This window comes from Cyclopterus lumpus, chromosome 4 (assembly GCF_009769545.1).
Source record: "Cyclopterus lumpus isolate fCycLum1 chromosome 4, fCycLum1.pri, whole genome shotgun sequence".
Taxonomy (NCBI): Eukaryota; Metazoa; Chordata; class Actinopteri; order Perciformes; family Cyclopteridae; genus Cyclopterus; species Cyclopterus lumpus.
The window spans coordinates 6,227,333-6,371,511 of record NC_046969.1 but is presented as its reverse complement, the minus strand read 5'-3'; the positions used below and the strand labels follow the sequence as shown (position 1 = coordinate 6,371,511).

General features: G+C 40.4%; 2 protein-coding genes across 2 annotated transcripts in view; one reads left to right on the top strand and one right to left on the bottom strand.

The window, feature by feature from the left end:
* LOC117729351 (keratin-associated protein 4-12) overlaps positions 1–9,687 on the top strand; it is a gene marked incomplete at its 3' end in the record, with an annotated part of 11,333 nt that extends 1,646 nt beyond the window's left edge. Inside the window, exons 2-3 of the mRNA XM_034530340.1 lie at positions 8,936–9,167; positions 9,594–9,687. Of these exons, the coding sequence (XP_034386231.1) occupies positions 8,936–9,167; positions 9,594–9,687 (326 nt within the window). The remainder of the gene's footprint in view (positions 1–8,935; positions 9,168–9,593) is intronic.
* Positions 9,688–55,609: 45,922 nt separating this feature from the next.
* On the bottom strand, positions 55,610–101,919 carry LOC117729788 (BMP/retinoic acid-inducible neural-specific protein 3-like). The gene is made up of 9 exons (XM_034531154.1): positions 101,185–101,919; positions 87,184–87,544; positions 72,987–73,177; positions 70,970–71,160; positions 64,347–64,452; positions 63,961–64,197; positions 61,763–61,985; positions 57,809–58,151; positions 55,610–56,913 (listed from the first exon to the last, which is right to left on the bottom strand). The coding sequence occupies exons 2-9, from the start codon at positions 87,405–87,407 to the stop codon at positions 56,143–56,145; spliced, it is 2,286 nt and encodes a 761-aa protein (XP_034387045.1). The 5' UTR covers positions 87,408–87,544; positions 101,185–101,919; the 3' UTR covers positions 55,610–56,142.
* Between the last annotated feature and the right edge of the window lie 42,260 nt (positions 101,920–144,179).

Below are 144,179 nucleotides of genomic sequence, written 5' to 3'. Positions count from 1 at the left end.
TGTCTCTGCTGTACACAAGGTAACAGAAGAAATATTTAGATGCGTTTGAATGAATAAGTGCAAGCAATCCATTCCAATTATCATTTTAATTGTAATGATCAAGGTCATGAGGTTAATTCTTGAATCTAGAGACTACAATGTATTAAAAATGAAACATCTCTAACCTTTAATTTACTATCCATTGTATATTAAATTACCTCTACATTATATGAGTGTGCAGGCCTTTAGCGACCAACCAGGATTGTTAACACTGAGTAATTTGTTTTGTTCCCAGACAGGACACGCATTACTGAGCAGAAGACACACATTGTCCATGTTGTTATTCAAGGAACTAGCCAAAGATACGTGATCAATGCAGCCCATGTCAGCTGCAGGAGACCATGAGTCGTAAGAATTATGAATTATTACTGTACACAGAAGAAGGGAAAAAGTACACGGGCCCAACTTTCAGCTTCAATTCAATTGACATTCACATACGTATGAATAGTGTAGCCATTTTTACTCTTCTTCTTTTCCAATTACTCTGTTCGTGAATGCCAGGCCGAGATCGCACAAATCACACAATCACATGCGGACCAAACTTTTTCAAAAAGTAGAATCTTCCTCATCTGCTCTCCCCATAAACAAGTGTGAAGTCGCTGCTTGGCCAGTGATGGGAAGCTTATTGGAGTCCGGGGATAAAGCTGCTTCAGTTCCACTTTAATCAGCACTTCAACCAAACAGGAAATCTGGGTGGCATGAAAGAGCTTGAACCTCAATTACACTTGCACATCTGTCTGGAGGTTCAGAATTAACTGTGGAATTGTATTGGACACCAAACCGTTGCCAGCTAAGGATACATTTGCTCCGACTGTGCTCACTATTGTGGATCTTATACTGAGGTAATATGGAACATATAGTTGAGGAGAGAACACAACTGCAAGTAAACCTGTGAGAGCGCACCAGCACGATATAAGAGCAGCATGAGAATTGTGGCCGAGGGAGGACAGAATCATGAGAGGACGAGTTCTTCCATGTCGGTTCCTTTAATTTATTTGGAATAATTACAATTTCTAGTAGAAATATTGATTTTGTCGATCAGGATACACAGATTCTAAACATGTAGGCCAATTAATATGTAAATACATTAAAATTGGGATTTTTACAATTATTATTTATAAACGTTGACAAACATACAATATGTTCTCCTCAAGGCTCTCAGACTTCTTTGACAGCATTGTTTGTCTTTCCCATTGTAAAACACATTTCCTTCAAATTTGACAGGAATATAATAAAAAACAATAAAAAATGTCTTGATAAGCTCAATCAAATACTCTGCCTTGGGTGACATAAACCCCTCACTCACCACGATAGATGCTAACCGATAAAGCTGTTATGCTCTCCTCAAACCTACCAGACTCCAATGAAAAATTCAGTAATTTTACCATTCCGATTGTAACTACATTCAAACTCAAAAGAAACAAAATGAAACTCATGAAAACCTTCTCAGTTAGCCTATAGTCCTTCCACTTTGAACAATCACCCATTGTAGTTTGGTTGTCGTACATCCATAAGTCGAGTCAAGTCTTCCACGCTCGTTCTCTCTCTGCCTTTGCTGGCCTCGGTTCTTTTAATAGCTCAATGAAGGAGCTGCGTTACAAAGTTCTAACAAACTCTTAAAATATTGTCTTATATATTTTAGTAAAGATTCAGCAACTGTATTGGAATTTTTTTAGCCCCGTATTTATTCATAACAGAGCTTCCTAACATATCCCCTCCACCCCTGTAATATATTTGGGGGACATGAATTGTGCCAAGGATTGTTGGTGTTTTGGGGAGGGTGGAAGATGCACACGTGTCCTTCAAAAGCCTCTGAACGAAGGTCTTCTGTAGAATTCCAAGGATCCTCAACATTGCAACAGTCCTTTGGTGGGATTTCATGTTGTAGCGTCCTTGAAGTTCAGCCATTGAAGGCTCCTTCCTTGACAGTGAGAAACACCCACAGTGTGAAAGCCGGGTCAGTGTTTTTTTTTCCACCGATGTTGAAGATCCTTTCATCCCTAACAGTTGCTCAGTTGTCCATGAGGCCCAAACAGTTTCGATCAAGAACAGTCGTGTTTCTTTGCACCCTCTAGTCTCAGCTTGCTGAAAGGCAGTTAGTTATGGCATTAGTACATTTCACAACTTTTAGAACCTCATGCTTTAGATACGGGCTATTTACATGTTTGTACTGAGACGTTGATTTATCAAAAAGAAAGAAAGAAATATATATCATATATATACAGTACATTTATACATATATGCAGACATCGCTTTATTTAAATTTGCTTCAACACTGTTGGGGTTTTTACCTTCTAAATGGAAAGGAGAAAAAAAAGTGGTAAATGACTAACATCACACTCAATTTGTTGGTGGATTATCGAGTTTATTAAGCCATTCCCGCTAAGTTATTTTTACTATGCCTATTTTTCATAAACAAATTGTTACTAGCTGATCAAGGCCGTGTTATTGGCGATGCGTTTCCTTGTTATTTTCTGTTTCTTTAATAATGAAGGTACTTCTGACCTTGACGCTGCCGTTTGAATCTAATGACTCTGACGTAGTATTATTGTGATCTGATCCGACCCAATGTTGGATTCATGAATAAAGTGAAACAAAAAGGCAATCAGTCATATTTGAAACACATACATTGTTTAAATGATAGCCATGTCTTACTGTTAACTGTGCTTAAGGTAATAATGAAAATATTAACCATAATAATGATTTAAAAAAAAAGATTACTTGTTTACTGCTATATCATAGTTCAAAGCATGACCCAAGATTAATTAGAATATTTCAGGGTTAATCTCCGGATCTGGGATCGCCCCATGGACTGGGGAGCATGTTAGCTGCTGGATATGAGCTGAGACTTTTCCTCCGGCTTCCAAACTCCTGTGTGGTGTGTCGTCATAGTTACAGTACTTTTAAATTAAAAATCAAAAGTACTCATTATTTCAACATCAGGGTGTTATTCCTGGCATGATAGAGAAGGCACTGAATGAATACTCTGCAAATGGAAATGAATGAATAATAATGTACAACAATATGAGTATGAACATAATATTGCATTGACAACTTTTCTTTTTTTTAAATGTTGCATGCATTTACATGTTCCGTCAGGGAGGATGGTCCATTGTGATATTTTGAAACGTCGTCTCACAATATATGCAGATTGTGTGATCAAAATTGTCCAACGCCATTCGTGATCAATGAAACAGAACACTTTTTTATGTTTGTTAGAGAAAGTGCAGTCACCTTTTATTCTTAAGCCGGGGCAAGGCTCCGACTCATAAAGAATTAAAAGGTCAGTAATATAGCTAGAAGTTAGGCCTTTCTGTCCTTTGAAAACAATCTGTAACATCTTAGCCAGTTAAAATGCCAGCTGCAGCATTTTGAACAAGCTTGAGTCGCGATATTGATTACTGATTGATGCAGGTATAGAGAGAGTTGCAATAATCTAGACGAGATGGAAAGCCAGATTGAGACTATTTCCGTTTAACATGCTGTGCAGGAGGCGGATTTAAGGTATTGTAAAGTTTTCATTTCAAGCACTTTTTCCAGCTGTTTGTTTATTAAATATGTATTTAGGTATTTTGGGCTCGTATTTTTGGATAAGGATCACCACAGTTGGTTGATTTTACAGTTTGGCTGAAATTAAAGAGGAATATACAGAGATTCTAGATAGACTATCATTGCTTCAGTACTCTAAGTTTTATACCTTTACATGTCCAAATGTCAAGATTATTGTTACAGATTGTCCACGACAATTTTCAATGGGATCTTTAAGTTGAGATTGATGTCCTATTTTATCGTTATAAAAAATGCCTAATTATATGATGTCTGCTTCTCTCTTAAATCAGAGTCAGTACACCCTCTTTAATGCTGATCAGCTCACCAGCCATAATGAGCCTCATCTGTATCACTGTTATTATCATTCCTGAAAATGATTACCAATGCAATTTTAGTACTTGTTTCTGCTTTTCATTTCCACCTGCTTAGACCAGCAACAAGCTGTTTCAGGTGCAAACCGCAACCTCTGAAAAGCCCCTTCATTTCTGTTGATTCTTTTCACTTTGACTTACATGAATCTAATATTTCAATGCATATTAAGATATGATGTTCAATATGATTACGGATCTGTATTGAGTTTAATAAAAATCTTACAATTGATCAGTCATCCACGGCTTAGTAGGACGTATTATTCCTTTTAGTTCGTCGCACTCATACATCAGCAGGAATGACGTGTGTTCCATCTGCACTCTCTAATTTGAGGGAAGGGCTATTTAATTATGCACAGTTCAAAGAACTGCAGCAGATCCATTTATTAGTTTAATCTCCCAAAACGGCAACAAGATTTAGCAAAATAAGTACACAAGACCTTCTTCACAGCAAAACATAGAATCAGCATATACAGTGAAACTATTTCAAATACAGGCCCTGCCGTGAGCTCAGGAGATTATTTCTTTGAGGAAAAACACATTTCAAAAAGACATTTCTCATAACATATGCAATGAAGGCATTACTGTGTGCAGCTGTAAGCAAAGTCGGATCTGGGTCTGAGAACGCAGTCTGAGCTGAAAGAGCTTCTGGTAAACCTGCATTATTTTTGTCAGAATGGGACTCTGTGACACGGATAACAAACATTAAGAATAACTCTATAGATATCGTCAATCTTCTCGTCGGTGGTCTTGCTTACGTCTGTGCGTCATCGAGGGCATCAGATTGTTTCACAACCAGTTAAAACGCTGTTCTAGTAACTTTCATCAGTAAACTTAGCTACGGAATTGGCATCATCTCCCCTCAGAAGCAAATCTATTGAGGTGCTGCATATTTGTGCCTCACAGGAACTGTTTCCTATTCAGCAGCAGCCTCTCTCTCCCCCCCCCCCCCCCCCCCCCCCCCTCCCCCCTGGCTCATTAGCAACTGTCTGCTGCTTTTAAAGGGGTTGAGACGAGCTGCTGTGATTGCTCCTTAGCGATCGTGGGGAATTGTACCATGCTATATATCTTATATTATATATCATTTTTTATATAAACATTCAACCTGGCTGAAATCAATTTGTAGGGTGGGATCGATGTTTTCATGTGAAAAGTGTCCTCATTTTTGTTATCACTAGGTATTCAGCTCAGTCTGTGCTTCGGCCTTTTGAAACACTAAAGCCAACTGACACTAAGAACACATACCATGTTTGGCCACAATTTCAATTGGATTATGTCAAAAGCAGCATGATTTTGAGTGCATAAATGTACACATATCTATGCTTGAATGTTATCTACACTCATTAAAGTACAAAAGGGTGTTTCCGTGAATCATCAGACTACTTAAGCGGGTTTGAGTCAGCCAGACCACATGTTAACACCCCCCTAACAGGTACAGAGGACAGTAGAGAACAGAAGAAGGTTCACATATGGAAGCAATCTAAAGAAATCCGGTTAAATCTCTTTGTTAATAAAAGGGTTGAAAGGTGAGATCAATGCATGTGCACCCTTTTGTACAGCACTTTTCTAAAAGTCTTTAAATATATAAATATATCCTATTTAATGAAACATGGTTCCACCAATGCCACAATAAAGGCAGTCAGTTTGAAGCCTATGTGGTAAAGAAATGAGTGAGTAGAAATTTTTCTTTCTGATAGATGCAGGGAAATTGGAACCAATATGCTCTGATCCCCAAATGTGCCAGTGTGTGATTTGTGTATAGGTGTGTTTCATTAACACATTGATGTTATAATTTGTCAAATGTTTTATTTTCATTAATGAATAAATAAACAGTCATGAATGTTTCCATGACTGACATAACTCATCTAACCTCTCTGACTATCATACATTAAATGTACGATAGATGCTATAATGTATGTATATGTATAATGTATATATAATGTATGTATATATATATATATGTGTATATATATATATGTGTATATGTATATATGTGTATATGTATATGTATATATGTATGTATATGTGTATATATATGTATATATATTAAGCTCTAACATTAATATTTATTTATATATTTATAAATATATAAAAACATATAAGAAACATACATTAGTCATTACTTAAAACTCAATTTCTGATGTGAAATACCCAAAACAGTGTTCTAACTTTGGAAGAAGATCGTGTGTTCCTGTAAGACCCCATCACTCCTAGTGTGAAGCTGATTCTCAAGATAGATTTTAAAAGGCCTTTTTAACGAGTTGAATCACACTTGCTGCAAGAGAATACTGTATTGCAAGAGTGGAAAGTGGAACCGTGGAGATATATTCATCATCAGTTTTTATATTTGTCAAAATGTAATTACATTTGCAAATCAGTCATATTTAATTCATAGGAGAAAGGAACTTGAAAATAAAAGTAGCAGGTCTGACCTATTTGAATACTAGCATAATAACCTCTTTGTTAAGAGCCTGATATTAGCTGTTTTATTTTAAATACAGAAATGAAACAACAGTCTACTGCCATACTGGCAGGACTTTAAATACATCTTGCGGTCTCCGTGGTACCCAGAACAAATATACAACACTGGGCTGGCAATTGCATCTGTAGAGGTCCTCATGATATCAAAAGAGAGTGAACATATTGCTGTTATTTGATGAACAATAATGCGCCGGTAATCCATGTGTGATGTTCTTTGAGGTGTAAAGACATGTATTTATATCAGAAATTACAGGAAGTCATATACTTCTCCATGCACTGAGACACAGTATAAAGCAGATAAATAGCATTCAAGCTTCTAATTTAAATAACACATGGTCAATAACACAGTGAAATACACTGGGAAATAATAAACATTGTGTTAGTGGATTTTATAATTGCTTTTGAGAGGACACTTTGCACCGACAGTGGCCAAAGGCAGCCGTTCTATTGCAGTTGTGTATCTCTCCGATGCTCAAATGACCTTGGGATGCAATTCAATCTGCAATTCAATCTCATCCTCTCGCTTTTGAGCTTCAATTAGACTTAAGGCACAAAGGCACAAAGTAAATGTGACTGGATGGAGAGGAAAAAGAAGAATGCAATCTAAGATGGGTCCCTGTGCTTCGTGCGCATCTGGCGTGCTCTCTCTGTCTTGGCTTTGCGCTCACTGAACTCAACCAGTTAATCAATTATATCTCATGATGTATTTAGAGATATATGTTTCTCAGCGCGCAAAAAATATGTGAGAACTTTTGAGGGACAGCAACTTCAATTCACAGCACGCACAAAACAAAACAGAGTAGTGTAGTCGAGTGCTATTCCAGGTAACTTAATAAGATGCTTAGACCACAGAGAAGACATCAACATATGCATCATGTCACTTCTGTTTAGGAAGGCAACAATTTCTGAATGGGGGACGGTTTCAACTTGAGTTCAATGCATCCTAGTATGCATACCAATTCTTAAATCATACATTTCTTTGTATAAAGTCAGAGCATCAATGTATTGGGTTATATACATTATATTAGTGTATCATTTAACCGAGGCAGCCTGGTCTCCTAAAAGATTAAATTCCCATACAAGTAAACCGCATTGTTAACGTAAAATCTACAAAGAAATTGAAATGTGAAAAAAACTGGGAACATCATTTTGTAGCGTACAGGTACAACAATGGGCAATGTGTATAACAGCAAATGGTGTCATGAAGAGCTTGAAAACTGGATGTCCAAACATAGTCCCAGCAAACTATCAATGAACTGGAACAATTTGCTATAATTGCCCTGCAATAAATACTTCCCTTACAAAACTTTGAATGTTCACATTTTTGCTGGAAATTAAAATCACCCCTATTTTAATGTACTCGGCCTGATGGAAAATGAAAGAATTATGGACTCAAATTACCTGAGTAGAATCATAACCTCTTCCACACAAATCTAAAATTAAGCATCATAGGTTTACAACAAAATGTCAAACTGTATTGTTGTATCATGTTGTATTGATTTGCTTATATTACCCCAAACCTCCTTACTTTAAGTTAGGAAGAGATCATCATCATCATCATCCTCTTAGAATACATATCTTACACCAACGTCTATTGAATGTACATGTACATACCAGTTTACATATTTGAAAGACAGAGGTGTACAACATAAATTATGGTTGGTATTAATCTTGTCTCATAAGAAATTATTTTAAAAATCCCAGTGCGCTTTAGGATGAGTTCTGGATCAAAGAATTATCTAGCTGAGTGTAAATGTTACACATTAAAATCAATTTTACGAGAGCTATTTGGTGAGCAGATCTGTCTTTCAACTATATTAATCATGTTTAGGCATGTTTTTTCCATAAATATGTATAACTAATAGAGATATTAAAAAGGATCTGGCTTAGTCTGACCTCAGAACATTCAACTGAAAACTGCTATTCATGAGATAATAACGGAGCATTTCTAATTTCTTTATTATGATTTACTCTTTTATTTTTATTGTGAAGGATTTTCAGTTTTCTAAATACGTTCAAAACCAATACACATAATATATTTCTCCTTTGTTATTTCTGAACAAAAGTTATTATTAAAACATGTTTACGTGGGAATGATTACCATTCTCTAGTCATTAGGAAATAAACCTGTTGCAGCTACACACCTGAAATAAACCTAACCCTGATACACAATTCTTTTGTCTGTAAATGCCCTCTAAAAGATGGATGTTTTCTAATAACAATGTGTTTCTCACATTAGCAATTAGTTTGCAATAATAAGGTAAAAAATGTATTTAAAATTAAATATGAAACAGAAAATACGGGGGTTGAGACAGGAGGAAACTCAGCACAGTTTGTATTTTTATTTGAGGTAGTTTATCATTCTAAAAAGATGCAACCAAATACAAAAACTTACTCTCATCATATACTATATACGTTTATTCACAATACATGAATCAATGTCATTAAATACATATTGCCTAAGAATTTGTGACTAACTTGCTATACCGAATGAATAGGAAAAGACATTTATAATTTTTGTACAACAACGTGCTGTACAACAACGTGCTGTACAACAACGTGCTGTACAACGTGCTGTACAACAACGTGCTGTACAACAACGTGCTGTACAACAACGTGTTGTACAACAACGTGCTGTACAACAACGTGCTGTACAACGTGCTGTACAACAACGTGCTGTACAACAACGTGCTGTACAACAACGTGCTGTACAACAACGTGCTGTACAATGTGCTGTACAACAATGTGCTGTACAATGTGCTGTACAACAACGTGCTGTACAACACCGTGCAGTACAATGTGCTGTACAACAATGTGCTGTACAACAACGTGCTGTACAACAACGTGCTGTACAACAACGTGCTATACAATGTGCTGTACAACAATGTGCTGTACAACAATGTGCTGTACAACAACGTGCTGTACAATGTGCTGTACAACGTGCTGTACAACAACGTGCTGTACAATGTGCTGTACAACAATGTGCTGTACAATGTGCTGTACAACAACGTGCTGTACAACAACGTGCAGTACAATGTGCTGTACAACAATGTGCTGTACAATGTGCTGTACAACAACGTACTATACAATGTGCTGTACAACAATGTGCTGTACAACAACGTGCTGTACAACAACGTGCTGTACAACAACGTGCAGTACAATGTGCTGTACAACAATGTGCTGTACAACAATGTGCTGTACAACAACGTGCTGTACAATGTGCTGTACAACAACGTGCTGTACAACAACGTGCTGTACAACAACGTGCTGTACAATGTGCTGTACAACAATGTGCTGTACAACAATGTGCTGTACAATGTGCTGTACAACAACGTGCTGTACAACAACGTGCTGTACAACAACGTGCTGTACAATATGCTGTACAACAATGTGCTGTACAACAATGTGCTGTACAACAACGTGCTGTACAACAACGTGCTGTACAACAACGTGCTGTACAATATGCTGTACAACAATGTGCTGTACAACAATGTGCTGTACAACAATGTGCTGTACAACAATGTGCTGTACAACAACGTGCTGTACAACAACGTGCATCAGCGCCCAGTCAGGAGTCCTTTTAACTACCCGCCTACATGATGAAGATTAAGATGAGTGGGAAATGAACCTCATCTCTCCATGTGATTAATGTCCACCGAGTGTAATTAAAGACGTTTAGTTAATTCCCCTGTCTCTGCTCCCAGGTAACCATTTTTAACAATTTCCTCACGTTGGCTCTCTGTAATTGAATGTCTTCATAATATGGATTACGGCAGCCGGGATTATATTTAACGTTGTGTTTGAGATGTTTTTTAAATTAATTTTTGCATTTATGTTTGGGAATTTAATTGGAATGTGGGGACACAACAGACAAGTGGATGAGAGTTGTGAGGATACTGTTGATTTGACTGACAACGATAACACATTTTTTCAGAAATGGTTAATTACATGGAAACAAGTGCCCTCTTATTTTAAGCAATGCTTGCGGAATTGCTCTTGGGTTGGCAATACAGTTCCACCGCATGATCATGGCTCATGACCTTCCCTCCAGCGCCACCAGCCGGTCAAAGTTTTCAATCATTCTGTGATATATTTGAACATGCTGTTATATCATATAATTCCCACAAGATTGAATCGTACGAACGTTATAATTGATATATGATTCCCTAATGAACAATCCTTTGCCGATCCCCTGACCTTTCCTCTAGCACCACCACCATGTGGTTGACATTTGTGGTTTAAAGTAGAATATCTCAACAACTATTGGATGGATCGCCATGGAATTCAATATACACATTCATGTTTAACCTTCGGATGTTGTGAAAACTTTGTTGATTGACTTTTAACGTTGTGCCTTCATATAATTCACAGAAGTAAACTTGTGAATGCTGTGCCACATCAATGGGTTGATTGAATAAACCTTTTGTGTACGCCTGGTAATTTGTTAAATAAGAAAGATGACCGACCTCACCTATTTAGTGGAAAAGGGACTTCAAGGACGCGACTACTCTCTTGAAATAACATAATACATGTAGAATATTAAACAAAAGAACAATCAGTAACCAGTAGTCAACAGAAGGCCGAGCCCTATGGGCGTCTCCAAGTGCCTGTATGTTACAAATAAACTCATACAGGAACAGATGTTTACTTTCCAAAATACAGATTGTTAATGAAAAGCAGGAGCAATATCAAAGAAAAAAACCCCAAAAATGTACATTTTCATTGAGGACAAATAAGCATATGTGGATCGATGTCGTCTCTTGTCCACGTATGGCAACATCACCTGTCAACACCAATAATGTTCTGGCATCCATTAGAGTAACATAATTGTCTCTAATTAAAATTCTAGAAAAAAAAACATTGAATCCACTTCCTCGCCAAAGTGGTGACATAATAGCATGATTGTGCCCTGTCCACGTAGCATACACAGAACAAAGGTATGTATAAAGATAATTCTGCCGTGGCACCTGCACGTCAACACTGTTTACCAAAGCAAGTTAGAAATGGGTTGTTCTGCAGCACGACAGAAAGAACAGTTAACTTTACCAGTATTGACAGCGCTTTCCGGTTCAACTTTCCAGACTGTATATTTTCAGTGAACGTTGTCTGAATGCATTTCGTCTGCCGTCAGCTGTTATCAAGGGCTGTTATCTCCTTTGATTCGTCTTGCTCTTCAAAACAAAAAATGTTTCAGGGAGAAAGGACGCAACATCCTATTTGTGATAAGAAGTGTTTGGGTTGGAATTATCATCCCACTTTTGACAAGCGGTAGGTGCCACTTAAAGAGCCGCAATACAGACCTTTTCATTGTCCTCAATTGCAGTGTATGAAGGTTTCTTCATACACTGCAATTTGTGTCTTATAATACTTTGTTGTTGACTGATTTTCCATGATTGTCCTAAGTTGCACCTATTCTATACATTTCCTCTGAGGCTCACTGGCCTGTTCACTACCTGCACAGGCTTGGCCTCAACTCCTCCAATTGTTAATATGAATTTAATATTTTATCATTTAAACGTTATGGCCCTGCAGTGCTCTCATTCGGATGACTGTTCCCAAGCCCCAGTGAGAATGACCAATCAGTATTGGCCACTCTTTTCTCCAACTGGGCGAAATACCACATGAATAGTATTAGGTCCAACTTAATTACATTCAGCTCAAAGCTTTAAGTCTAATTCTTAGACATTCATGAAATTATTGGCCAGGAAATCTTGTTTTATCTCAGACTTCAACTGCATTAAAATACAGGATGTTTAAAAGTACTCTTGGTTTGCTATTGAATCATTTGATTGACATATGACACCACTGTCTCCAGTTTGACATATGACACCACTGTCTCCAGTTTATGTGTGACAAATCCTCTCTCTCTCTCTCCACGAATCAAGTGTTATTAAATGTCTTTTAATTTTTTCTCTATGTTGAATGAAATTCTGTTGTAATGACCAACTAATTTGCATTCACATATCATCGGGAACATGTTTATCACAGACACAAACAATCTTATCTCTCGTATGTGAGGATGACTAATTCACTCGTTCATTTCACCTGTCAAACCACCGGCTCTGCCATTTATGTTGCATTACTTCCATTCAACTTCCTGTTGTCGTCTGACAAAAAGCTGTGCATGCAGGTCTCGGAGACAGTTGGCTAATTAAAGTGAAATGGGGCAGATAATAGCTTTTAAAAACATTTCAGCCATTTAATGAGCTTATTACTTACTATGAAAAGGAATGTGTCACCCCCCACCTCCACCATCAGCGAGAGCTGCCACCCACTCTAATTCCTCCCTGCTGTGTCGAGAGTTGGCATCCATGAATTGCAATGACTAAAAAAAATATTATCACAACTAATGAAATGATGCTTAGCCCACTCTAAAACTCAGAGGTCACCTCTGGGCAAATTGTCTCAAGCCATTCTAGGAAGATGGTAATTAAAAGACAAACTGCAGCTTGAACGCAATTATCATTTGCAGAGCTGTGGTCCTCTACAGAATGCACATTAATTTAAAGCAAGTAAGTTATTACAGTTTTATGAGGGTGTCAGGCTTTTCATGTGGCATTGATGTTTTTTTTTTTTTTTTCCATTAGGAGTTTGAAATGATAGTCCAGTGTCAGAGTAAAAAATGGGGTCACTCATGCATCGGCTCTCTGTCGCCGTTCAGTTCCGAGGCACTCTTCATTTACATTCACAGGCTGAGAGCATGTCAATGATGTTGATTTAATTAATTGTGTCCGTGCGCCGCGCCAGTATAGCAATAAATGGACCTCTTTATTTCCTCCTCTTCTTGAGCAGTGATTTGTTATCATCGCTGCGTGTCAGGTAATGACGTCCATTTTCTCTTAGCGAGCCTACACCTGACCACGGAATTGGAAGACAACAGAAAGTAGCATGGGAACTCACAATGAAAAATAACCTGCCGCGGCTTTTGATGGCCCAGACCCTTAGGCTTCCTTTTCCGATGACTCAAGTCGGGGAGTTTACACAGCGCAGATAACTGGAGGAGAACACCGTACTGTATGTCCTCTCTCATGGGAAGGTTCAGGTCATTCTGTACGCAGCTAGCTAAACCTCAGAGAATGGGGGTGCTTGGAGATATTTTGAAAAAAAGTGATTTATGAACTGAAAAGTGCCAATTAGCACAGGACAAACTGGCAACATTATGGACGGCGGGAGCAGAGGTCGCCCCAGTGAACTTGACCGTTGATGGCTCCATCGATCAAGAAAGGATTTTAGTCTCAGAATGAATCATGCCGTCATTGTGTTTGCCACCAGAGTGCAGGAGAACTGGGTCAACTGGATGACGGAGTGTGTGTGGCACTGGGCCTCTTTTGAGATGGCCTTTGAAGCTTTTGATAGGTCGAAACATCACTGTCATTGTTGTGTACCATCGTGGCTCTGATCTCTGACTTTAAAAATGACAAGAGCGAGAGGATAAAAGATAATAGGCAATCAATCCGCTCCCCCGTGACAGCTGGAAGAAAGCTGCATTTGAGCAGAAACAAGGGTCTGAACACAGGATTTATATAAGCTGCTTCATCTGCACGGTATTGCCTGAGAGAAATAATATATATATTTATATATGTCTTCAGGAGTGCGAGGCAACAAAACCTGACCTTGTCACATTGACAGCGAGCCAGCAACCAAGCCTGGAGGTGACAGCTTTACCAAAGATTACAATTCTCCCACTTTTTTATTTAATTTTTTTTCACCCACCCGTCTTTCAGCTCCCTCCCGACCCCAAAACACCCACTCCTCCTCAGTTGTATTTATCATCCGGTAATATTTTCATATTTTCACTGACATACAAAAGATAATGTCTGCTTTGGAGCAATTACTGCTGGCCTGTTGTTCCCCTCCGATGCTATGCACGTTGTGTATGAATACCCAAAAGGTCAGTGGAGGCATTTATAGGCCTGGTCCTCCATTACTCATTCTGAGTGTGTAGTTTGACACTTGTGTCCCTCGTGGCCCCCCCAGGGACTCATTTCTCTCACCAAAGAGATGCATGGATGCAAACCTGCAGCAAGGCAGGATATTTTACAGCAACCCAAGTGCTTCCATTACAAGAAGTCGGCGGTATTTGCTTGCGTGTGTATTGATGCAATTCGTCATGAAGAGTTGCTTCTTGTGAGGGCAGATGGCAGGTGGTGTTGATCAAGTTGGCAGCTAAGATGTGGGTGTGTGCCCCTCTATCTGGTTCACAAGCGGGTGGCCGCTGACACTTACATTTTGCAACTGATACAGAACCAGCACTCGAACAAGGAAAATGGAAGCAGCAGTTAATTCAAGGATACGGTTGGCAATCGGTTATGGATTTTATATTTTTTACTGTCAACAAATGCTGTGAAAAGACCAAACCCAACAATGTGTTAGTATGTCTCTAAATACTATCCCGCTTCTCTAATCCGTCTGCTCTCAGCCCAAAATATATGTTTGTGCCCACTGAAGACTAATCTTAAAAACAGGGCACAAATCGGTTTCATTTTTGAAAAACAAATATCTTAAAAACAGCTGAATCTACATTTTAAGCAAATGTGTGGAGGTCTTATGCGAAGAGGAATAAGCTCTATCAGGTTGTGGCTTCACATACAAGAATCAATGCATTGTTTGATTGATTTGTTGACATACAGAAAACTATTAGAGACATCAGACTTAATTTAAAATAGGGATTCAGATATGCAAGTTCTGAATATCGGGTCTTATTATATTACTTTCTGAGTAATGTACAAATTCTGCCTTGTTTTTCTCTAAGTTGTTGACACGCATGAGTGCGAGCTAATTGAAGCCTACTAAAAAAGAAAAAGTGCAAAAGAAGAAGAAAAACAATTTCGAAAGAAATTCCATCGACTCTAAATACACGATAACACATGGTAATATATTAATTTGATCCGTGATGTATTCCCAATAAATATCCTCATTCAACATAATATTTTAATTTCATCCCCGAGAACCCTCCAACTGAATAGGAAATCAAAGATTTGGATAGAAACTTAGATTAAAAATTAAATATGAAATATGTTGCAATAAGCTGCTTGGAATTTGACAAAAAGTGGGGTTGCTGTAAGCGCAACATGTTCTTTTCAATGTTGGGTGTTTGATTCATGGCATGGTAATTCCTCTTCATTTGCACTGCATAAATTAAATTTTCACTGTGACAGCAGAGCTCGCCTTGCACAGCAGCCCGTTGCCAGTCTAGCAATTAATTTAATATCTGAGAACGCAGTTCATTTGTTTGGCTGTGAGGGAATTGAAATCCTAATTAAATGGTTCCTCTCGAAAAACAAGCCCCTGAATTATGCCAGGAGATATATATATATATATATATATATATATATATGTGTGTGCATGTTCATGCTCAGTTTTCCAGTTGTAATGGACTCACCTGAAGGACCATGTGATGGTAATTTAAGCAGAACGGTTCTAATAGCACAACCTAAGATGTGTCTCTTTATTGGAATTGTACAACAATAGGAGACCATTAGGAGACATTCATCCACAAATGCATAATAGTTCATGTTGCCGGGCGAAACAGCAACTATGCAAATAAGCTATTGTAAGGGGATTACAGGAATCCATCATTTTATATGCCAGAAATCCTTACACTGTCGACACAATAGATAACAAATCCATGAAGAGGCAGTAAAGGACAAGAGGTAGAGATAGGCTTGTTTGTGACACTGCACAAGTGGGATCAGGGATGTCAAACACACAGTGAAGCTGCTGAAATCAGAGCCGGGAGGTGACGGTTGAAAAAAGTCAGTCCTAGTCTTATCCACCTAAAAACTACTACCTCCCTGTCACGGTGGAAGCAGAGCCTCGGTTTAGCACGACACTATGTTTGTATTGGGGATGTACTTTAGTTTAAAAAATATATATGTATACTAATTTGGACAGAGCTGTCAAGAGTAATCCAAAAAAGCTTTATCGCTACCCTGCTGTGCAACAAGTCCTTCATCCAAAATGACAACACAGGAGCAATTGCACGAGGTCAATGGAAATACGTGGTTGTCTTTGTACAAAAAGAAAATGTATTGTTTGCCCTGTACTGTACATCTGTGTGGAGGAGGGATCCCTAATGTTCATCCGAATCAACCGTCTACGGATCAAGGGCGTATGTTGCGGTTTGCAATTTCCGGCTATTTAGATGAAATTAACTCGAAGTGGATGCTAATAAAGATAGAGAGGTTTTTATTGTCACTGTTGTTGTACAACGACATTTCGTTTGATGGCCCACAGCCAGCCAGTAGCAGCAAACAACAAAGATAGACAATGTACAAGATAAAAACATACAAGAGGAATAACAAAACAGTTACTAAAGTAAAGTAAGATAAAATGTGTGCGTTTGCTTTGATAGTGCAAGTGTCAAACTTTTTGCAGCTTGATATGGAAGGGGGGGGGGGGGGGGGGGGGGAGAAGGGGGGGGGGGGGTCTAGCTGCTTATGTCTGAAATAGAAACTGTTTCTCTCTGTGTGGCACAAACTGAGACAATGATGGCTTAACAGTATTCACGTGTGTTACTCAAGCTTTTAGCTGAAGTCTACAATTTCTGATGTCGTAAAGTGAAACGAAGACCAAATAGAATTGAGTCTAACTCACAGTCGTGTCCTTTCTCCAGCCCTTGTTTTTTAAATCCCATCTCTAGCTTCAACTACCAAACTGGTGTGAGCTATCGTCAGCCAGGAGAGAAAGAGACACGTGATGGTTCATCCTTGAACCAAAATCCCTTTTCACGAGTTTGTGTGCCGGCAAGCCGTGCATCTTGTAACGTGCTACCCCATGTGTCCTCCATTCATTGTCACTATATGCTCACGGGATTTTGAAAAAAAAAACATCAAATATGTTAAGAGAGCCTTTGACCGACGTGTCTCGGCGTGACACGTCAAGAGGAATCTACCCATATGGTAGCAAATTAAAATTCAACAGGAGAGATGAATGCGTGCCTCAGTGTTTGGAGTGCTTGACGTGTGTTCCGTTTTGCCCCTTTTGCCACTTAAATATCACCACATTAACCGTTTGATCACCATGAAACAGTTGAACAAATGCTAGTGGGCCGTCTGGAAGGCCTGTTGTTTCCTGCCGGAGCCATTAGCCTCCCAGTCAGATCTATCTCCGGCCATCAAGGAACCAGCAGACAACTTGCTGTCAGAGGCCAGAGCAACATGGATGCATTGTAATTGCATCCTGCGTGGAGTTAATGACTTTTTGAGGCAAAGTGGCCATCATTGTTTCGTATTCTCACAGAGATATGTAAATGACCTTGACACGCACATTATGCAAATTGGGACAGGAGACAGCTGTCTTTATGGATGAGCTCTTCCTACTTAGATGTCCTTAAATAAGGGTTCAGGGTGATTTCATAGATGGGAATTGAACCGTTTTGCTACTATGAGCAATTTCCTCATGTGATGTCAGTTCTATGTTTGAACGTGTAGCCCCGTGCACTGTGATTGAATTTCACTTATATGCCGTGTTTGTACATTTCCATTTACACTTGATGTATTTATGTTGATTGCCATGTGTTAATATAAAAAATGTGTGGATATTAAACATTTGCATTCATTGGTCACCACCGAGAAATAGAGTGCAGCACTTAAAATAACACGATGATTTGCACACTGCAAATGGCAGCTCTGATAATAAATGAATAACAAATGTGCTCTATGTATGCCCATATCAGTTATGCTGATGCATAAAACTAAGCTGCTCTATATGGCAACACGTGTTTACAGGAAATAATTAACTTCCTGTTCCAAAGTCACCGGGAAAACATGCTGTTTTACACAATCAAAGGCAGTGTTCTATATTTCCCTTTCAATGTTCCTTTCATGAAATGCACGATGATCTGGCATGAGCACAACATTTAGCTAAAAGATGTCAAATGGAGAATTATCAAAAAAATGTATTAAAAAAAGTGTCAGTGCTCCCACACAAGTTCAAAGTACACTATGAATTAATTTGCTTGACTTGAGTCTTATTTTGGAGTGATGCAGACACACATCTTTCTGGTATTATTAGTTTGACTCATGCATATTTAAGTTTGCTTCATATGATCTCAAGCAGATAATATGAGTCACACTTTAAAAGGCGCGGCGCCATAGTGGTAGTCATACAAACATATTTTGAATCTGGGTCAGGGTACATTTATGCAAAATGTCGTGGTATTACTGTCAAACCATGAACACCCTCGCTTATAGGTTGATAGATAAATTGCCTAAACTTTATGCAACAATATACAACACAGTCTGTATTTTCACATGTTATTTTTCATGTGTTATCAATTACAGTGTTGTTAATCTATAGAGCTTAGCTACTGATCTTCTACAGCTGTTCTGAACTTTGTCAACCTGAAGATATGATAAAACAAAAGAGCAGATGTTAATTAGTGTGTGTGGGCAAACGTAAAGCATTAATAAAGACAAACATCGAGATCACTCACGAAGAGACACGATTTTAGCAATGAAGTCGCGTTCCAGACAACCTAGAGGTTGTCTTTGGAGGTGTATGAGAAAATGTCATCAGTCATTAGGACACAGTCCATGAAACACAATGCTCCATTTCAGCTCAAGTGTTTCCTTCAGGGAATTACAGGGATCGTTCAAGTTGACTGGATCCAGCCGCCGACAGTAAATTGTTCGCTCTGAGAAATGAATCAGCGCGGCTGAAATGTTCTTTAGGCTTCAGACTGTGAGAAAAATGTCACAGAAACTCTGCATCCTCTGTTTTGGAAGGTGGAATTGGACAGATTCACGGAACATGCGAGTCTGCTGAAGACTTTGAGTTGCCAAATTCACAGTTAGTAGGTCGAAGACAGGCACGTGGAAGGCCAGACGAAAGCCTCGGAGACATTACATTGAAAAATGATCGTCTTTGAAGAAGAAAATAAACCGATGTTTAAGTCTTTAAAATAATCTAATTTCCAGTCGCCCTGGCCTCGACTCATTGCTTGGCTTAAATACATTTACTTCAGGAGCCCTCTGGATATCAAAAAGTTATGAAATCACACTTGGAGAAGTTTTTTGAGAAGAGAATGAGGTCCTTATTCTTAACAGTACAGCACACTGAAGGCTATTAAATACAAATTATAATAAATATCGTACTCCATCAAAGCAAGGTTGTGTAAATCTACATTACAATAACCATTTTCTTTCGGATAATTAAATACACAATATGTTGTAAAAAGGCCTCAACCACTTTCTAATGTTATCATTCCAATCACTGCTTTTATTTCAGGGCATTTGGTAATTATCCATGTTGTCCTTCTAGAGATTTTTCTAATTGCACCTGCGCTCTGGTTTTTGGAACACTATTTTTCCTTCTGGTTAAAATGTATGCTTGCCCATTTTACCGATCGCCAGGATCCGAGTGTTATATTAGTGCCATCTCGGCACTTCCAGGTCCAAACCCTGCCAAGGTCACTTGGCCTGAGCTGCAGTTGACGACTCCCAGACAGCCAGGCCAGATGGTCCCCTCTGCACACATTACCTGCTGCTGATACCACTCTGAAGGGGAGGACATCACAAGAGACATTCAGAAGACAAGAAGAGTTTCAGCTGTCCGATGTAGATCTGTAATGACAAAAAAAATGAAAAGGAGAGACGTTTGCCCTGGCTCCTAACATGTCCATTGGTGTCTGATTGATGGTTCACCGATAGAGGAATTATGGAGATCATTTTCACTTATGTTTGTCGTAAGTTGAAGGCTAATTGTGCCATTTCATGTTTTACTGCTTTCGCAATTGATTTTAAGTGGTTGGAAATGGTCATTTTCAGGCAGACGGTGCAGTTGTTTTAAATTAATAAAATATTCTAGTTGTGTACCAAATGTAACACAAAGTGAGAATTGTTCATGCTTTTTTAAGTGTTTACATGTCTTTTGTGATTTTCAGTTGAAAATATGCAGTATATTGCACATGGCATACACATTATGAAACTAGTTTAGTAGAGCAGTGGTTTGTATTAAAGGCTGACTTATTCATTTTTCAACCTGGACCCTATTTTGCTTATGCTTTCGATTCAGTGGCACTAAGTGTGTGTGTGTGTGTCGGACAACCTTAAAGAAAGGACCCGACAGAGAATTAGAATGGTATTTTTGTTAACTTGCCGCTTGACCCGCACTCGTTTGTTAATGTGTCTTACCAAGCCTGGTTTGGAAATTTCCCGATTCAGTGGACGTACTGTGCCGCTACAGAATTGCCCAGAGAGATTATATTGCAACCTTTTTCTCGTTCAATATTGGACCAAATTCCCCCAAAAATTGTTCCCATTAGTCACTTAGACACTTACCCTTTAAGTGTGACTTCCTGCAGCTGGTACTAAATGTATCACATATAGTGACATTTGGCTGAGTCAAACACCCCCACTCAGGTGTTCAGCTAAGCCAGTGACAGTGACTCTAACATCTCTGCATCTGGGCTGCTCATGTTGCGTTCTATTCCAGCCTCAGATGTACGGCAACTGTAGCTCGGCAGATTAGTCTCAATCTTTACCTTGAATTATTAAACAAGCCTAATTTTCGTGTCTAAAACTCAATTCAAGCAATCACAGAAGAGCATGTACAGTATATTTCAAGATGAAGGTCCCCCATGTAGTATAAAATCATTTTATAAAAATTGAACAAAATCACTCAGTTTTTCATCAAAAACAAAGCTATAAGGAGAGTTGGATATTGGACTTCAGATGGCCAGAAACACGACTTTAAATGATCTCTAACGCTGCTCTGTTTCAGCTGGATGGCTACATTTAGTGATGTTTGCTAACGAGTTCACCACATTAATTTAAAGGCAATGTCTTTTTGCTTACAGCTTCTTATTGCTGCCCCCAAGTGGCCAAATCAGTTATTGCATATTTAAGACGTGTCTTTATGTCATTTGATTTAATTAATTCATTTAATGTCATATTTTATTTTTAAATGTATCTAATCAAATTACCACATACAACATCTAGAACTAGCTATTTTCGCTTTTATTTTGAACTCCTCTAACATTTTGAACCTGTAACTATAGATTTTATTTTTCCTTTCATTTATAGATTTTACTCCCGCACTCGTGATTCCATGTTCACCGCTCATCACCCTACCGCTGTTCGTGACACCATGTAGGAAACATTAAACTCAAAATGTGCAGCAAATGCAGCGGCCTTAATTGAATCCGTGAAAAACAAGGACATGGTAATGGGGCTGTATGAAAGAATTGCATCTAGAGGTGTCCTCCGAGGTCTCAGCTCATTATGTCTGGATCTCTGAAAGCTATATGCTGTCGCAGCCAACCCATTTAAATGACCACTCCATATCTACGCTCTGTCTTTCTCTGCCACTTTGGTCAGGAAACGAGGACATGGGATATGCTTTTGAACGTCATATAATTACCACGGAATAATCAGACCATTTATTATTCGTCTTTCCTTTTGTCCAACATGTACAAAGGCTTAAGGATGGCTAATTGGGCGAGGGGGCTTACCCAAATGGTGCAGACTTAAGAAGAAAAGTAGCTTTCAACATAAGGAGATATGAAAGGCTTACGTCCTATTCTGAATAATTGTCTGATAACATTGAGACCACTCTTTTAGTTTTTTGGAGAAAGGCTCCACCAAGGAAAACCTGGCCGAGCACAGCTTGCAGTCACCGTGTCGCTTTGTGAGGACAGACCGCCTGCAGCCCGAGATAAAATGACGGGAGGTGACAAATTCATAACGGCTTTGTGTTCCTACAATTCAGACGGATTCTGGGGTTGGCCGGGAATAAGGTGACATGGCTGAGAGGGATTTCATCCGGCTGAACTTGCCACGCACTGCAGCGAGGAGACAATCCTCAACGAGATGTATCTTGGAAAAGTCAAACAGTGGAAGATTTTGTTTGCTTCTTTTTTCGTCCGCTGACTCAATCAAAGATAAGTCTGGTGGATGGGCATTAAAATACTTATTAAATACGAGAGCAGCATGTCATTCATGACGCGCTATATTTGTTAGTATTAAGACCCCTTACTACACTTGTGGTTTTGAACCCCCCCCCCCAAAAAAAGAAAAAATGGAATACATATCTGTTCTCAAAAGTACAATGGTCAATGCTTATTTAATGATTTACCAAGCATGTATTTATTTCCTTCACTATTTGTATGTTTAAACCAAGGGGGTAAATGACTCCTGCTGACTGTTGTTTACTGACATTTAAGATCTGTGTTTGCCAATAACCCCAAATGTATGAAAAGATTTGGCATTATGAATATGTTAAGCAAGTGTACTCTTATTACAATTACCAATCAAATAATTGTTTATGATTGGCATCATAAAACCAAAAGTGAGCACATGAAATGTAATATCAAGTATTGATGTATAATACAATGCTTTACCATGTATTTATTGTGTTGAAATTTGTGAAAACTTGATATAGATTGGAGGTCACTTGGACAAGCAGCCATGGAAATATACACAAATAAAAAATGCCTGTCACATAGAAAAACAAAAACCAGAAGCTCAAGTGTTCAGACTCCCTTTCTTGGTCCAAACGTTGAACATAAATACTTGTTGGAATGTTCCAATGGGATCAGCTTTAAGAGAGATTAAAACAACAACAACGGTAAAGTGAAAAGTCGTTCTTCAGCAGATTTATGTAATCACTTCAGTCAGATTTATGGTCACTGCATTTACGAGCAAACGCAATGTAAAGGAAATCAAACCCGTATTAACAGCCACTAACTAAACATTTATATTATCTACCAACCCGTCATGTTTTGGCCAAATAACATTTTTGCGTGCCACGTCACCCGGCCTCAATTAGGGAACTTCAGAGAGAAAAAGTTCAAAGCAATTAAGCAAAAGAAACATAAAAGGAAAGTCACGTATAGCTAAATATGAGTATGAATGATTTTTGCTAAATGAGAAATGATCATTTTAAATATGTGTTTTGACCACCTTACACATTTACTCCACTGAACTGATATGGTAATAACTGGCAGCTTGAATACTTAGTAAATCCAGTAAATCCAATCGCTGTGGAAATGATCTGCCGTCTCAACAAAGAAAACGCCCGTTTCACAGTATTGATGTTTTATTTTTCCCTTGTATGTGATGCTTTCATGCTTCATCCTGAGGGTGAGGATCATGGACTCAGCTTGTATTCAGAATTGTAAGCTCTAAAGCAGAAACTGCTCGGATGCTAAAATTGCCCACATTGTCTTCTTTGCTTCTCAAACTAACCCGGCATGCTTTCAGGATATACCGGGTGAATGTGAGCCTCATTAGTGTGTCTTCAGTTTCTTTAAAGCTCTTCTCTCATCAGTCACTGAACTTGCCAGCATCACTGTTGATGATACAAAAAAAATTAAAATAAAAAAACATATCCACCTGCCAGCAATTGTGTAATCCTGAAATATATGCTTTGAAGATTAACAAAGGAATAAGAGACGGAGAAAGCACATTCTCCTACCCTCAGCCCCTGACGCCCCCCCCCCCACCTTCAACCCCTATCCATCTCTCACCTCCCAGCACTCCCAGCACTCCCTTCCCCAAGCCACTCCCCCAACCATGTGCACAATGTGTTTCATCATACCGGTTGGTGTGTGGGCCAGAATGAGAACTGAGAATTGCCTTTTTTCTTCTTCTCTTCTTCCCCAAATGAACTTCATCATCAGTTCTCACGTCTAAGTGGGAGATGCTGCTGCGCACACAGCCACATCGCTCCACCCTGCATCCGTCACACGTCTCACGAGGACCGGAGCAACTGTACGCGCCATTCCTTACATTACATTCGGGAGAGGCGTGACGATGCAGCAGGCGCAGTACAATACGACTGACAAAAGACTACAGCGAGCTCCATCTGATGAATGTGCTAGCGGGGGGGGGGGGGGGGGGGGGGCATGGTTTTATGTAAAGAAAGTAATATATGCTGCCGTGTTATTGATTCAAATTTGAATTTATATTACATACAGTTGCAGATAACACCATTTTCTGGAAGTCCCGTAACTCATCGTTGCAAAACGCTGAGCTTATTGACAAAAAACAAAAAAGTTTATTATTTGGATTTGAATGTTTCATGCCTTATTAATTAATGCCAAATGTGATGAAATTCAAATTTCTGTCAGTGGAACACATTCAATGGATTAACCTTTAATTGCTTACATATCTCCCGATGGGGCTGCCGTGGAAATGTTGTGCGAAACAATTACGATTAGAATCTAGTTTCTTTCTCACGTTGTCAATACGGACAAATAAATTCATGCTGCAGCAACTGAATCCCTGCAGGAACCGAATTAGACTTTAAATCGAAGCAGATTTTATTATTTACAAATTACTCGTGAGTAACAGCGTGTTGTTTTCTTCTAGTCAGCATGTCAGCCATTACATTTTTGTTCTCCTTTTGAGCTTGTACACATTCATTGATTCGTTCTTTCACCAGCAACAGGGTGTTAGGCTCTGAGGCCAAAGGTGAGACTTCATTAGTTTGCTCTGGAGGCCGCTCGCTTACATCACTTAGGGTTTATCTGACTGCTCCATCTCAGGTTGCTCTGAGCTCGGGAGATTTGTATTTTGTATTTTCTTCTAATATTCCCTTTTCCTTTCCCACCAATTGTCACTGTGAGGTGTCCTAATGAAATCACAGGGCCATGGGGTTCACACCAGACGGGTCACCTGTCTCCTCGGCCACCTGTAGGGAGGTGAGAAAACACAGCGGGTCTGTCAATCAGACCTGAGAGCAGAGCGGAGGAGGGGAGAAATACAATACTCATATGGGATGTGGGTGCGCCATGACATTTCTGTGGGTGTTGAAAAAAAATTACAAATAAATAATGAACAGAAAGAGCTGTCTTGACGCATCAGTGATCCTTAACCCCAGCTCCGCTCACAAACGCACACTACGTTTGCGATTTACTTTAGATCCACTTTAGATTCATATCCACGCTTCATGCTTTTGTGATACGTCGTAACATTACGCTCCCTGAGGCGGCCATATTGTTGAGACTGTCCTCACAAAAATGAACAGCATTGGTTGTTTGTTGAAATGGATACAGGATTTAAACGTTACCTTTTTACAAGGGTGCAACGTGTATTTGTTAGCTAGCAGCAGCTGTGCTATGACAACATCACGGGTGTTGGTCGCATTACTAACATGAAACATTACGGTCCACAAAACACAAAATGTCAGTTGTCAGCTGGGTGCTGGCAAACAGGAAGTGACCCGGACCTCTTGAAAAGACCAGAGGCTGTAAAGGACAATCTGCTCTCAGATGTGAACGCAGTCAGACTTGTGTATTGATTAATGCTAGCTCCTGCCTAATATTCATAATATAGTTTCCCCACCTAATTCAATCCCATCTGTCCCTCTGCCACAGGGCTTGTTGAGAAAGCAAACATATTTTTTTGGTGAACTACTGCATCCCTGATTCAAATGGTATATGCAACGTGGGGGACAATAAAAAAAAACTGTCCTTCCATCTTGAGCAAGGTCACCAAGTGTCAGAGACATGATTTGAACTATCAGATATTTATTGCACTCCACTTATTATTTACCGTAAGATTCCTTGTCCAAAGTAGATGTGAAAGGTGACATTAGCTTAGCTTTCACACTGATTGCTCCGCAGAAAGACATTGTAAGCACATCTTGAATCAATCCGTCCTCAGCAGACGCACCACTTGGTCTTTGTACAATTTCATACTATTCATGGTGGTTCTGGTCCAACACTAAATAGAAGCAAGCTGAACCGAAATATCCAATTGACTTAAGAAAAACCACACTTATTACAGTTTTCAAATAGCCGGTTTGCATTACCACGCTGGGAGATTTAGCTGCAATCATGATACGGACAAACACGCGAGCAAATGCATCCGCCTTTGAAAAAAAAAAAAAAAGCTCCCCTCTTTGCTGTTACTGTATGTGATGCCAATGAAAGCGATTTGTCAACCGTTTGCAATGCATTGACATCAGAGACAGCACACTGCATATCCACACATTTATAGATTTTTTTTTTGTTTTAGCTCCCCACTTCTGGAGTAGGGTAAAAAAAAAAAAAATGGGGAGAAATAAACACACGGAAGTGGAGCTTAATTAGACTTTCCTCTGATAAAGCTAAGCTCGATATATATTGAGCACTCGGGAGGTCTTCCAATACATTCTAGGGTGTTCCAAATGGGAGAGCAGGAAACGGAGGCACATCTGATAAAGTCAATCAAGTGCAATTAATCTCCGTTGCGGGTGAAGGAACGGGTTGGTTGTAAAGTGCCTCACACCTCTGGCATCATTACACACTTGGATGCCCGCTGCCTTTTAAGAGGTGAGCCGCGGTGGTCTATTTGTGCATCAGACCGTGCAGTGTACAAGCAAGGCCGGGGACATTACCCTCGCTGTGTGTCGCGACACTGTCGCCTCATCAAGGTAACCTGCAGAGAGGCAATCTGTGAACGGAGTTTATCAACGCTCGAATCCAAATGTCACTTCCTTTACATTACGTTGCCTCGGCTCCGAGCTTTTCGTCTAAAAAGTGCTCACAATCACATTAAAATGTTGAGCGAGCTTGGTGGAGACGGCCCTACCCCGATGGGGAAAATGCCCCCTAGAACTGCAACAACAAAAAAAAGATGATCTCATTGAAACGACCGAGTCCCACATCGTCGCGTTGTCCTTATTTTCAAATTTCTGTTCATTTGTGTGTTTTGTTTTTTCATCTTCTTAGTTATACGGTTTTGTTTTGTTTTGTCTTATTTAAAATTGCCGTCAATTATTTATTTTCCAGACAGGCAACCAATTTGTGGAAGTTAATGAGACTGCGAATAAAAAGAAAGTGAAGACCAAGGAACCAAAAGTGAGAATAGTCTACTTCTAGCCTACTTATTATGCAGGTTTGCCCTTTGGCCCATGTTATATCGTAAGCTCTTTATGGATTATGATGCAGTAAATGTAAGCAGTCTTTTTAAGACGGTACATGGTTGAGATGTCAAATACTGTTTGGCATTTTAATTAAGGTTATTCAAATCTTGCATATATAATATTATGCAAAACAAGACTCTGCAAAGTACCAGTACATATATTGACTTTTTTTTTCTTGCAGTTCCATAGAGGTTGCAATATGATGTTTTCTCCACCCTCTTAAAAATGAAATATGATATATATATATATATATATATATATATATATATTATATTTTATATAAATATTATATTAAGTTTATTATGTACAAATTCGGAATAAATAAAGCACAGCACTTAAGAGGAACTGTAATTAAATATTTGTCATCATAGGTCTGTGGTCATATCTTCAATATTTCAGAAAACTTTGACTTAATCCAACGGTGTTGTAGTTTTTGTGGGTTATTGTGCTCTCATTGGCTTTTACACATTAGTTCCCTCCATTCTTTTGTATGAAATGGTTTATTACGCGTATGGGTCAGAATCCTATTATGTTCGGGGCTATGTCTAGTATTCACATGACACAACCAAACAATTTGTACTTCCTCGTAACGAATTCCCCAATATTATTATACGGCCCAATGCGTTCAGTTTAGCAAACATCCAAAAAGTCACCATGGTACATTTATAGTTATTAGATTCGTTCATGGACAAGAGGAAAACCCTTCCCCTTCTTCATAATGTATATTAATCTGTTCATCCATAAAATCAGATCAAGGATTATGAGAAACGCTGAATCTAATACATTTCACGACACATTAACCTCATGTATACTTATCGCAAATGGTGTTTGTGTCATCAGCACAGTGAAAACAAACAAAACCACAGGGGAGACTAAGAGAGGGAGGCACTATAGATGTTACTCTTTCTGTAACTTCCTCTTCCTCACTTGATTTTGGAGCCACACAAAGATTACGCCAGAACAAAACAATAACAGGACAAAGGGCTTTCGCTGCTGATGAAAAAATGGCAAATCAGTCATGTTTTATGCCTGTTGAGGATATGCAATTACTCCGAAGGACATCAGACTTGTATTCTTGTCAAATGAGACACGGCAGCCATTACGAGCCCATCCATGGGAGCGGCAGACAGGTGCAGGCCTCGAGTTGACTGCCTGACACCTTTACAATACTCTCATCACTGAGGCTCCTGCTCCTCCACCGTTTCCCGAGGGCACGGTGTGGCTGCCATACAAGCACTATCACAGATGACATGCATCGTATCTCCATGTCTCTCCGGAGAAGCAACCCGGGATTGCCCAGCGGACGGTCGTCCTCACAATGCAGTTTCATATAATAAAAAAAAAAAGAAGAAAAAAGGCTACTTCTCCCCAGCTATGCTCCTGTGGAGAGCCGAAAAAGATCCACGACCAGGAGGACAGCTGCTATCAGCTGCGACTTGGTAGTACGAGGTGGAGAGAACTAGATGGGGAATGAGCAAGTGTTTGGTCTCTGGGGGGGGGGGGGGGGGGGGGGGGTCCTTAGAGGTCCGGGCAGAAGAATGGACAGAGGGAGGAATAAGTTGTGAGGGAGGACACCAGGCCGTGGGCCGGGGCCCCAGGGAGGTGTGTGCGGGGGGGGGGTCAGTATTCGGAGAAGGAATTTGAAAAAAATACTTGTACGCGTGTTGCTGTGCATGTGTGTTTGGGGGCAGTGACGCTGACCTTTCCTCCAGCTGTGGGAAGATGCCAGAGTGGGATATAGATGTGGGAGATTACTCAAGAGCTCTGCTTTTTTTTTTTCTAGGGCAGCTGCGAAAGAGGAACACATTTGTCATTTGTGTGTTTTCAGCATAATGTAAAAGCTTCCTAAAATCATTAAAACCCGGATACGGTTTGTTGTCATTTTTGAACTCGTGGTCGGATGCCTCTTTTTTTTAACCGAATGATATTTCAATTCACAGAGGCAACCTCCAAAAGGCTCCACATTTATAATAAAAAAACAGCCTCATGTCAACAGGGACTACTTTTATGTCAAACAAATCAGACGAGTATTTACATGTCGTGCTATTTGGAGTTAGGGTTAGGATTATTTGTTCTGCCCGCATTATGTGTGTAGGGGCACAGCTCCAGCATGAAGCTAGTGAAACACACCTTATATAAATGTTGAAGACTTGGTTTGGCCAAAATTCCATTTCAAACCCAAATAAAGACATAAATGAGCAGGAAAGTGTCCCGCTAATCACAAGAAAATAAATAAAAAGAAAAGGTTAAATAAATGTAATGGTCCGGTAAATTGCTTTCACAAAATGACATGCTAGCGTCATGCCATGAAGTTACAAAGTATCACCAGTCCAATATCAACAGTAAGTCACCATTGAAATTACAACACAGTAACTCATCCAATACATATTTACATAAGAGCAGAATACAGTTAAACCATAACACATGCCTGTTAATATTTGGTCACATATCTGACAGAATATTTAAACCATCTGCTGGTGGCAGAATATCAACCAGAGTTACAGTAGGCAGACATTGTGAAGGGAGAACTGTTAAATGGCTGTAATTTAAAAACATGTGTTAATTAATGTAATGGAGTTTTGAAGATTTGTTAAACCTCATGGCAATATATGATTTTGGAAAGAGATCTATTTACTAAATAACATGTTTCCTACTTTTTAATATATTTGGCCAAACAACTCAACACAATTTTGATTTATTATTACCGAGAGTAGTTGTAATTGTTGTCTGAGTTCAATGGAAAATACTTTCCATCTCTGGGTGCGTTCATAAATAGGCGCTCATAACGACAGAGAGCACAGTGTCTGGCACAAACTGGACCGTTCGTATACATACGACAAAAGCCCTCTGAGGCAAATTTGTAATTTGTGATATTGGGCTATACAAAATAAACTGAATTCAACTGAATTTCCAGCGCGGTTGGAATAAACATACTTTATGAATAAAATACGTTGAATCTTTTCAAGACCGTATGAACATTGTTAAAAACAGATTTGGTAATTGGTAACTACTACTACTGTTACAGTGGCGGTAGAAAACCGCCGTGAACCCAAGAGCACGACAGAAAGAAAGTTCAACATTTGTTCTGACTGACTGACGCTGCCCTCCAAGCCTGCAATTTGCCTCCTATTTCTGTGGCTCTCTCCTCCCTTTCCGTTATCTGCTATATATTTTGCAAGGGCAGTATTAGGCAGTTTAGTTGGTGTTAAACAGTGAAAAAGACACACAAGGCGGGTGGGAGGATTTATTGAAAATACACTGGACATTCAACCAAAAGACTGACATTTGAGACCAGTGTTTTATTGACTAAACACTGACATTCGTGTTTTTGCACATTTTAAGTTTTTGCCAGAACCTAACACTACAATTTTTTTTTTTTTTTTTAAATGTTGTTTCTTTTGGCCAACCAAGCAAATGGTATCTCTATTTGTAAGGGTTTATTTTATGACTTTTGTAGAAAAAGCAAAACTTAAAATATGTATATCTTATATATATATATATATATATATATATATATATATATATATATATATATATATATATATATATATATATATATACATATATATTTATATATGTATATATATATATATATATATGTATTTATATATATATATATATATATATATATATATATATATATATATATATATATATATATATATATATACTGTATATTAATTAAACAACTCGCCCAAATGATTGCAAACATTTTTGATACATTTTCCATGTATTCGGTTGGTCTGCCTACTTTTAGCTAATACCATTTCAGCCGAGGCAAAAATGTCAGAAATATTTTTTTCTTTTCATTTCCTCTATTTTTCTTCTTTTGTGCTACTTTTTAATTACATTTTTGTCTAAGCTGGCGGAACAATCCTAATCGTTGGCTAAACAAATACGGTGTATGTAGGAAAAGCAGAACACCAAACATTCATCATTTATACATTTTCAATAGCAAGTCTAAAAAAGCGTTTATGTAAACAAGGCTACTCACATGAAAATAGAGCAAAGGATTTGACAATGATATTCATATTTGCTTTCTGTCTGACCTTCACTGGCAAAAAGACGACATTTTTATCCATCTCTAAAAATTCTGACATATTTGCCTGAGGACCATCTCATTTGAAAAGTGGATTTTGTATGTAGACAACAACCGAGTAATTTCCCTCGGCGCCGCAGCTGAGCACACTCGTCTGTGCAATGACAAACGGAAAGGGCTCTCCGGTCCCCTCAGAATACCTCACAACATCGCTCAGATAAACCTAATTCAGCCCAAGGCACTCTTCACCTGCCTGAAAACTAGAGCAATACATTTGCAAATATCTTTAAGAATTCTCTTGTCTCTGAACCTGCAGAAACTACACCTCCACAGGGGGAATATCCCTTTCCCATGAGGACTTTGGGAAATATTGTTGAGGCCTCCAATTTTTCCCTCCCTACTGTAACAATTACAAATGTCATGGAAGAAAAATAACAATATCCATCAGGGGCCCCATAGCACTTTTTAGGGGGCAACATTGCCAAATGTGTTGGCTGTTTATATATCAATTTAGTCTGCATAACATGATTCATTAATATTAATATAATATTAATGTTGCCTCAAATGGGAACTGTTTGCAGGGCTGCAAGAGGCCATAAAACAAAGCTGGGAAATATCATACTCGCTAATTTAAAGGAGTTTTGGACCTTTCGTGCAGTGGACCAGCCGCTTAAATAATCACTCAGTAACCAATTTAATATAATTAATATACAAGTGAATAGGTTCAGGAAAAGAAAAAAAAATCAAACCTGCCAAAAATGGGTATTTCCAGTCAAATATTGAACATTTTTTCTTTTTACAGACTTTCCCAAGAGCTGCCCAAGAAAAAGCATCACATTGTTCTCCAAGAATAAGTCATATGGCAGCTATGGGCTGACCTATAGTGGGTCTTTACCCTGAGATGCTTTTAGAACAGGCAGCCAAACTTCAGGTCAGCAGGGATTAATTAGCTTTTTGAAACCCACCCAGCAGATGTCAAGGTAATCTTGGGATGCAGGCTGCAGAGGTCAATGCAATATCTCAGAGCACAGGGACCGAGGGCTGATCTCACCAGTGTCCAGCACTCCTCCATTCCACACATTAGTCCCAAATAGGCAGAGCCTGTTCAATGCAAACCCCCAGCCCTCACTCAGGCCTCATTAACGCCAAAGCAGTACCATATAAGTGGGTCACACTTTTCATGCCTGCAGATATCAGCATAACTTTTTTACTGTGTAATCACACCTCCCATGATTAACTTTAGAGTATAGTGTGAATTGCTTTTACATGGGCAAAACTTATGAGACTTTCTGATCTCCTTGGGTAAAACAAGTTTGCGCGGAGATTTTCAAGTTTCCTTCATCCCTTTCTGTCTCGGTGAACGGAGTCTCACATTGTTCAGATTGACCTCCACTTTGCCGGAGGAAGCTCCTGCCAGAGCCATTAGGATTCGGTAAGAGGTGACAAAAACACTCAGGGTTGAGAGAGGACTTGAGATCAGAATTGTCAAGAGCCGGCCTAAACTGTGCCCTTACAAAAATATGCCAGGGGCAAATATTATTGCGGGTCTTTTTGGGGAAAGTACCAACAATCGTGTCACAGCTGGTGTGTTCGAAGTAACAGGAGAAGGACCCCAAATGCACATATTACAGGCAAAATAGAAGATGTTCGTTGATTCATTGAATAAATCAGCTTCGAGGCAGCCAGGAGTAAACAGACAAGCAGGTGCAGATGTACGGACAGGTGGCCAGAAAAGAGAGGCATGAACAAATAATGTATAGCAACCTGGACACACTGGCAGGGAGTGAATAGAACTGGGCCGGTCTAAAGTATGAACTGAGAGGCTAATGCGGGAATGAGATGCAGGTGAGGGGGTGGAGAAAGCCTGCCAACTGCAGAGCACAGTTGGGAAGTGGGAACAGATGTGGAGATGGGTGGGGCAGTCAGGTGGTGGGGAAAGGAGGGAGAGTCAGAGGTGGTTGGAAATGGCATTGAGTGGGGCCTGGGGAACATGGAAGGTGGCTGGAGAGTGACAGCTTTCGCATTTTGATGGGCTATACCTGTGTGTGTGTGTGTGTGTGTGTGTGTGTGTGTGTGCGCTTCTTCATGAGCTCACTGCAGATGACAACGTAGCTTGTCATATTAATTTTGTCAACATCAATTCATCCCTTTCAGTGAAAAACTGTTTAAACTGTAACCGCTATCAAACAAAACAGAGAACAAATCAACCCGCTGTTGCACAGCCAGCACATATAATCCAGATGTTCTCCATCATGAGCATGTAGCGCGTTCATTTAAGCGCTTACCATTACTGTTGCTATGCACAGAAACCAAAGCAAATTCTCAAATACACAAATATAATGTTATGATACACTATCTTAGATGGGAATGCAGTATCCTTACATTTGCAGTAACTAGTTAACAAATGTAAATGAGCAAAAGTCACATTTCTTCGATTAAAAGGATTTACAGCCAAGTAAGACTTGGGTGCAAATATCATGCTGATGTTTAGCGGGTATAATGGTTGTCATGCTCACCATCTTAGTTTAACATGCTAGCTCCAAACAAATGCTATTAAACACGAAACTCAAAGTACAGCTGAGGCTGATGACAATGTCATTATTCTTCTCTATTTGGTCATAAAACAAGGTATTATTAGACAAATACAATATGTTTGAGTAGCCTAGTTTAATGGCGCTATACTCATCCTGATGGGAAAATGTCATGGCCATTAGTTGCGGCGGCATTTCATTCCAAATCACAAATGTCAAACTCCTGATAGAATAGAAAAGTCGAGGATTACAAAAGTCATTAGAATTCATCCTCTGAGAACCACAAATGCAGCATTTCTTGCCAGTTGACTCAGTGGTTGGGATCTTTCACTCTCGACCCAAAGTGGTGGACTGACCTAACTGACATCGCCGTCCCCGGTGGGCCGCTCCTACCGTGGCTGAAAATCACCAGAAGGCTCCATGAGGCCCACGCTCGCCCAATCCAATCCTCCATCATTAGCATGTTAGGTTTCTGCTTGAGGATACAGTATGTCATTATTAAAAAGGTCTCACCCTGTGATTAGGGAAAACACTGTTGGCAGGCAGGCATTAACTACACTAAGCCAATGTTATTGCGCAACAATGTGCCCATGTATAATTAAACACTTGCTGTAAGCAGTCAGCAAATAATGACGGTCTTTCTTTTCTACATGAACCAGAAAACAACATTCTATGCATATCTCCAAGACAGACGAAGGGAATTAACCAAATACATCTGTGCATTGGTAAGACACAAAGCTATTTTCAATTATTAGAATGCCGAATATTAGATTATTCCTCAAAGTTGAAACATATTAAAAACTGAAGCTTGTCTTCATAATAAGGAGATGATAAAGAAAAAAAGCGCACAGTATAGTCATACCACTGGCTGAGAATAGATAAACTACCTCCGTTTCTAGTTGACTCCACTGTTGAAAATTGGCAAGCCGCTCGGCTGTCACAGCGTTAAAAATGCACCCTGGCAGGGTGTGCATTATTTTATGAAGCAGGTGCAGAGCTTGAATGTAGGCCTCATCAAATTCAGCAATTAATATGTTTAGCGGAGCTTTGATGGTGAGCATTTATTTCAGTAACAGCCCAATAAAGAGCACTGAGTTCAAAGTGGAACATATAAATAATGCTCTCTCTATATTTCTTTTCTTTTTTTTTTTTTTTTGCAGGTGTGCCTGGTTATGATTCATACCGTATAATGGAATGCTATTTTCACTGTACCAGGATATCTGAGAAATGCCACCTATATGTCTTCCGAGTTAGTGCTGAACGCAGCAAAGCTTTCTGGGAGAACCTGCAGCCTAAAGGCTCCTGTACTCCCATAAGGAACAGCTGAACCCATGTCTGGTACGATAATAACAGGCCCTCATTCTGATCGATGTTGCAAAGATTTGTATTAAGCTTTAAGAAATATGCTGCATGAGTGAGTTGTATGTGAAATAGATTGGTAAGCTTGCATAACCTGTATATGTTGTGATAAATGGTCGTTCACAGGTATGAAGGCGTTATCCACACAGTTTGACTGGCAAGTGACGTCCAAAGTGGTTCTGAAACCTACTGACAGTCGACACCAACGACATTGACACAACAGTTGCTTCGGTTCCTCCTGCGACAATAACCGTACAGGCCTAGTTTTCATGTGAGGAAACAAATTGATTAATTTGCGAGCACAAATTGCATATTAGAGGGTATGTATTACCTAATTGCATGCCAACATTAGTTACTCATGCATACAAATAAATAACTCATTGACACAAAGTAATAGTTTGAGGTTAGCCTTTACTAATAATGAAAAATCCACCTTCTGATTAACTCTATACAAAAGGAACAATGTGAGTGTTTTAGGAAAACGACATTCATCAAATCGAGGCAATCCTGGTCATGCTTAAGGTTAAGTGGTGAGAAAATGTTGAGCTGGAACTTGAAACCATGATCTCCACTGTCAAAGACCAACACTTTGTATTTTATACATCAACAGACATTTTTTGCAGCACTATGATGATCAGGCTGAAGCTGAAAGGCATTGTCATTTAGGCACCAACATTCCCCTTCCTTCATGTCATTGATTTAAGCTGCCTGAAGAAAGTGATATTCCAATATGACCGAATATGAATGGTCGAAGAGAATGCTTGAAGTGAGATGGCCAGAGTGTTACTCCTTGCTGGAAAATGTTCCCTCCTCTTGTCTCCTCCCACATGACAGAGGTCGTTGTAGTTCATCCACAAAGAAGTCAAGCAGGAACTGGTGTGGAAATCTGACGTCTTTCTTTGGGACACTTCAAGGTCCTGTATTGTTGAAAGAGCTTCCCTGCTCACTATGATAATGTAATGCCCCCCAGTTGTGATGAACACAGACACTACAAAGGTCAGAGAGAATAAAATATAGGAAATGGTCCCATTAATATTCAAATGACATGCAATGACATTGTGGTCTGTGAAACCAAATTCCTGAAGAGTTCATTTTGAAAACATATTTAGCATATTCTCTATAATCTTTAAATGAAGACAGTAGCACTCATTTAACTGAGAGGTGAATTCACAAAAGGACTTTTTTTTATGGCCGCTAAACCTGCATAAATGCACCCTTAACGGTACTGCTACACAAAAATAGTCTCTGTGATATTGTGCTATTTACATTAGGTACTCATGGAGCACCTGTTCAATACATGGTGTTTTATAAAAGTTAGTTTTGGAACTAAGACCACGCGCCCCGAACACAACTAATTACCCGTGCACTAAGTACATTTAAGCACAACAAACCCGTCCACTTCCTCTTTTACTCAGTTCTGACCATCCCCCAACCCCGTTATTGGCTTCCTATTCTCTCTCTCTCTCTCTCTCTCTCTCTCTCTCTCTCTCTCTCTCTCTCTCTCTCTCTCTCTCTCTCTCTCTCTCTCTCTCTCTCTCTCTCTCTCTCTCTCTCTCTCTCTCTCCTCTCTCTCTCTCTCTCTCTCTCTCTCTCTCTCTCTCTCTCTCTCTCTCTCTCTCTCTCTCTCTCTCTCTCTCCCCCTCACACAGGATTACAGGAACAACGGGGGAGCTTCTGAAGATTGTGGGTCAGTGGTAAGCAGGTCCGTCTTTCAATCAGGGGGTTGGCGGTTCAATCCCCGCCCTAGTCGATGTGTCCTTGAGCAAGACACTTAACCCTGAATTGTTCCCTGTAGCTGTGTCTACGGTGTATGATTGTAACATGATTGTAAGTCGCTTTGGATAAAAGCGACACAGTCTCCACTCCCACCGTTCCCAGTAGCCACCGGACTCCAACAGTCTCTCATCGCACCCCTCCAACTATCTTTCCACCACCCCATCGACACTTCTCGTTCCTTAACTCCTACATCCCTTCCTCCCTCGACCCCTTTTACGCTTCCAAACCTAACCTTCCCCGCATTAAACCATTTGAAACCCATGTCGCTATTAGCGTGGTCTTTGTTAGTGAAGTATCTGTTTTTGGAAAAGGGCCGGTTGCTCCGCCCCCGTTAATGCTGCTCGCAGCTTTCTTGAGACCAGCTCATCCAAACAACTTTAACACTCAACGCTGCCTTTCCCGACACCTGCCAAGTGTGAAGGCGATTATCAATGTTTTTTGAGAAAATCCGAGTGATAAAATCATTGCAAAAACTGTCCAATTCACAAGTATCAGCGCTACATAACCACACACAGTAACAGGGACATTTTCCTCTTCAGAGCGTTGGTGGCGACTGAAGCGTATTTATACCGACAGACTGGATGGGTAAATCCCAAATATGGTTTCTCTCTGTCACATTTAAATTCCTTGCCTGAAGTTTTGAGGAATGCCTCTGCACCTCATTGGGCTTAGCGTGTCGCTTGCAGCCTAAAATTCCTTTTTTCTCCCCGTCATTATTCTAACTAGAGCCTATTGCTGGGGCAAAGGCACCATTACGACATTAATAATTGCAATCCAACAAATCCTATTACAACAATTTGTATGATAAAAGCTATTTTTTGTGCGTTTGTCCTACAAATTTCCAGCAACGCAAGCCATCAGTGTTACTTCATACAATCATTCATTTATTGTTGCTTAGTCTGGCATATAGACTTATAACCACTGCAGTTATAATCATGCCACCTACTATAGCTTATGTACATGACATGCTTTTGTTTCATCCTCATAATTGCCAATCGTGGGCATTTCTTCTTAAACTAAGTGTTTAGTCAGGTCTGACCATACAATAATAGACCTGACCTGAGCTTTGTTCAGCCTATAAAGTCTTTCAGAACATTGATAATTAAAAATGATATTACCTTAACCTGCTCGTAGTGCAGCGTCACATTCAGTTCGAGACCCTCTTTGAAAAAATTTGGTAGCGACTTAAAAATTAAACTTTCCAATGAAAATCTGATTCAACCAGTTAGTGTTGAGGTAAAGAATCGGGAAGCTTTTTAAAAAAAAATTTAAATTAAGAATCTTCCTTTTGGCTTCCTTGTTGCTGCTTTTCTGACACAGCAGTCAGCCCTTGATTAAAACATGAAAGTCATGCAGTGAAAGATTTGTATGAAATGTGTATTGTGCTTTGTAGGGACATTGAAGGATACGAGGAACGAATAATTAAAACAATCTCTGAGGAGCACATGGGTTGTATTCTTCTTCATTATCTTTTAAAGCCAGGAAAAGCGTCAGTGTAGCTGGGCTTTGTTCCCCTTGAGGAACTATTTACCTCCGACTGCATTTATTTGTTTTCCCTAATTATTTGCAAGTTGGAGAATGTGTTGTCTTTGTTGTTCTGAATGCGACATCAGAGGGAGGTGTTTCATTTGCAAATGCAACACAATTCACCTCCAAGAAAACATAACTACAAATGTAATACAATAATAAAAAATGCAAATTCCCAAGGCATGGTCTCATCTCGTCTTTATACTGTTCATGTGCAAATATTGAAAACATTTTTTGATTAAATTCAATTAAATTCAGTTTATTTTGTATATCACAAATTACAAATTTGCCTCAGAGGGCTTTACAATCTCTACACATACGACATCCCTGACCTTTGACCTCACATCGGATCAGGAAAAACTCCCAAGAAATAGAAAAAAAGGGAAGAAACCTTCAGGAGAGCAACAGAGGAGGATCCCTCTCCCCGGATGGACAGACACAATAGATGTCATGTGTACATAATGAACAGCATTACAGAGTTACAACACATTCAATGAATATGACAGACATTATGAATAATGAGTAGTAGGCATGGACCGCAATCCAGACCTCCACAATCCATGAAACAGAAGGAGGTAGAGGGGGGCGGGGGCGCATCAGCAGGGCCATGGCAGGAGGCAGGGTCACGAGGCATGAGGCCGGCCCACCAGACCTGAGTCATCGCGAAAGAGGCCGGGCCAATGAGGTCGGCCTTTGAGGCAGGAGGCACAGAGAAGGAGGCAGGGCCATTGGGAAGAAGGCCAGGTCTAAGCCAGAGGCTGGATGTAGGAAGCAGGGGCAAGGACCCAGGACCAGCTTCAGACGCCGCCAGGTCCAATGGACCCTATGAGACGTGAAGTCACAAAGACTCCGGGGAGGAAGTAGAGTTAGTAAGGCGCAATGGTGTAAATTCATCCATAAGGAGAGAGAGAAGAGGAGAGAGGAGCTCAGTTTATCCTGATGAGGTCACAGTCCTCCAATAAACTGATCTCAGCTGTGTTATGCACGTTCGAGCCATGTCGTTTTTATTACAGGTTATGCAAACTAGTTTCTACAAGAAAAAAAATGTATTACATGTAACGGCCATCATTTTTACACAGTGGGATTACATTGAGTGGATATTATTGTAAGAGACATAGCACTGTGGTGAGGATGTACACATGAATTCAGAGCTGAGAATAGAGGACACAGTCCCTGAATATTTAATGACTGTCACATTACCATAGCCTAACCAAATGATCAGATTTGCACTTGTTTTTATTCACACAGTTTATGCATAAGGCACCCGGCAAGTGAGGGAATCCACATTTACATGAATCCTCAGAGCTGAGCTGGGAATGTTTCCAGTGAACTCAAAAACCCGAATTGGATCATAAGACACGCAGGTGAAAACAAGACATATATAATATCGACTCCGACCGGTACAGTGTATTTTTAGATCATTACTTTTAAACATTAAATAATCTCTCCTATCAAGAAGAAGGCTGTAATGCTTCCAGGCTCAAGGAGAGCTTATGTGGGTTTTTTAGCAGTTTATCACCGGCTCCCACTGAGTAGTTCTCAGGAACATAGTGATCAAAATATGATGGATAGCTTTCACATTAGCCCCCATCTGCAATCCCTCTTGGCAGCACCCACAAAAGTATTCATTCACACATCGCATATGTGGGCGTAAATGTGAGTGCTATGTAAGCATGCAATCTGTCATGCTTGGTCATAGCACGCTGGGGAGCAATTAGCTTTAATCGGGTTTCAACGGGGTCAGTAATTCCAAAAGCAATCACAATACTCCAGACATTTTGACATTAAATGTAGAGTGGGCACCGGGCTCATTTCCTGGGGAACTGATTCATGTTTGTTTTCCATGATAAGCGCGACTGGAAGTCATTTGTCATTTGACTTTTAAATACTTATATATTAGTTTAAGACACATAGAACACACTCTGAAATGGTTGGTGGATTCACTGATCATCAGATCAACAAATATTAACAACAGTTTGGTCAATTGATCAAGACAGGGGCATAATTCAGCTCAGTATTCTGAACCGAGGGTCCAGTGTCCCAAAGCCAATGTTCAATTCAGGAAGTTGTCCGTCCTTTATGGAAATAAGAAAGTGCTGTGGAGGTTTCAAGAGGAATTTGTCACCAGTTTAACTCTTTATATGAAGTTATGGATGGCAGAGAATTTTCTACGGCTCAACCGTAGAGCTGAGGAAAAATTCACAGAAATGTGGACACACATCTAAGCCTTTTATTAACTGTTTTATTAACCATCACATTGATTGACTGGCTTGGACCGCACTTTTCCTTTTCAACATTTCCTATTTGACTATGGGTCAAGCTCCAAAATCCAGGTTCCTGTCACACATACAGGAATAGACCTGAAGGCAGACAAAGCAGGCAGACATGATCGGCTTAATGCTTTGATTCTCAAATGAGTGTGTGTGTGTGTGTGTGTGTGTATATATATATATATATATATATATATATATATATAGGCCCACTGACAGGATGGTAAAGGTTAAGGTCGCAGGCAAAAACACATGGCAAGAAAAGAAAGTAACATTAATATCGCAACTTCGGGAAACTGACACGGTGTGAACGGAGAAGGGCTGATCAAATATCTGCAGGGATTGATGCGGCAAGTAAGAACAGCTGAGCAGGTGAGGTGAGGTGAGGTGGCAGGAACCGGAGGAAAGGGGTTGTTGCAAGGCAGGTGCAAGTACCTGGATGTGTGAGTGAGGTGATTGGGACAGGAGACAAAGTCAGAGGTTATCTGGTGGACTGGAGGGAAATGGCAATGGATGGGTTTGAGCAGGTGGGGATGTGGCTGGAGGGATGGAGAATAAGAATGTGTCAGTTCCTACACTTTCCCATAATGATTGATAGCATCTCTTCATTGGTGGAAGGACTCAGAAAGCTTAAAAGCAGACAAAGACAAAGCAGGTTTGTGTACTCGTCTCATGGAAGTTGATGGATAACAATCCGATTCTCTGGTTTCATCGGTGTTCTCAACATCTTCTCACCGAAAAACGATAAAGCACTTGAACGTGAACTGCTAGTGCCATCTGTTGAGTTAAACCCAAATAAATAATTCACCAACATTCTTTGCTCAGCTCATTGTTTCTCAGACGCTTCCCGGCACACATCAAGCTACGTTTTGCCTCTGGACTGTACTCTGCGCTCACCCTTGACGCTGTTCAGGTGGAGAGGATGTTTGACCCTCCATGCCTTCAAGCTCTGTGTCTTCAGTTCAGAAACTCAGCATTTATGTTACGAATCGTAAAGCCACAGACCACCTTGTACAACTATTTCCGTAAGCTGCCCGGGACATTGATCTTGAAAATCAGAGTAGTTCCCCTTTGAAGCAAAAATGATAACATTTGCAGCTTCAGCTTCTCAATTTTCAGGGTTTGGACTTTTGGTCTGACAAACGTAATTAGGAAAATGTCACCGTTACGTGTATTTTTTTTAAAAACATTTTATAGACCAATAGACTACTTGAAAATAATATTTAGTCGCATCCCTATGGTGAAATACAGTTCTGTATGTATTCATGAACATCTGCAGTGCTGTTTTTCACCCATTTTCTTTGGTGTAGGTGTGTCTGTGTGTGTGTGTGTGTGTGTGTGTGTGTGTGTGTGTGTGTGTGTAGTTGTTGTTTTTCTGTTCCAGTACGCCGGGGTTCATCGTGAGTGAGCATTTATTCGATAAAGGCTTAGAGGGATTTGAGATGAATCTTGTTTCTCTGTCGTTTTCGGTTTCTTGTTTGATTTTGGCATGAAGGCTGAAGATGACGATTAGAAAGAGCTGCGCTGCCTCACACGGAAGTGTTGGCAGCCGCGTGCCTTTCATTTGACCTCACCGCAGATTTATTTATGACTCAATCTGTTACCATTTCGATTCAGAAGTGTCTGTAATCAGTCCAAATTAACTTGCCCTCGGGTCGTAAACATTTGATCCTGATGCCTTCCGCTTTGATCGTTCCTAATTCAACATGATCCAAGTGGCCTCCTTTGCAATGATGTCACCTTGAAATGAAAGCTTTCACATTAAGGGACCCTGAACAAATTCAAAATGTGCCACCCAGTCTAGTTGCACACATTCAAAACTACCTTGCTCTTTTGAGAAGAACAGACTTATATAAAGAGTTAAAGCTGGATAAAAAACGGGATACTCTGCAAATGTATATTTGAAGCAAGTTCACATAACGACTTGCATCTTTCACTCACCGACATTTGCCTGTGAATGGTGCATCCACACAGATATTGGATAATCAAAATGATCAGTGCACATTGCATTGTGAGGTCTGCAGTAAGCTTCCATTGAAATTCCAGCGCTTGAAAGCAGTAAATACTTGTGAAAATGACTCTCTGCGGAGCAAATGGGCCGCAATTTAGCTGGATTTGTCATGTAAGGATAGGTAGGATTCCCAGCAGGAAGACAAAATGATGTACCTGTTTGTGTCAGATTGATAGTTATGACTTAACTTTACATGATATCCTGCTGCTCGGGCTTATCTGATGGCGCTGCGAGATGACACATTACCGAGAACACTCGTGTCCTCATTAATATTCACTCTGCGTCCTGAACCGCTAGCAAACAGATGGCTTCGCTGCTCTTTTTACATAAACCCACAAGATATTATTACAACTCTTGCATACAAAACACAACGAAGGCTCGGGTGTCACTCTGCATAATATCCACATTTCTGATGGACTTTGGGCTCATAATGGATTCTTAATTAATGCTTGTACGCTTTGAAAGGCGGCGTGAGCAAATGATAAGGCTTTTCTAGCCAACCCACACTGGCTTTTTGGAGTCAGTGGACGTGAACGTGGTGATGGTGATGGTGATGATGTATTTAAATTCCTGCCTGTCTGTGCAGGCACCAGTCTGCCCTACACATCCATCTGTGACGTTGTAATTTTCTGGAACGTGGGTTGAGAGCATCATTTGTCTTAAGTGTCAAAGGCACTTGACATTAGGGGCCGTCTGGCTCGCGTCTCAAAGAGAGGTTGACAAGGATCTGTCAGGCGATTCGGAGCCATCCGAGACAGGGCTGATCCTTCAGAAGTCTCTTTTTCTTTCCACTTCCTAAGTTACCACTAAGATGACTTTTGGGAAACTTGAGCTCGGGCCTGAGACTAAACGTCAACTTGACAGAGGATGGAGCCAGTTGCCAGGCTGCATAATGCTGGATCGAGAAGATGAGCAGATTAGTACTGCAGCATGATGGGCTTTGGCCAATGTAGCAATTCGTCCAAAGCCAGTAAAGTGGTGGGAAAGCCAGTAAAGTGGTGGGATGGACGATTGCAGGAGAAATAGAAGCACTTTAATTGATCCCCTTTCATATGCGTCTTATTGATCTAAAATTACCTAGCTCTACCTTCTTTCAGTACCACCTAATCTCCAAGTTGTTAATGTGTCAGGACAGGTTTTTAAAAAAATAGAAATTGGTGCAAATTGCATTGAAGTCTAGCCTTTTCCCCTCTCTCCTCTACTGGTCAAACCAATCTGGGAGAGAAACTTGCACTTCTGCAATGTCTGATAAATGTCTCAGAAACGATTTATTTCCGCCAGATACCCATAACGTCACCGTTCTGTCATATTCATTCACTCTGATCAAGGAGCAATTTCAGCAGACACATAGAAGGGCTTTTTTTGTTTTTATTTTACATTTAGTTTTTGACATTTCTGCCAATGTGTCTGACATGCAATATATGCAAATTGAACATCTCTAATAAGCATCTTCTTTGGTTCAATTGGTTCAGACTTTTTTTTTTTTCTCCTCTCATCCGACAGTCTGCGCGGCAACATTTATTCCCTTATTATTTTCCTGATAAGGGCATGCCTATTGAGATGTCACTATACTGTTCTTTGCAGGCGCAATCACCCCATCCATTCAATTTGGATTCAAAATATCACTTGCACTTCTCGAGGGAGATTGTTACCTCTCCGCATGCATGGAGGTGCATGCACAGATGCACGCGTACGCACATATTCGGGCACCTCATCAATGTCATTCCAAATAAGACTGGAATGATGGATGGTTTTTCGACGTATTCATTCAAGGCCAAATGAGAACACTGAGGTCTCTCACGCAGCTCGTCCAATTTCTTGCTCTCTGCTCTTCCAGGAGGAGGAGCAAAATGTGTGTGCTGTTGATATTTCCCTGGTCTGAAGATAAGACAATAGGTGGTTTGAGTTGGGGGGTCAGTGTAGCTCACATTAACAACCTGTGGCAGGACTGGATCAAGGACCGATATAACCGTGCCTTCTATCCTTAAGGAGGTGCTCATGCCCGCCTCATGCACAGTCCCTGCACTCCCACATTGTGTGTTCTCCCCGAGAGGTTGAAAAATGAGTGGCAAAAGCAGATCTGAGGAACTGTTACCGAGCAGCTGCACTGTGAAATTGATATTAATTGAAATTGATTATTCAATCTGGGACACATGGGTCATTAATTTCTTATCTTTTCCTTCAATCAATAATATATCCCTCTTTCCAAAGCGTCTTTTACAGCTTTTAACTCTTGTTTATGAATAAAAATGATTACAACGATAGCATTCCTTAATTAAAGCCGAGGCTTCCCTGCCCCAACATTATTTGACAGAATTGCAAATAATGAAAGTAAAACTCCTTATTTGAAGTCACCGTTTTGCATTCAAATGTTTGCACTTTCTCAAACACTGCTTCACCAGTTTGATTCATTTGAATGTCAGTGACCAATGTGCTGTCTGATCTGTATGGGTCTGTATTTTTCTCATAGTATTACTTTTTTTTCCCTATCAGTGCAGCATTGGGAGGGGATACCACAGTGCATGATATATAGAAGGCTGTCAGGTAATTCAACACACCCTTTGGCAGTTTGGACGCCAAGCTTCATCAGATTTTTTGACCTCCAGACTTATGGCTCAGGTTAGCTCTGCTTTTAGTACTTTTTGTTATTTTTAGACTATATATACACACGTTCATTTCTCCGTTGGACCTCCAGGATGACACCAGACATAATGTGTCCCAATTCATTTCTCCTTACCAGTAGTATTTGGTATGCACTGTATCCGTATTGTCTGTTCTGGTTGGTTATACTGGACCAAAGAGCTGACACAGAGATGACAGAGGAGGTGAAGAAATGGGTTTTAATAGGTAATGGATAGCGGGAGAAAGGGAAGCAGGTGATAGCTGGAGGACCGGCTGGTTGAGGAATGGGCTGCTGACTTGTAGAGCAGGTGATGAAATGCAAGTAGGGGGGTGAGGCGGCGAAGGTGGCGGTGGCGGCTCCGAGGCATAGGGAAAAGAAGTTAATCGTAGGTTCCAAAACTAGAAAGCATAAGAAAATACTCTAGTCGGAACTAGACACAGCGTGGCCAAGAGTGGGAAGAAAGCCGGGCTACCTGAACTGAGCTTGATGATCTGATTGCAGGCAAGAGATGAGCCCACGTGCCGGGTGATGGAAGCCGCGCCCACGCCACACACACACACACACACACACACACACACACACACACAATTGGATGTCAATCAAAACTGCGTCTTTTTAAACTTTGCAAAGAGAAAGCACGTTTTCACATGTGCCAAAATTACTTTTTGTGTTTGTTTCTTTTTTACATCTATGGGTAACTCCTCCATGTCTTTTGCACATTGTTTTGTGAGATAATAGAGTATGTCAAGCGCACGCACAAAAATCAGGCAGATTGGCTGCTTATTGGTCCGCTTGCAGTGTGGGCAAACCACAAACTATAAACCTTTTTAGAATGTATCACGGAATTGGGACATTGGGGCTATTAATTTAATTTTTTTTACTTTTAATGTTACTTTGAAACTCTCTGTTTTTATCAGGAAAAGACACAGTTGAATAATAAAATGTTAGCGTCATGTAAGCATCTTTGAGTGTCTAGAAAAGCGCGATATAAATATTAATAATAATGATAATTATATATATTATATATATAAAGTATTATATACGCTTTTGGCAAGTTCCAATATGTAAGTCCTTCAATTGAAGTCCTAAAAAAGGGGGGTGCATCCCCAGTGATAACAGGTTGTTCCATGATCACAAGTGTCCATGATTGCAAGTTCATTGATTAGTGCATTGTCAAATGTTTAATCTCTAAACATTTAATATTTGAGATTTCTTTTGTGCAAAATACTTGCAGGCAACGTATGTTATCCCCACCAACAACCCCTTGGATACAGAAAATTAACACCGTCTTTTTCAGGCGGTTGTTTGCCACAATACAACCTGATTGTGCGTTGATTATGTTTGTTGGTTCATCTTTAATTATCCTGGCTGTTTGGTACGCATCTTGTCTCCCTGATTGCTGACACACATCACCACGAGCTTGGGAGGAACAGCATCCTGAGCGTGTCAACAGCGACATTTCAAGTGCCACTGAGGCTCCTCAGGATCATTTCCCAGCACTCCAGGCTGCTCCGGATGTGTGTCATTGGACGGGGAGCTCTTTCATGAACTTGACTATTCTTGAATTATCATTCTTAAGTACCTCTTTGCCTCTGATTGGATTTGTTCTTTTCTTTCTTTTATCACCATAAAAAAAAAAAAAATATCTAAGATCATTCACAAGCATAGATACAATGAAGATTTGGTGCACTTTAAATTGAAATAAATGTTGTATTTAATTATGATGTTTACTGTTTTTCGATTAAAATAGTGTACCAAAAGAAAACATTATAAAAACAAGAATCTTCCGACCTGCGTGATCGTTTTCCTTGTGTGCTGGTTAACCGAGTTGTTCCCCTCTCTGTCGACGTAACATCCCAATAAACCCGTTCAACTTCATCTCCCACAGTGTGATTGGGTCCTCCTACACCCCCACGGCTGTTATGAGGGGAATAATACGTACACATCAACATAAATATAGTCTTGTATCATTACATGAAGTCAAGATTCGCGATAATGGACCAGAACAACTCGATGCATTCATATAATCATCTCATTTGATCTTGGGATATGTTATTGATTTTGGGGCTTTTTCAATTAAACTGGTGTCAAATGAAGAGCAGCGGAGCCCCAGGAGAGATACACAAAACCTGCTACCATGTAATATCATAGAGATATGTGGCATGAAGCTTGATAAGTCACGAGGCATCTCCATAACATATGGAGATTTATTACAGACTTGTGTCTTAATACCGTAAACAATAACAACGTACCGTAAACAATATGGGAGCGAAGGTTTATATATACATATATATATATTTATATATATATACACACACATGTATATACAGCAACTAGGTACTTTAAAGGTAGCCTAAAGAGTTTTCGACCGCTAGTGGCACTATTAAGTCTAATTTCTACGAGAGGATCCCCTGTTATGTCTCAGAATTCTTGTCATTTGGGTGAAATGTGGTCAGTCCTTTCATATACTGATCATCAGATGACTGTGTATGTTGTTATCCCAGCTTCTTTGCGCTTTGTTTGACTAAGCAAGTCAGGCCGCACCTGCATATTAATGCACGTGAGTCCCTGTTTGTGTGTCCTGCTGGCTAGCCATTAGCCGTAGAGAGAACCTATGAGTACAATATGTGAAAGCTCCTCCTCCCCGCAGTAAGAAAATGACCCCCATCACACAGTAACAGCTGTGACATCAGCAATTATGTAATTATAATAAATATAAGGTAAATTAATGGCCATTTCATTTTCATCAAACTGTTTTTACAGCTGATTTTCACTAGAGTAAAATGTGGGTCTTCCTACCACCATTACCTTTATGAATTATTACATGGTGAGCCCAATTTAAATAATTGCATTTGAACCGAAATAGCATCATTAAGTCTAATGTTTGATGAGCATTAAGTAGGTAAGTAATATTGTAGTCAAGTGTCACAGCACTGCATGACCTCAGTTATCCAGAGAAGAAATAGTGCTAATTCCAAGCTCCACTCTCTTGACACGCAGACAGAGTCGGACATTGACTCTGGAGCGGCATATTTATAAAAGTGTGACACAAATCCAAATAATTCCTAAATGACCTTGTCTAGCACCGTTGCCTCAGTCCTCTGATGACTACATGTCACAGCAAAGGATTGTCTCATAAGTGATGCATTGGAAAGCCTGGCCAGAGGATCCCTAAAGCAATTCTTTTGTAATTGATGTTGCAGCATAAAATGGCTCTCAGTGGGCCAGGCTGATTGGGAGTTTTATTTTTGTTGCTTTCTCGCCTCTCACCAACAGTCACTCACCAGGTGGAATGACACTTTCTCATCCAATTATCCCATTAAGCCCGGGCCGCATTCTTGTGTGTCTTGTTGTTTGCCTTTCATCTTGTCTCTAAATGTGTGTTTACAGACCAGAGCAGTCTGTGTATTAATATTAAAGCCTGACTATTGACCATCACTGGCATTGATGCACAGTCGCGCAAACAAACAACGACAAGCTGCTGGAGTGATTCCGGAGTATTGGATGCAATCAATATTTTTATCGGGATGAAAATAACGGAAAACACTCCTTTTTACTCTCCCTCTACCTCTCCTTATTTCCTGCAGTCACGGCCATGTGAACTCTGAGGGACGCGATGCAAATGTCCTGGTGTTCCACTTACTCCTTGATCCAACGGTGGTTCATCAAATCTAATCAGATGTGAGTTCTGCTGATTCCCCTTCCTCGCCTTAACAGACGCGGAGAAAACAACATCAATATATTGCTTTGTGAATGCAAACTCATCATTTCTCTCCAGTGCAAGAGCTTTACATGCATTGCAAGCCTAATATTAAGAGCGCTATGCAGTATTGCACATCATGATGAATGAAGCCTGTGTGGTACCATTTTAAATACATTTGCCAATGCAGCTTCCCATTGCTGTTAAGCCCACTAACCCTTGCGTGTGCCACTGCGTGTAGCATATTATGGTGTCGTTAATCATTAATGATAATGTTATGAAATTAGCACAAAATGTGCCTTTGATGACTTGAGAGCGGCTTTCAAAAGTCAAGCGTGGTACAGTTGTGTTTTGGTCGGACTGTCTGCGCGGTGTTTGTTATGATGTCGTGTGGGACGTCTTGAAAGAATATTTCTATAATGAAAGTGGAAGCAGTCCGCGCCAGTCTCTCATCCTCCGTGCTGTTTCCTTGACTTACGAGGGCACTCGATTCTGGTGTTTACCAAGACGCGTCTTCTGTTTGCTTTAGAAAAGGGAATGGATGAATAGAACTGAGCCCGATAACCACCAGAGCTACACTGGAGTTCTTAACTTGTGAAATTAGGGAGCACGATTGTTGTTTTACAATACTTGAATCATAATATATACATTATTTTCAAAGTGGTTTCGGTGTGGTGGTTTGTGCTGTTCTACCATGTTTGCTATATTCATACGCTTATATGTTTATATAGTAGTTCAAATAAGTTTAATTAGCTTCGACACAACCAGCTGAAACACTGAAACTACTATTTGATACTTTATACTGTATATACTGACAGAAAATAGTGTATCTTTAATGTTTAAATGAGTATGTTTTTTGTGATATTTCTCATAGAAGTTATAGTCAAACCATAGTTGATATATATAGTAATCGATCTAAGAATTAATACTGAAAGAAACTAAAAGGTTTTTTTTCTCTCTCTCTCTCTTAATGGCTGCACATCCTCAGTCGATGCAGCCTTACTTCCTAATGGAGGGCATTTATCGGCACCCTCAGTAATGTCATTTTCCAATGCATCATAGTGGCTAATAAACTCAGGATTGATTTGTGCGTGTACAAAAACACATCAGGCGGAAACCATCGGATCAATAATACATTGATGCTGATCTGGTCGTGGGACCGGAGCAGCCAAATGCCAGGAAAATTATATTTATTTACATTTTTTTGTGAGCAGAGGCTCCTCGGTGCTGCAATCGATCTTAGTGCAGAACCTTTTTTTCTCTGAAGTAATAAAGCAGCCTATTGATTTATTGGCAGGCGACAAATACATGTTGCCACCTCGTCCTCCTCCTGTTCTCTGTCGGGTCCCCAGGGAGGAAAAGTTTGGTGTGTCTACAAACTTCAGCCATACACTTTGCTACAGTATGACAGTGACATTCAAAAATACAATGTATATCTGGAAAAAGTAAACTGTTTTATTTACGACAATGGGTGTTACTTGGATCATCCTGTCCACATATTTTTGTTGGTTTCTGATTGTCAAACGACGAAACCGCCTTAGTCATAATATCCACTCAGGGATTAATGATCTCTTTGAGTTGTCATAATAATTGTGAGCATCTGTATTTGTGCAAATGTGAGCAGGAATTAATGCAGGAAAACAAAGTGACAGACGTGAGAGCAGAAGCAATCGCACAGAGCGGCACCAACATGTCACAGTCCAACCCTTTGTGTTTACATAAACTGTCATTATAAAGGGGTAGTTCACTGAAATTACTTCTTCATTTTTCTAAGATGCCATTTAGAATGTTCCTTCAAATATCCGTATCAAAGCAGTTCATTTCCCTCATTTAAATACACTGTGAAAAATAACTGTGTGGTTAAATGGAGCCTGGAGTTTCAATGAAAGTACATTGACCAAATAGATGGAATATGCTAAATGTTTCTACAGGTTCCAAGGACCCCTGAACATGTGTTGACCAACTCAATGCATGGATGTACTAACATGTCTTAAAGAACATTTGTCTGTATTTAACCATTTTCCCTAACCTTAAGTCTTTCCCTAACCTTAAGTCTTTCTCTAACCTTAAGTCTTTCCCTAACCTTTACCAATTCCTATGAGTTCCGAAACATAACCATAAAGCGTTGTATCATGCCACCATGGCTAGAAGGGAAAGTTAAAGGGAATCAATAGAAATATATCATCAGCAAATATTTACAAGTACACTCAGCATCTTAAGTTTGTGGCTTAGCTGCAACAAATATGTTGTTGTTGGTATGTAAATTTAATCTGATTTCTTATTTTCTGCAAATATTAATTGCAAATTAGTAGTACGGTATATCGATTTTGTTTCTACAAGGTTACCCAAAGATGAAACTTCAATGACAACATTCTTGCACGTAATAAAGACTTCAAATCTCTTTATTTAGCAAGGTATTATGTGATGGTCCCTTTTGGAGATTTCTTTGGTGACAAATATAACAACCTGAAATGGAGTACTTTTAAGTATACATACTTGACATATTTCTATTGCTTTCCTTTAATTTTCCCTTGTAGCAACGTTTTATGATTTTGTGAAGGCACTCCTGTGACTTGGTAAAGGTTAGAGAAATACTTCAGGAAAGGTTAAATACTTATGAGTGTATTTGCTCTTTGTTAAAATTAAATGAAACCCAAATCATGCCGATTGCTGTTGTCATGTATTCAAATCTAAAATAACATTAAAACGATGACAGCCTATTATTATACATTAAATATACAACACGATTAAGACAAGTTCATGCCCAAACAAGTAACTGAATTGCTAATGCAACCCTTGGAGATCTGGATTCTAGTCTGTCAAGTAATATATTTGGAATATAAATGTAGCTATTCATTTTTCAAATAACTAAACTACATCTCAGATCTTCTGCAGAAATATGAACTCAGCAGACCTCTGAGGTCAAAGGGCACTGGTCTCTCGGTTATTCGTAGCTCTGAGCTACAGTGCTAAACAGATCTTGGCCAAAACGTGCAGGTTGTTTAAGTTTGTCTTAATATGTTTGTAATTGCTTCTAATTCAAGTTTATTTTCTTCAGTTGTATGAAATGTTCTACATTTGAACTTGCTTTGTCCGTTTTTCATCTTTGTCCAATTATTAGTATACCGATTCTGCCTTTGGTTAACCTTTCCCTTCAGGCTCACACAAAGCTGAATGAAAAAAACGACAACAACCAAGTAACAGAAAACTCAAACAGAGAATTTAATCAAACAGAGTTACAGTGACAGGGATGGGCTTTTGTTTTGCCTCTGATACCTTCGACTGATAGACTACTAAAGGTCAGAGATTCTCTAATCGGAGCTCGCCTCTCGCCACCACTTACACTGCCACAAGGGAGGCTGCATTGAAACACAGGTGGAATGAAACAGTTAGCTATTTACCATCTCACAGTAATGCATTATGGCGAGCTGCAAATGCGGGACGGGCGTTTAAAACTGAGTCTGGTAATTGGTGATTGGAGTGCTGTTAAACATTCTAATTATGAGTATGCTACCTTGGGATTTTTTTGATTGTACTGGAGGATAAACATGTGATGTAGGAAGGGAAGAATTGTCTTTGAGTTTTTTCTTTTTCTTTGAAAAACACCTTCAAATACTAAGAATGATTATTATAATGTTTTTTTTATGTGAAGATGAGTAAAATATATTAGTGTTTCACCCCTGCAGTTTCCCGTGTTGTGATGTGTTCCCCTTTTGTGCACCAAGTTATTAAAGGTTTTGCTAGCCAACCTAGAGAGGACATTTAGTGAACCTCAAAGTTGAACCAAAGTCACCAAAGACTGCTCTTTTCATGCCTTGGTGAAGCACTTATTTCCCCCTTGTAACTGACACGGCTGTAACCAGGAAAAGACGTGCTGACATGTGCTAATACATTCCAGCGCTCACACATCTCATCAAACACTACTCATCCATGTACAGCCCATTGCTAACGTAGCTTTGGAAAGGAGTTGCCATTGATGGGAGGAACAGACACGTTGAGGTGATGACTGTTAACCTTCACAAATGCTTCACTTCTCTTTGGTCTGCAGTGTCAGGAAGACATGTGCATGATACCAGATCAGAGGTGGCATCGAATATATCTGAAATTATAAATGCAGACATTCTCTTTGACCTTCAGTACAGAGGCTCTCAGTATTTGATCAGTGACTGATCAAAAATAAATCCATGTGTGTATCTCTTTGACATCAATAAAATATTAATAATCTGGGGACATTAGAAACAGCTTGGTCCTGTCCATGGGTGGAACTGAACCTACACGGATGAGTCGGCCTGAATGTTAATCCGGTACCCAATTTACTGACACATTCTCACTCCCAGCTCATGCACTAGGGGAACCTTCTCTGGCATTACTTTTGGACGTGTCCGTTTCCACTTTTGTTTACATGCATAGTTCCCTTTTCAAAACTAGGCAACAAAATTACTCGTTACGTTTTGAGAAAAGAACGTACACTTTTAGTAACTCATTGGACAAAAACACTTCGGCGCCTTGGATACAAGTGTTTACATATACAAGTTCATTGCCAACATTCATCAGTAGCAGGATGGTCAGAACAATAGTTTTACTTTATCATGTTTACTTTCAGTCCCCCAACCCCCCCCAAAGGGATTCAAGGGTATAGCTTCCAACTGCACCATTTACAGACATCCAAAGCCAAAAAGCAACACTGAAAGTCTGGTGTAACACGTGTGAGTTCCGGCAAAGGATAAAAGAGGGCAACACAGGATATTTCACAGGTAACCGGCTCTATTGTTTCACGCTTCCGGTTCCGTCCTGCTTCCGAACGCTCGGTCAGCGTCTGCTCCCCCCGCTCTCTCTCCCGTTCTCCAGCCACTACCTACTCTTATATTGAAGAGACAAACATTTAATTGACCCCAGCTGAGGCGGATTACACATCATCCCTGAACCACACCCCCGCTCCACCCACTCTGCAGCTGAGCCTAACCACACCCCGCTGCCACATCTGGCCTGAGCACTAAACTAGCTAGTTATCTTGCTTGTACACTACATTTAATTTGTGAAAAGTGCTCTTCTGGTACCAATAGTGGTGTCCTTTGAAACACATCAACCTCTTCATCCTCACAGCGGTTCAGGAGTGTAACCATTGTTAGTGATGACATGTCTGTGCACTGAAATGAGGGCGATAATGATTTCAACCTGCCTAACTGCACCTCAGCCATTGATTATCCTACAATATCGGTGCATGGCAACTAGAGTGCTCTAAAGTTATGGTTATGTTTTCACTTCCACTCCAGCAAAGATTGTAGTCATGGCAAATAAACTGGTATTCTGGTAGATCTGGTTGTTATGGTAACCTAAAGTCAGTGTGTTATTGAGGGTATTGGGGACCATATTGTGATCATGTTTAATTATTAGAAACAAACACAAACTGTTGGTACAAAATGGCCTCTGATGTTAAAAGTAAGGCTCTTGTTTGGGTCTTCTTCTTAACAGAGTGCCTCCCACACACTGATACAACCACACACACTGTCTTGCAGGGACAGTTGAACAATAGTGTATTGAGCTGCTCTGCACTTGGATAGAAAGTGCTGTGTGCTGCCTGGGCTTAATTGCTATTTGGTCCCATTACCTTGTCGCTAGCAGCACGTCAGCAGCACAATAGCAGCAGCTGCTGTCCTCTGTCAGTCTACTTTGGACCTGTTCAGCCCGACTACTGCTGTGCACTCGAGATAGGTTTGACAGAGCTCACCGCCCAATACACAAGCATATCTGTTTTTGTAAGTGACTAAAAATAATAAATACAAGGATATTGAATGAGTTGTAAAAAAGTTACGGGTTGCGGTTACGTACGGTGAGACAGGCAGCAGCCGCCCGGGGCGAATGTACAAATCATGTGCTGTAGCCGACTTTTGCCCCGTAGCCGCTTAGAAGCTGCATTTCGAGTTGTGCGCCATTGTAATCGTTTTAGCAGACAATGAACTTGATGGCTTTACAAAATCGGGACGTAAAACTTTAAATTACACACAACTCCTTTTTACAACTCAAGGTGAGTGCATAGTTTCAACTTAACACTATTCTGCCTCAAATAGAAACCTTGTGGTGCCCGTAGGAAGTGGAGTCTTAAAGGTGCTCAATTTAAAAACACAGAGGATGAGTTAGTTAATTCTCTCCTCAGGTAGACATTTCACCATTATATCTTTACATTGCACATAGTTTTTGTGCTATAATAATGCTTTGAACCCTTATTTTCAGTAAGTTTATACCAATATAAAAAAAATATTTATTGATAGACGTTTGAGATTTCCCTTGGTGAATTTCTGTTCAGTGGAGTGAGCAGAAAATGTAGTGACACATTAAAGTAATTGCTGAAATAAATTATCCAAAGATGACTGCATGGACATAACAATCATTTCATCCAATTAATTTACCCCAATTCTAATTTGTGAAAAGTGAATTTGAGAATGAGAAGAACGCAAGTGAAAAAAACATTCCAACAGCTGTAATCTGTTATAACATGATGTTTTAATATCAATTTATCTACAAAATCTTGACTGACACCAATGTATTCTGGTCTTCATGGAAAGTGCACGGTCACTGAAGCAAAGGAACATATAAAAGTTACAAACAAACATACTTAACCATTTTTACCATAAAATGTCCATTCATTTGGCATTGGTACTTACAGTATAAATGAGCAGAGTCATATTGAAACAGGATGGTTCAACTTTAATGTATTTTAATTTTTACTGTAGGATTCTTTGTCGAATAGTTTGTTCTTGTGTGAATCAGTTGTGCGTGTTCTCGCTGGTCCACCTCATTCTTTATGAACTAGCGCTGAAGTTAGTTGCCACAAAACAGAAACCAAAACAGCCAGATGAGTACATTCTTCAGCTGTCCACAGCTGCTTCTCTCCTGTTTTACCAAACAATTTGGTAATCCATAGAGACATAGCACAGCTGTCAGCACCTGCACCGCAATGGGCACCATTCTAATGTGAGTTTGGTACAGGACAGTCCAGATCTCCCTTCAAGCAGCTGTTAACTGCACAACTTGGTGGTCTCGTAATCCAACGAATTGGGCAGACGTGAGCTGAAGGCCTGTAAGGAGGCGTGAATGCGAACCACCTCGCTGGCAGTAAGTTTGAGACGGTGTCGCAGAAGACAAGCAAACAGATCCAACCTCTGTTGCCCCGGAGGGGACAGCCGGTTCACCCGGTCTCGTATTTCCAAGAGCTGAAGCATGGCAGTGTCCTGGGACCCTTGGGTGTACGGGTAGTCCAGCTGCAGAATCAAGTCGCGAATCGCCTCTGGGTCAAAGTGCATGCTGTAGCCAAACACCTGGATGCTGTTGATCTTCATGTAGCCCAGGTTCCGAGCGGGATCCGTTACTTCTAAAGGTTCGTAATATATGCTGTCATTCACTCCCTCTTGAGTCTTTATCCTGCTCCGAAGGTAGATGTGGATGGTTTCAAAGAAGGTCTTCCACTTGTTGCCCAGCGTCAGAGTCCAGTTGTAGCACTCGAAGGGCAGGTCTAGCTTGGTGGCCTGCCACTCTGGAAACGTCTTCTCATTCACAGGGATAAACCAGCTCTCTGAGTGGCTCCCTCCAAAGGGGTTGATGTAGAGAGTCAGGACGGGCTCCAGGGTGCTGTTCTTGGTAAGGCAGATCTGAAGGGATACTCCCAGCAACATGTGGACCATGTTCGACTTGTACTTGTTGCTCTTTAGCGTCAGCAGCATCCTCTTTCTCCACGAGGGGTCAAACCAGCTGTTGAGTCGCATGTCATTGCTGATGAAGATTGCGTGGACCTATCGGACACAGATTAAAACAGTATAGACGGACCGCACTTGTGACCACAGTGAGTACATACATGCAGTACATGCCTCAGTCCACATTGGAGTTATGAGGTACAGGATACATCTACGGGTAAGTGTTGACGACTTTGGTTGTACGAGGCAACTACTGCTGCTAGCTACTTTCATTGGAAACAATTTGGCAATACTGAGTTTTTAGTTTGGATGATTTTCAAAATGTAGCAAACTCTAGCAAACATGTTTTTTTTGTTTACTTCTTTATTCTGCATCCTCCTCATCACTACATTTGATCAACTTTGACTTAGCTTGAAAACATACAACACACAATCCAACTTAGTTGTTTTTTTCAAAGCATTCCAACACATCCAGAGGTCCTCTGTTCAGAGAAACTCCATCTACTAAGGAGACGCCTTTTCCGAGGTCAAGGAAGGGCCTTCTAGCTACCCTACGTATTTTTCTTATTTATAGAAAGTAGTACTATGTTGAGCTAAAAATAGGTTACATCTGTTTTAATTGTATGAAACACTGCTGGACCAGGTGTTGTCAAACAATGCCTGTGTAATATTAAAACATAACAAAACTAATTTGACATTAGCTGCCTCATATATCACTGTCTATGGATCAAATCACTACTAAATCTGAATTGGTTTTGCTTATTGTAATCAATGTAGCCCAGGTTCCTTTATATAAACACAACATTCAACACTTGTTTCAACAAATGCAAGGAAAAAGATAGGGGAATTATGAAGTTGCATAGTAGCCAGAAGGGCAAGACTTTGTAATTCTGAGTGGCTCCCCTGAGTCAGAATATCCTCCTAAGGATACCGCTTTGAAAGACAGCTCAGCTCTCGTCATACATTAAACAAAAGGCTAAAGGAGAAATACATACCTCTAGCCGGCGGTCACTCCTCTGTAGTAGGTAGCCCAGCTCCAAATCCTGGAGGTCCGTCTCGAATCCCAGGTAGTTCTCCGTAGAGTCCGCCACCATGGACCTGCAGGCCCCCTGGGTCAGGGCAAAGCCCGGGTTGCAGCTCCCGCAGCGGGTGTGGTTGTCTGGTGCACATGCCTCGCATGCCGAGCCCTCCCCAACGGAGCAGGGCGGCAGCAGCTGGCAAGGGCTGTGGTCGTATTGGCAGCTGCAGCTGTGGAGCTCCTCGGAGAACGCACCAAGCTGGTTGTTCTCCGAGCAATACAGGAGAGACTGCAAGTGACTCAGCCAGTAGGACTGAGGCCTGCACCACGGGGGCCAGAAAGGCAGAAGGAGGATGAGAGAGAGAGAGAGAGAGAGAGAGAGAGAAAGAGAAAGAGAGGTTATTGAACAGGGCTTAAAGGATGAGCAGGTTTAATATGTGGCTGCTTTATTAGGACTGGGACACCTGCTTGGGAGTGCACACAGCTTACTCATTAAAAAACAGACTGTGGCTTAGTGGTGAGCAGGGTCGTCCTTCAATCAGAGGATCGGCAGTTCGATCCCCCGGCTCTGCTCGATGTGTCCTTGGGCAAGACACTTAACCCCAAAATTGCTCCCGTAGCTGTGCCTACGGTGTGTGAATGTGTATGAATGTTAGTTGCTGTTAGTTGCTAATTAGTTAGTCCTGATGGGCAGGTTCTATCAGGACTAACTAATTAGCCTAACTAATTAGCTCCTCCAATCAGTGTATGAAAGGGTGCGAATGGCTGAATGATGTCATGTAGTGTTAAAACGCTTTGAGTTGTCGGAAGACTAGAAAAGCTCTGTACAACTACAGGTCCATTTAGCATTTACCATAATCAGTATGATATTATGTGTGCAGACCGGCCTGAGAGGATTCAAGTATGCATGGTTGAGGTGAGGTCACACAGATTTCTTTCCCAGATATCGAATTTACATGAAGCATTATTTCAGCAGTTTTTCAATCATTTCATTTATTATAATGCATTGAATACTTTGCACTACACAATACAATATTTATTATAACATTGATGCCAAGTAGCACTTTTCAATGAAAATACTTAGGTCACCTCTCCAATCCTTCTAGGATTTATGAGCATTAAAAAGGTTTGAGAGTTTTATTCCACACACTATTGCGCGTCAAACAAACACACAGTCTACCCTTTTCCCGTTGGATATTTCCAGCCGGATAATGATCTCAAGATTTTATGGAAGTGTTTGCAGAATGATGTCCAAGTTATTGAGTCAGGCCGTGTACATTTTTGTTGTTATCATAAAGTGCCCATTGAGTGTAGGTTGCATATGCAAAGACACATTGGTGTTTTGGAAAAGAAGAGACAGCCAGAGACAGTAGAGAGAGAAAGTTATCTTTGATCACTTTGGGACATAAATATTAGAAGTGTGCTGCAGCCTTAAGGTAACTTGACTCTCAGACATACATATAATTCCCCCATGTGGACCCGAGTTTGATTCCCGTCTGTAGCACTTTCTTGACTATGATCCCTTTATGCCTCTCATCCTCTCTGCTCGCTGAAGAGAACGGATGCACGCTACATACCGCCGGCTTTCCTCTCCGAAAAAAAAAAAGAAGAAGCCTTTTGCTTTGATGAGGGTGTATTGTGGTAAACTTTATGCTAATCTGAAAATGTTTGCCGGATTATTACATTTAGGGCATACTTCCTCTGTATCCCAATCTCATTGTGTGTGTGTTTGGCAGTTGGAAGCATGTCTCAGTTCAGAAAATCACAGATTTGAATATCAAAACCCCCTAATGGGAAAAAGCGGTCGTGGGAAATGAGCTGAAGTGCTCTTCCTTTCCATCACGCGCTACTTGTGGGCGAGGCGTTTCACCTCCGAGTAAAAGCAGTCTCCAAGACAAGACTGCAGCTGTACGGTTAGTTCTCTGCTAACTTCCGCTTTTTAAAAAGGAGCCATGTAAGGTATATTGTAATGTATCTTTTTATGTTCTTTTATGACATTTTTTTTCACATTTGTACGCTTCTTCCTTGCATTTCTTCCGCCATCGTTATCTGTGTTGTGCATTAGATGGTGAAAATAACAATGAATTAATTGACATAATCATGTGATGCATTACACTGTTTGTACTACTAATCATTTTCTTGTCAGAGGTACTGTAACAGATATGTGCCCAAACCAGTCAATTTGTAAATCAAAACGTATCAATCTGGACAAAGTAAATTACATTAATGATGTCATAATTTCACTTGCCTTCTGGCTATTTTGCCTCTCCGTAAATGCATGTACTGTACCGTAATTGAAACAGTGTGAGGCTGCACAGATTAAATTGGACTGATCTACTGAATTCTGTGACAAGTTAATTAAATAGCCATTCGACTCAAATCATAATTGCACTCTCTTAGTAGTCAAACAAAAAGATGTGAGGACTTGCCGTATTAAAAAAAAAAAAAAACGTCACCTTTTCTGGTTGAAGCTTACGCACAAGAAAGGGTTTTTCTCCTCAGATTAAAGCAGAAGAACTGAAAGAACCACTTGAATGACAATGTGCACCATTATGCCTAATGGCAAAAGTTTGAGCACGTGTGCTCTGCAATCTTATCATTACCCGCCTAATAAAAGCCAACCAGACGGCAGCTTTAACTGGCTTATTTGCTCATAATTGTCAGCGCGGAGGAAGAGTAGGCCCCAGGACGCAAAATCAATCACATATATCTGTCATCTATCTCAAGTGCCTCAAACAGGATGTTAAAGGCAGAGTGAGCTTTTTCTCTCCTCGGCAAAACTGACAAACATCCCATTCTCAATCTCCTTCCACTGAGTGTGGAGATGTCTGTGAGGAGACAAAAGAAAGGGAAAGGCTTCATGGTTGATGCGGCGGTAATAACATAGATAAACGCCGCCTGGATGAGGGCGATGACGCTCCCACTCCTTTTTCCCGGGCAAGTGGGTGGGAATATCAGCTGCTCGGATCAGTGATTAATCTGTCTGTTAGCAATGTTGTGGAGAGGACGACACAGATCAGTGCCGTAGACAGAGAAGAGAAAGAAGAAGAAAAGAAATCAAGCCAGAGAGAGAGAGAGACTGGACATTGAACAGGACATTGAGTGCACTGTATAGATCAATCTGCCGGTTGATTTATGTGTTTTGCTGTCGGGCATCGCCGACCATTACTGTGTGAGCTCAGTCCATCTGAGAGCAGCGTGACTGACAGTAACGGTTGTATTCATCACCTTCGACAATCAGCCCCTCTGACGGAGGATGGTGGCCTGAGTGGGTCTTAAAACACTGACTTGAAATTCGGAAACTGTCCTCGCCCGCATTGGTCAAACACTTACAATGACCTATGTGGCGTGTGTGTGTGTTTCTAATGACAAGTGACCTCATGAGTGTGAGAAACGACTGTCCTCTCTCGGCAGCAAAGGCTGAGGAAAGAATAAGTTTTATTCTTTGTGGCCGTGAAAACCAGCGCAAGGTGTCAGAGGGATTTCACGGGCATGAAGACCAATGAAAGGGAAATGAAGATTTCATGATTTCCTGAAGCCCCAATGCATATTTGATGGAGCGGAGACTTGTGTGGGTGTTTACAAGTTGAAGTTTTCTGTTAGAGTAGCTGATGGAAGCAAAGTAAGACAGGTATAAGTTCTCTTATGTTGAGCTACAAAATGAAAACAAACGTGCGTGTCTAAAAAACGGGTTGTCTCTTGCAGTAGATGTCTGGCTGGTTTTATTAGTATTTCACGGCATTTTAGCAGGATGTTATATAAACGTTGGACACATTTGTAGAGAGAGCTGCACGCTGTGAATCAATGTGCAGTCGCTTTGTGCAAAACAAATCCCATCATCAAACCCAAATGGAAGGATGAAGAAAGAACTACATTACAAAAAGGCACATTTTCTAGGGTTACGCGAGACTTCACATACACATGTGCTCACCGTTCTCTTGGTAGGCGCACATGGGGCTGTCGGTGACATCTTTTACTCAGACTGAAGAGCTTGAAGATGACTCTGTGGGCTCGGCTGGCGAGGACCCGCATGCTGTTCTCCAGCTGCTCATATCGCCAGTGGAACGAGTTGTCCATTGACCACAAGTGTTGGATGCCGGACACGTTCAGGAAGTAGTTCTGGGGGAGCCTCGCACGGAACGCCTTGAATTCATCTGAGAGCACAGACAAGAGGATTGTTACCACCCACTATTGTCTATATCAGTTATTAGGATTGCCAAATAAATGTGCAGAATTTCTTTCATCGTCTTTTGTTAAACATTCATATCTGCAGTACACCTCTGCGCCGCATTAGGGAGCCTGGACATTCCTATTGTTCTGATAATTGTAGCGTTGAATATAAATAAGTAAATATAGCATACCTTCTGTTTGTACTTCATACATACTTCATAAACACATGCATACAACTAAGTAGTAATAATCAAACATAGAGATCTCTTCGAAAGGGCTTATTCATGATAATATAAGGTGATGGGGAAATGGCAATGTGCACCGTCATAAATGTTCATAAATGTTCATAAATGAACAAATTAAGGCCTATTGAGCATTTTGGTTGTGATGGTTTGTCAATTTGAAAAAAAAGGATTGTGAGACACTGGACTATACTGCATGCAACATTAAGTATTATCATGCTAAATGTTGCTCCCTTGATGCCAGATAATGCAGTATAATCCGATTTTTCAAAGTATGGCCAATATGTCTTGGAACACATGTCCAAGCACGCTTAACTTCAATTATGATTGTATTTCATATTACATATTTAACAGCCAATGATATAATAGCTCACAAATTCAGATTTTACAACTTGTTTCCTCCTGTTTGAGTCGTAAGATGGCTGCATTTTTCAGTGGCTATGTATGGGGCCTTTGAAATTGGACATATGTTGGCAGCCTGTTCTATTTGGGCCAAAAATATGGAGTTCTCTTTAATTTGGATAGAGCATCTGGCATGTGGTCCTTTGAAATTAAGCTCACACACAACATTTTGATCCTGTTCAGTAAAGCAAAAAAACAACAACTCCAGACTGAGATTTGCAAATGACTGAGATTTGCAAATGTATCATAATCAATTCAACCATCACATATTATTGCTTGACATGCTAAATATAACAGTAGTAATACTGCTCGTAAAAGTATAACTATCGTAACCATTGTAGTTTATCTCCTTTTACATTGCATCATTATGTTTTGATTATGTGTGTGATATTTGAGTCTAAAAACGTATTAATAAAAAATATGTTGATTGATATGCTTTTGTCACATTGCTCATCTTCACTTTATCGTATTCTCCTAAATGACATAAAATAAGTGAATTAGTGTGAAAGCCACATATTGTAACAGTTACCTAAAGTAAGTCCTGCCTAAAACAAATAGATCATTTCTGATTCTGTCATGTCCTGTTTTTGGCATAATTTGGTTGAAGGTCAACAATAGCATTGGTATTAGAGAGGAGTCCCAATTTGATTTTATGGTTTCACCGTTTCCTGGCATCTCCCCCTAAAGATAAAGCAGCCCGTTAGAAATGTGTGATCGCCCTCGCTGAAGGACACATTTATGACACTTGCAGGTTTCTGTATTCTAGACACGCTCCTGCCCATACTTCACACCCAGCTATTAAAACATAAACTTTAAAAGTAATTGCACTTAGGGATATTCCAGCCAAATCTGAGGAGTGGAGAAGAAGAAGAAAAAAAAAGAAAAGACAGCCATTTTTGATTTCACCTGAGTTATAATTACCAAGACAGGGTGACCGAGCACAGCAATAATAAGCAAACATTATGCTAAGAGCTTCCGCTGAAACTCCGTTTCCCCCGGTGATATGAAAAGCTGCTCTGGCAATAAATGGCTTGCATAGCTGATTAATCTGCTCTAGACATTGTAAACTATCTAAACTCTGATGATTTAAAAAAAGCAAATCTGGTCCGGTTGCACTGTTAATTTCTTTTATGCAGATAGTGTTCCAGGACAGGATTCACAACCAGCTATTATAGGCCGCCTATAAATCATAGAATAGGGAGGGACATGTATAGAGGAACCTCACTCAGATTTAACGGCGCAGATAAAGCAGTTGAATTCATCCCCCCCCCCCTCTCATGAATGAATGAATTTAATGATTTATATTCGAACGTACCGGATTCCTCAAACTCTTTATAGAACATCCCCCATGTCTCTGTGATCCTCTCCAGGCTCTCCTCCATGGCTTGGATGTCCATGTAGGGGCAGTTGCACTCTGGGAACTTGGGGTCACAATGGCACCAGCAGTCGTTGTCCTCGCAGACAAATTCCCCCTCTCCATTGCAGGCGATGTAGCTCAGAGCAGCCTGCACAAAGCTTTCTCTCAAGTAGTCTGGGAGGATCACCTGCAAGCCTGTTAACCGACCGGGAAAGTGTAGTAGTCATTTAGTAGGGCTGAGCTTATGACTGACGATGAAATATATAAATCTGATGTTCATCCCATGTGCATGTACTCTTCGGTGAGATCTTAAAAACGTCACGAGTGGTACAAATTAGACAAACCTTGCAGTTGGACTTTATTTTCAGGGCTCTGAACCAGCACAGAGCTGACGGAGTCAAGGTTGTCATAGTTACTGCATCCAAGAGGACCTGTGCGGGTCTCCGTCACCTGGGCAACAACAAATAAAGGGATGATTTATATCATCTCGTTAGTTTGAGGGTGGCTGAAGTGTGCCTTGTGTAACGTAATGGGCGTCCTTTGTTCCGTTTAAATAAAGTACTTCCTACAGAATGGATTGAACTTATGAACGTGACGGAAACGGAAAACTGGGGTAAGCTCATTTGGATTCCTCTAAGTCGTTGTAGGAGTGCTTCCCTGAACTCATTAATCTGCCAGAATGCCGCACGTTTTTTCCGTCCCTTTTTCGCACTGATTGAAGACTTTTGGATTGACCTTTGCCACAACGCAGTCTCCGGCAAAGCATCCTCCTCCAAAGCATCCTCCTCCACTTCATTTGCGAGAGGAGACCCTATTCCAAGCGCTCTCCTTTTTCCCCTCGCTTGCGACACGCCGGCGAGCATCTCACCGATTCTCATTTTTCTCTCTTTGTGGTTCTGGGACACCATATTTTGTTCAGCGATTTGTCCCGGTCAGGCTTGTCGGGGGACAGTTGGTGCAAAGTGACAGATGGATGAGGCGAGACAATGAGGGCCAGTCGATCAGTAACACAATCAGAGGGCGGAAGGGCTCGGGAACTCGTATGAGGCCGGTGCTGCAGGGAAGAGAGAACTCAGTATGGGGCTTTTTAATCAGAAGCCTAATCTAGAGGAAAGAATAAATATCCTCTGTGAATGAGAAAAGGAAAAGGAAGATAATTTGAGTGCAATTCCTTGTTTCCCTCATGAGGGATTTTAATGCCGATATGAATGTGAGGAAATGAGACACAGCCCTGGGTTTCAGACCACGTGAATGGCGAATATTTTTGAGGAATTATTTGATATGGCACATGATATGACATACGGCAAAACATTGACTGATGAGCAGAGCATTCAATTTCCGCTTTGCATAGCAGCTGCTATTCACTGTAGATACATTCTGGTATATTAAAAATACTTAAAAGGGACATTATTGGCCACCTGTATCTTGGCTGTGTAAGGGAATAAAGCAAAAGTTTTATCTCGGTGGAAGATTGCTGCCTTTCTTTGGTCTGTTTTCATTTTTATTTCATTACTTGGGCTTCTAGTCCAGGTGCTGCAGAGTTAAAAGTGTGTCGCTGACTCGTTCAAGCAGCAGAGTGCAAGAGGAGCAGAGGAAGAAGAACGTTTGCCACGTACAGCGGGTGAAACATTCTAAAGGATGGAGTATTCTGACTTACCACAAACCTTTCCCACATCCTAAAAAACAACAACGACAACAAACAAAAAAAACGTTCAGAGGGAGTTGAGATGAGCTCCAACTTTATGCAGTGCATCAAATGGTTTAGTCCCACTAGAGGGCAGTCGACGACATATATTAAACAAACACAGGACTTTTAATAATAATAAAATGGGACATTATGCAATAGAGTCAAATGACTTTATATCCATAGTTCAAGTGTACTTTTTTTAAGCCAAACCATGATGTTTTTATAGCCCAAAAGGAAGTTAAGCTAACTGCCACCGTGTTATTAAATGTGCAATGTTAATTGGTGTTTTATTTGATTGATATCAATGTTTCTTAAGATAGGAACATTGAAGTCTCCCGGATAATACACCAGGGCCCTATTTCTCATACGTGGCTCAACTAAGTCGATCAAATGTCCTATTATCCAGCTTAAATTAACCCGATGATTGACATCAGGCTATCTCGATTTCTCAAAGGCTGATCCTCGCTCAAACAATCTCGTTAATTTGAACCAGACGTCAGTTCTCAGGATAGTTGAACGTGCCCGTCCGACTTCAAAAGGGAGAAGAGTCGATCACCAAAACCATGATTTACTAACAGCACAAAGACAAATAAACTCAAAGGAAGAGCCTCTTTTTTGGGTTCACATTAATATCATATATATATATATATATATATATATATATATATATATATATATATATACACATATACCCCAATCGATCCGATTATATTTCTTTAAATGTGCCTGCTGGCAGTCGGCTTAATGGCATGCATCATCCAATGAGACCTAAAATAACTATCTCAACTCTTTCAGAACAAGTAGATAATATATATGTATATTCATGTATGTGGAGATGAACATATATAACTTGTATTGCATTTACTCGGACATGGCCAGGGAACATAATGAACACATCCATGAGTTTCTCAAGCGCTAAATAAACTTTATGAACAGCTCGGCATACAGCGGCTTTCCCGATGTTCTGCATCGCCAACACTGTACAACAATGTACCACACTGTACAGCAATGTGCCACAATGTACCACAATGTAAGGCTCTGCATACAGTCTGTGAGACCGTCAATGCCCGGCTGTGGCGTGTGGTGTTCAATGTACGGCTCGAGAAGGTCTGTAAATAAATGATTCCTTGTGGGCAGAATCGATAGCGCTCGTATAGGAAGTCATCATCACGTGATAAGAACTCTCTCCCTATTAAACGTTAATTTAACTAATATCGCTCCTTAATCAATGAGGAAGGGAGCTGCCATTTTCTTCAAGGGGAGTGGCCAGTTTATCCAGTTAGACTGAATGAGCCTGCGCTGGAGCAAGTTCAAATTGTTGGATGTGTTGCTATGGTGATTTTGCCAAACTTGCTTCGAGGAACCGAAAACCCTGACTTGTGTAATCTCATTTGGAAAATTATCCCGCTAACTACGTTTGCCAGGTACGAGAAATTTGGCCCTGGTGTGAATCAGCCAAATATTTTACTCCAAAATGTACGCAGAATCTGAAAGAAAATGCAATTGTTGCTCGCGGCCCACTACTAGTGTTGGCTAACTTCTATGTTTGTATGTACACAAAGCTTTTTACCTTTTTAGTCATAAAAAATATGTATATATATATTTTTTTTTATTCTTATAGCAAGTAGTTCCACTAACGATTCATGTCAAAGTGCTTCAAATGTTAGCCACAGCAAATACATGTATAAATAACTCCTTCCGCTTTTGTTTGTAAGCTGTTAACTGTAATTATTTTCAACGGAATCTCACCCCTCCTCCTTTATTTTTGCAGCTAGATGCCTTTTGCGTAAAATCTTGATGCTGAAGGTTTGCACGTGGTTATGAGTGTGTGTGGTGAATGAAAATGGAGCTCCGATACCACGATTCACGATGGCAACCGCTAAATAAAAGACACAGGCTCTATTTTAATTCAGTAAATAACGAGAAATTAATGTATGTAAACTATTTATGGACTGAGGACATTTATAAAAAAAAAAAAAGTCTAAAACGGAGGGGAGAAAAAGTTAACAGAAGGTTTTATCCAGTGTTGTCCATTAATCAATCTTTTATCAGATTTGCATTTCCTTAATGGAATACAAATATATTTGAAATGTAATGTAGTCACATTACATATCAAATATATTTGTTCAGCTTTAATTTGTTGGGGACAAAACACAGAGACCCCTGCAACTGAAGATGAAACATGTAGTTGAAGATTCATATACATAGATTAGAGACAGAGACTTGATTGCGAGCTCACTGAGTAATATTGTTTTTGGTGATTTGCACTTAAACAAGTGTTGAGGTTACATACAGCAGATCTATTTGTATAAAATGTAAACATAATTCAGTGGTTTTATTTCATCTTCTTCAACTAACGTAGTACGTTTAAACACGGTCACGGCAACGCTGTTAATTAAAACATGTTCAGATCAACATGCAGCCTATTAAAAAAAACTACATTCAGCAGCTGCTCACTCAGAAAAATTAACATATAAAATCCAATAATATAGGACTTATGTTCCATAAGTGGCAGTGCACATCAAATGCATGCAGAGAGGCACAGCAATATATATATATATATAAAAAAGGACAGGCGGTATTATTTTGAGCTGAGGGGGACTTAGATATTTGAATGTGAGGGCAAAAACATGTCGTTCAAAGAAGTGACTGAAAACACATGAACGCCTTCTTAACATTAAAGTAACAAAACTAATATCCAACCGGGATTTCTATTCTAAATTATAGTAAACCTCCATCACTTAATGCTCTTGGATACGTGCATTGCTGAGCCAGTAAAACTAAAGTCTGGTGTTTGATGGAGTGTGATCTACTCAGTGATAGTCCACACAACAATTGATCGAGTCAGTTCGTGGAAACACGATAATGTATTTATCTACCATAATGAGAACACAATTCAATCATCGCTGTGTGCAGACAGATAGGCAAATATGGCCAGAGTCAGGTGGGCACATCGCCATCGATTCAATCTATGAAACTCTCAAATCGTATCAAAAATGATCCCTGACGCTCTCTGAAAACTGCAGTCATTACTCATAACAAACGAGCCGCCCTGATCACAGTTTGCTCTGGGCCGGGGGCTTTTTATGAGAGCCCACATTTCCGCAGCCAATCCCCAGCGCACCACAAGAGTAACAGGCGTTTCCTCCAAAAGCTTCAATTTCCCCCTTTGCATGGACACAGCGGGGGGTGGGGGGGTGGGGTGGGTGGGTGTGGGGGGGGGGGGGGGGGGGGGGGGGTCTTTGCCTCGCCAGCTCTCTCCCGTTCATTCCTCGACTTGTTTGATTTTAGAATTCATGCAGAGGGGCGACGAGTCGTATCGGCTCCGAGATGCCGCGTGGGTCAACGCCCTGTGGAGGAATGTATCGCTCCTTTGACTCACTCGCTGGCAGTGATGGAGGTGAATCAGACATCTTTCTACTTCCTACCCGTCAGTCACGCCAGATGACTGCCTTTGGAGCATGAAAGCGCGCTGTCTCTTCTTCTATTCCTCTCTGTAGCTACAGAAACAAAACCATAAAAAAAAATACAAAAAATTCCCAAGAAATGAAACAAAGGGATCTGCCTCTGCACCTCTGATGCACCCACCTTAGCGGCAAAAGAAACACCTAACCCTCCCTGAACACAATGTCGGGAGAGCACAGAGCTTTGATATAAGTACAGGGAGTCTGATTCATGCGCTGCTACAGCAGAGATAGCCACACTTCACAAGCCGACTGCCGCTGTGTTTCTGAGGAAAGAAAAAAAAAAAGGTAAGCTAAAGGTAGAAAGGGGGGTCATCCTGCGCTCCGTGGCCCTATTAACCCCATGCTGCCTGAAGGTGCCAACCGGAGGCAGAAACCTGTCACGAGCTGTTTCTCACCACATCCATTCATCTTCCCCTCCCCATATGCACTCATCACCCAGCTTCCTGCTTACTTGATGTGCTCACGGTGGCTGGAGATCATATCTCATCGCACGCACGCTGATGAAAAACCCATCACCCCTCCGTTTTATTGACATTTTCATTGCATCAAAACAAGGGAATCATTCACATATTGCTTTCAGAGAAGAAGTTGTCTCTGTTTTGCAAAAGACACCTGGAAGCAACAAACACATTTAATTTAGAAATTGAAGTACATTTGTCTTGCTTTTTTTCTAATGAACAGTGCCGGTGTGTGCAGTGCATAGATATGAATCGCTCATTTTAAAACGTACCTATTTGTATGATAGATTACGATAAAGGACTCGGTATCAGTTTAAAAATAAACTTCTGTCATCACAGAAAACAACCGAGTTGTGTTTAGGAAAAGATTGCGAAACACTTAATTAGTTTTAGGATAAGATCGTCGTCCGTGTTAATATAATTAAGGAACTGCCACTATTGGAAGTCTATGCAACTACGTGACAAGTAAATCAAGGTTGACTCCTCCTCTCCCACGGGGGGAACGAACAGCAGACTACTGGGTGACACATTAGTATATATAAATGAATTGCAATTTTTTGTCATCAGATTCTAAAACAGAAAGGATCTTTCCTTCGCTATTCGTGCGTATTATTTGCAGTGGACTGCGGTGAAAAACTAAGCTTAGCTTTTAACGATGGGTCTCTGGGCAGATTCCCATGTTAGCAACTCCAGTTGGCAGTGAGAGGTACATCTTAAAACCCAGAAATCATGTATTGTGATTTTATGCAGACTCATGTTGACATTCATAGCCGGTCTGCGGCTTCATAACAAAGGGTAAAAAATAGACAGGAACACAAAGTCTTATACCCGGCTTCTTAGAATAGAGCGCTTGCTCTCTGCTGTTGAAGAAGAAATTAATATTCTAGTGATTATATTGGTCTCAACAACTCCAGTGTAATAAAACAACTATTATATTCTGCTTTATTACATCCCAAAGCTACCTAAATTAGCCACTTTGCTTATTTAAAGTCTATCCGAAGGCTACTTTGAAAGTGTGTTGGCAACACGTTTTAATTTACCAGACTTTAAGTAAAGGTCAATGATTTTACTTTAGCATGGGAAATAGCAACATCACATCATTTTCAAAAGGAGTATGTAAACACACGGAAACAGTTTAATAAATGTTGTTTGGTACAAATATGAGCGAAAGATACTTTTGGAGAAGTAGAAGTAGGTGAGACAGTAATCTCCCGAGGCTACCAGCCTACTAGATTTGATATTGATTTAAGTTTGGACTGACGGAAGATTAAAGGCGATTGAATCTAGTTGCTAATCAATGCGTTAATCTGTGAGTGTGCCCCAAGAACTCAACAATGGAGACAGGAAGGCATTACCTTGATGGCGGTGGAGGCGATCTGGATGTGGTGCAGCTTGCGCAAAGTGCTCTCCCTGTCGATGAAGTAGGAGGCGGCGAGCTGGTGCAGAGCTTCCAGAGTCACGGTGGAGGAGTTACTCGAGTAATCGCTCACCTCGGCCTTCTTACTCAATTTCCTCTTGTCCACAAATATCGTTAAGGCCTCTTCCCCTGCAAGGAAAACGTAACATTGAAAGTTCAAAGATAGGTAGATGCTGAGGTACACGTCTCCGATAGAAAATAAAGAAGTTGAGTGATTTTTGGTGTTTGTCTTATCTTTGGTGCCAAGCGCTCGCGGTTGACGTGGTTATGTGCTCCATCATCCGCAAATCACTTGTCAATCAAAAAGTGCGCCAACTGTATTGGACTTTTTCACTTTGACGACTTTCTGTTAATGAGGTTTGAGCATCATTTGGCAAATGTTTTCGTTCAATTCAATTTATTTTGTACAGCCCAAAATCACAAATCACAAATTTGCCTCTGAGGGCTTTACGACATCCTCTGTCCCGGGACCTCACATCGATTCAGGAAAAGCTCCACCCCAGAAAAAAACTCTTTAACTGGGAGTAAAAAGGAAGAAACCTCCGGGAGAGCAACAGAGGAGGATCCCTCTCCCCGGATGGACAGAAGTGCAATATGTGTCATGTGTACAGCATGAACAACATTACAGAGTTTACAAAACATTCATTGCATATGACAGAAACTATTCATACAATGAGAGTAGTAGGCATGGCAGCTCATGATTACTTTTTTGTTAGGATTTCATTCCAATTATTCATTTTACACCAATGTAAAAAACCTGGCCACACCCACACACACACACTAGCTATGCATAGCCTCTGATCATTGCCATCAACCCTTCATAAGTCTGGAGGGGCCATGGTGCAGAGCACTCTTTCCTTGAGAGTCACCGGGACACTGTACATCACATTCCTCGTCATAATGCACTGTTAATGTCTCAGGGACATTTTTTCTGCCCACTGCTTTTCTTGCTCAGCTGCTGAAGGGCACCCCCTTGATATCACAATCTATTTATTAATTTCATTAAGTCCATATGTTTCTGAACACAGAGGCAATCCATTCAGAACCACAGAGGCATATCTCTGGCAACAATCCAAGGCAAACTCCTCATTCTCCTCTCTTCATACCATTAAGTGCTGGCTGGGAGCCAGAGTTACTGGCCGACATCAGCTCAGGCATTGAATGCAGCCGCTCACAACAGTGACCTTTTCTAACCCTGGGAATCAGGACTAAAATAATTGACAAGTGTTGCTCTGTAAAAGCAAATTGGTTTCGCGAGACTTGCTAGACCTCTCTGGCATCTTCAATTATTATTTTCTTCTTTCGCTTCACTCGGAGGACCATTAATGCTTCTCATCACACTGCAGAAAACCAAAAGTGGGGTAACTGTGAGTGGCAGCGGCATGTTTAAAGTATTCAGGCTTTTACATGTATTCCTACAGTACACATCTCTGAAGAGCCATTTATTTGCTGCGAGTGGCACACTATTTTTGCAGTGATGTGTTATTCAGTTGCTTACTGTGACTGCCATGTCCATCTGTTTTTCATATGAAACGCCCGGGGGAGCAAACTCTGAATGCTTTTTATCAACACAAATACTGTACTAGAGCCTACATCATCTGAGAGAGAAACACTTTTTCTCTATATCATATGGGAGAAAAGTTATTCCTAAAAACACATTTCCCCATACTGCGTCACTGCAATAGTCGGCATTAATAGCTCAATACTGAAACACAATAACAATACTTCTTAATAAATGAGCCATCAACTAACTTTACCTAGATCCTATAACTTAATATTCAAGCATTTTTGCCAGCAATGGTAATGCAATGGAGTTTATACAATGAGAGTCAGTCGTATATCACGAAACCATTGCTTCAATGATTTCTATGATTTCAGAATGTGTCTCTTTGTTATTGAATATTGCATCCAAGTTGAGCTAGAATACCATGAAATAAAAACAGTTTTCTGTTTACCTCCGAGTGTAGCTGACAACAGAAAGTGAGTCCCATACTTCCTGATCAGATTGTCAGTTATCATCTGGGTGGTGGGCCTGCGGCCCAGCATTCGGATGTTCCTGATGAACTCAGGAGTCAGAGGTAACGAAGACTCTAAGAAGTCTCTCCTTTCCACGGCCATGTTGTTCACCTTCCATCTCCCAAACTCCCTGGAAAAGGCAAAACAAAACAACAATAAAAGTAACTGGGAGTTTAGTTCAAATGTGCTGCTTTCTCTTACTTTAATGCTAAAATGTACATCTTTGGATTTGGACTGTTGGTTAAACTAAACAAACAATTAAAGAAAACATCATTCTACATTGCATGAACTAAAGATTTTTGATGATTAGTCCAAAACTAATCAACAGATTTATTCATAATGAAAATAATCATCTGCCAAGGTAGAGAAGGGGAGCCTGCAGAGGTAACACTCACCTTCTGTGCCTTCTCTGCTTCTGATATAGCGACATAATATAGGTACATAATTTGCCTAAAGCTGAGTACGTAAGCAGAATAAATCGCTTGAAGAGAGAGACAGAGGAAAAGAGAGCGAGGGAGAGTAGCAAATTCTATTCATCCCGTTGCTCTGTGCTTTTGCAATGTAAGCGTGCCGACACAGCCTAAACTGAAGTGAATTAAAAGTGAATTGATGGAGAAAGAAAGAGAGAATGAGGAAAAGAGATACATCGAGTGAGAAGACGGGGAAAAAGAGAAGAAGAAAAGAAAAAAAACGTACAGACTAAAACCTGGTATCATTTGAAACTATGATTGGCACCTGGGAGTGTGCTCCAACTACACAGCTGACAGATGTTTTCCTTAATAGCCCATCATAGCCAGCGATATACATCAAAATGGATGAAGCACAAGGTGGTACGAGAGAGAGAGAGAGAGAGAGAGAGAGAGAGAGAGAGAGACAAAGTGGGAGCAAAACTGTCATACAAATGAAAGCAGTGTGAACAAAAGACTTGTCAGCCCTTTGTTGCCTTTTCAAGTTATTCTTGTTCCCTCTGACAACCATGTCTGACCTCAACCACGAATTTAACTTATAATACTTATACATCTAGACGTGTTTGTGTCTCTATGTTTATAACTATGACTCTCATTGGCACCCCTCCTGCGTCACTTTTTGACATGCCAACACACTTTTTTTGTGTTTAAGGTTGTTACATGCATACAGTTTCCTTTTTAAAATAAACTTGACTGTGTTGAGTTACGCTTGGTTTGAACTAAATCGTGGTTTCAGTTCGAATAAGTACGTTTGTTATGTCTGTTTGTTATGTAACTGCATGCCGATAGTAAAGTAACTAAGCCAGTGACAAAACGAAAGGTAAAATACCTGTCGCTGTTTAGTATCAACACTTCATATTTCATACTTAATTTGTGCTAATTATGTACTGCATGATTTTGTCATATTTTAGTTTTTGCTGATTTCTACAATTTACTTGTATATTATACCTGTACTGTCTTGATTACTTATCTATCAAACTTGTTTTGTTTTTGTTTACCTGATGTCTCTTTTCCATGCATTTTTTGTTTTGCTGCAAACATAGCTGTGGGACTAATGAAAGACGGTCTCATCTTAGTCAGCATTGAGTCCTGTGTTGGTTTGACCCAACCAACCGCCACCCCCACTGAGGCTCGGTGGTAGAGCGGGGGTTGTCCTTCAATCTGAGGATCGGCGGTACGATCCCCTATTCCGCTATTCCGTGTCGATTGAACTTGGGCAAAACACTTAACCCCAAATGTGTAACCCTGTACGAATGGGTATGCATGTATAGACAGTCCTGATGGGTAGCCCCCTGCCATCAGTATACCAATGGGTATGCATGTATATACAGTCCTGATTGGTAGCCCCCTGCCATCAGTATACCAATGGGTATGCATGTATATACAGTCCTGATTGGTAGCCCCCTGCCATCAGTATACCAATGGGTATGCATGTATAGACAGTCCTGATGGGTAGCCCCCTGCCATCAGTATACCAATGGGTATGCATGTATAGACAGTCCTGCCATCAGTATACCAATGGGTATGCATGTATAGACAGTCCTGATGGGTAGCCCCCTGCCATCAGTATACCAATGGGTGAATGATGACATAAAGTGCTTTGAGTGGTCTGAAGACAAGAAAAGCGCGAGTTTCCCAACGTGGACTGCCTCGCTCTTTTTGCTATGTAAGTGGTTCCGACGGTTAATAATTGGAGTTCGTTGAAAGCCTGCTGCATCTCACACAGACTCTAAAGGGTTCCTTCAGACCACGGAACAAATGTCAGTATTTTGACGAGTTGTGTGATACAACGGTGCACGCCCTGGCAGCAAGGAGGGAGCTGAATTTGAATAAAGCTTTGTCCTCTAGTAAGGCAGGACTTTCTTCCTGATTATCTTCCTCTGACAGCTTTTAAGCTACTTTGACTTCACACTTCCATGTACAAACCTAACATGTATATATTAAAGGAAGGATAAAAGAAATGTGATATAGATAAGGCAGCATAGTAAGTTGAATTGGAGCAAAAGTCAATGAACCAAAGGATACAGATATCCACTCAAAAAAGATCAACCTGGCAACCCGCACGCATTCTCTCACATTATTTTTTTGTAGAACAGGTTTTATTACAAAAAAGGTTTTGAGTTTAACTGACAAAATCGTTTGTGAGCAAAGGAAGTGATCGCGTATTAATCTGAAGAAAGCTATTTAGAAGAATAGCAGGGTTTGTCAGCTCAAATGTAAAAGACAGTTAATTTATGTGTGGGTTGGTATTAATGTTAATTTATGTCGGAAAATTAGCGAACATATAAGGAAACCACCTAGAGAGAAATAACCTGTTTCAGCATCTGTGTTAAGAACTAATTAAATATGTACTTGTAAAAACAAAGACCCTGTTTGAAGACCATAACCATCTTTGATGTTTAAAAAAAACTTTGGTATTAGGCCATAGACATTGATGCAACTTTGTATTAATTTTTACAAGCACTTTCCCTCCATCACAAATCTGCGTAGGAATGAAAGTATCAATCGTTATGAAGCCACAAACAGATATCACAGCTGTAATTATAACGGGGGAGGGTGCCAATTTTCACTATGCGACTGGCACTGCCCCAAAATAACTCACATAATCACGCATATATGAGAAGGAAACAAAAGTTCCTCAAAGAGCCGTCTGGCTTTTTTTTAGAGAGCATTTTTTCTTATGTTTCGAGGTGCTTCATCCTGATGCCTTAAAAAAAAATTATAAAAATAAACCCAAAGGCGCCAGAGATGAACATGATTAATTGTCTTGAACAAGGGATTATTTTTGTCGGATTACATTGTGAGAGGAGAAAATAAACAGTCCGTGAATTCATGTCGGCGGCATTATCAGTCAAATGTTGCACTTCTCTCTCTTCAAACTAAAAGCTTGACTGCGGTAATCAGAACGGGTTGAGCAACCTTGGCTGCTGCTGATGGATGGAGGGAGTGTGGCCTTTTGAAAGGGTATACATCACATTAAACCAGGAGTAATGAGGAAAGCTGAAACACCCAGATGTGTGGATGATACACAGTGCAAATCCACGAGAATTCAAACTGCTGCCCACAGAGGTTTTTTCTTTCTTTTTTGCAACAAAAATCAATTCCAATGTCTGTTATATAATCACGAAACAAGACACTGATTGACACAATATTAAGCAGAAAGAGTAGCAGAGTGTGGGAAGTAAACATAATGATGTTAAATGGATATGCGGTACGCGGTGACCTTTTTTTGCCGACGCTGTAGTATTCAGAACCTCTTGCTCGGATACATCTAGTGTAGCTATTAATCTTCACCTCATTTCATGCCACACAAATAAATGACCTCTTACAATGGGACACTGTGTCTCTTGAGTTCTGCTTTGCAGCTTGGAAGCACTAGTTCAAAGCCACAGCACTTTCTCTGGAAAAAAGAAAAATACACAGGTAGGGAGCGCAGGAGAGAGATGGGGGGGAGGGGGGGGGTGAGGCAGGTATAGAAAGAGTATTCGCAAATCCCTCGCTGTCGTTCGTTTTCCTCAGTTATCGTTGGCTGTGATAAGCTAGCCTCGTCTTATCTTAAATCCCCGACGGGCCAAATAGTTCGTCCTGCAGGGAGAAGAGGAAATTAAAATGGGTTTCACCACCGAGTCAACTTTAGGGGCTGCAATCCCCCTCACAAGCAGCCATGTCATTACTATTATCAATTCTGTTGCTCCTTTTCGCCGAGGTACATCACTTTTATCAGTTTAACACTTTAGACGCTATCAAAGCCAAGCTGCTGTTGTTGTCGTTGTTGTTGAACTTTCACCCCCCCCCCCCCCCCTCGTTTCTTGACAGGTTCATCATGTCTGCATCTCTTCAATGGTGGATAGTGACGAAGTCGATTGACTTAAGTCCTGTACTGCAAGTAAGTACAGTTCAAGTACACAATTGAACTTGAGTACGTATGTATTTTCGGTTTTACATTCCCAGTCCACTTCATCAGAGGGAAATATTCTACTTTTTGCCTCACTTTATTAATTACACAGCAAGTTAATAAAATATTAGAAGCTAATAAAATAGGCTACAAATTAAAAACCACTCGGTTGGACTCGGACAAGTTGTCATGTTGACCCAGACCAGCTCATCACAATCATTCACACACACACACACACACACACACACACACACACACACACACACAAGCCATTTTCTAAATATCTCCAAAAGTGATGTTGCGAAATCATATCCTCCCTTGTGATTGTAAGGGCGTTTCACAAATATATGGCGAAGCCAGCTTTTTTTTTTTTTTTTTGGGGGGGGGGGGGGGGGTGGGGGGGGGTTGCGGAGCACGCATGCACCCTCGGGATAAATGTTTGTCTGTCCCAAATATCTCGGCCTCTGGCATATTCTAAAGCAGCTATTGCATCATTCTCTTAATGATTGCATATTTAGTTTAGTTTGCCTACCCATTTATAAATGTGAAGTCATTAAGCTTCTTTTGTATGTTAACCCAAACAGTCTGTAAATAGTTATATTATTAATTAAAACCACACTTATTCTTGAGTGGTACATTTTTTTTGTAATTAAGTAACCTTCACTATGGGGGTTGACATGGCCAATTATTGTTAATAATTAATTAATTAATTAAAGTCTATAAATCTCTGTGTGGCGTATATAGAAAACCCGGAGCTTCCAGTGGCTTTTCAGTCGCCAGTTCCGGTGTTTTCAAAGAAGCCTGATTTTAATGGAAACGTCAATCTATGCAATTCTGAATATGTTTTGTCATCAATAATGTTTTTCTAATATTTGTCAAGACAACTCTCTGCTCTCCATCTCGACAGAACACAACCTTTTGGCTGAGAGTGCACACAGACACACACACGCACACGCACGCACACACACTCATATAGAGCATGTGGGGATTAGAATGATATAGACAATAGGCATGTTTCTGGAACATCACCAGCCAAAAGTGCTAATTTAAGCAACCCAATTAATGGGCCGGTCAACCTTAACAAAAAAAAGAAAAAAAAAAGAAAGTTGTGCTCGTCGGCCCACCTTAAAATTCCCCCGTCTGCCAAATGGCCACTCCTCCCCTGGTAGCCAACCTACAGTATTTGCACACAAAATGATTTCCCCTTCTCAGATGGTTTGATTTAAATAACATTTAAGTCTCTATATACGGGATTCAGAGCATTAATAGTAAACAAACACGCAAACACACTTTTTGTGAATCTGATCTTCTCTGAACACTGTTTTTGTACCTGGGTGCATGCATTTTTGTGCATGCGAGTCTTTCAGTTATGCATCCCTGGCTAGAAAATGGTAATGTTATATGTTACTTTTAAATTAAAGCCGATAATATTTAAGTACGTTATTTGTTGTAGCCACATTTATCCGCTGGCATGCAGCCTAATCTTTAAGCAGTTTAATAATATGTAATGATCATAGTGAATTTATTTTCTACAGTTAAATGCCATAAACAAATCTTCACATGCAGCCTAATCTTTAAGCAGTTTATCAATATGTAATGATCATAGTGAATTTTCTACAGTTAAATGCCATAAAAAAATCTTCACATGCAATAACCAATGCAGTATGTTCAAAGTGGAGCCAAAAACACAGCGACACACTGCCTTCACCCTGGTGAATGCGGCTGCTCTCCCGTGGCAATGTTTCCTGTGGACAGGTGGCGAAGGCGGAAGTGTTTGCACTGGAAGCGATGGGTATGCTCCACGGTGAGTCGCCAAAACACACACACACAGACACAAAAACCCTCTTCCATTACAGACAACTTGTTATCTAGTTTTTCAAATTCAATCAGTAAGAGAGCCGGGGAATGAAGTAGGGGGGCTAACATGGTGTTTCATTATTCCATCAATCCTCAGGGAGGTAGCTCAAACACTGTAATTCGAAGCATCAATTCTGGTGATCCATCTTCTCCTGTCATTGAGCGTTTATTAGGATTAAGCCGAGCTATGGATAATACACACGAGGAAAACCGGACCAGCAAATGTCTTTGGCACTTATTTTTGCACAAAGTGCCTCTCAACCAAAAACGGAGAGTAAAAAATGATCATAACAACAACACACTTAAGTTGATTCTGTGCACCTTACTTGTGTTGAATCTGAGCGATAGCCACTGCCACTTGTTGTATTTCTAATCAGTTTTAGTAACTATATTTTTGCATTTCTTCATACCTTCTGTTTGTTCCATTGCTGTAGTATATAACATAATGTGGGCCAGAAAATCTGTGTATTTTAATTTATTTTTCGCTTTTTTTCATCTAAATTTGTCCCATGACCATTTATACCAGTAGCATACATATCTAAACCCCATAGATGATGTGATACGGCCTGCATGGATATTGTTAGCTATCAGAGTAAGCAAAAAGCAGCTAGTTCAAAATATAGAGTTGTTTTTCGATTTATGGCATTAAGTCAGCGAGATGAAATGTCTACAGCCATGCTAGCAGCTTTGTGAGGCTGTACACAGCTGTGCTTTGAGCTAAATGCTAACATTGGCAAGCTGTGATCACAAGGCTATGCTAACATGCTGATGTTTAGCAGGTATGATGTTAACCATGTTCATCATCTTAGTTTAGTGTATTAGCATGATAACATGTGCTAAGTACATCAGGCTGATGGGAAGGCCATTTGTTTGGCATGTATTTGGTCATAAACCAACATATTGGACACATTAAAATGACGCTGGTGGCTCTAGAGTAAGTTAAGGACTTATCAAAGGGACATCAATATTTGAATGACATTTCATGGCAATCCATCTATAGTCTACGTGGAAGCATTTCACTCAAAACCACGAATCACAACCTCATGGTGGTGCTATAGCAAAAGTGTTGGATTTTCAGTGTTAGGGTTGAGTGTTAAAATATAGTTATTTCAACTCAGGTTTAGTGTTAATCAACTCCAAGAGAGTTATTCTTCAAAAAGAGTTGGTGTTAATACAGGGAGTCAAATGTCATATTCTGCAAACAACTCTACAGTGTTGATTTTACACTACAGCTAGTGTTACCCATTCACCCAGAAGTGAGGAAAGGGATGATTCATTTTCTGTTATTTCTATTGATGAGTTGATTTATTATAGACCCTATGATAAACAGTTATCTAATGAGATGGATGAAAAAATATACATTGTGCCACATTGCCATGTTGTGTGACCCGTGCTATTGTTATGTGTGGCCAGGGCCCTATTTCTCGTACGTGGCTAACGTGTTTAGCGGGATAATTTTGCAGATGAGATTACACAAGCCAGGGTTTTCGTTTCCTCGAAGCAAGTTTGGAAAAATCACCATAGCGACACATTAAAATTTTTTAACCTGCTCCAGTGCAGGCTCATTCAGTCCAGCTGGATGATCTGGCCACGCCCCCTGAAGAAAGTGGCAGCTCACTTCCTCATTGATGAAGGAGCGATATTAGTTAGATTAACGTTCTTTAGGGAGAGAGTTCTTCGAGATCACCAAGATCCGTTATCACGTGATGATGACTTCCTATACGAGCGCTATCGATTCTGCCCACAAGGAATCATTTATTAAAGACCTTCTCGAGCCGTACATTGAACACCACACGCAGCATTGACTGTCTCACAGACTGTCTGCAGAGCCTTGTGGTACATTGTTGTACATTGTGGTACATTGTTGTACATTGTTCTATAGTGTGGTACATTGTTGTACATTGTTCTACAGTGTGGTACATTGTTGTACATTGTTCTACAGTGTGGTACATTGTTGTACAGTGTGGTACATTGTTCTACAGTGTCGGCGATGCAGAACTTCGGGAAAGCCGCTGCATGCCGTGGTTTTGGTGGAACTCATGGATGTGTTCATTACATTCGCTGGCCATGTCCGTGTAAATGCAATACAAGTTCTATATGGTCATCTCCACATACATGAATATGTACATGAACACGTATATATTATCTACTTGTTCTGAAAGAGTTGAGATAGTTATTTTAGATCTCATTGGATGATGCATTGCCCTCGATGGACTGGCGGCCTGTCCAGGGTGTCCCCTGCCTTCGCCCTATGTCAGCTGGGATAGGCTCCAGCGCCCCCGCGACCCTAATGAGGATAAGCGGTATTGAAAATGGATGGATGGATGGATGGATGATGCATGCCATTACGCCGACTGCCAGCAGGCACATTTAAAAAATGAGGCACTTAAAATTAGACGATACATTTTCCAAACACTGATGCTGCGTTGCGAGTAGATTCCATGAAAGTCAATGCACAGATGAATGGATGCGAATAAAGAGGATCCACTTATCTAGACGTAACGTTAGTCGGTGAAAGTCACCGAGCTGTGTGAGCCTACGGGTGATGTTATGTATAAATATATATATACATATATATGATATTAATGTTATGAACCCAAACACAAGGGCATTAGATGTTCTGACGTTTGTGGGATTTCCACAACAAGTATAAAGCAGAAATAGTGGTTATTTCTTCCACGGCGGAAGTTATAAATGTTTCCATGGAGATACGCCCCCTCTCAAGCGCGAGTGAAGTGAATGAATTGATTAGATTTTGCTAAGATTATGGTCTGTAATTCCTCATATACGTTCATGATCATCTCCTGCTTCTCAGCAGAGAAAAGGAGGCTCTTCCTTTGAGTTTATTTGCCTTTGTGCTGTTAGTAAATCATGGTTTCTGTGATCGACTCCTCTCCTTTTTGAAGTCGGACGGGCACGCGCAACCTGTGAACTGATGTCTGGCTCAAATTAACGAGATGGTTTGAGTGAGGATCAGCCTTTGAGAAACCGTGATAGCCTGATGTCAATCATCTTGTTAATTTTAGCTGGCTAATAAGACATTTGTTCGACTTTGTTGAGCCACGTACGAGGAATAGGGCCCTGTGCTATTGAGGCTGCCAATTAAGAAATGTTATTGTAATGCAAATGCTATGTTTGTGGTGGGCTTGAAAATACAAGTTTTATTTGAACAAACTTTTGTATTGTATTGTATTCTTTCTAATTAAGTACTAGGAATATACTGAATTCAAAAGTAAAATTGTATCATGTATAGCATTAGGGATTATAACTCCCTACAGTGTTTAAAAAAATATATTAATCAACTCTACAAGAGTAAAATACAAGAGTTTAATTTTAAATCCTCTATAGTGTTACATAGCTCAGCAACTCTAGTCGGTGTTAAAACAGAATACACAGATGATGTTAAATTCTGACACTGCACAGTGTTGTGTAAATTCAACACTGGCCTGTGTTGACTGGTGTTAAATGTCAACTATTGAGAGAGTTGCTTCAACTCTATCACAGTGTTGAACATTTAACACTTTTAAAAGTGTAGTTTTAACTAAAAATAGGGTGGACCAATATAGACACTTTCAAAGTGTTGAATTTAACTCTATAGGTGTTGAATTAACACTGCTGATTTTGCTGTGTAGGATAAAAGTCACCGGGTCACTAAAGTCAGTAGGATTAACCCTGCGGGTACAATGAACGTCTGAACAAAACATAATGGAAATGTTTGCTGTATTTGTTGAAATATTTCAGTCTGGACCAAAGTGATAGAGCAACCCACAGGCTGACACAGCCCTCAATCCATACCGCGAGGATGAAAAGGGGAACCATAATGAGGCTTCCCTCTCCCTCGTTTTACACTTTTACTCTCTGTATTAAATACAACTTTCGAAAGACAGCTTAACAGGAGGGAAATTGCCTTCAGCTGCTTGCTGTATTAACAAATTAAATACAAGTAAAAGTTGAGCAATTAATGGGGCTGATTCAAGGGAAAGTATCTTAATGTTGTGCCTTATGAATCGTGAAAAGCTCAATAGTTTAATAGCAGATGAGGAAAAGTGTCTGAAAAACTACAATTTATTGCTGTTCATTTACCACCAGGAAATACTTGCCAAAACCTCTGAGGAAGACGAGGAGACGAGGCAAAGAACATCAGTAAAAATGCAGCTGTGGGATGCTGAGACGCAGCGCTGAGGGAGTCTGCTCTAAAACACTCACCTCAACCACCTGCAGACTCCCCTGTGGTTTCGGAAATCTTCTGTTGTTCATTATACTTGAAGAGGCGCTTACATCCAACAGGAAGCAGCTTTCTTTTGATCAAGTTAATCGCAACGGGGGGTGTGGGGGGGGGGGGATGGGGGGCGTGTCTTACATGCTCTGGTTTGCGGAATAAACTAATTGCAGATACTCATTAGAGTCTCCTTGTTTTAAATAATTACGTGTTGATGCACAGTCATGACTGTTGACACAGTGACACTGTCTGTGCTGTAATTTACTCATTTACTTCTAAACCCCCCCCATGGTTATATTTTCTGCAGTAGTTTCATTTTAAGTATAACAGCAGCTTTAGGAACTCTTACCCCCTTTACACCTTGTCTCAAAAGGCCTTTTAGGTAATCGGATTGCGCAATACGTAAAATGTACCCAAAACATTGCATTCTGGTCGGATAGATATCCAATCAGCCGAACCACCTGGTCAGGGATGTGACCACATTGAACAAAAGTGTAAAAGCAGTTGCATTTATAATTAACATTCAACTTTAGTGGGGACACAGGAGACTCGTATTAATACCAGGTGTTAAATGTAATCAGGTTAAATTTGATCTACAGTAGATACAATCTGGATATGAGACACAAATAAATGCAACTTAAATTAATTGGAAGTTTTCGTGCAGGGAAAAAGGTCCATAAAAACTTCTCAAAGTTGCAGTGATACATCTATTAATTTAGTGGAGCTAGTTTAATCACTTTGCTTATTTTATCCCATCAATGTGTCCACTTTCTGTATAGCACCGTGTACATTTAAATGTCTTGAAAAAAGCTAGAACATGTCTGTGATTTTGTTGAATTGTCAACCAAATTCACATTTATTTTCTTGTCAAAATGTGTGTCTTCAAGGTAAAACTTAAATAATTGGAGTGCATTGTATGTGTCTGCAACATTAAGTCTTGAAAAATGTCAAGCATTAAAAGGTTGGCATCGCTTCTTTGGTCATTTTCTGTCATATTTATGCATTCTAAATTAGTAGAAAGTACAAAATGAAAATTAAACGGCCTGAGCTGTGAGCAGTTCACCCAAAGACTGATGGTTCCCTATCAGACCCAGTTTCAACCTGTGGTGAGCAGTGACAAGCATTCATTCACCTTTTCAAAAACAGAAGTTGGGAATCGCTGCCACAGAGAATAACTTCCTACTTTTTATTAGTCCACGAGGGTTATTAATTGATTTTGGAATTTGAGGACTTCGGTTACACAGCAGGAGCATTGCTATGAAGTGTGGGCCCCTTGGGAGAATATTGCAGTGGGCCCACTTAAAACTAGCCTACTATATTTTTTGTGAGCCAGCTCCAGGTGTGAGCCCCCAAAACCATCACCATATGTCACCCCGCCATGGCGGGCATTGAACGAGAGCTATAATCTGTCGAAAACCGAAAGGAACACAGGCTGTATCACTCCTGTTTTCTTTAGATTTTTTTAAAAATCAAATGGGACTGAATCAAAGTGAATTCAATATTTTACAAGATTTACAAGCTATTTACTTTTTAGGTTAGTTTTTCCTTTTAATATCACCACTATTAATCAATACCACATTGTGGTAATCCAGAGAGCCTCAAACACAACCTTGCAGCTGACAGAAGCCTCTCAGGGGATTCTGTGATAATGCAGAGTAATAAGTACTAAGAGCTCACTAATCACTTGGCCACATGATAAGACTATTAATCTTGCCGCCCATGCAGCTCAGCTCCAACGAATGGCTGCCTTTTGCCAGAGGAGGAAATATTAAAAAGCTCCAAAGCTGCAAACGATCGCCAGGGCTATAAAGCATCCTTGCACTGATCCATAGATGTCAGGAACCTTGTTCGTCTATTTCCAGAAGCCTGGACAACAGCCTCCTAAATGACGACGGATATGATTCACGACACAATCTCCACTAATTCGGTCGCACGGCGGTACCTCAGACTGTGTTGCTGTCATGACAAATCATCATTTTTTCCCAGTGCTAATCAACATATTTCAGGTGACCACCCGATCAGGTGACCCCCCCCCCCCCACCCCCCCACCACACACACTCCCCCCCCCCCCCCCCCCGAGGGTTCGGAAGACAGCCGAACGTGATGCACAGCCAGCAGATAGCGACGTGCCCGCATTAAATACATCATGATGATTCCGTGACAGATATCTTGTGAACATCGGAAGGCTAGAAACCTTTTCTGCATGACAAGCAGGCCAAGTAATATCTGCCAGAAAAGCCAGGAATTGGGTTTTCATAAAGCATATTGTCCACTGTGTGAACTAATGCCACACAATGCAGTCATATTATATCCTGTCTTATATCATTTTGATTTTATAATGAAAAAGTTAGGAGGGAAAAGCAAATGTACGGCTAATAAAGACCCTCTGCAGCTGCAGCTGTGAACACTACTGTCACACGACAATAGGGTTGAGATAACCTCATCACATATGTTGTTAGGATAAAACTCCCTTGGAATGACCTTGTCCTCAACTTTAATCTGGTCCTTCACCAACATATTCCAGCAGATTTACATTTGCAAGTTAATTCAACCAGGACAGATGGAGGTTCACTCCCTTCCTTGTCTCTATCATTTAACTCCACTTCAAATGATTTAACTGCAGAGCATTTCATTGCAAGCACTATCATTTCTAGAAGAGTGCCTTAATAAAGCCGGGCCAGGTAAGGACATTTGAGCTTGATGTTGCTGAAGTTCATGGTTCACACTAATTATGAAAGAGACTTCTCTTAATTGATATGTTCCTCTTACTTTACATCTCAAAATATGCAACATCTGACTGTTGAATATGTTTTTGCTGCTTACATGAAATATGCAGCGTTAATGAAAAACAGCCAAGAATGACGCTGTTGGGTTGATACTGTAAAAAACAACACATGGGCATATATATAGTACACAATGATAACAATACTGGAGGTCCTCAGCATTTTTGGACAGCTGTGGTTGTTAATTGTAACATGGCAACACAAACTGCGTTGAAAAGGAAGAGATTGAACTTTTGGGAAATATGCCACTCGTATGTCTGTATGCCAAATATAAAGTTGTGTAGTTCATACAAAAATGTTCTAAATGTTTAGTTTTTTACGAGCTAGGTCAGGCTTGTATCCCGATTTGTATCTAAGCTACATGGTCATATTTACCGTACAGACACAACAGTGGTATCAACCTTCTTATTTCACTCTTGACAGGGAAGATAATTAGCCTAGTGTTATTCCTTGAATGGACATGGCTCATTTGTTTGATCATGTGATCAGTTTGCGATGTCAGCACAAAGTGGGATCTGGTCCCCTCACAAAACTCACAAAACTAGAGTGACTAATCTTAATTGTAGCACTGACTGCTGGCATCTTCATATGACCACGGACGTTGTTAAAGCTAATGCTTTGAAACAACAGCGATCTGTTTGTTCATGGTAAATGAGCCAAATCGTACAGCTCTAAGAGCTTTTGAGTACAGGCTGTGGCTTGTGACTTTGTGAGTTATACTAATATTAATATGTAAACACATCATATAATCACATGATGTATATGGCCTTCATTTACACAGAGCTGATCCAAAAAAGGACAACCATGGGGGCCATTTGACTCGGCTGCTGGGAGATTGTCCATGCGTGTTATAGGAGTAGTGATGGCAGGAGTAAACCGTGTAAAGTGCTTCTTCCTCCCACTGCCCTGACTCACCTGTATATCTTGTATCTGGTGGAGAAGCCTTGCCGGTTCTTCTCCAGAAAGTCAATGTACTCTGGGGAGTGGTGGAAAGGCCCTTTATCAGACAGGAGCCAGTCCAGGGGGCCCCCGGGCTTGTCATTGGGAAGGCTGGCAGTTGCTACAGCTGCTGCTGTTACTGCAGAATGTAAACACACCCAGCAGTGAAGGCTGAGGCTGACGACGCCCCATAGAGCCATCAGAGATGGAGGGAGCGAGTAAGGGATGAGGGTGGTGATGGTGGGAGGGAGTTCAGCAGCCGAAGCCACTCGTCGTTAGCTGGCTCCTCCACTGGGATGACCGGGGGACATGCATCACCTCAACGCCCCCCGAACACCTACAGAAACACACAGACGAGGATAAAAATAAACAGCCATGTCCAACATAAAAGAAAAACAGAAGCCCGAGAATATATATTTCAAACCTTATCAGCTCCTCGTGGCAGCTAGAGCCTTGACTTGAACATTGTGTCATTACACATGTGACCATCACCTGATAATTGTCAACATGATGACAATTAATTGATTCTTTGAGTAATTTATCGTGGAGAAATGACAAGCATTTATGAGCGGAAGCTTCTTAAATGTTAGGATTTTCTGGATTTTCTCCATTTTATTTGTAAACTGTACTTGTTTTTGATTGTTGTTGGAACCAAACACTGAACTTGAAGCTTACAAGTTAACCGTGACTCATCAAGTCACACTTTCTGAAATATATAGTCTTCTTCTTGTTTTAGTTGTGCATGTATGTTCATGTTACCATGCCATGAAAGCTCCGCTCTACTAATTAGGAGCAAATTGGTGCTCAGTCACACATGCAACGAATGATGGGATATGTGTGGCAACCACACAGATTGCTTTGCTGTTGGTTGACGCTGCGACTTCGGCGGTCGTTGATTTGAAGATGTACATGTAGTGCATGTGTGGCCCTGAAGAGCACATTGGGGAGAACGTCACCGATTGTGAACAATCACAATCCGACCACATTAGCTGGAAAGAACTAATTATGTCAATAGATAATGTGTGGAAAGAACAGAATAACACCACAGACTCCTAGGAATGACAAAGCATAATTTTTTCTTTGCTACCAATTATTACTGTTGACCATCAGAAAAGCAGTTGTATTTGAATTTAGCTGAAACGTTGGAAAGGCAATACACACGACAATAGTGCTCAGATAACCTCATCACACCATTGGAATGTCATTGTCAACATATTATAACAGATGTACATTTGCAACTTAATTCAACCAAGACTGACAGAGAAGGAAGAAAGGGAGTGAACTCGCCTCTTTTAATTCAACTGCACCGGATTTAACTGCAGTGCATTTCATTGGAAGCCCATTAACGTTCACTAGAGTGCTTTAATTAGGATCGGGGTAGGACGGGGACACATTTTGGGTTGCTGTAATATAAGCCACCCCTCTAAATCTAAGCAGTGGGAATATTGTACAAAAGAGCATTATGTGAAACACAGCAACAATGCAAGAAATCAATGAGTTTGATGCCCCGGTGCATGCTGGGGTTTTTTATGCCTTATGTAAACTGGAATGAATCAACTAGAAATAGTTGGTTGACTCTAGTAACAATTTTTAACATTACAACGTTAAATGCATTGTGATGCGCTATGAGTCAATCGTCCTTTGGGGGGAGCAATTTAGCTCCTTTTTGTAAGTATTTCACTTTTTTGTAATGAGTCATTGCTCTCTGTTAGTTGGGATTTTCATTTTTTTGCGATAACTTTACCAACTTTACTTGGGTAAAAACAGGGACAAGTTGTACTTAGTAATGGAACACATTGCAGCCTCCCTATGCGGGATTCTGACATAAGAGTATCGACTAGTACAACTGCTTCTAAACTGGCAGTTATGATTCTAATTGTGAATAGAGCGTATAATTGCGGCGCTGCTGTTTTCAAAATTGCCTCATCACACTTCAACAGTCACTTTGCCGTAACACGGCGACTATTAAGAGTTGTGCTCACATGCAAATAAAGGAAGAGGTGCCCTCACACCTTTGTCTCGAAATACAACGTCTTGCCTGTTGTTTAAAATCCCTTCCTGGGGTTCAGACCGTTGTCTGGGACTCACATTAGTCTCCATCAACATCTCGAGACCCGTCAATCATCTCCCCCACAGCGACACACTCCTTTGTTGTGTGTGTGTGTGTGTGTGTCTCGGGGTGTGTGTGTGTGTGTGTGTGTGGGGGGGTTTGAGTCCCATTACAGCATTCTGATGACAATCTGTCAAGCTAACTCAGCCATGTGACCGGGTGTGTGCACGTATGCGTGGGTTTTTAAAAAAAAAACATCACTCTCAGACAACACAGCAGACAGCATGGGAAGAGCGCACAGCAGCTGGAGGTGGATAGGAAGAGCAGAAACAGATTTGAAATGTATTATTGAATAGTATCGTGCGTTCCTCCTGCATGCTTACGTGCTCAATAATCAACCCTTATCTCTTCCTGTGCATGATTTCAATGGAGCAGCTTTAATAAGACAAGACGAGCGTGCGTTATGGAAATAGATTTCAGCCTGACGTCGATGTCATTGTGCAGCAGACTTGGCATGCATGTGCCCGGTGTGTTTGAGAGGGAGATTGTGCGCATTAGTGTGTGTGTGTGTGTGTGTGTGTGTGTGTGTGTGTGTGCGTACATAAACAATCCCCATGTGTTAGTGTGCTATCATGAAAATGAAATGCAAATATTGCAGTTTTTTTTTCTTTCTTTTTTACAGTTTTTTTAGTCTAGTTCAGTTTCAACATGACAATTGACAATTAAAAAAAATCAATAACTACACATCTACATCAATGCAGACGAACAACAGATACATTTATCCAACATTACCTACTGAGCAACGTTGCTACGACAACCCAGTTGAAGATTCGGGTGTGGTATGCTAGTGGCAGCTAATGTAGCCTCGAACCTCTCGCCTCGGGCTGATATAAGGAGTCGGCTACACACTAAAAACTAGAAATTGCCTCAAGTGATTTTACTTGCAGGCAGGTTATTAGATCGCAGCTCCCTCTGGAGCCACAAAAGGCTTCAGACAACTTCTTCACCACATATGCAGTCGTATTTCTAAAGACCTCTAAACAGACCGGTGGGGTTCACTTGGCAAATTGTGAGTCACAATACAAGGTTTACAGGTCTGTAACAGCATTTGCACAAAATCCCTTTCACAGAAATAAAAAAAAGCTGAAGACGTGGTCCAAATAAAGTTTGAAATTCTCGACTGCGGGATTTCAGCCTGCATAGGCGTTAACTTTACTGAAGCCAACAAAGACACACAACACTCAGATATCTTTCTACAACAACACTTACACACAGATTTATTTTTTGTTCTTGACAGGCAGAAGAAGGACAACACAATGGACAACCGGTATACAAGGATTAGAGTAAAGATGCTGGGAACCCCCCACGATGTCACCAACCTCCCTCGTTCCTCCAGCAAAACAGAATTGGGTGCACATCTAAGTGAGTGTTTGTTTCTGTGCTTTACCAGTGAAACAAATGCAGCGTAAATGAATCCTCATAATAATTCATATCACCCCAGTAGTTCCCCATTTGCATTGCCAGCATTTTGTACCTTTAGTCCCGATTCCAGTTCTAAAAATAACTCTGTTTAAATAATGTTATTGAGAAGAACGGGCAGAGACTCGACCAGAAGGCCAAAGATTATCATAAAAAACACACTGTCAACACCAACGGGTCCAGACTGTGACGGTCCAACATGTTAATGATGCCAAATCATCATCAACACCATAGTCTTGCATAGACAAAAAAAAATAATCTGTCTCCACACATTATCACTCTTGTATGGGGCACATTTAAAAAAAAAAAATATTTCTTCAAACCAATCACAATTGTTTTGGGTGGTGCTAAAGCACAGGATGCAGAGACGGGGGCCTCGCAAAATAGATATTGCAGAAAGCACACAAAGAGAGCCGGCTGAACTATGACTCACCGGATGAAGACTTGTGGTTGTAAGCCTGCCGTTGGCCTCAGACGATCGGTAAAATAATCCCAATGTGCGTCCCTTTCTTAAGTCTGATGCAGGTCAAAGTTTCCAGTTTCAAGTCTTTCTTACACTCTCTACATCACGTGTAGCTCGGCGTGCAGGAATAGACCTGCACGGCACTGCTACTAACAGTTAATAGAGGCCGCAATATAGTAACCCGACGCTGAAACTCACCAAATTCTCCAATGCAGTTAAATTGCGAACACACACACACACACACACACACACACACACAGACACACACACACACACACCTTCCCTGGTTTTCTGTTATCTTCTGCCATGCCCTATGTTAAAAAAAATTGAGCATTGCACTATTCGCTCTATTCCTACAGGGGCACACAGTGAGCTGAGGCACTCTTTGTGGGGATAGGGGGGGGGGTTTACACAATCTTCCACTAAAGTTGTGTCTTGTTATCGTACAGCAGCATCATCAGGGTCGGGGATACGTCGCAGTATGATTATGTATGACGACGTGCCTCCGCTGCAATGGAATTGGCCTCGAAACAGCTACAAGCGCATCTTTTGTGAGCCCGAATCCAGAAGAACCCTTTGCCTCCAATTTGACTCGACCATTATAGGTGAAGCACAGCCTTGCTTTACACGGTGCATGTTGTGTATCCAGTGACCTGTCTCAGAGGGGCGTTGTGCGGTGTGCACAATAGGACACAGAGGTCATATTAAAAAGGACTCTTTAATCCTATCATCCTACAGGCAGCTGTCCAAAAAGCTGATGCGGGAGAACACCCTCTGTTCTCTGTTGCGCTCACTTTTTTCGTTCCTCTCACACTCCTTTTGTCTTTTGACGTTGTCTCTCGTTCCTCTAACAACCCACTCTCGTCCTCCTCTGCATTCTCAAATACCTCTAAAACCTACTTTTAACTCACATTCACAAACGTTTTTTTGTGGGTTTTTTTGGAGGGGGTAGGTGGTGGTGAGCGGGGTTCAAACACTCGCTATGACAAGTCCTGTCTGTAAACATTCATTGTTTCCAGCCAGCCATATAATCACATTATCGCCCAAACAAAGCAATCCACTAAGCCTTTGTTATCAGCTGCCTGGAAGATATCAGATGCATGCCATTTTCACTTACAAGGGCATTATGTCACATTTCCGACCCCATGCAAACACTGCTTTTCATCAAACGATGTTAGAAAATGCTCCTCCTTGAGGCAGGAAGCCCTCGCATAATCTAGAAACAACAAATCAAATGTCGGGTGATACAACAAGGAATTTTCAATTCAAGCGGGAGGCAAGCAGCCATGGTGCAGTGCATCCACTCAAATATGATTTTGCGCAACGTGGGCCACCAATAACCCGGGGCTGTTTGGAACCTCTGTATGAAATGAAAGCGCTGTTTGTTCCTGTGAGGTCCTCTCTATGGAATTGTGAGCAGAGTGCAAATGATAGGGGAATAGATTTTCCCACAGATGAATGTAATGAGGACCTTCATTCAGCAGCCGAAAATGCCCCGAATAATATCGGTGGAAAAGGCATGACGTGGCATAATACAGCGAATACAGCAATTTAATAATAATAATAATAATAATAATATATCCTTTTATTGATCGCCGTGGGGAAATCTTCTCTGCATTTAACCCATCCTTAGTTTTTAAGGAGCAGTGGGCTGCACTGAAGCGCCCGGGGTTCAGTGCCTTGCTCAAGGACACTTCAACATGCACCTATGGGGAGAGCGGAGATCGCAACCGGGTACCTTGTGGTTACGGGACAGCCGACCCCACAATATACACAATATACTTATATACTTATACTTGTGAATTTTAGTTATTGAATCACTCCGATTAGAAAAACATTCTCTCGCAGCACCGAGGTAATCATAATTTCAAGTTAAATAAAGAAAAAGAAATGGTATGCACTGTCAGGAGTATTTTAAATAATCTGTTATGGGGCTCGCACGGTTAAGAAATGTCTCTCTGCAATTTCTCTTGCATATGTTTTTTAAAGATGTCCCACACATTTTGCGCAGGAAATATAGTATCACCTTTGTATGAGTAGAAAGACAGTGGAGACGTCCCTATTTCTCTCTTTCAAATGACACCTAAAAGGTCCTGTTTATTTCTGCAGGGAATAAATATCTGTTTGGAAGTCATTTATGTTCTGCCAGTTGGAAAGAGAAAGGCGGGTGTTAAACAAATGGCCATTCGAGTGAGCCACAACCAACAGTGGATCAAACTCTACAGCATTTTCACGCCCACTGAATGTCATAATGACTGGCAATATTCAGTAAGCACCACTGAATATAAAATACTTCAGCAGCAAAAATACTTAACAAGTCGGCTGGGATGAATCCTGTCATCGTCAAAAAGGTTTAATGTCTCGTCATTACGCGACTAAAAGGCACAGCACTAGAGTGGAAGAGAAAAGAGTCCCCGCTAATTCTGCTGTTCAACGACAACATGTACAGGACGTTGTTGTCAAAATAAAATTCAAATAAAATTCTCCGAGAGGGGTTTTCAGACATTCTCTATAAACCAAAGACAAAGATAACTCCATAATGTCTACAAAAGGAGATTTGGACAACTTTACACAATAAATTCAGCCGAGAAACCGAATAATAAAAATGGTGTCGGAAGACCATCAGTCAAGCAAAAAGGAAAACATGCTCACGATTTACCGATATCTCAAAGGCATTGTTCATTACAGGCACTAGTGGTGGTTACATTGAGGTATGACGTACGCAGTGTGGGCATGTCCTGCGGCTTTTTGTCTGAGTCAAATTACAACTTTATTTTGTTTTTCCTCTTAGGAATTAAAATCTTAATAACATTTTTTTTTTTGAAATGTTTGCAAATGTGCCAACAGATACTTTGATAGAAACCCTGATTGTTGATATTCTTGATATTATTTAAGAAATGAAGTGATTGATTCACAGACTTCTTGAGTTGAACCAACTAAATTGCCATTCTTGCCACTTTGAGTTAATATCTCAATTGATTTTGCGAAAGCAAAACAATCCAAAACAAGCTCATTTATTGTGGCCTTCCCTACCAATCGGTGGCATTTGTGATGAATAGATTCATCTGTCTTCGTGAGAGTTCTCGCAGCACATCTTTCAAGCTGTTCTGCAGCACTTCCTGTTAACTTTATGAGACTGCCACAATTACATGTTCCCTCCAGAGTTATACTGGCTCCTCGCTGCAGTGCTGCATCACGACTCTCACCCCGTCTTTTTGGAGGTCACAGTGAGCGTGATGAGATGTAGGAACTCCCGAGTCTAATCTTTTTTGAGGGTTTCAGCAGCTGATTTCGTTGGAGACCGGGAGAAAACAGAGCATTCAGGCCCTAAACATCTGCTCGCTTATTGTCGGATGCCAGAGCTGTAACGGTCACCTACCTGAGCGTGTGTGTGTGTGTGTGTGCGTGGGTGTGTGTGTGTGTGTATTTATGTATGCATGGTTTCTTGCAGTGTGTGTCCATATCCATTATTGGAACACTCACCAAAGCAGATCCTCTTTGTTGGCACTGCAGGTATGCAAATTGAAAAAAAATCATCTTTTTTTCTGTGTGATATCGCACACTTTGAACACGTTTGAAGGAAAACAATGGTAGAAAAAGAGATGCAGGGAGGTGCCTGCATTACAGGGTTGGAGGGGGTCTGATTAAAACATTTCATTAGAATTAGGATCCACTTTGTAACTTGTCTGCGAGCCAACCCCAAAACCATCCTCAAAGTAGGGAAACAGGAACTGATAAACTTTACATCTTCCCCTCAGTGCTGACTAATGAGTTTTTTGGCCCTAATTAACCCAGTTATCTTCCCTTCTACAACTGTCAACAATACCTCTCATATCAGCGCCACGGGTAAAACACAGCCTTTGTGCGTATGGCAGCCAGTTGCTGTCATCCGGCTGTCATACAAACAAACACAAAGGGATGAGCTTCCCGTGGTGTCCTCGGAAGACGACATCAAAGACACAAAAAAAAGAAAAGTCACTTTGTAACGCTTACATGCACAATCATGAACACACAGATGTACAGATCTGCGAATATGCATACATCAGCGTCAGACATAAACCAAGAGGACATGAACAACACAAGGTTGCTGTTGGAATCAAATGAAAGAGTGATTACAGTGTCGGTGTGTCAGGCTATGTGGCTTTTTTTTAAGTGCGCAAACTGTTGTGTAGGTGTTAAATTGCCTCCTGGAGATGCTATGAATCTAATATAATGATGGAAGGTTCTGAAAAGATATAGAGAAAAAAAGCCTACATCTATTTCTTAACTATGGTCTTCAAGTCTAAATTGAGACACTGAACGATAATTTCATGCACATTAACTCAGTCTATTTAATAATTCCTCCTTTTATCACTCTAAATTCTGATTTAAACTTTGATGATTTAAATTATGGCTGCAATATTCCTTCGCTCTTGTAATCCTCTTTGTATGTAAATTAGCCTCGGTGAAGCCACAGAAAATAAAAACTTATTTGCATTTCTTATTTACATGACCATCTGCTATAATGATGTAGACTATTGTATGTGAATATACTGTACTTGTATAACATATTTCAAATGGCAAAGAAAACACAAACTGTAGCTTTCTTGAAACGTCCTCTTGGGTTTGGGTCCCATCAACATCATCACACGGGAATGTGTATAAATAGCACGTCATTTACGCATGTCATTATGATGCTTTTTTTTTTGGGGCTTGTCGAGGAAAAACAACTCTGGGAACATGATCATCGGTCTTGAACATCAGTTTTCTGTTTCCAAGTCCTGTGTTTGTTTGACCTCGCCTCCCACAAACCAGAAGTCGTCTCTCCCACACTTTATTCTACGTCACATGTTCAGAGCGTAGCACATTCACACGGATACGTTTGCATGGCAGTTAGTTCACACATGGCGTGCAAAAAGCAGAAAGGGCATTATTTCGCATTCAAAATGTATAGAAAAATTGTCGTGTCGTTCGTATGCCGATTGGTGAGGTGCTTGCTTTAAAATAATTATTCAATAATTGCTAAATGAACTACATTTTCAGCTTTGAAATATGTCTTTACTCTGACCTTAGAAAAACCCAGTAGTTAACAATGAATTGAAGGGGTCATCATTCTCTCTGCCACAAGCTGGGCTTGCACTTTCTTAGAGAGACTGTCCTCCAAGACGAATGACGGCATCGCTTCATCAAGTGACCCAGAAAGACATGTGTTTACATTTAAGTAGCTAAAAGCCCCTCTAGCAGCCGTAGTACTTAGGAAAGGAAGAAAGGAAACATTATTATAGTGTCAAAGTGTGCGTAGGGAGGTGATCAACCTTAACTATGAAGTTATTTTAACCTAAACCATACTCTTCCCCTAACCCCTAACCCCATAACCTTTCACCAGCGATTCGTATTCATTTTGGAAAAGCAGACGATGAGAGACGCGTCTGAGAAGAAAAGAAGAAGAAGAAACACGGAAATTAGCATAAAGTTATTGCAGCGAATAAGATCACAGATCATGTGCCTCGTGTTATATGGTCCATTCATCAGCCGTTTGTGGGCCGAATGTCACCCACAAAACCAACTGACATCCTATATAGTGACTTGTCTGATGTTATAGGCCCCAGACAGCTCTAACTTCATATTACATCTCTTATGAACAAATTGTAAAAAAAAAAAGAAAAGAAAATGAAAAAAGCGCAGTTAAAAGAAATCCAAATGGACTAATTGGGGACTTGGGAGGGATAGTGCTGCATATAAAAGTACTGCCGACATCAATCACCGTTATAGAGCATATACAAATCCATTGTGTTTTACAGCTGGAGTCTCTGAGACCCCAAAGACAAGTAATATTATGTAGCTTGCTTTTGAAACATGTCATCAGTCATCCAGTCCAACGTGACTTAGTTTTCTCCATATGAGCAGCTGATCAAGAGGGCGTTGGGAGATCAGATAAACCAGCCAGCGTCAGTGCCACACATGTGCCGTGGGACCTGACAGTGGTACAGTTATTCATGTGAGTCCTTCTACTTACTTTGTCTTTCTCAGGTTATTTACAGAAATAAGACAGTAGCTTATTAAAAAGGTAAAGGAATAGAGCGCGACACCTTCCAGGTCAGCATGGAAACGGATCGGGCCGACACATCCTTCATGGAGGAAGAAGCAATAAACTGGTAACAAACAGTGCAAACCCCTCGTTTTGTTTTTCTTCTTTAATCCGGTGACAATTCATTTTGGGAAGACGGGTAGCAATGAGCCCAGTCACCTCACACACACACCGTGTGTGTGTGTACACGTGTAGCTTTTAACAAGCCGGAAATTTAAGTGTGCAATTTGTAATCTGCGACGCCGTTGTCGTAAATCATTTTAAGCCATTGTACATAAAAAATGCAAAACAAAATGTTCAAAGTTAACAGGGGTAAAAAGTCACCTTAATAATCGCTACTGAGACTGTAAACTTCTCACTTGGCCCTTTTTTTTTTTTGCGTGGCAGCATATCCCAGAGTGGGCAAGAACATACAGAGAGAGGCTTCTGTAAACACTCTAACGCACATAAACCTCGGCTGCTGATGGCCGTGTGCAAACATCGAGAAAGGTTGCTCTTCATTTAAAAAGGGACGGGTTTCCCTGCAAACATTTCTCACTGGCTTTTGACGTCTTCATTTTTTGCTACTCTGGCTTCTTGCATTTGCACACACAAATCAAAACGAGCACATTAGAGATACTTTTATTCCATTCTTATGTCACTTCCTTTCGCTATAGGAGAGCGAGGTAGAAAGCACGACATGTATTCAAACTGTAGTTTTCGTGTCATCTTGTTTGAAGCTCAACTTTATTTGCACTTTTTTTGGGGCGGGGGAAAATGTTATTTTCATGTAATAATCCTCCACGATGACGATACATTTGTGAAATTAACATCACACGGATGTGGCCCCACTGGGGTGGACGCAGCCATCTCTGTATATATTGTTTTGAGCGTCACAAACCCCCCCCCCCACACCTGAGAAATGACTTGTTTCACTATCAGAATGTGATCATTATGGTCTGATAACATGTGGAAAGTCTAGACCCCATTTCATTATTTGACCCCCATTCCAGTTTGAGTCGGGCTTAAACGGGAGTCGACAGTCTGGCCTGAGAAGTCTTCTCCTTTTTGGATTTGGTAGACTAGACTACAATCTACTGTTTGTTATCAATATTTGTTTAATCTGTTATTGAAATTGCTCTATGTGGTCAAATACTGTGCAGACTTTCCATTTGTCAAGATTCTGTCCAAATGAGAATAATCTTAAAACTGAAAATTGAGCATACTTATTATTACAAAATAGATAGTGATAATCATCTATATTTACAAAAAATCGTCCATTTCGTCCAAAATGTATAGTAAATACAAAATGAAGCTTTCTACTGTTCTCACCACTTGAACAACTGACGCCTGACTTGTATTGTTGAAAATGCAACCACACATGTATTATTTTGAAGGCAGCTTTAACCTCGATATGTCGTGACACAAATTTCCTTCATATCAGGGATGAGTTATTTTGGGCATATTTACAATGGTGAGTCATTTTGACAAGTCTCGTCTATGGTCTGGTCTCTGGTTGAATGCTTGACGTTTGCCTGCTTTTGTGAGTCGTCTAGACTCGGTTTATAAAACACATTATTAAATGGAGTATTATTTATGAGTATCTTTTTGTGGCTTACTGCAAATTTCCTGGAAGAGCAGCGTTGTGTCCATTAGCTTTTGTGTGTGTGCTTTTACTGAATATGCTCGGACTCAACATTCAATTAGGTGCTTCTGATAAAGACTTTGGCTTCATACCGCAGTCGTTCTTATTCTGAGAGATTCTATTTTTACGCTCTTGTCACTCTCAAATCCCTCAATGAGACCCCCCCCCCAGACACACACACACACACACACACACACACACTTTTTAAGATTTTACCCTCTTTTGATTTATTCTCATCGTCTCATCTCGCCGACTATTCTCTCCCTCCAAACGCTCTCCTCCATAAATTTAGATTGAAGTCAAACTCGTCGTTTCGCTCATTATCATAAAATAATGGGTTGTGGATATTGAGGAGATCCTGGCAAAACTTGATCCCAGAATACCACCAAAATCTGCATAGCGTCTCATTTTCCTCTTTTTATATTTATTGCTTCCTTCCCTCTTTTCTTTCAACCCCTTATCTTCACATGTCAGACTTCATTTTTCACCTGCCCCTTCCATCTCCCATTTACGAGCACAAATATGGGATGATCAAATATACTGCTTTGGTATTTTACATAGCAAGGCCCCCTCGTTCATTAAGTGCAACACGTGTTAGCTTTCCACCCACCCACTACCAAAAAGCTAAGCAATGGAGAACCATTTTGCATCAAACTGAAACTGCGCAGAGTCTTTTCATTCCCTTGTGTTTACAGTGGCTGTGAGGGGGGGGGGCAGATTTGTTTTCCTTCCCTCCCTCCTCTCCCATTCTCTCCCCAGCCGTCACACCAACGGATGATGCCTCATCCAGTCCTATCAGGCACCCAACACTAAACTGTGAGAAGTCCTCTCGGGCTTATAATTCCTCCTGTTGGCATTAGTCTAAAAACACATAGGTCTGTCGCAGCTGACATTTTTATTTTTTCGAACTCAATTTGTCCCTCCTCTCAAGTATATGTCCATCACAGGCTGCTGGTCTTATCATCAACACCTTGACAAACAAGCAAACAAGCAGACACACAAACACACAGCCTGGCTGGACAACTTAACAATGAGGAAGCGGTGTTGTGTGTGTTGAGCTGGTCACTTTTTTTTTTTGCGAGGGGGAGCTGAGCAACACAAGGAGAGAAATCTCTCTTTTCATAGAAGGAGACAGTGTGCCTTTCAGGCCTAGACACGGTCGGGTTCACCAGTCTCCCAGGATAGATGAGGACACTGCTGAACAGTGGCCCTGTTGTGGCCCTATAAAAAGTCACAGGCTTTTGGCACTCCTGCCTAACACTGGCAAGTGGCGATGAGAATTACAGCAGTGATTCACTGTTGTTGTTTTTTCTTCTTCTTCTTCTTTCCACCATAAAGCTCAGCCCCAAAACCTGCCACTGTAGTGGGATAGTCCCTCTACAATATTGGTTTAGAAGAGTTGAATTTAAAACACCTAAGCATGCCCTTGGACCGGCGTGATTGCATTTAAAATGTTATGTGTTTTGTTCGAGGGCATTTGGCTCATTATCAGAGCCTCCACGAGGCTCCCACGAGGCTGCCCTGACTCATGTGCCTCCTTTGAGGGTGATGCTTGAGGGTGAAATGTATCATTATGAAATCAGTAAGACTGTTCTTTCTTTTCTCTTTTTTTTTCATATCCAGCCCCGGGAGTGAGCTTGGGTTTTCTCCCGCATTACCGGTGCTTGGAAAAAGCCCGCTCCGTGCACACACACACATCAGTGTTAGAGATCTGATCCTCTACAGGCGAGAATGCCAATACACTCGAAAGGAATATAGATTAGAGATGTTTGCTGGAGAAGCAGATGAAGGGTGGCAGTGTAAAGGGGGGGGGGGGGGGGGGGGGGGGTGATTGTGCCCAGTATATAGTGACATGGCATGAAAAGCAATATTGTGTTCCTGAAAGTGACGGGAGATTGTGTGTGTGTGTGTGTGTGTGTGTGTGTGTGTGTTTGCATACATGTGCAGGTGTGAGTCTGTAGTCATGAGTGTGTGGATGTGTGTGTGTGTGTGTGTGTGTGTGTGTGTGTGTGTGTGTGTGTGACAGTGTGTGCTTGCATTGTGATCAGGCCTCAGAAAGCAGTTCAAACAAGTCACACACACACACACACAGCAGGTTTCAGAGGACTATCCAGGTCAAATAAGCTGCTGGTATGTTTGTTATTTTCCAGGAAAAAAAAAACAAACCTACATTAGCATAAAATATCCACAGGTAAGCCTGTTTAGATGTTAAGGAATTCTACTTTATCCACTTTATCCCAATTCGACACACGAAAACAAAAGAAATGAATGCGTACATGATGCCAAGAACTCACCGCGGTTTGGAACAGCAGACAAAGTTGGACTCAGTATTTCCCATCCTCGGTGGCTCTCAACTCCCGATGTCCTAAACTCATGTCACAGTTTGTCAGGCGTTGAGAAGCAAAAACAAAAATAATAAGAGGAACAAAAACAGCACTCCAGAAACCTCTCGTGCACCCTCGGGGATCCCAAAAAAAAAAAGAGGCACGAGTGCTCGTCGGTTGGGGATGGCTGCTCCGGACCAATCCGCCGCACCAGTGAGAAACTTTGACTTCCACCGGGGGGGTTAAAAGTCGGCTTATCCCAGTGTAATTCAGTTCCTAGAAGCAGAGCCGCTGACCTTTCTGTGGATAATGACTTAACAAAATGAAATCATCCGGCAGGAAATGTAGTCAAGAGGAGACACGAGTAGAGGAGGAGGAGGAGGAGGAGGAGAGACTGTGAAGGAGCGCAAAGGGGGCTGTCGATTAGGAGATTAAAAAAAGACGCGTTTGCGCATTCGTTTCAGCGAGAAACCCGAGGTGTCCAACGTCGGACAGATGCGACGGAATGCGGCTACCGGAACGCGGACAGCCGCCCCCCACCCCCACCCCCGATGAAGTAACGTTAAATATCCCGTTATGAATTCCAATCCCCGGCGCCAGGTTTATTTTTTTTAATTCTCTTTTTTGGTATCTCCCCTACTTGACCCGCCTACTCCGCAATCGCTGTGTGGAGGAGCGCGCGCAGGAGCCGGATCCTGGAAGAAACTGGAGGTGGGTTCCCAGCAGCGGAAGAAAAGAAGAAACGCTTGAGCTCTCCCCCATGTGCCCCTCTCTCACCCAGTCACATGTTTAAAGACACAAGTAACCCTCTGTAATAACTGCCAGCTGGACTAAGGTAGGCGAAGTGGCCAGAATGATAAGTATCCCTCTCTCCTCGTCACTTGAAAATGAAAAGCGGAGTGGCAGTCTTGTCAATAACTCACAAGCCCCTAATACAGTTATTTTAATGTCGCTTGTTATTTACGAGGACATGTAGTGATTGTATATCCCCATAATTACTTGGGTTGGTCGAGACCGAAAAATAAATACAAATAAAAGGCGCCTCCGGGAGAGAAGGACGTCAACATTTGAGTCCTTATCTGTGTGAGCTGTCACATTAGGAAGAGGAGAGCGAAGGTGTTGAGCATCATGCTTAATCCTCTTTGGTTTGTGGAGCATGCCTATGCATGAACCACGAGTCATTAAGTGACACCGCAGAGGCAGCTGAGCTAAATTCACCATGAAGGAGAGACTATGGCCACTGAGTGAAGGAATAGATGCTGGCATATACTTAATGACTATGACAGCACACGTTATAGCAGCGCTGTTAAACTGCATGCAAAAGGTATGCTGATTTCATTTCAGAGTGCTCTGCTTGTCTGAGTTATACTCATTTAAATCTCTTCATTCACTTTAAGCCCGTGATATCTCAAAGTGAATGGCATTACATATCAAATAGTGAAATGCCAAAACAAAATGCCGCATTTGTTGCAATTGGTGATTGTATGTGTGTGTGTGTGTGTGTGTGTGTGTGTGTGTGTGTGTGTGTGTGTGTGTGTGTGTGTGTGTGTGTTCATACTGATGAACACACACATGCAACTTATACAAGTGAAGGTGCTGCATCCTGTACAGTGCAATGTGGTTGGTGTCCATGGGTAATTGTGTTAATTCATGATTCTGCTCTGGGGGCGACAGAAGGGAAACTCATTCTACCCAGAAACAGCAGAAATGAATCTGTGAAAGCAATCAGGTTTTGGAATTCCACAGGCGCAGCAGCCTCAGTGTGGTGCTAATTGACCCAGTTCCCCGTGTATTTCAGTGTCCATTTAGTATGCTGCGATGTGCTGTAGCTGTCCGCACTTCTGAAGTTGATTTATGTCGCGTCCCAGCAGAGATTTCTGCCACATTCGTTGTGTCACAGACTCTGTTTTATATATTTCTACTGTCAATTCTGATAAGGACGCTGCGGCAAAAAGTGACAAAGTGAAAGGAAAATGTCATTAAATGAGTCTTGTTCTTAAGTGTATTCACCCATATGTGTGCTACATCAGGAAGCAAAACTAACAGTGTCGTTTCAGTCCCCATCCATTTGTCATATTACACTTTCCAGCTCTGAGGTTGTTGCAGATGATAAGCTTGTGGACGGGGTGCTGTCCATGGTGCTGAATCTCCAGCCTCACACTGTTTGGAGGAGCACTTACTGAAGTTTCATTTAAATAAAAAACAAGTGATAAGCGATTCAGACTATTTCTATTAGCAAAGCCAGACCAAGAGTGCTCGCATTTCATAACAGCAAACACAACTTAATGAATAACCACTTTAGGTGATTGTGTTTTGTTTGACAAAGACACTTCAACAGAACCAACATTTCACCAGAAATATATATATATATATATATATATATATATATATATATATATATATATATTATTTTTTCTCAAAATGGCTCCTTGTCAGTGTCCCTTTCTTCCTGGCCACTAACCGCTTACTAATGTAATGCCATTCATTTTGCTATCAACCATTAATGACTACCATTAGCATATTAATGCGTGATGTTCATGAAATGGATCTCCATCATGGCTGGTGGAACTGGAGCAGCCCAGTGGATTTGCCGCTCCAGTGTCTGTGATGAGCAAGGCTGTGTAACTAATTTACACCTTAAGCACAGTCTCATTAGAGGACCTGAGTGTGTCTGGAGAGCGTCACTTTCATTTAAAGCTCCGTCACTGTCTGAGCGGCTGCAGAATGTGTTCCCCGGATTGGGAGAGGGGTGTCATGTAAGTCTAATTATTTTTTTCTAATGCAAGCATTCTGTTCAAAACGGAGTTCACATGCATGTCGGAGATGAGTCAGTCCTGAATCCGAGATATAACTGTTTTTTTTTTTTTGTGGTGGTGGTGTTGGTTCACCAAGCTCAACAAGCTTGCATGCCTGTTTTGATTTAAATTGTTTACAATGGCGATTGCACAACTGGATTTGTGTTTTCTTCCCATCCCGTCCCCCATCTTAGTCGATCTTACTGTAGCACAATGCCTTGACAGTCAGGCTCCTGCAAACTCTAAAGGCAATTCCTCCACAGTCGCACACAAGCTGAACCCCCTTATAATTTGACCTTAGCCGTCTCCAATATCCCTCCGGCAGCCATGGAGGACAGTTGATTCAGATAACTCCATTCCACAAGGCCTGTAAAATGAATTTAGGTCTGTTCAACTAAGGGCCCATTCATTTTGCCTCCATTTCACCGTCTATCATTTCCCCAGAATACCATCAGACCAGCAGTTATCTATTCTATATTTAAAACAGCTAGGATTATTTGTTGCGAGGGATGAATATACCTCATACTTCATACAGATTACCCCAAGCCATCTTGTGTTACCTTCTATCTATTGGTGCACTACAGATTCAGTATTAGAATATAAGCCAGCGCCAGCAGTATCATACTCTGTTTATTATGGAGTATGCTTATCGCTGCATAACCAGGACAAAAGGTTCACGAAAAGAGAAACTTTTAAACTGCTCCGATGGGAATATTTAACTTTTGTCTCATCAGACAGCACATTCTGTTTCTTCCCCTCTTGACTTTTTAAGAAAATCAGTAGCAATCATCATTATTTACCCTTTGTTGAACACAGCAGAATCTTAAGAACAACCAATTGAAAAAGGCTTAACGGTACTCAGGGTTAATGTTCGAACATTTCATAATATCAGATACAGTTCCCAAATGCATGCTGCTGCTGTACTTAATATACCATAAACAAATACTTTGTGTAATGGCCAATATGAGGCTTAATGATGACCCTGATGACAAGAGGAATTAAATTGATACCAGAGACAGAGTTAGAAAAAGGTGAGATAACCTTGTTTTCGTCTGAAAGGACAACAGTGACACTGCGATAGCAATCAGTGTTTTCATTCGCGATATTCATCACGGTATGACAGCTTCAGTGCTTAATGGTGTGGCTGCTAATTCAGTGGGATGGCAGGACTGATACAACAACTGTGGAGGGGGGATGAGAAAAGGTAAGCTGCTTTGTCTACCTTTGAGTAAACACAGATTACATTCGCAATCTCATACAGCCGTTCTTCCCGTCCATATAATGCTAAAGAACTGCAGTGCTTTAGTAAAGTTTTGAGTCATAACTGCAAACTGTATTTTCTTGTTGCAGCTAAAGAACTAAACTCATGACCAAGAAAAAAAGAAACAAATTGTTGGCACAAATCCCTGGACAAACTAAAAAAATGAAAAGAAAGTTGAACATCAACTGCAGTCAACGTGCCCTTAGGTTAGGCACCAAACTTACATCCACCCCCCTGCTAAGATGTTCATTGGCCAACAAAACAGAGCTGTAAAACACATTTGACAAAGAATTCCCAAAGCAACCACTCTCTTGATGTTGCTGTAATGTATTCTCTTAACATTATTTTACATCTTTTGTATAACGGTTTAAAAGAAAGAAGAAAAAAACAGCGAAATCTAAATTATAATTATGATCGGCTAGCGTTCATTGCCTTTCTTTGTAGTTACACATTACAGCAGTGCAGATGTTATCAGTCAGATCTCTGACTGGTAACAACAAAAATTGGGAATTGAGAAACCAGATATGGTTAAAAACATGTTTTAGATTGTGCGTGCTTTTATACCTAGAGTATGCTGCCATGGGAGGAAACCTCTCATTGAATCTCAATGAACAGATAGCTTTGAGATATATCAGAATTGATATAGTGTTGTGAATGAGAAGGCTACGGCTTCTCCGTTACCCATCCATCATTGATGATGTATTGCAGATAAACCACAAGGCAGCAACAAGCGCTTGCTGAGAGGCTGACCTCGTTGATGAAAGCAAAAACTCCCCCATGGCCATCCCGACATACACAGCCTCCTCTTTTCAATACAACATTCAGAACTTGTCTCACAAGAGAACTCATATCAGCACTAGTACTTGTTGAGGGTTGTATGTGTGTGTGTGTGTGTGTGTGCACTGACAGAAGAACCAACCCACAATTTGTCTTGAGACATGGGATGGAAACATCAAGTCACTAGCCTGAAACCTCCAAGGCTTTCCAACGCACTGGTTAGCCCAGCACGCTGCCGCACTAAACGCGTCATTACAAAAGCACGTAGTTAGATTCAGGAACAAATATCATGCTCGGCCTTAAAAGGTGCAGTGTGTAGAATTTGGCGCCATCTAGCGGTGAGGTTGCAGATTGAGACCAACTGAAACGTCTCCAGTAGAACTACGGTGGCTGAAGATGAAAAGAACAGCAACATAAAGATGCTAATGGTCCCATCAGGAGCCAGTTAATGTAAGAGTAGCATAGCCAGTGTGTGTGAATAAACAAGTTGGCACAAAGCTATGACATGAGGCAACACAACCATTCAGGTTTAGGATAAACAACAATGTTGGGCTTAAAATAACTACGCAACATAAACAACATTGGAAGTGCTGTATTTGTTTGACTTGGCCACCTCGCCTACTTACCCATCAAGTGTGACTTTTTTTTTCTTTCTCGGTCTTTATACCAAGTCATCACACTCATGGAGCATTTTGTGGTTTACATTGTAGTTACTTGAAAACCCAATGTGTGCCAATCAGACGCCGAGGGGCGGGACAAAGCATCGGTGTTTGAGGGTAATGAGAAAAGGGCTGGTTTCCTGTTCCTTGGTGTTCTTCTGCATTGACTAATACATAGACTGCACCTGAGCGTGCAGTTCGATGACCACGAATTGAAGGAAATACGTGCCAATCTAATGGCCCCACGTCAGGTGACTTAACTTTCAAAAAGTTTAGAGAAAATAGAAGATGACTTTCAGCAACAATATACTAGCAATAGCTGTCCCCTATAAGTAGCAATATCCCAAATAGTTTTTTTTGCACAGTCCAGATTTCAGACCTTTAAATATTGTGTTGACCTCCATCAGCATATATGCAATATGACATTTTATTGTGTACTGTGGCAAAGTTGCACAGTTCACGCATTGCACTGTAATGGAAAAAAAAAAAAAATTCCTGCACGTTATAATTGTTGATGGTTTGAATATCGTACCACATGTTGTGTAACTTATGTTGTGCTTATGCTGGCAATAACACTTTTGTTTTTTGCAAATGAGTGCAAACCACGCACTTGTGGAAACCAGATGCAGGACCTCGAGGAAACAGCTGTGAATTACCCGGCATACAAGTGGTTGAGCAAGTTTCCTGCCTCGAAGCGCTAATCTATGATCAAAGGAGTACTTGGCGCTCCTCAGATGCATGGTCATAAAAGCAGGAAGTAAACCACATAACCTCTGGTGTACCTTTCCCCTCCCTTACATACTCACAATCTGTGCATGTGCTCCCCGACCCCCTGGAAGGAAGGGCGTATAACTGAGCCTGAAACCAATGTGCATGTGTACTTCTCTGATGAAGGTTCATCTCTCTGCAGACTTGTTCCTTCTTGTTCAGGAATACATACTCAGAAGCTTAAAGGTTGTTTTTGGAATCTCTTTTTCTTTTTTTTCAAACATCTCATCCGAAGGAAAGAACAGGAGTTACAGAATGATTCCACCACAGCATAACGCCTACATTAAAGTAAATGAGCCCATTTATACATGTTATGTTAATGCCCCCGCTGCACGGTGGTGTAGTGGCTAGCACTGTCGCCTCACAGCAAGAGGGCCGCGGGATCAATTCCCGGTCAGAGCGGTCCTTCTGTGTGGAGTTTGCATGTTCTCCCCGTGGCAGCGTGGGTTCTCTCCGGGCTCTCCGGCTTCCTCCCACAGTCCAAAGACATGCTGCAGGTTAATTGATCTCTAAATGTCCCATAGGTGTGAATGTGAGAGTGAATGGTTGTATGTCCCTACATGTGCCCTCGATGGACTGGCGGCCTGTCCAGGGTGTCCCCTGCCTTCGCCCTATGTCAGCTGGGATAGGCTCCAGCGCCCCCGCGACCCTAATGAGGATAAGCGGTATTGAAAATAGATGAATGGATGGATGTTAATGCCCCTGCACTTAAGAAATATAGGTTATGTCACAGGTTTCCGATGAAGGTTTTCCAATAGAATTGATTAAAATATCATATTGCATTAGGTACATGGGAGAGTGTCATTCTTACTTCTGTTGTTGCATGTTTAGACAGGCCAGGCACAGACTTCTTGTGTCTAACTATGAACTAAATAGTGAAGTTCAAAGAATTCTTTTAGCAAACAACATTTTTGATAAGCTCTCAAATTGATCAAATGAAAGAAATCTCCAAAATCTAACATAACAATAACAACAATGATCATTTTATTATTACAACCCTGTCTATTAGAAATACACCCAATTTACAACAGCAAATATATGTTCTCTATAGCAATATTAAATACACTTGTTAAATGCAATACACTGCCAGTAAATATTTGTTTTCTTACACTATCTGCTTGCAGCAACAAAAACATTTATTTCACTTTTACCTTTAATTTTTAATGAGCTCAAGGAGCTCCACCATTAGTAATGCAGAAATTAAATCATCACTCTGATTGGAAGCATCCGTTGTGCAATTTGCATGCACTGACCAACCATTAAGAGACATTTTTCACAACAAAAAAAGACCAGATCAATCACTCGCTTGCCACTCTTGAAGACTGCTGACTATTATTGTTGGCACCCATGACCAAGCTGCTTAGTCATCGATAGTTGTCTCAAACATATTTTGTATTGTTGTAAGACATAACAGCAGGCCAATGGAAATGTAATAATATGACCAACAATGTGGTGTTGGGATGTAATTATGCTTAGGTCCCCAAATCAAGCCTTGGGCCAGCCTTAGAAATGATAGAAGGAGATCTCATGTTTCTGATTTGCCATTTTCCTGAGGGAGAGTGTTGCTCCCAGTGACCTTAACTTACAGCAGTATTTGATAAATAAATAAATGGTATCTAATGTCACCATCACTTTATAATTTAGGCTGGGGAGGTGGGTTTTTTTACATGTAAAAACTTTCTTATTGGAACTGAGGAGTTTTGGAAAATGGACTGCTTTTCTTCCCTGTGTAGTCTTCTTGTACAATTGTTGCTTCGGCCAGAAGAGAATAAATGTATGACACAAAGCTGAGTGGAAGTTGTGCGGATAAATTCTCAACTTGTGGTTTGCAGAGGATTGAGCGTTAGAAGAAGGGACACGTTCAAGGCATGTGAAGTGACCCGGTCCACATTACCCCCTGTCACTATCTGTATTTTCCCAGCTCGGCCTGATAGATCTGTGAGCCCTCTGCTGACAGAGATAATAGAAGTGAGCGAGAAAGACTCTTTTGTGAGAGGAGTCGGGGAAAAGCAGAGAAAGGGGTGAAAGTGCACGACTCAGCGAAAGGTGGCGCACCGTTAAAATTAAATTTACAGCTGGTTTCAGAGAAAATCTGTAAGCTCCGTGGCCGTATAGACAGCGGTGGTTGGGCATTTGGAGGACATTACAAATTGACACCCTACTTCTCGCGACTACTGAATCATTTATTACACCTACCTCTACTTAAGCTGTCGAAGCGGTGATGGGTTTGGCACTGTGTTGTCCACAGTTAATTTATCAGGGATGAGGCGGCTGGTGCACGGTCGGCCGTTGAATCTTCCCCTGTCATTAAAATCCCCGGCCTTTATTTTTTATCAGCAAAGCTTGCTGAAGTATGTTCATGAAGACGTTTATGTGGGTACCGATTTGAATAATCAATATCATAATGTGCCACAGCCGCTGCTGCTTAGGTACTTATTGTTTCTCGGTGAGGTTGTAACAACGTCTACGGTTATGGTTACGGTGGGGTTTTAATTTGTCCAACGGTGAGGCAGATAAGAGCCTGAGTGAGTCTGTGCTGGGCACGATGCATATGGGTATGAGTTTAATTCCACCTCAGCGTTACCAAATTAGCGATGATGAGCATTTGTTATTCTAGAAAAGGGATTGTTTTAAGTCTCCAAAAAGCAGCAGTGCACAAAACCATGACCTGAACTGATGAATTCCTTCTGTGGACTATGAGCCCCGATTAAACACACAAATTATAAGCATGTCTAAAACCTGACTATCCCCATTGAAGTATTACTAAAACCAGCACTTCTAACATTATGCAGAGACATTGATTTCTCTTTTTAGACATTACCATAATACCCTTATATATGTGTGCCCAAATTAATTACTTCAATTACAGTGGAGCTTAGCAGAAGGGATTTGTATTTTTTTGGCCACAGAGCAAAAGCCAGTCACTCCTATGTTGACTATGCTTCAGTTATGGATACCAGATGAAAAAAAAAAACTCATTTGGGTTTACTGTGCTTCCAAGCTTATTTCTATTTTTTTTAAATCTCATTAAATGTAATTTGGTAAGTGTATTTGTGTATTCAAGTCATATTTTAAACAACAGCTCTTATCAACCCCTGCTTTTCCTTACTTGCCTTGTCATGTAATGATGTTTGCACTGTAGGTTCACATAACAGTCAATTAATTGAGCTAATAAATATCATATCATCTTTCAAACATTTCTTGCTGCACTGTTTTCTCTCGCCAAATAAATACATGCCCCATCAATCTGGAAGTACATGTGTGAATGAATGAATGTTTTCCTTTTCATTGAAATGTATCTCTTTCTTATTTGGTAAATATGAATGCGTTTGAAAACACAGGATAACTGACTGAAGAGGGTTTTAGCCCTTTAGTCTCTAATGTGCTGCTGTTGTTGCCATTTAAGTTGATGATAAGTCACAATAAGTGTTTGGGGGACATGAAGTGGTGGTGGAGTGAAATGAGTTGAAAGCGACAAAAGGTCAAACGTGGTGTTCCGTCCTGTCCATGCATGTCAGTGTTATGCAAATAGCATCATAATTGTTTTCTAAATATTTATTTAAAGTTAATACTGCATGACTTCTCTGAGGTTTCATTTAGCGACCCCTGTCACACTGTTTTCACTTTGCCTCCAGCTGCTGAAAGACTTGGTAACCTTCACATGCGTTAACTTTAATGAACTGACTATCAGTGAAATCCTAAGGGTACATATAACTTGAAATATAATATTTAAAACATGCATGATGATGAACCTGAAAATAAGGAAAGGTTACTGCTTGAAGCACCAGTGAATTGTTAAATCCAAAATCAAAAGTTAGTTTCCGATTCTAGCTGCCCGCCTGGGATGTTTCTATTCCACACATACAGGAGATATGTGATGTTACTGAGACACTGAAACGTGGCCATGTGGCTTGCTTTCAAAACAAATGTTCAGCCATCAACAAGTATATTTCGATTTTGAATGTTGGACATCTGCTTTTTCAGGATTTCGGGGGACGTTTACCGAGAAACACGAGGTGTCGCCAATGTCTGGCGTTGTCGTTTCATCCCCACTTCAGACAAGGGATTTAGGGACCCTTTACAAACAGTGATTGACAGTCGTGTTAAATTACATACAGCTTCCAGAAGAGGCTTCTTCCCCTGTGGCTTGACAGTGTGTAATTTTCCATGAATCTGGTGCATGGATTCCCGTGTTCCCTAGCCCTAATTTAACTGCCCTACACCCTAGTGCAGTCGGTGCTGAACAAAACCAAATGTTGACTTGCCAAGTTAATTAATAGAAGCCCATCTGCCGGTGCCTCATAATGGCATACAATGCCAAGGAGAAAATATTCTGTTCTGTATATGTTTATTGTAAAAACAATGCGTTGGTGTCAAGGGGAGATGCCCTTATTGGCCCTCTCATCAGCTTTGTTAATTTTGTTTGCGGAGCCATTGCTTTCCAAAGAAGTGCTGTGATTAATTTCAGTACCAAGGCTCCTGGGGCTTCCATGTGCCGTCAGAAAAGAAGTTAGTGCTTCCACACAAGTGGATAGTTTTCACTCAACACACTGAGGGAATTTCATCTGATGGAATCCCATTTGTCATTCTTTTTGACAGGAATTTACAGTAATGATTACCAGCTGTTTGTGATGATAATCTCATGACCAGGGACCTATTTCTCGTACCTGGCTAACGTGGTTAGCGGGATCATTTTCAGGATAAGACACAAGTCGGGCCTTTCGGTTCCACAAAGCAAGTTTTGCAAAATCACCATAAAACACATCCAAAAATGTTAACCTAAGCACTAAGAGGAGGAGGAGGAGCATGTCGGGGCGAAACTCTCACAAGAACTCAAATAAATGCCCCGGCAGATATCAAAACACATTTGGGTAGAATTGATGACAGAGAGAGTAATTGTTATTCTTACATACTGATGAATAAAGAAAAAATTGGGCTCCAGCAGAAGGGGCACTTTTCTCATCCAGAGCAAAAGGGCAGGTGCTCGAGCACCATTAGGGGTCCATCTGAGCACGTGCCTGGTCTTTAACAACACATTTACATTTTAAAGTAACTTCGGAAACTGGATGGTGAAAACAACAATGATGTGTTTGTTTTTCTCAATTTCTTTCATGGAACATTCAGATAAGAAAACGAAAATGATTAGAAAATGTAAAAGAAAAAAAAAAAGTGAACCTGTATCTTTGACTTACATTAAAATTTTAGAAGAAATAACTAAATACATTAGTGACCATAAATGAATGTTAGTACTTCTAAACCCCTGCTCCCCATTTTCCACTGTAGTCCGTCCTCCCCTTCATCGAGGGACCGGGGTAATTGAAAAGATAGATAACCACACATTTCCATCGGGTGCAAAGCGTTATCTAATCCAGTTTTGAGGGAAGATAAATAAAAGGTCAAATGACTGACCAAGGTAGTGCCTCCATTTGTGATGTTGTCCCCCCTGATAAAACACCATGTCATCCAGTCATTTAATTGATTTGCTTTACATCTCAGAAATGGATAGAGATATACGACCGTGGGAGGCGAGGTCATGAATCATCGAGCCTGCCTGTAAACACTATCAACTAACTATTTTAACTATATATTTAAAAAAAAAGGGATTTTAGAGATTAGCGGACGGTGTAAACAAATCTTTGAACCTAGAAACAGTGCGGCTGCCCTCCCACTCGGCACCTTTTGCATTCTGGAATTGATTTTTCGTAGAACTTGTGGTATGCAGAGGCAGGTCAAATTGAGAAACATTGCCCTGAGTATTGTAACTGTGGTCAGTTAATGGCCCTGAAATATATGGGCATTTTCTCCCCGTCAGACACATGCACACTATTGATTCCTTTAGGGCTCCATCAATCATGGCGATAACTTCACCGTCACATAAGTTACTGAGAGCCATCGCTCAGGCTCGAGGCTGAGGGAGGACAAGACAGGAAGGGACAGAAATCTATGGGCCCTTTATCTTCCCCCGGTTGTTAAATTCTTGCAGGTACGTTGTTGCCAACAGTCAGTGTATGATATCATTAGAGCAAATTAATAGGCTGACATAAACACTTTCCTTCTAATTGTGCAAATTTAACTGTCTCCTGTTTATCGGTTATCGTAACCTCACAGGTCTTTGGGATGCATATGATTATGTGAAGCACCCTTATGTTCCATCAGTCCTTGGAAAGTAGGGAACACTGTGGTGGAAGCACACGTCTAGACAAATAACAGATACGCCTCTTTTAATTTGCTCAAAAGCTCCTCTAATCAATATTTTCTATATTGCTTTTTATACTCGTGATTAATATGCTTATTTAAGAGATACAATTCTGGCAAACATTGTTTTCAGAGAACAATACAACAGATTTAAAAGGTTAAGCTAATTTGGAGCCTCAATTACAATCAAGACTTAATTATCAATTAATCGAACGTCCGTGTGTAATGTGAAAGTTGTTGCTCACGCTGCAAATTAATTGTTCAGCTATATTTTCCATTCGCTAGTTATTTATATTAATGTTTAACATTCATTGTTTATTTTAGAAGAAATGGAGGCGAGTCTACACCAGTGGAGCAAATGAGCAGCTGTGAGTTGTTTTTCTTTCCGATAGAGCAAATTCTGACTATAATGTAAATGTCTTTTTGCGACCGTGTCGTACAATGACAAATAAAAAGCTTGTACTCATAACCTTAAAGTTGTAAAAATAAAATTATAATAAGACATACACGAGATGCTCACAACCAGCGTATCCTGTGTTGATGGCAAAAAACAATGTAACACTTTGGGACACAAACACAGGTCTCCAACACTGTTCTCCTCATTTAAAGCTATCTAGCTCAGAGCATATTCTCATGGATGCGTTTGATTTGTGTGTCCAGCAATATTACAAAAAGGATCACAATTGATCACAATTGACTTTAACACATTACTTGTCACCGCCATTTAATGTGCCGTTCAGAGGTCTTGGTGGTTTTACGCATTTCTGGGAGAACTGGTTGGACCGCGCGGACAAACTCGCCACTAGCTAGTGAAGAGAGTGAAGCATGTAGCCAGAGAGAGCTAGATCTTTTTCTTCAGCCGTTGTTTAGGCCACATCAGATTTGAAACGAGATTAAATCTGCTTTGCTCGCATCGGGTCGACAGAAATGGAACATCAAATGTATGTTCATTTCGTACTTTTTGGATGTATGAATATTAACTATTTGCGAACACAGTTACCATAATATGGTAATAATGTGTCAGGACTATGCGATTTCAGAGTAGAGTACGGACAGCCTTGTGAGACAAATTTAAACATCTGCTCTTGGATGGTCAATACCTTAGGATGAACTCTTTTTGGCCAATAAAGAAGTCAGAAACATACATTCAACTTTTTATTGTCTTTTTCATTGCAATTTACACAGCACATTTATGTCATCATGTGCGTTTGTCCCTTGAGTGATTCCCTGCTGCAAAGAGTCATTAGTCTGAGTTTCCTTAGGGGACCTTTGAGTCTTTCAATAACTTGAAAATGATTCCACAACTATTGATATCCACCTGGACCAAACCATAATTCTAGGAATACAACGATTACGCAATGCTGATATTCAGACATATTGAACATCAGCAGAAATCTTGGCAAATGAAAAGCCTCAGTCCTAAAGTATAAAAATCAATATCTAGTCATCCAGGTCCCAATGTTCTGTTTGTTTTTAAGTGCCATAATGTTTTGCCATAAATCAAAGCAATTACTTTTTTTCTGACAGTAACATTTTTGTATTTCTGTTGACTTTGCTGACAGTCTTAATTCTTCTGGTGCAGTAAATCCCTGCCATCATGTACTGCACACCGATTAAAACAAAGATGGGTTAGCAAGACTTTGACCCGCCCCAAGTGAAACTCGCACTCGCTGCACGTTTCAGCAAAGACAGCGGCAAAGGCAGCAGGGTGAAATATTAATTGAAAAGAATTGTGGCGATGGGTATACAAAAGGATCTGTTCTTTCTCTTCTTGCAGCCAGCTGGGAGTAAACAAGTGGCTGATTGCTTTGCTGATGTCAAAACGTTCTCATGGGACTGATGTCAAAATATGCATAAAGGCATGTCTTGAAATGCACGTAAAGCCATAGTGCATAGTTGCAGAGGAGTTGCACTGCACCACTTCTGTATCAAATCTTATAATGTGGAGAACAACACAAGCATGTTTTTTACGTCTCCGCATGTCATGTTAAAAGGCCTGCACAGGTGTTCCCAGTTCAGGCTGGTTAGACCTCTTCTCAGACTCCATGTTTGGTATGAATAAAACGAGAGGACACATTTAGAAAGTAATAAGGTGTTATCAAAGTAATTAGAAGGGTATCCACGCAATACTTTAACTACTCCAGAAGAGTTGATGTACCCTGCTGTAAACTGGACACACCTAAATGGTGTGGTACTTTACAGAACATGTGAGTGTCACTTTAAATGTACAACAATGTCATCTTCAAATGTTCAACAAAGAAGGAGCATCGCTGCCAGTTAGTCCAGTACAGTCTGTGCTCTGCACACAAATCTATGAGCTCTAATCAGCCAAAACCAGTGAAAACTCCTGCGTTTGTAGAGGCTTTAATAAACATAAGCGCCTCCATCACATACCAACCTTGCTTTCAGCCTTTAATAATGTAATCTTGAATGTCGCACAGGAGCATCGTGTTGTTGGAACACTCTCATTCATGCACCACATCTCATTCATTCTTCAGAGCTCAAGGGAACCAAATTGTTATCTCACCAATTACGCGGCTTTCTCATTATAAACCTAAATCGCATTTGTTTGCTCTCATGTTCAATGATTTAAGGATTGTTTATTGTCATTCTAAAACGCAGGTAGTATATGTATGCACAAAAGAAATAACAAGGCACAAACGCAGTTTAGTATCTATTCATGAAATAATTTCCAACCATACTAACAGGCCTGTAAAGGCTTTTCAGGTAACAAGGGGCATCTGCATGCCAGTCTAAACAGCAATTATGTTCATCTACTGTGGTTGGTTGCTTAGTTACAGCAAATATGACATTGTTTTATCTTTTAAACTCTCTCTCTCTCTCCTCCCTCCGCCCACCCTTCCCCCATGGGGCTGATAATGCCGCTGGACACACCACTTGCACTAATAACAGCTTGTCTCCTGCATATCTTGGCAGATTTAACTGCACAACTTACGCTAGCATAGATAACGGCAACGCCTGTAATACGTTATCCATGTTGAATTAATCACAGGTTAGACTTCGTGGTATTTACGCCTAACCTCGGTCGTTTCTTCGGGAAAAGCGATATGTGACAGCATGACTGTTAAGACACAATCAAGGAAGTAAACGTGGGCGTCATCATTTTCAAAAGGTGTCCATTTCTGCCAATAATTGTCTTTCATTTTGCATCCGGTTTTCAACAGCAGAGGAACTGGTGACGTATGACACACTAGAACTACAGCCCTTATAAGTCATGTCTTCCGCTGTTACTTGCTTTGAATAGAACCCCCTATAGCTTACAATGCTTGAGTGTAAAGGCCAGAAAAAAGCTTGGTTAGATCTCAAAATTGGATTTGGGAGTGCAGTAACAGTCTACTCTAAAGTTGATGGTATATTACAGATGTTGATACATGTTCAGTTCAGGACCACGATTTCTTCTTTTTTAAATTTTTTTAATTGCTTCCTTTTTGCCCGATAAAGTTTTAAATTCTAGTATGTTTGGAAAATTAATTTGAACAGACTTGATAAGTGTTTGAGACGCATGAATGACAACAATTTGTATTGACTGCAATGTAGACACATGTCTATATGCTGCGCTCAGAGCAACTGACTTAGTATAACAAGTGAGAGACTTCTTATAGCTGGTGGGAGAACAGTCTGGGAGGCAGACACAGTCACCTCATTTAAGAGTAGACTTAAGACTTTCCTCTTTAATAGTGCTTATAGTTAGGGCTGAATCAGGTTTGCCCTGGTCCAGCCCCTAGATATGCTGCTCTTGGCTTTCAGGCTGCTGGGGGATGTTTTTAGGATACACTGAGCACCTATCTCCTCTTCTCTCTTTACTTATGGATGAATTTACATCTCTCTATTGATCCTCCTCTGTTGCTTTTTTTTCCTTTTTGGGGAGTTTTTCCTGATCCGATGTGAGGTCCTGGGACAGGGATGTCGTAAGTGTACAGATTTTAAAGCCCTCTGAGGCAAATTTGCACTTTGTGATATTGGGCTATACAAAATAAACTGAATTGAATTGAATAGAACAGGTGGATGGGTCAAACAAACACAGGACTAATCCAAGGCCAATCCTTGTGTCCCAAAATGTTGAGTTGAGTAATGTTGGCAACGATGTGTTTTATGATGACATATAAAAAGCCTGAAATACATTATCATGACACATGAACTATCCTAAAAAATGTGTCATGGAATGTATACTCCTTCCAATGAGATCAGGTTTACCTAAGGTGTAAAATAAAGAGAAAACTGCCCGTCTTTAAATTAACCTTCAACAACGTTTAATATTATAACATAGTTTCCACATTTATTCCACAATACTTAGTTTAATATTTCCTATTAATATATCGAATTATTAAATAATTGTCAAACGTAACATCTCCATTTGCTGTTACATTGCTTTGCTGCACCAATGTTGATGGGTCACATTTGTAGCATCTGTGGGGATAACAATTAAGATAACTCCCTAATTAGCCGGTATACAGGTGCCAAAGTAATTACAGCAATTATGGAAAATGAACTGAAACTGTGAAATTGGAGGTGATTCCAGACGCCTATTGCTTGCTCCTCTACAGTTTTGTGGCAATATAAGAACTTTGAATTTGGATAGATGAAATCTGGCATTCTGATTGGTTGAGACTGAGTCACGGGGTGTACTGTATTGAGCCAGAATGTGCTGTACACCTGTTTACGTTTATCTGAGCATTCCATATCACTGCGCACTCAAAATAACAGGTAGATTTGTAGTTGTCATTTCATGCAATCACTGCCTGCGCAGCACCTTGGTGCAAACTAAACTCTCTCTAATGCTGGTTGGAAGCAAGAGAAATCATGTCAGTGAGTGGACATAAATCCCAAAGCTCCCTTTAAAGCTACTGGCACCAAATCTCAATGAAAGACAGCGTTGAAGTAATATCCTTGCTGGAGAAGGCACTTGTCGTGATGTTCCCAATGCTGTTTGTCCACAGCCACACATACGGGGACTATTTTCTCTAGGCTACTGAAATGCGATACACAACATTTGGCGGCTACAACTATTTTGTGCTGAAAGGCAGCTTAATATTTACTTACTATTCATAATGTCATAGGCACCCGTATTATAAAAGCAATAAGGTACGAGAGGCAGTACTGTATCGTCAATAATGTAACACCCTTGAACAGTACATTATTGACGATACAGTACTGCCTCTCGTACCCTATTGCTTAAATAAAGTGCACTTTTCAACGTCAAACTTGCAAAAAGATCTCTCCTCATACGTAGATGTGAAATCTAAAAAGGTGTTTCTGTGAATTCCATTCAAACATACAAATTGGAGCCATGGATTCATGGTTAAGATGGAGCCCACATGAACTGTTCTAAGGCTGGTTTTATTTATCATTAACATGGACTCCAGCTCAGAGCCCAAAGGCTTTTAACTGTCCTTAAACGGCCCATGCAAAAGTAGGGAATTAGCAAATGCCAATCATTGGCTGACACAACTATCAAGCAAGAGTCAGTTGGAGTCTGAAAGAGCCTGGGGGGGTAGTGGTGGTGGTGGTGCCATAGCGGGGTGATGTTTCCTTTACATCATCGCACTCTGAATATCAACTCATCACTTCATCCTCCTCACTGCGCTGAATTCTTGCCTCTGGTGCTTCACAGCGAGTCATGTCCTCCTCTGTCACCTTGTTTGCTCAGAATGACAGCGATTGGAAATCACGGAGGTGTGTAAATTAGATGGCAGCACAGTACAACCATCTCTGACACATTATAGAAGATGTCAACCAAGTCACCTCTTCCTGAACTTATTATCTATGTGGATAATCAGGAAACCAAAGTGAAACCATCGGAATAGACATTGGCTTTGCTTCGATGATTTTTTACCAGTTTTCTGTGGTAGATTACATTTTCATCTTCATGAACGTTGAGAGTACTCCATTTGCTAAAACAAGGACATTTTACAGCTTTAAATTGTTTCCAACCAGTGCCTCATGGTGATAATTGCAGTTATATTTTATTATTTATTTCTTATTTTACTTGCTTGTTATGGTGTCTTCAGTACTTTTGTAATATGTAAAACACTGTGTTCATTGGGAAACCAATCCAGCCCCTGGCTGTGCAATACAAAGCACAGGCAGCAGCGCTCTACGCACGGATGCAGATTCTTTTGTAATTTTTAATAAATTAAAGGATCTGTTGGTAGCTTGATTTCCAGGCTGACCAAATCACTCTTCTCTTTTATGTCTTTATGATCTTCCAGAAGAGGAAGCAGTGTGTTGGATCACATGGAATGATTACTATATATATATATATATATATATATATATATTTTATTTTTTTTCTTCTGGCAGCTGGACAAATACCAGTTTGAAATAGGGACACAATCCCTTGTAGCAATTATAGATTATGAGCTGTGACATTTCTAACAAATGATAGACCACGATTAACTTTCATGTATTTCCTACAAGCAGTGGAGATTATGTCCCGCTTCAGTTACTAATTTACTGGATTGCAGGTGATGTATTTACAACTGACATGGGTGCAAACACCAGTTAAGGGTGACTTGGTAACATGTTATTTCTTGACTTACCTATATTGACAAGCACCTTCTGAACGCTCCATTAAACAATTGGATATTGTATAATGGACCGCAAAGGGTAGAGAGCACTTTGTATCCTCCAATTTCAACCATGAAGGCTGCATTTATTTCTCTGCTTTTGGAGAAACCTTTAGTAGAGGACATGTCTGTCAACCTGTACTGACATATTGGCTCTTGGAATATGGACTATAATAGATGCAGCCCTTTGAATTGAGATGCAGCACCGCAGAACTGCTAAATACAAGTCACTATGTCTCCCATTGTGTCCCCACATGCAGTCCCGTGCTCCCCTGGCTATTGCTTCTAATTAAGGCATACCTTATTATCCCTAATGCATGTAGGCTGTGTGTCCTCAGTCAGTCTCTACTAAGAATAAAGAAATACTGGTGTAATTCTGAGTATAACAAGCACGAAGAAAACCTTGAAAAAACTTTATTTTCTAAATTGTTTGGTGAATTAGTGCATTTGGATGAGACCTTAGCATGGACAAAGCAAATGATACTACAAATAATTTTGAAAAGAGGATTTAAAACCTTAACCGCCCAAAAATGAGAAAAATCCTTTCCTTGCTAGAACAAACAAAGCACAGTTAACACCACATAGGTGCACAATCAAATGTATACTTGAATCTTATTGTTACTGCTCGTGGCCAGTTGTCAGGTCTGCTTCAGGATATTTTCTCACGACTGTTTTCCCCCACATTGCTCAGAATCCTGAAGCATCTGCTGCCCATCCTTTCACGTCTTGTGCCCTCTCAGAACCTGCATTTCCTGCTCTCCTTTTGTTAGCTGCAGAGTGTCATTAGTGTCCAAAAAATATGTGATGCATCCCCATTGTTTAACAAGCAATTGTTGAGTTTTCCTCATTTGCTTCCCTTCTGTTTCAAGTGTCTACCATTACTCTGCAAACTCAAGTAGACTTTAATGACTTCTCAACCTAATACAAACAATATATTCGGATATGTTTTTTTCTCTACATCATTAACAGTGTGATATACAAGCGTACAGCTTGTTTGGAGGTCAATCCTCAGTAAACCAAGGAATGTGTGCCTGAGAAAGCCAATGTAAGGCATGTTCCAAAGCAAATGTCTTTGGTTGTGATCATGTTTTGTGTTGACTCACAGGTGTTGGTGAGTAGTAGCTATGGCAACTCCCCAGGGGAAAACTAGGGAGGGATACAATGGAGGAAAAATTGGATTCCTGCAATGACCACGGTCAGTCACCGTCAGTCAGATGATAAGTAAAATAGCTCCACAGCTCTAGACATCTAAAATTGCACTGTGCCGTGTTACTGACACTTCCCCTCACAGTGCCTTTCCTCTGACTTTGGCAAGTCCTATTTACAATGACTCAACGCCACCTCCCTCCTTTACGCTATCTATCATGAAAACTGAGCTCATAGTGCCACTATTGCTGGTAAATTGTGTTTTAAAAAAGGTTATTCCAGCAGTGGATGTGTCGAATGGAAAGTATAATTTGCACACCATTGCATAATTCTACTGATATTTACAGTGAAAACTGTGAAAATGTTAAAAGAATAGACCTTATTCGCCACAAATATTTTGACATGCCATTGGCACGGGTGTTACTAATAGCATTACCGATGGCTCCACAAAACTAGAGGCTCAATGCAATTTATTTACTGTGACTAATCAAAATGTCTTCAGTGAAAAGGGCCCTTCATCTCCTCCCTGCATATAAACATATGGCAGTCGGCCCTCAATTACAAATCTCCCCGCAGAGTCCAAGCGCCAAAGACTCTGAGACTTCATCATTTCATATCATCTGTTAACAATAAACAGGCATCCTTTCTTTATCTAACTGGTCTCTCCCTGATTGAAATATCATTGTTCAGCTTAGATGCTTGATTACTTGTTTTGCTGGGGTGTAGAATAAGATGTCGCTTTCTCGTCAGGTTCAGCAACTCAGAGTTTTTATATGTTACTATTTATTTTAGTATATAACGTTCTAAAATGATATGAGGTCCTGAAGTCACAACTGAAGCCTGTTTTTGAAGATATTCGACAATAAACAACTTTTCAATCGCAACAAACTGAGGCTTGGTCAGGGACCCAAAGCTTCAAACTATGATGGTTCAGGTACCCCTCAGGCGTGTGTCAGTATGCCCTCGCTAAACGCAAAGTGTTCTCATGTCTGTTTGACCCATCATTCAACACTTCCACCAGGCCTTTGCAGACTTTATGCTCTTTGTCAGTTATTGTGAGCGTCTAATAACAAGAGTGCTTTGATGTCATAGTGTCTAACGTCAAAGAACATTGATAATGCAGTATTTGATGATTTGGGAGTTGAACATGCTCGGTGGATCAATAAACATAAAGGAGTCGTACCAACAGATCACTTCCTGTTTAGCACAAGATGTGAAATGAAGGACAGTATGTCAATGTTGTGTTTACAGCTTGTTTTCACGATCACCTCAAGTTGATACGGCGCACTTGTTTGCACGCAGTTGCCTATTTACTGTACACATCCAGAAGTCAGACATCATACGCCTATATTATGGGTTGGGTTTCTGTCAAATATTGACCGTACTTTTGGCTCTGTTTTGCTCTTCATGTGGGAAATATCTGCTGGCTCCATTATGTTCACCGTGCTATAATTGCTATAATTTTTCCTGAAAAGGAGGCTATCAGAACAGCTAGAGCTAACCAAAATAGTACAGTTCTAGTCTATAAAAACCTTAAAGGGACAGTGTGTCATTTTTCGTGGTTTGTGGCAGGAAAAGGTTTTGAGGATGCGTCATCTAGCCAGTCCACTCAAGAGCGCCTATTGGCTTAGCTGTTTTCCCCTCTAGAAATGGTTTTGCATTGAAAAGCACAGAATGCAGGGCACTCAGTGTAAGGTCTTTGCAGACAGCCACAATGCAAATCTTAATTAATGACAGACAGTCCTTGATCAAGCTTCCGCCAATGAGGGGCGCTGGATTTGATAGCAACGGAGTGTGAGATCATTTGCATCGATTATGTCACACTCTTGTTCTGGAGAGCCAATCGCTGAGAATTAACCTAAAGTTCCAGAAATCTAATCATGTTTAACCACCCTGCTGAAATAAAGGCAAGCGTGATCAATATGACTCTGACTGCTTCCATGCAGGGGGGGGGGGTCGCTCCACTTTTCATCTTCTCCTCTAACAGCATTCACAGATGAATTTAACAAGAGGGGCACTATCTGCCTTGGCAAGAATAGGACGGCTAAAATATCTGCGTCCTTGCTTGCATGGTTTCACCAGTATTGATAAATGCATCACAGTATGTTTAGTCAGAGCTAACCTCCTTTTTTTCAATGGGGTTTGGGTGCAATGACCCCACGATAAGCTGCATTTTCACAAGTTGATTTGTGTGCTGTTAAATAGAAAATGCTAAAAGGCATTCATTCCATTTAATCTCCCTGAGGTCATGAGTGCTGCTACAGCTTGGTAATGGAGTTGTTTGTAGTGTGTAAACAAATTGCCTAGAGCAGTGGTTCTCAAATGGGGGTAAGTGAGATTTAAAAAAATATATATTTTAAATGAGCATTAAAAAATTCTTTAAAAAGAGTTATTTAATAACAGAGAGACTCACAAATACAAACAAAGATTCACGAATGCGCACAGAACAATTCACAAATATGTTCGATTTCCAAATACACACAGAAGGATTTACAAATAAATTAGACTCACAAATGCACGCAGAACGATTCACAAATACATTCCAATTGTATTTGTAAATCAAACGTATTTGTGAATATTGTTCTGTGCGCATTTGTGAATCTTTGTTTGCATTTGTGAGTCTCTGTGTGCATTTGCAATTATTGAGACTGATCTGACCCCATGCAGGTGAGTCCAAGAAATGTGTAACAAATAAATAATAAAATAAAAATAAATACAGGTGATTGGAGACAGGAAGATTCAATCAGGGGCGAAGCAGGAAAAACATACAAAGGCAGGTAGTGAAGTAAACACCGGACACCAGAGGCAGGGAGAGTCACAATAATAACAGGAAACAAACTGAATCAAGACCGTGACAGGGTTACACTTTCCGCAAGGACATTCACACAGATACAAGCTGACGTGGGATCGTGACGAGGAAAAGTTTGGATCATTTATACTTTCTTTGCTCGGCAAACCAACACTCTCATAATTCACCATTTTCTACACTCACGTGATCACAAGGAACCCCCGCGAGGGGATGATGTCACTTCGGTCGTGCAGGCAAGGATGCATAAATCCCCCTTAAGATGTACAATGCCATTGGTGTTTCTATTTGATTCTTCATATTCTCCCAATAAGCACAATATTACCTGACTTTGTCTAGTCTCGGCGACTCTCAGGACCTCAGACTGACGCCTAAATTCGATTGCACTTCGAGAAGCGATCCCGACCCTACTTCTCATAATGTGCCGCTTTGGCAGAGGCCCCCCAGCGTCAGTATGATTACACCAACACAATGAATTAAATGGTCATTGCAACAGCAAAACCCAAGGTGATAAAAAGCTACAATTTAGATTTTCATAGCAGAAAGTAATCATTGGTAATTTCCTGTTTTTGCGAAAAATTGTCTATTCAGTCACCTAATTGACTCATTCAATTGTATAAATAATTGTTGCTTTTTAGATATTTTATTGCATGTTTTTACAGGTGTATTTAAATATGTCAGTGCATTCAACTCCAGTGACTTTCATCAATGATTGAAATGGATGGTGCTGGAGCCGACCCATTGCCCATGTTGTGTTCACCTCCAGCAGGACTGTTCAAAGGCAGACCTACCTGCATGACTGATGGGAATGATGGCTGTAGCCTAAGGATTAAAAGCCTTAAACCCGGAGAAACACAGCTTCTCTCTACTACACCATGGTGGGCAGGCTTTCTGCCTCGAGTTCAAGGTGAAACAGCTCTCAAATCTTGTGAGCGTTGTCGTAGTTCCTCGCTACAGTTGAGTGGTCTGAATTGAATGAGAAAAAAAAAAACCACAACCTTCTTTAGAAATGTCCATCCCACCTAATTATTTCCATACGCACATTTTACGAATGCTTTCAGCAAATGCATATGTGAACCGGTACCACTGTCCAAGAGATGTTTAATAATTGCATTTATTTAATTCAACACATACTTATTTATTAACCACCTGGATGGTGGCACAGTTTGTTTTCCCCATGATTGATTTAGTGCGGTGCATAGGTTAACAAGATCCCAGTGCGGGAAATGATGAAGGACACTTATTAATATCACAGCATGTGCAGGCCCGGGGACAAAGAGCACTCTTTATTTTTCCAAGCCGTGTGCCATCCTGCAGAGTCAGTGTGGCGGCTTATTTACCACATGTCCCTCAGGTTCTGTGACATTTTCGCATCAAACTTTACTATACCTCTCACTTTCTTGACCCATTTTTATTTATGTTTTAGAGGAAAAAATGTTGGGTTACCTGCAATCCATAACTTTCACTATATTCAAACTGCAGCAGAGACATAAAGCATCCAGTTTATTTATTTCCCCTTTGCTGTTGTTGTTGTTGTTGGTCTAAAATGAAAATATCCTTGCACAGCAAATGCGTCAAATTGACATTGATGTATACAGTAATTATATCCAATATCTGAAAATGTATTGTGAGAGCGTTTCACTCTATGTGTTCCAATCATGAGAGGTTATAGTTTTCAGACATGTGAGGCCTATATAATAATAATAATAATAATTTAAATTTATATAGCGCTTTTCCAGACAAACACTTAAATATAATATAAATATATATATATAAATATAGCAGGGAGAGTGATATCATTGGTGAGTGTTCAGCACAGATGCAATGTAAGCTATTTGGTTGGGGGAGGGGGGGGGGGGGGGTTACTGATGACAGAATATCATTAGGTGATGTGAGAATATTGTCCCAGAGGATGCATGTGTGTGTATGTTCTTTCCATTGTTCTGATGGTGTGGAATCCACGCTCATGAATCATATATTGATCGGAAGAAAATAGTACATAGTGTAGATACTGGAAGTGTAATATGGCCATTGGTTCAGTAGCCACCTTAACTTTGATTGTTGTTGTTGTTGTTCATATTTTTGGGGCACTAGGGGGCAGCACAACATTAATACAAACATACAGATACACAGCCACCACATATCACCAGTTTCACCAACAGTTGCCACAACCTCATATTCATGCATTATATTAAGTTGTGTGTTTGGCAACTTGACAATCTTTCAGCTTTGGTTTGACCTCCACCAAATATGAGGCTTATGCTTTTCTGGAGCTCAGTTTAGGCCAGCATTGTTTTACAGCTGCAGGCTGCTGGAAGCAGGGTAGATATGGGTTTGTAAACCATATAGTATGTGATTAACCATATAGTATAAAGTTATTGTGAGTAAATCAAAACAATGAGCTAAAGGTAAATCTGTAAACAAGTAACCTGACCCCAGTTGATAATTCCATCAATGCTGATGTGACACATTTCCTTGTTATGTCAAAACTCCGATTACAGAACAATGTTTCAGTCGTATTTGAAATCAGCCCCTTTCCTTTTTTTTTTAGAAAGCTTCAAATATACATACATCAACAAAAATAAAGAACAACTCTGTATTGCACACAGTGATGATGTGTTGACATTTTAACTAAATACCCTGAGTTTCCAACAAGATAGATTCACTTTCAATGTTGTTAATTAACCCCCAAGTGACATTTTATTTCTGTATATTTCCTGCGGAGGCGATTAGAGCAAACAATGCTGTTTAACAAGAACGGGCCACACAACTGGAACCAACCGCTGCTGCACGGACATGTGTTGATGGCTGAATTGAAACCGCTGGACTGGAGGAATTTTAGGAGAAGCAAAGTCGGACCGAAAGAGGAGAGGACGGGGCGGGGGGGAGAGAAATAATCACTGGGAGAGGAATGTGCTATCCACAGGGGCTCCTGCTAATTGCCTCACTCATGAGTTTTTGGGACGTGTTAGTCGGCTACTGGATCTGGATCCAGCTCTGCCGCCTCAGGGGTGTTGGCATCTCGGCTCACCAGACGACAGCTCAGTTTGACGTGGATTTTTTATTTTTTTTTCTCCTCTTCCTCCCAGCCATTGCAGCTTTCCTCCCCTAGAGGTTCCCCAACCCCCCGCCCCCCATCAGAAGTGGCCTAGCTGTGATGGATTGGCATCCTGTGAGTGTCAAACTGCTTCATGGCTCTTTAATGAGGCGATCAGGCACAGGGAGCCTCCACTGCCACTATTGGTGCTTAAAGAGGAAATCAAAACAGGTGAAGTTTCATTATAGCGGCTGCTGTTAGCACTCGCCTTCGGTGCCCAAACCACTCCGGCATGAAAATAAACAGACGCATGTTCAGTGAGTAAAAATTGAAGTATCTCCATATTCCAGTTTGGTATGGCCTTATTCAAGGGAATGCAATTTGAATGGAGTTTCTGAAATAAAACTTCCAATAAAGTCACAACTCCTGAACAGAACATTAGTTGTATGCCTCCGTTCATAAACAGGCCCATATTGTATGGTCATATGTATTGCATAAATTGAAGTTAAAGTGACATAAACATGCCGAAAACAGATGTCTTCCCGGCTTTAATATTGTATTATTTTTGGATTTACATCATTAGTGAAACACCACAGAACAGCCATCAGATATCTGCAATACATAATAATGTTACAGTTCACAACACTCTGTTGGTTTAATTTATTCTGCATTGACAGAACATCAACCCAAACATACAGTCTGCACATGTGCGCAAAATAACATACTGGACACATACTGTAAACATCTCATTCCTCCTGCATAAAAATGAGTGTCACAAACAATAAACTACCCCATTTCCACCTGTTTTTTTTTGCATGGTGAAGCAGGTGAACAAATGTTGTTTGGGGGTGGAGGGGGAACTAGAATGAAATGAAATAAGCACATTTTCTTTTTGTAATGGTTTCCTTTACCCAAAATCTGGTGGCAACGTGTCGTCCTATGTCTCTTATTTTACATGCACAGAGTCTGTTAATAATAATAATAATAATAATAATGATAATAACAATAATAATAATAAAACAACTTTAGACAACGTTTAGACTTGTTACTACTATTTAGCTATTTTTTTCAGAATAATGGACAGCATTGTTTGGTGTCTGTGTGTGTGTGTGTGTGTGTGTGTGTGTGTGTGCTCTCCGCAAGACTGACATGTAGCCTAGATCTTGATAGACATAGAGACACTGTTCTTTCCCAGCTTGGTTTTCGTGGTTGTATATATTTTTCCGACCTTGTACCAATGCACAGACAAGAGGGGAGAAGAGAGAGAAGCAACGAGCAAACCGCCGTTATGTGCAGCGAACAGCTGTTTCTACACACTTCCCCCAGTTGATTTCAGAGAATCGTTCCTGAATTTAAATGAACATCACTAATAGTGCTTCATTCTGGTATGAGTGCTCTGACTAACAAACGTTGGCCTGTTCTTTGATTTTTAAATAGGCATGTTATTATCTAAAAGTTATGCTCTATTTCATAGCCACATTTTACCGTCATCATAATGATTTGATCGTGAGATTGGCGTGTGAGTCAAATCAGGCCTTTGATTGAAATACTCAAATACTCGAATATTAGGGGGTCACCCCTTCACAGAGAAACTGGGATTACAACACACAGATGGTGAGCTCAGATAGACTTACTACACTATATCTTTACATCGCAAATGGTCGTTTGCTGCTATATTAATTCTAATATTGTTTAGATAACAACGCCTTATATTCTCAAGAACATCTTGTGTTTTGTACATAATATGTTAATGTCAGGATCTGGAGTTTTTGTGTCTTGTTTCCTGTTTTATTTTGAAGTCCCCATCTCTCGTGTCCTCTGTTTCCCTGCACTTCCTGTCCCTGTCATTGTCTGCCCTGTTTCTGATTGTTTCCTCCTGTGTCCAATCACCTGCACCTTCCCTGTGTATTTAAACCCTGTTTGTCTCATTCCCCAGTGTTGGTCCATCCTGGTTAGGGCCGTGGCGATCACTTGTGGTAGACCTGGCGGTTTTTGTGAATTCCTCAATTTAAGTAATTCCACGAGTTAAGTGAAGAATAAAGTTTCTTTTCAACATTGTCGATATGTGGGTCCTGTTCTCGGTGGCTACACATGACAGTTAATGTGTACAGTGACTAGTAACCATAGCTGCCTGCGTTTCGTGGCACGTTACCTCTCACGATTTAGTAGCAGCAGCAACCTCCTCAGGTGTAAGGGAAGTTTACATTCTTACCTGATGCTGGATGATGATTATTGGAAGTATTGAACCTGTGAATTGGACTCTTTGGTAATGTAATACTGAATATTGTGTGACTTGGTTTGAGATTCATCTGGTTACACGTATTAATTCCAATATGGAATTCAATAGAAATTAGAGGGATATGTTACAAATATATGTAAAATATTTGTAGCATATTCATTTATTTGAATATGCTGCAAATGATTAAAACAGCATATCAAGAGATGCCATATATGTGGTTCTGATTAGTTTTTTCTTCCAAGACTTTGGAAATGAAATACCTTGTTTTGTTTTAATGTCACGTCTTTTCCATTTGATCTTGCATCTCCATTACTCCAAGCTGATGTACTCCTAAAGAAATGTGTGTCTCAGGAATTGGTTGCAAACAGAACCAATTTCATGCTGCTTTAACACTCAGAGCACCATTCTAATTCAGGAATGCCAAGCTGATACCAGACCACTTCAGTCAGATGAAGGCCATTATGAGTCAAGTTAATTTAACAATATATGTTTTTTCTTTAACACAAACAGTTCACAACAGAGTCAGCTGAGGCATAGATTCGCATTTGATTGTTTTGCTGTTATGTTTGAATCTTATAATTGCACCTCTGAGGATTCTCTTTCACTGTACCATGCTTCACTAAAGTCAGTACAGGTTTGTGTTCAGTACATCAAATAGTGACTTGTCAGTCGAAAAGCATTGCTTTATTAAATCCTGACCTCAGTACTTCTCCATCCTTAACCAAATGTTTTATCAGGTAAGTTCACCTTTTTAAAATCGATTTAATTTAGTATTTTGTATTTCGATTAACAAGTGAACAAATGATAAACTCCATGGGTTTTCCTTTTGCTGTCCAATTCGGCAAATGCCAAGCCAAGTCCATTAAAGAAAATATAAAAAATTGAGTGCATGGACTTGTGGTCAAGTAATAGTAACCCTCACAATGTGATTTGGATCAGAGCTGCTCACTTTTAGGGACTTCTCTTGATCTCTGCTAGCTTGCTCTAAGGTTTGAATCACTGCCCATATCTCTTGAGTTCCTTTAGAGGTCCTTTTCTGAGGCTCTGCTATTTCCTCAGTTTGAAAAGTAGCCAAGCCAATCAGAGCAAAGTAGGTAGAACTACAGACGGGAAAAAGAGTCTCTTCGTGTGACAGAGCCAATGGCAACAGGAAAATACCTTAGCGATATAACTAAATTCTTCCACCGACAGTACATATCAAGTTGGACTAAGTAGAGAAGTAAAACAAAATAGCAATTCTTTACATTTTTTTTATAAATTATACTGTTAATTTATTATCCCTTACTCATCAAATCATTGGCTAAGTAGCCATAACCTAAACATAGTATTGGCTATAATTTAGTAGTTTTGCCGAGGCGGCAATCTCCGTATCTGAAAATTGAAGCCAATGTTTTTTTGGGAGTTGTTCCTGATCCGATGTGAGGTCCTGGGACAGGGATGTCGTATGTGTACAGATTGTAAAGCCCTCTGAGGCAAATTTGTCATTTTGGGCTATACAAAATAAACTGAATTGTAATTGAATTGAATGCGATGGTACCTTACCTTGCATTATCTCTACTGGCCATAAGGGAGCGACTCCTCTGGTTGCAAAAAGAAGTCAGGTTGTGTGAAAGTCTATGACCCTACTTCTCAACTTTGTAAACGTGAGTTTATGATCTCTATCACTAGTTTCAAGTCTACTTCAATAGAAATTGTCATTTTGTTTTGTAAATTATGGTCCTATTTAGAGTAAAATAGACAATAAAGCAGTATGCTTTAGGGCATGACTTCCCTGTGATTGACAGGTTGCTAATGATTTGGGAGTTGTCCGTGTTTTCATCTTGCAGCTTTAACCCTTTAACAAGTGTGTTTTCAGTTTATGAACATTAATCGTCACCTTTTTGTGTCGCCTAAATATGTCTTCTTCGGTGTTAAGTTGTATTAAGCTCTCGTGTCACTTCTGGTTGCAAACCAATGTTGGCGACAGCAAAAAATCCAGAATGTGTAAGCCAAAAAGCCGAACTGGCGGCTTCAAAAGCGACAGTCGACAAACCATTGGGTGACAGCGCAGAGACTTCATCTACTTTTATAAAGTCTATGGTTTTGCTTAAGTTCAACTACACCTTGCTATGTGCTGATGTGCTGAGTGTGTTTAAAAAAATAAAAAAATAAAGAAATCCCTGAAATGTAGTTCAAACACGCTGTCATAGAAAGTAATCCAGAGTTGAGCAGAATCCTTTATCAGCATTCTGCCTGTAAATAAGGCTGCATGAAATGTCCCCATGTGTCCCAGCACACCGGTGTCATCTTAAACATATAAAAGTGATATCTGCAATCGCTTCAACCATTGGAACTGAGGTTTTTGCCGGGACCACTTTTTAGTCGAACGCTGCTTGATATGCAAAGCAAACCCATAACCTTCTTGCTTTGGAGCCATAGTGCCTCTGACACTTACTCTGTCACGCCACAGAATAGCCTCCCTAAAAAGCACAGCAAGTGGTCACTATGTAAGGTTGGAAGTTGGTTGAAAATGAATCATATCCCTCAGCCGGGCCCTATGGAACAAATTCAATCTCCCCAACACTGGAATGGCATGGCACCTATGCAGTTAAACTCCTTTTCAAGGATTTTGATTGCCATTTGTCCATGCTTTAGATTCTAATCCCTCTGCATGGCCACCGGAGACCGACTGTTGGAGGCTGTGTGCAGCATTAAAAAGGTCCCCAGGACAATGATTTATCAGCACAGTGCATTTGTAAAAGCCAAAGCTGAATTACAAACTCCTAGGAAAGATGAACACATTGCATTCTTTTATTCAGTTTACTCCATATTAAGCTCTGAGGTACTGTACATTGGAAAGAGAAAATATTAGCACTAGTCTTACTCAATGAATTTGTTTTGTGCCGTCAGTCACATCTCTGGCCTTCACATTTTCTGTAAGTGCATATTATCATTCATGTATGCAATTTTTGGGGAATTTGCTTTTTCTTTCTTATGGATCAATTTATTGTTTACTTTAAACTAAATTATAGCTTCAAATCTGTTGACTATTAGTTGATGGAGGGAGCACAGTTATTGATCAAGAAACCTGCTGCTCACTCTATTTCAGTTTTGGTCGGACAGATTATTTACATCTAATAATAAAGGATGTTAATTTCTGAACCAAATTTGGACTCCGTTGAAATGGTTTGTTGAGTAGACTTTTCATATCGCCAATGAGCAATTTGGACTAATGATTAGGTTACATTACGTTTGACATAAAGCAATTATGGCTTCACTGCAATACTTTATGTGAGTTAAAATCTGTATATTGGACAATGTCTCAGCGGTGCTTTTTTATTACAGAGATGAGCCCTCCAATTTAGCGTATTTCCATCCAAAATGCCAGCTTTGATTAATCACCTAAGTGAGAGCCCTCCAACATCTCGTGCATCTGCCAAGACCCAGCGCCACCGCACAGCACAGCAGCAGACTCTCAAAGAGGACCGCATCCACTGGCACATTCAGGAGTACAGTACAGTGAGAGGATATTGGAAGGATGTTACTCGGGTTTCATTAAATTAAATCATTTCTGTGAAGATATGAAGAGATCTGGGAGTCTACATTGAATTAGTAAAAGTCATGGTATTTCCTCAGATTGATTGACATTTCCGGCTTTCGCAGTGTCCCAATAAACTTTTTTTTTAATCGTTTTTCCAATCAAATTACAAATTGAAAAACTAAAATATGAAGTTATTTTTTTCTCACTGGTCTGGTAAAAGTGCTTTGATTGAGGAAATCTTGACAGTTGAATGATTTCATTAAGCAGAATGAATTCCGTGCAATATTTCACACATCTCTTAGTAATAGAATAAAATGATAAACAAGTGAGGCATGGAGATACTTCAATCTGTCAAACTTGTCTTTCAAAAATGATTTGTTTCCAAATTACCTGCCTTTATGATTGCATTTTATTACTGATAACTGATAAGGAAACCGATTATAATCACCCCATTAAGCAGCAAGTTTGCTCATTTATGAAATATTACCTAATAATTTTGAGAGTCATTTCTATATTAATAAACTTTGTAGAAAGTTTCCCAGGAGTGTACTTTCTCAACCTCAAAAATACACTCTGTATGTCTGGGCAACATTTCAATGGTTATTTTGTGTTTTTTTAGGGAAGGTTGTATGATGTGTCACAGTAGAACCGGGAGGCTATTCTGGTGGATGTTTTTAGAGGACACTTTGAGGTAATAATTAGTTTGACTAACTTGGAGCTTTGCTTTCAACCTTAAATGTTTGATAATTTCCACAGTTGGAACTACGATTTTTGGGGTTGCCCAATTCCAAGATCTCAGCAGTTGCTGTAGTCAATGCTATGTCAGCTTTACCTAATTATGTGCTGCCAATCTGCATGTAATCCCCCCCCCATTGACTGTATGTGGAATCTCTGATATTCCTATTGCTTGTCTATGTAAACACACCTTGTATTCCCATTTCAACTCCGCACCTCAAATCCAAGCATACAGAAAACACATCAGTGTTCATATTTGCAATAAGATTAAATCTATACTCTTTTCCGCCAAATATTGCCCTCAAGTGAGTATCTGCCGTTGCATATGGGCTTGAGTGTCTGTATAGACTTAGGAGGTTATTCAAGGTAAATAAATATGTGCACAACTGCAGGTTTGAAGTCCAAACGTTTTTTGATAAAACACAAGCTGTCAAGCCTACAAATAAAAATAGATGTACTCCATCCTCCCTGGTCATTCTCTACAGAAGTGCCCTGGTAGCGGTAAAGAAAAAAAGACAGTGTGGTAATCATACCTACGTAGAATGAAGAGGGTCTTATACATTCAAAGGTAATTGTAGAGCTAATTATTGTCGAGTCTAACAGATGGTGCAATAGAAAAGAAGCTGATTAAGAAAATCCCCTGGCAAAGTTCCTGGATTGTTTTTTTGAATTACTGAATATCTCAGCCACCCAAGTTTTGTGGATGTTAATTTACCACTTTCCCATAATAACCACTGGAAGATAAAGCATTAGCATAGATGGAGTACACAAAATCGAAAACTCTAATGAAATTCTCTGGTTAACATCAGTGTGGTGGAAGCACTTATGGAAGCATATACTGCTTAAGTGCTGAATATTTTAGATTTGTCTCAAGTCTCTATAGAGACTTCCTTTTTCTGCATTAACCTAAACAACAACAACAATACTTTCTTTAGCTTTATCACATATGATGGAAGACCATTGAACACATGGCCACTTTGAGTCAGAGGTTCATGTGGAGCGACTACGGGTCAGTGGTTAGCATGGCTTGTCTTTCAATCAAGGGGTTGGCAGTTCAATCCCCGCCCTAGTCGATGTGTCCTTAAGCAAGACACTTAACCCTGCATTGCTCCATGTAGCTGTGTCTACAGTGTATAATGTGAAGTGTCTTTGAGTATCTTGAAAAGCACTATATAAATTAAATGGCTTATTATTAATTTCTCTGGTGTAAGGCCACCTTTTTTTATAGAGCTGTGTGTGTGTGTGTGCGTGTGTGCGTGTGTGTGTGTGTGTGTGTGAAACACCACCTTAGTAACAACAAACCGAAGCAGAACACATGGAACTACCGAGAATAATTTGTACATTTAGTGTTCCGTCATGGATGTGATGAGTAAAATACGAACACTTAATGTCGGCACGGCAGACATTTTGAGGTCACTGCTGTTTCATGTCTAGCTGTTTGTGGCAAATATTAGTTACTTTTAAAGTTTGTCCAAGATGCTGCTCGTCTGGCCACTCGAAAAACCAGAGGACCGTTCATTCGGCACTGGACGGTTTCGGTATTTTCTCCTACAATTCATCGTCTTGGTTTCTTTTAACCAAGAAAGCTTTAGTTACCTAATCTTAACTATGCATGACTTGATTTCTATGAGCACTTGGGCCTGTACAACAATGCTAAATTGTTTTGTGGCAAACATCAGACTTTACGTGCAACAATAATTTGAAATCACATTTCTTCAAATATGATTTCAAATTCTCCTTTAAGCTGGTCTCCACCAAACCCCCTTTTGTTTTAATGCTATACACATGCATGCCCGGTCAGCCATTGAAACTACAACGTCAATCACATTTCAAGGAAACACCCGTCATCCCGGTTTATGGACGTCTTTGATGAATCGTACATTTATTTAGTCAAAGCCTGTGTTGAGGTGGAGGAATGGGTCAAGCAGGGGACTGGCGTTTGTATCCTGTGAGGAACCAAAAGGTAATACTTATTTGAACCCAACCAATCCTTTACCGAGCCCCAATGGCGTCTTTACACGATGAACGACACAGCAACAGCAAAGCCATTTTTAATAGAAGCCGGTGACATGACGCTACCAACTGAACCCCATCACTCGACTTGTGAGGTGCTACAAATACACTTTGAGCTGCTCTCAACTTTCTCTCAGCGCTCCAATCGCCCAGCGAAGCATCAACCAATCATATGTGTTTATCTCACCCTGTTCTTGTCCATTAAATAACAAAAATGAACTTTGGCCACTGGGTTGCCTTTTAGTGATTCCACAAAATCTCTGCAGTCTTTCCAAATCTGGTGAGTGAAGTGTTTTTGTGACTCATAGAAATGATAGCAAAGACCCAGGCCGTAAAACAACAGTACTTTACTTTTTAATAAGCAGTTGCTCAGGTGATGCTGTGATAAAACCTCTCAAACAGCTCCAAAGAGCACTAGCAGTAACTTTTTCATTATCGCGAAACAATGCACCCCTAATGCCTCCTTTTTGCTTATTACTTCTTTAGCCTCTCTGATGTTAAATATGCCTTAAGGACTTGATGGACTTTTATGGTACAGAGCTTTAAAACAATCCATTGATGGAAATCAAAGACTCCTCTGTCAAATGCAGCACGGCTCGCTGTAACACTATAATCCTTTTGGAAAAAATTACAAACAATAAAAAGAACACAAGCACTTCAAATGTATCTTCCCTGACTGATGCTTTTGAATTTGTTCTTTCTTTGCATCTTCTGCTCTTGAATATTACAGGCTTTCCTCCAGAATACAAACTGAGCCATTGTGTGTAGATAAAAGAGGGCCATCTCTTCAAAATAGGCACGATGTTTCCATCAACTTGGCACATAGAAGAATCCAAACATTAATGCAACATCTGTTGATGCCGTGCGACTGTGCATTGATCTCGCGGTCCTCTCTGCACTAGAAATCCCCAAATACATCAGAAACTCTCTAAAGCCCAGATCAATCAGGCCCACCAACGAGACCAAATGTTTGACAAATCCCCATCCAGTCCCGCTTTTCCAACTCTGTTCCGACTGAGCGGCATGTAAATGTTTAAAGCCCTCACGTTTTAAATATCTGCAGCACTCACCACACTTTATGATCTGAGGATGTTGTTAAACTTCTCAATTAGCTTCTAATTGAGACTCCTCTGAAGCGGCTGAGGCAAGATGGGGAAGTAGGTCAACCAAAAAGCATCACAGCCTGGTCAGACTCAGTGGATGCATCAATTAAAGAAAAGTTTAGTTTAAGGAATCAGAAAGACGACCTCAGGGGTTCTGTCAATTGACTCATGTCATGAACGGAAAAGATACACATTTAAAGAGGAGACGTGAATAAGTGGACACATTAAGAAATGCCTGAAGCAGAATTAGCGTTAAAAATGAATCGCTCCCGATTCGACAAGACACTGGCGCACACGCACACCATTGCACATATGCTATGTTTTGTTCATCCATGAACTCTTCATTGTACAACATATTGTATTGTGCTATAGTGTAACCTTTCGTTTATTGGTTGCATGTTTTTTTGTTTTTTTTTCTTAGGATTTTTCCTCAAATTATTTTTACGTTAGCTGGTCTGCAAAGTGGTAGTAGATAGCTCATATCGTGTTAAACATTACATTTGATGTTTGCCAACGGTAGTGATCACTGTCGACCCGTTCTCACTCAGAGCGACTGACCTTTAGTTCACACAAGTTGCGGGGCGGATGGATCAAATATGACTTATCAAGGAGACCGTTGTTTGTGTTAAAAGTATAAGTTAGTTGAAGACTTATCAGTGTCTCGTCACACGCATCGTGACATTTATGCCGACCACGCTTTTTTGCAGATGCATGTACGGTAAAGAGTATCCTGACATATTCATAACGTCTTTGTTTGAAGCTTGGGAGCACTTACTAAGCTGGCTGTTGTCTTCTTGAAGTTAAGAATTCCATTAAGAAATCATTTAAAGAGTAACTACACTCAATAATTCTGCTAGAATCTTCCCGTCCGGCATAGTTGAGTTGTTGGTGCTAACGTCTGTGTCCACCACCACTCACTGTAAAATGGTTGTAGTCAACAAAATTACACAATACACTATGTGTGTTGTTGGAAAAGTCATTTATTTTATATGCCCACAATATCCGTGATGGTTCAGTTCCTTCATCGTTCTTTTAAAACCACTTCAATAACATGTATTTTAATTATTAGTAAATTGTCTGAATATATGGTTTAGTGTATTTTTTTGTGTTCACTGTTTTATAGTGAAAATACTTAAATGCATTGCTGCTACAACGATAGCAAACATATTCTACATCTGAAGAATACCAAGTTGTGTGGATTGACAGTGACAACCCTGACCCCATCATGCAGCTTCAACCAGCATGTCCTCAAATCTGAAGGAGAACACACACACACACACACACACACACACAATACAAATCTCCTGCCTCTCATTCAACCGGTTGGTATATTTCCTCCTTTGCATTCTGGCAGCTCAAAAAGAAGATTTGCATTCTCCCCTGAGCAGCAGTGCGCCAAGTATCCACAGTTACAAACAGCGTCTTTGAGAAGAGTGTGGTTTCTGTGACGGCGACGTGTCAGCCCTTGTATTGACAATGAAAAAGCATCAATAATCATGTTTTCTATTCCTGTGGCATGTGGTGTTGAGTGTGCGTGTTGACTTTTTCTTCTCCAAAGAAACCCACGAGAGAGGGAGCAGAGCCGCGGGATCTGCTGTTGCACATTGATCACACAATGTGACAGGGCTAACATCTCGCTGCAGTCTGCCCACCAACATGCACAGCCTCGGATAAGTGAAATGCCAAAATATTACAGAATGTTACATTGAAGGTCAGGGTGTAGTATTGCCCTCTTTTTTTTTTTAGAGTGGATTGTGTATATCCGGCTATGATATATGTTCTGACTCTCATAAATCATTCACTACAACATTAATCTCCCTGGGGACTGGCACTGGGTGATTCCGTTTCTGAAAACATTAAAAACTAAAAGCTGCATGGTGTGTGGTCAACCCATTCAAATTGATTTTAAGATGGGGTGATGGTCAAGTGGCTTAAGTGAATAGACTGGAGCACGACATCTGTATTAGATCTGCTATGAGGCAGCATTGCATATAAAAATAAGAAAGTAAAAACATTGTCCAGCATTGATTTTTATTCTTTTTTTTCCCCCTGGTTATTTGGCGTACAGTTGTACAAATAAAGCTTTCCATCTGTCGACTGTGTTGTGAAAAAGAGCCCCGTGGTACATCCTCGGTCCAGATGAATTGTCGCATCAGAAAAAAGACAGCGGGTTTAACTGAGTGCGTGTTGTTTGTGTGAGTGGGAGCTTTCACGAGAGCAAACATGGTTTGTGGGGATTCGGCGTGCTCTATGCGCCCTGCTAAAAAACAAACATTTGCAATAAAATGATCTCGCGTTTGGATTTCTACTCCGTCTCTTCCTGGTTGTGGTTATTTGCCGGGGTACCATCTCACTCACCACTTTGTGTCTGAGATTTGATGATGCAGCCAGGATGTCCAGGAGCGTGAGCCGTTGGACAATCATAGATATTGCAAACAAATTTCCATACTCCAACGACAGACTTTAATGGATACGTACAACTGACAGGTTTTCGGCAGGAGACCGACTTCATTACTCAAACATCGACCTAATGTTCTGACTGTAGCACACTAAATGTCGGTATAAATTTGGAGCGCTGCAAAAAGTAAGGAAAATTTCAATATCTCAACATATTTTGGACAAGTTTACTAAAATGCAGACCAAATTAATCCAAACTACATGTTTGAAAGCACCGTACATCTTTTTTTTAAGTGGGTTTTCTTGCCTTTTTAAAAGCGACCGTCTGAAAACACCCTAGATTTGGCAAATGAAATGTGAAAGGTTATTTTTGGGGAGTTTTTCCTGATCCGATGTGAGGTCCTGGGACAGGGATGTCGTATGTGTACAGATTGTAAAGCCCTCTGAGGCAAATTTGTAATTTGTGATATTGGGCTATACAAAATAATAATATATAATACATACATATAATAATAATACTGAATTGAATTGAATTGAAAATGAGATGAGGCCATCACCTTTGTATTCCTTTTCTACAAGCTGTGGCAAATCACTTAGGTAGACCATGAGAGCATTGCCAGCAGCGAGGGGCAGGCAATAAATCAAAAGATTAGTGAACTTTAACCCAGAGGTGATGGAAAGTCGCTGTGTGGCAACCAATCACTTTTGACATTTCACTCTCTTCTATTCCGTCTCTTGTTGAGCAGTAGAACCTGTTTTCACATCCCAACATGATGTGTTATTATAACAAATAACAGTTCTCATTAATGATATTATACAATTAATAGGTTTCCAAATAGATGGATCTTTAAAATCTTTAAAAGAGCTGCTTTTGCTTCAGAAATGTCCCATTAAAATATGTTTTTACTCAATTAAAATATATTTTTTTAAAACAGACTTTGATCTCTTTCTTAAGAACTGAAGATGAAATCAGTTATTAAGTCATGAAGGGTAATTGTAAAACAAATCATGAACACTTGCTAAATTATCACAGTGGTGGATTATTGTATCCAAGTAAAATGTATTTGTTTTATTTTCTCATATACACCAAAGCCACCGTTTTATATGTTCTTGCTATAATGATTTCTGTAAAAGACACATTGCTCAATATAATAACCTGACAAAATGCTGGGGAAATGCTGAGCAGGCTCCGTTGAGGATACTTGCAAGTAAAGCCAACAGAATTCCTCAGAGCAGACTGCACTTTATGCGGCATTTCTTTGAGCAAGTGGGCGACACAACACAAACCGCGTTAATCCTTGACACAATCCTTCACTGCACTGCTTGTTACCGACATACCCCTTAGCTCACCTTTCTCCCTTCTTAGGTGCAACCAATTCCACAGTGAGGACCAAATTGGCACAGGTGAGGGAGAGTAAAAGCCACTGACAACAAGACCTGCCATCCACCAAATGCCAACGGATTTTATTTCTTCTTTTTTTTTTTCTTTTAAAGACAGATACTCAAAACGGCATACAAAAAAAGCAATTGCTTTGTGGATTTCAAATTTCTCTGGTTCATGTCAAAATACAGAATCTATCTAATCATGCATCTTTGTGTTACGTTTAATTTATTTTGAATATCATTAAGCTAATCAAATAACCGCTAGGGCGCAAGTAATGGGACAGACTGATGGGGCAGTTGTGCCAAGTGAAGCTGTCAAGTTCCCTGTGGTGTGATTTGGCCCAAGTAGTTAACTACACACGGGCAAAACCACGACGGACCAGCAGGGGGCTCTGGGCCTTGAAGCCAGAAACACACAGACAAGCCTTACACTTGGGCCACGATGCTTGCGTGAGTAGCGACCGGCAGTAATCTACTTTGCCTTGGAAGCTCTTGCTTTTTTATTTCAGCTCATTTCCAGCGTGCCCGGTTAGCAACAAGAATTGGAATTAAAATCTTTATTTTTTCTGCTCAACAATTTCCCGTTTTTTTAAAAATTAAAGCAACCGGGTGTCTTTTCCTGTGGACAGCATCCCTTCATTTGTAAACCAAAGGCGTTTATTCCGATATATCTGCAGGACAGTGTCGTGGAAAATGACGCTCAAGTACCAGCTTTTAAATGTGGATTTTTATATACAAATAATAATGAACGAAATTAGAATGACATTAAACATTGTGGTTGGTATCAAAAGGCAAACTCAAGCCATTTGTTGTGTTTGTGAGGACGCAGCGCTGGAAGGCAGTGTGGATCCGGCCGTCATGATGGGGAGGCCAGAGGGCACAATTTCAGTGTTGTGTGTGTGTGTGTGTGTGTGTGTGTGTGTATATATGTTGTTTATTTTCATTACATTCCTACTGCAGGAGGCTTCAGCAGTAATGTTTAGTTATGTAGGGTTACCATTTGTCTTTAACGGGCAAATTTATCATCGGTATTTTATAAATTAAAAGAGGTAACATTTTAATTATGCAGAAGTGCGCAGTTTAGCTTATGAAACAAAACAAGATGCAAATAAATAAATGTGCGAGCTTATATCGTTTTAAGACTGCTGTTGTGGAGTGTGGCAGGCAAAAACATAAACTAATGGCATGATATGTAGAGATAGTTGCTTTATTACTTAAATTAAAAAAAGCCAACCAATATAGTTGTAACAGCCTTGTGTGTGTGTGTGTGTGTGTGTGTGTGTGTGTGTGTGTGCTATTGGTAGCACAGCAGTGGCAGATGGATGTCAATCTGCCACTGTGGGTCAGAATTTAAATGTGTATGAGTTTGGAACGTGTGGACACAATTGAAAATGAAAACAATCATCAAATAAAAACAAGCAAAGAATGGCAACCCTCTTGTGAACAGACATTGAACAAGGACCAGCCATTTGTATTATAATTCACAAGTTATTTTGTCTCTCAAGCTCCGGGAAACCAATGGAAATGATCTGGTCATTGTTTCCAGTAGGAAAAAATAAATATCCTCCCAGCTGAGCAGAGAATAGGTCAGAACCCCGAGAGAGAGATTGGATCTAAATTGCTCCAATCTTGGCGTTAGATAACGGCGGAGGCACCCCCACTGCTGCTCTGCTGCGCGGCTCCACACAATCACAGGTGCAGTAATGAGAGGGCCACAGGTTCGCTCCTCATTATTTAGTACTTTAAAATGTTGTCCTTTTGCATGGCTCTTACCAGAATGGTCGACCCCCCCCCCCCCCCCCCCCCCCCCCCCCCCCCAAAAAAAAAAAACTGCAGCAGGGCCCTCCAAAGCCTCTTAATCAGCCGTGGGGTGTTGTTGAGGTTAATCTGTGCTGTTCCTGACGATGTGAGAAGAGGGGTGGGTCCCCCCTGATCCCCTCAATGTGCTGATAGCTGTTCCCTAACAGGCAACACACATCCCATGGCACGTCTTGTTTACGTGGCCCTGCAGTGGGACTCTGTTGTTGCACTTGTGTCATGGACACAGAGATAACCTCACTCCAACAAGGAGTTTAATTGCTTGGCCCCTGTGTTGGCAGGATCAGAAGAGGAGGAGGAGAAGGCTGTGCAATCTCTCTGATGAGGCTAACTCTATCTGTAAGCCGACTGATGCGACTGCAACAAATAGCTATATATATACTCAAATTTTTTGGGGGGAAAAAGACTGATAGCTGATTTAATTATAAAGATGGGGAAGCTGATGGAGGGTGTGAGGGTTAGCGGTTCTTCCTCTGGACTTACCAATTTTACAGCCAGTGCTGTTTGCTAGGGTTGAACAGCTGTGCATGAAGTAACACATGATTTGATATGTTTTTTTAAATGTGTATTCACTCCCACAGCAAGAGACTAATGGAAGACGAGGAGTCCCTTTGTTTTTAGGAAATAGGTCATGCAGTAAATATTGTGGGAGGTGCTGATCCATGACCAACGGCCAATGTTTGAATCATATTTTTAACTATTCCAACCTTTTTAGAGTGAACCAACGAGGTGAACTTTGTGTAGATTTCGGCAATTAATAATTAATGCCCCCTCAAGTTGGATTAAAAATAAACATGTACAAAGAAGTTGTCAAAAAGTGTCCCATTTACTCTGAATTAAATTGTATTGTACTTCAGCAGTGATAAGAAAAGGCAGGGATGTATTATTATTTAATTTTGTTGTTATTTGTAAATTTAAATTACATAAATTATTGGTATCACCTTATTCATGCTTTTTTAAGAACAATCATCAAAACAAAAAATTTCAAAAGCATGTTTGCTGTACAAGTGCACTTGGAGCTCATTTGTTGAATGTCATTAGCTCAGTACGTTCATCTCTCCATGCAAATAGAGTGCATTAATCATGGGCTTTATTTTGCATTAAGGAACAACAAAGTGCACACTTTTGCTTTTGAAACGGGATGTGTGGGAAGATCTCACTGGCACTATTCAAGCCTATTTTAATCTCTGAATAAATTGATAGCGTGTCAGACATTTACAGTGGGCCTGAAGAAGTCATTTACAGTGGGCCTGAAGAAGTCCCTGAAGAAGTGTTTCCTGGAGATCAAAGCAACAAAGGTGCTTTATTTTGACAAATGTATTCAGTTGCAGTTTGATACTTTTAAATAGCCATTAAAGTAAAGCTTGATGAACCACAGTGTGTACAATTAGTAACATCATTATCTCATTGAAGATGGTAATTATATATTTTTCAATATAGTATTTCCCATTATTATATAATGATTAATTAAAGCCATTACTTATTAAGTGAACAGCGCTGCCTCCTATGGGATTTTCCGAAGATATATTACAGGAGAGTAGATTTGTCTTCCATTCTTGTTTAAATTAACATATTGCCTTGATTACATCACTACATTGTGTATTGGTACTTCTCTGTTGCACACTGTGCATATATCCAAGATGTTTGGTAGATGTGGTATCCAATGCTGAAAGCCATGGATATTTCTGGAATTAAAGTGCCTCATACTCCTCAGATAAAACCACAA

Coding starts and splice junctions, on each gene's coding strand:
- LOC117729788 (XM_034531154.1), bottom strand. CDS start 87,407: ATGGCTCTATGGGGCGTCGTCAGCCTCAGCCTTCACTGCTGGGTGTGT. Junction 64,198..64,346: donor AAATAAAGTCCAACTGCAAG/GTTTGTCTAATT, acceptor GTCGGTTAACAG/GCTTGCAGGTGATCCTCCCA. Junction 58,152..61,762: donor GTGCGCCTACCAAGAGAACG/GTGAGCACATGT, acceptor CCCGTGGTGCAG/GCCTCAGTCCTACTGGCTGA.